Here is a 103,594-nt window from a genome sequence, read left to right as displayed (position 1 = left end):
CAGATCTAAGCCAGATCTAAGAAAAGACCACTTAAAAGTCAATCATGCATATATGAGAGAGGATGAAGCCACAAAGTCTTCACCTTGGCTTAGAAGGTTGAGAAACTGGAGGAGGAGGCAGAGGAGAAGGAGATCTAAGAGGAGATCCATCAGAATCAGATCCCATCTCAACCAGAGGCAAAGGAGGCGGCGCAGACATCTTGGCTGGACAAGGAAGCTTCAGCGGAAAGAGAGACTTGGAGGATGGTGGTGGCCGCGGCAAGGAGAGAGAGAGACACGACCAGGAGAGAGAAAAAAGAAGAAGAAAACGCAGGGAGAGAGAGGAAGAGAGCAGCTCGGCGCAGAGAAGAGAGAATGAGAGAAAAAAGTGGCTAGGGTTGTTTAGAAGCTTAATGAGGGTTTTAAGGATTTAATTAGGTATTTATATGGAGGTTTAATAGGTGGACTGGGCTTAATGGGCTCTTAAGTTTTAAGGATTTAATTAGGTATTTATATGGAGGTTTAATATGTGGACTAGGCTTAATGGGTTCTTAAGAGGAATTAGAAAAGGTCCAAATAAAAAGAAAAAGGAAATAGAGATGATTTAATTTAATAAAACCAGAATTAGGAAACTGGTAACATCCGATCTTTGGTTAACCAAGAGTCGGGATGTTACAATCTTCCCCCTTACACAGGATTTGTCCTCGAATCCTAAGAGAGAAGTTCCTGAAAGAAACTTCGAAGGCTAAAGACCAAGAGAAACAAAAGCGCAAAAGACAAGAGGAGCTTGGTCGCAGAAGAGAAGGAAATCAGAAATGAACTCAGGAAATAGAAGCAGTAAATGAAATTTTTTAAAAAAAATGGGATTAGAAGGAAAGGTAAAAATAAAATTAGAAGTGGAATCAAGCGAAAAGGCAGATTGGAATTAGAAGGACTCATAAATAAAATCAGAAAAGGAATTAGAAGTGAATCATGGCACCAGAAAAGATAATGGCGAGGAAAGAAAAAGCAGAAGGGAAGCCATAAGACACATGGCGCCAAAAAGGAATTGAAGGCTAAGGGTTTAGAACGCAGAGTGATCAACAGAATCGTGTAGGAAGGAAAGTTTAAGGTATTATGCAATTTAAAACACTTTAGAAATAAATCAAAACCTTTTTCTTATTAACTTAAAATGAGGAGTAGAACATATAGTTTTAAAAATACAAAATACTAGGAAACACCAACAAAGAACTCTAGCTAAGTCCTAATAACTAGATCTTAAAGCAATCAATCAATCAAATAGAACAGAATAAATAAAGAGTAAGTAGTTATACTCCTGAAAACAATTTTTCCTAATCACTATCAGCATCTTCAAGAAGATCATCTTCAGAGGGGTCTTCTTCGGAAGGATCTTCATCTTCATCCATTTTGCTGTCAGAAGAGATGTAGACAGGCCTTCCAGTCTGAAAGGATCTCTCTACCCACAAGGCTCTGTTGTAGACTTCCCTTACACGACTTCCTATGCCTCTGCCCATCTCCCTGATCATTGCCCTGAAGTTGGAATGCAGACCCTGGAAGAAGAAGTTAGCAAACTCTGAGCAGTGTAGGCCTCGGGTGCATGCTCCATTGCATTAACAAAATCTTGATGGTATTCTTGAAGCGTCCTGTCTGCCTGGATGGCAAACCCTCTCCAACCACCAAGTGGGTTCACCGGAGGAGCTCCTGGTGCTGTTGATGTCTTCAGGCATTAGCAGCATCGCCCATGCTCCACCATTTGCTGAGCAGCTGGCTTGCTCTCAGAAGGAGGCGCATGAACAGAACTAGGCTGCTGCAGAGTAGGAACTGAAGGGGCTCTCCTAGCCTGGTTCAGTCCACTTGTAGATGCCTCATGCACCTCATTACATCTCCAATGAGTGTACTGTAGGGTCACCCGGATAGCAGCAATTGTCCTCTTCCTGGCTGTCTCCTTGGTCCTATACCCAAATCTAGAAGAGGAAGGAAAAAAGAAAAAGGAAAAGAGAATCTATTAGATCAGCGTCTATAAGTTGTTGGTTGTTCTAGGTTTGAAAATATTTTAAAACATTTTTTAATAAAAAAGTTTTTCACAAACAGTTTTCTCTTTGAAAACAAAAACGGGCGCGACGACTTTAGAACGGAGCTAAAGTGATCTAATCCTGGGCTCTGATACCAATTGTAACATCCCTATCCCGGGCTCTTAAGAGGCAGGGAATCGAGAATATTAGATCGCCAGGAAAACGTCCAGGTAACAATCAACAACATAGACTTAGGCTGATCTATCAACTACACCCCTCTTCTTCCTTTGTCTTTCAGGTGTAGTTGATAGATCAGCTAAAGTCGATGTTATTGATTGTTACCTGGGCGTTTTCCTAGCGATGTGCTCACCAAATCGGATATCCTATCGAACTCGATTTGATAGCCGATCTAACATTCCCGGTTCCCCATTTCTTAAGAGCCCGGGATAGGGATGCTACAGAAAAACTGTTAAATCTATTATGTCACCAAATCAAACACATTATTGCTCTCCATCTTAGCTAGTTACATGTCTTCATCAACAACCAATATCATCTTCTAATTAAAAAAAATTAACTAGGAAAACATAAATAATCATATTTATTATATATTGGACTAGAAGCATATTACAGTTAGAGAAATAAATCACCGTTTCGTACTTCGTATATATATTTATATACAATACCACTTTGTAAGCCTATATTTAATGAAAATCATATGAATAAAGAAAAAATATATGTATATTTTAAGAAAATCAATGGTGAGATTCACCCCACATATCCATGAGATAACTCTTACAACTACTAGTATTAAGAGACCAAGATTCATGATCTAACCATTTTCTTCTCTTCTGTATTGTCCTCAACGATTCTTGTTTCTGTTCTTCTTCTTGTTGCTCGTATGAAGATGTCTCAATCTTCTTGAGATTGTGTCTGTATTCAACAACTACTTGTTCAAACACTTCGACCTCAAACATGTTCATCTTCACCTTAGGGTTTATGTGATCCCTCACAAACGCAAACGCCAATTGGTCTCGCGGGTTAAACGCTTCTAACTCGTTGAACATAAAGCACGAGAACAGGTTGCTTCTTACCCCGTGTCTTCTTAGTATCAATGCACTGTCTGGTACATCTAATTTAAATAGTATAAAAATAACAAATGTCATTTAAACACAAAACATCAACAAAAATTTGAATTCAAATATCAGTTTTCATTACAATTAACATGACAAATAATAAATTTTAAGAACATAAAGATCGAATGAATATAAGCTTATAAAGATATTATCATACCTATATAAAAAATAGTATCACCCCTACATAAAAAATGAAAATATACAAGTTGGTCCGTTTTCATGTCTGTGCATTTTAAATGACGTAATAATCTTCACTTAGACAGACCAAAACCATCGAACAACTTGCTTTTGGGACCCTCACTTGATTTTATAACATGTCTTTCTCTATCTCATATTCTCATTGATGTGTTATATTATGGGACCACGTCGTCAATTCTTTGATTGAAACTATGATTTTATTTTATTTTTAAAGGAATATGTCAAAAAAGAAAAAAAAAATCTATAGCTAGAAGATGTTAAGCAAAAACACTAGTTTTGTAATCCATTAGATCCTAAAATGTTTTCTGTTGTTTGTAATCGTATTTTCTTATGCTATATTCCAGAGCTTCTATAATCAACTACATAATGATATTGATAATAACAAATCAGTTACTAAAGGATCAAGTTATATCTCTACAAATTGAATAATTGAAAGCATGGTTTTCATGATTACCCGTGGCTTCAATTTTGAAAAGTCACAAGTAAAAAGAACATAACCTAACCAACTAAAGCCAATCTTCATGCAGAAGACATGACTCTTTAGTCTTTATTGCAAAGACACAAGAGTACACACCAACATTCTAGACAAAGAAAGGTATATGTTTTTCTTAAGATGTTTACGTCAATATTATTATCATATTTAACAAGGGAATTACATTTATACAGAAAATCAACCTTAGACCATATATATATATATATATATATATCAAAAGCATTACTTGAAAAGAAATCGAATAATTTCAAGTTTTTTAATAGTATATATAATAGTTGTGATAATAATTTTTTTTTTGAAAATACACGTTATGAATAAAAACCACTCACTCATCCTTAAAATTTTATAAAAGAAAATGGCTTCACAGAAAACAAAGTTAAAGTCTAAGAAAGTAATTTGAAAATAAATATCATCATAAGCTTGCACAATTGAGTCTTGATTCCACTATCTAATTAATTATGCGTATATATATGTACAGAATCAATAGTTAATACTTTCAGATTACTATATTAGATTCTATGTTGTATGAAACCTTACCTAACCGTCCTTAATACGGGCAAAGAATATTTGTATAATTTTAAAGCTTGTTCGTTATGATTTAGGGAAGATTTTATTACCCGTGGGATATGGCAACTTATGAGAGCTCCAAGGCTTTAAACCATGCTCACAATAAGTCTCCATTTGCATCCTTAGCCCTTGAACATCTCCCCATTTCTTCCACCTCGCAGTAGCCATCGCTTCCTCCATTGTATTCACAAAAAATGGATGTTTAGATATGGCCATATCGGCCTCAGGAACTACTAACATCGAATGAATTAGAAGTAGAGGATCGATCATGAGCTGGATTTTTGCGTCGATCCATATACTAAACTTGGAACTTGGAAACAATCTATGTATTAGATACTTTGGTATAACACCGTTCATAGCCGGATTAACGTATAGGCTTTCGGATTTTGAGATTTTGATGATTCTCCATGCTCCAACTCTAGAACCTCTTGGATTGTTGTTTTTTGAGATGACATTGTGGTGATAGAGTGAATTTAATGTCTTATCGTCGATGAACATGTAGAAACAAACGGTTTCTAAGGTTTTAACTCCGAGTCCCACTGGTTGTCTAATCTTGTCATGGTCGTTAAATATGGCTGATGCAACTACTAGTCCACATTTCTCCATCTCAGCTCTATCTACCAAATCAGAGAACAAATAAAGTTAAATATATAGAGGGATAAATAAAAACTAAAATTTAATGCGATGTGGTAAAAAATCTCAAAAAATGATTTAAGAATTAAATAAATTCTCAAAAATATTTCTAGTAGAATCATTGAAAACAAAGAAAATCCAATCCAACATAGACACTAAAGATGCAAACAAAAAAATATTATGATCCGGTTTATGTTTTGACTAAATAAAATTATAAGGATATATTGTTGGATAATTAAGCTATATTTCATAATCCGGTTACTGGTTCAACCGGTTGATTTTTAACCTAAATGATGAAAATCTCACCGGAATTGCTGATCGGAAAATCTCTGAAGAAGCCGCACGGGACTTCGACGTCATTTTTCGAATGATTGAAATAAGAAAATCTCTTCTGGGCACTGAAATTACCACCGAAAGTTTCACTTTTTCCATTAATGTATCTCAAATTCTCCGATGATGATGATGATGATGAATCGCTACATATACTCTGTATCTCCTTCAAAACAGTCCAGTAATCTGATTCAAATAAAACAGCAATATTTTTTTTTTGGTTTTAAACAACAAATAAAATTCTTTAATAAAAGCAAATAACAATGTTCGATTCTGATAAGCATTCCGAAAGGAACTCAGAACATTTATCAAAAAATAAAGAAAAAAAAACTAAAGAAGAATTTGATGAATTTTGTTAAGTTTAATTACCTGAGAAGAAAACAGGGGAAGAACAAGAAGATCGGTGAGTGGGAAGAGCGTATTTGTGTTCACCGTAAGAAGAAGGATAAGAGAAATTTTTGGTTTGAATCGGATCGAACGGTGAGTATCGAAAGACGCATTGGTTTCTTGAGAGAGAGACGTATAGAAACAGAGAAAGTGTGGTGAATAAGTAGAGAAGTGAAAAACAGAGGAGCTTTGATCGGACACAGAGAGGCGGAGATGCGGTGACGCTGATGAATTTTCCCATCGGAGAAGAAGATTTATGGTTTATGATTCATTTTGGTGTTTTTTTTTTAAAAAAAAAATTCTTTGGCATTTAGTGTTTGAAGGTGGAGAAGAAGGAAAGGAGGATCTTCATTTGAGTTTGTGCTGATGGATAAAACTGGAAGTTAGAAACTTCAGCAGCTTTTTATGGTAAAGCGTTACTGACAAAAATAATAATAATTTGTTATTTAGGAAAAGTAGAAAATCTTTATAAAATAATTAAAAATCTTTTTTTTTTCTATATTTTGCGTAGGATTTCTATATTATTACGATGTGAATTTTGGGAGGAAGATTAACAAAAAAAAAAAAAACTGAGATATTCCTCAATGACTCCCTCATGTGCCCACATGATGAAGCAATAGTTTTTTCAGTTCTTCAGTCTTGTAATGATTTCTCAAACGGTGCAGAAGAGATTCACAATATGTAGTTCCTTTTTATTAACCATGCCAAAATCATACTGAAGATTATGATCCAAATTATATGTTTTTTATTCGGATAGTTTCGAATTAAAAAAAAAAATTCAGTTTCAACACAAAAAAAGTTTATAGATTTTTGTTTTTCTAATGCTAAGTGAATCAAAACTCAAGCTTCATATATGAGATAAGATAAGTCGACATTGCTGAAAGTTGAAACATTTTTAATGTATTTTACTTTTTTGTCAAACAGATTAATATGCAAATAACGTGCCACACGTAGAACCGATCGTCCTAGTTCGGTATATTATGAGTAAAATTGTCCCATGATAAGCGTGTTGAAAGAAGAATCGTTTATTGTGTAGTCGTTTGTGAAACCGGTTTGCTGTGTTTTCAAGCGTTACATAAAGTTAGTTTTGGTCAGTTTTTTTAGTGATAACATCTTCATTTGTCAGAAGTAATTTGTTTAAGTATTTTTAAATGGTAATGTAACAGAAAAAAAGGATTTTAAGATCAACAAAAGATTTTTGCTTTTGTATGAGTATGAATTTATTTTTTGTTTGTTTGGGCCTTAATTTGAACAACCATTGTTAAACTGGTAAACTACGTTTCACGGTGGAGAATAAAAGGAAACAAAGAAGCGTGGTAACGATGACCATCAAACCATAATTTAACACCATTCGACTTGAAATATCCATCTGAAGGAACATTCAAATATTCAATGCATACGAAGATCGATGAAATAATTTCATGGTCAAGAAAGTATCGAACATCTCTTTTGCCTCATCGACACTCCTCTTAGTACAAAATTCAGACACCAATATATAAAAAATGTAATATTTCCATACCAAGTAGTGGATTATCCATAACATCGATCATATGGTCAAAAATAATCTCCTTAGCTTTCAAAAGCTTCCCCTTCTCTAAGACTCTAATAAGACACATTTCAATGATATCACCTATTTCATCTCCATTCACGATTCTATGTTCGTTCATGTCTTTCAACACCGTCACTCCATTAATCGAAAATTCAACAGTTCAGAACTTATAACACACTTACATTTAGAACCAGTTAGGCTTAACGAAATTTTTTTCACAGTGTCAATAACACATTTTGATCAACTATCACATGTATTGTTTTTTTTTTTAAAAAAAAAAAATAAGTGCATTGTGTAAACACAAACACTATACATTTTTGACGCAATAAAAAAATAAGTTAGATATGATTTCACAAAAATTCAATAAAAAGTAATAAAAAAAATTCTTACTTTGTTATAAGTTTATATGGTTATATCAAATTCTAAGAAATATATCAACTTATAAAATTAATTGGATCATACTTTTGAAAAATACTTTAATATGCTTTCTTATTCTTTTATCAAAATATATTATTTTGAACTGGTACAAATCGAAACCAACTTGGAAAAATAATTGAAAATGTAGATCAATCATATTATTTAATTTATCATATAATTTTTATAGTATAAGTTTAATCATTTTAGGAAATGTAAATTAAGCATATACAGTATATATCTCTGCACATGGTTAATATCAAAATTGTTCTAAAATTTTTTCGGTCTATTTTCGCGAATTTCGCGTAGGTCTGAGAGAGAGAGAGAGAGCACAGTGCTTTCTTTGAAAGGGTTAATTGGGACATGTCTTCTTCTTCTTCATCTTCTTCCTCTTGATCCTCTCACCCATTTTTTCATGTCTCTTCCAACCAAACGCTCTACTTGCTCCTCCGCTTCTCCTGCCTCCACCGACTCCTCTTACTCTTCTCCCCCTCCGATGAAAAAGGCCAAGAACGGCCTCCACACTCCTTCCTCTCAGCCTAACGCCGCCGACAAGGTTGGCTTCCCCATGGAGGATGATGCAACTCCCGCCGCCGCGAATCTCTCTCGGAAGAAAGCTACACTCCCCCAGCCTAGTAAGAAGCTCGTCATCAAGCTCAATAAAGGTATTCGCGCGATTTTTGATCGTAATCGGAATTTTATTCGAAAAATCTTAGGATTTATTTGGATATTATGTAAATGGATGCTTTTGATTAATTGGAAATGGACTCTATTTACGATTTATTAGTAGCTTAGATTTCTCGATTTTAGGGTTTTATATAGGCTTGCTGGATAATTACTTGCGATTGATGGGGATTTTGTGTGGTTTTTAGTGTTAGATTGCAGCGGAATTCACTGTAAATCGAGTCTCACTGTTGATTTTGATGTGGATGAGTGATAAGGTTTTTTTTGCTTTTTCTTAGAGCCTGAGTCTCTTTGTCTAGCTGATCTGGGAGTTTAAGATCCGGAATTTTGTTATGTACAATCTAGTTGTCTTCTTTCTCAATGAAGATTGGTTTGCCATTGAAAAAAATCTTGAGAATTATGGAGAATCGTCATTAGTAGATTGGCTATAGCAATTGTGAGGATGTGGATAAAAACCATTTTTTTGTAATTTAAAGGTTTCTGATTGTATCGTTTGTATTGAAGCCAAACCGAGTCTACCAACAAACTTTGAAGAGATTACCTGGGAAAAGCTGCAGTCAGCTATTAGAGCTATATTCCTGAAAAAGCCTGTTTCTTTTGATCTCGAGAGGCTTTACCAGGTAAGGCTACTTGTAAATTTTCTAGCTTTCTTTTGTAGGGCGCTTCTTGTCGAATGTGAGAATGTTTTACTGATGAAAAAAATGTTGACTTTTTTTTTTGTTAGGCTGTTGATAATCTTTGCTTGCATAAGCTGGAAGGAAAGCTTTACGAACGGATTGAAAAGGAGTGTGAAGAACACATTTCTGCAGCTTTACAATCTTTAGTTGGCCAAGACACTGATCTGTCTGTTTTCTTGTCGCTTGTTGAGAACTGCTGGCAAGATTTCTGTGACCAGATGCTAATGATCCGTAGCATAGCCTTGTCTCTGGATCGGAAATATGTGATACAAAACCCAAATGTACGTTCATTATGGGAGATGGGCCTACAACTTTTTCGGAAGCATCTCGCTCTGTCCCCTGAAGTTGAGCAGAGGACAGTTACTGCTCTCTTAAGAATGATTGAAAAGGAAAGGTAATTTTGTACTAATTCAGGTCTTTTAAAATTAAAAATATAAGAAGCAATGTTAATTTTGTCATATTGGGAATTTATTTTCACAAAGCCACCCTTTGCCTTAGTTGTCTTGCTTCTGAGTGAATCATTTGAAGTTTTGGACGGTCTGTGAACTATTTCTGTCTTGCAGTGATATTTAGTTATAGCCTTCTAGGTAAAATCTCAGGACAAATGAGCACTATTGTAAGTCATTTATATATTAGACAATGTTTTCACCTGAATGTACTGACCTTTCTTGCATGACATTGGTCCTGCAGATTAGCTGAAGCTGTTAATAGGACACTACTAAGCCATCTTTTAAAGATGTTTACTTCATTGGGAATATATACGGAAAGCTTTGAGAAACATTTCCTTGAATGCACTTCTGAATTTTATGCTGCTGAAGGAATGAAATACATGCAGCAGTATGACGTTGCCGAGTACCTGAAGCATGTCGAGGTGCCTTGCATGACTTCATATAATTTATCCTAATGATAAGCTGCAGTACAGGTTATAAGTTGATCTGGTCTCTCTAAGGTTTCTACTGGTGATTGGTGCAGGGAAGGTTGCATGAAGAGAATGAAAGATGCATACTGTACATAGATGCAGGAACCAGGAAACCGTTGATAGCAACTATCGAAAAGCAACTTCTCGAGCGTCATATACTTGCTGTTATTGATAAGGTTTATCTCTCGTCATCCTTTTGGTTGTGTGCAAAAATTTTGATTTGCTAAAGCTTATTTTATCTCTAAACACTTCCAGGGTTTCTCACCATTAATGGATGGACGTCGTACGGAGGACCTCCAGAGGATGTACACCCTGTTTTCTAGGGTCAATGCACTTGAGTCTCTGAGGCAGGCGCTAAGTTCCTACATTCGGAAAACTGGGCATAAGATCGTTATGGATGAAGAGAAAGACAAAGATATGGTACAATCACTATTGGACTTCAAGGCTTCTCTTGATATAGTATGGGAAGAGAGCTTTTGCAAGAATGAATCATTTGGCAACACCATCAAAGATTCATTTGAGCATCTGATAAATCTTCGCCAGGTATTGAATATTTATTTGCTTGATTATTGCCATCTTTTGCTAAAATTTGTACTTTCAAATAAAAGCAACATCCTGATTATTTTGGAAATGTCAACCTTATAATTACATTGCTGAATTTTGTGGGCTTTATAGCAATCTAGAGATTATCATTGCTCTTTATCCACTGTATTGCTACAATATTTTTTGTTGAAACATTTGTGGGCACTGGGTATAATTGTCAAATTTAATTTCGATATCGGGCTTCTGTTTGGGGCGCTGAAACTAATTGCAGTTGTGTTGTTGCTAGTGTTCATCACTTCGAATACAAAATAGTCTTGACCAATTTTATCCAGTATTTGGTCATAACTCTAGTCTTGAGCACTAGTTTTCCTTCGTAATATCAAGAATCCTTTTGACAAAAGTTCACATTACCATTCTGCTCAGTAGTGATTCACCGTATTAATTATAGAAGTTTCAAGTTTGCACATTAGCATGCGCCCCCAAGTAATTTACTTCTTATACTCGTCTGTTTTTCAGAATCGGCGAGCTGAACTTATCGCTAAGTTTTTGGATGAGAAGCTCCGTGCTGGAAATAAGGGTACTTCTGAAGAAGAATTGGAGAGTACCCTTGAAAAAGTCTTGGTTTTGTTCAGATTTATCCAGGTCATCTATGATTTTTGACATCTAGTACTGTGTTTGTTTAAATAACTGCCTTCAGGCCATTCCATGGTCTGAAAAAACCATCTACTTGACCATTTAGATTCAGTTTGGTTGAAATTTTTTTATTTTTAATGATCAAAGGGTAAAGATGTGTTCGAAGCATTCTATAAAAAGGATCTTGCTAAGAGACTCCTGTTGGGAAAGAGTGCTTCAATTGATGCTGAGAAATCCATGATCTCTAAGGTTGAAGACAATTTCTTATTATCTCATTCTTACAGAAAAGTTTTCTTTATCGGTAACTTCTTACACACTGACCCAATTTTGGTGACACCTACAGCTGAAGACTGAGTGTGGTAGCCAGTTTACAAACAAGCTCGAAGGGATGTTCAAGGTTCTCTTTCTTTCTCATTCTCTATTTTTTTGAAAATGTTGGTCTTTAAGTTTTACTAAAGAAACAAACAACAGGATCTTAATTTTTTATTATCTTACAAGTATCCTAGCATTATATTCCAAGTTCAGGGTTTTTACTAGTCGGTACTGGTCTAATCTCAGACAAGATTGTTGGATGCTCTTGCAACATACCTACTTTAAGGAACCTATGTGCATGTACAACAATTATAATGAGCTTGTACTCCCTGTTTTCTTGAAATTTTCTCAGGATATTGAATTGTCAAAGGAAATCAATGAGTCATTCAAACAATCGTCTCAGGCCAGAACAAAACTGCCATCGGGAATTGAGATGAGTGTCCACGTTTTAACAACAGGGTATGTACTATGTATCAAATTCATCCAGGATTATACCGGATAGCATGCACTATATTTATAAAACTTGTTAACGTTCCATGTATAATGCAGGTACTGGCCAACATATCCACCTATGGATGTTAAGCTTCCTCATGAATTAAATGTCTATCAGGTTTTACAAGAAGTTCTGATATATTTTTCCTTTCCCGATGGGCTTTTTCTTACAAGCATTTTTTTCTAATTTATCTGTTTGTTTCGTAGGATATCTTCAAAGAGTTCTATTTGAGCAAGTACAGTGGGAGGAGGTTAATGTGGCAAAATTCATTAGGTCACTGTGTTTTGAAGGCAGATTTCTCCAAAGGCAAAAAAGAGCTTGCTGTTTCCCTGTTTCAGGTCAGTCAAATTTTCTCTTTTTCCCTTTTCGAGCATTTCCTGTCATTCCCCGCGTGTGAATCCATTGCTTAGAAGATGTGTTGTCTTTTAATGTCTCAGGCTGTTGTGTTGATGTTATTTAACGATGCAATGAAACTTAGCTTCGAAGACATAAAAGATTCCACTGGGATAGAGGACAAGGAACTGAGAAGAACTTTGCAGTCGCTTGCTTGTGGGAAAGTTCGTGTCCTGCAGAAGGTTAGGAAAAATCTGGACTCTGTTAACTCACCTTTCTACTAATGCAGAAACTACTGAGATCGTGGCTTTGCTTTTGTTTCCCCCCCCCCCCCCATCTTGATGCACATTATGTAAATGTTCTTGCAGTATCCAAAGGGAAGAGACGTACAAGACGGGGATGAATTTGATTTTAATGATACCTTTACAGCTCCTCTGTATCGCATCAAGGTACATCAATTTTTTTTCTGGTCGCCTCACTTCAAACTTTCTAGAATCTCGTAATAGTCTCTTGTTTCCCTTATGGCATAGAGTATGAACCAAATTATGATTTTTCTGGGTGCAGGTGAATGCAATCCAGATGAAAGAGACGGTAGAAGAGAACACGAGTACAACAGAGAGAGTATTCCAGGACCGACAATACCAGGTTTATTTCCTCTTCTGTTTCGTTTACAATTTGGTTCCTTGAAAAAGAGAAGATTTGACATAAATGACTTGCCCCATCGCATTCTTCTCTTACAGATCGATGCAGCCATTGTTCGAATTATGAAGACAAGAAAAGTCTTAAGCCATACTCTTCTAATCACTGAGCTCTTCCAACAGGTAACTTTCTTATATGTCTTTCTTGATGATGCCAAAACCCCTAAAATAAGATTAATAAAAAAAAAAACGGAACTATATCTTGAGCTAATGTTTCACTTGATGGACTGGATAAGTAACATGTTGGTTAATGAAAAAGAACGTGAAGTTCGTTACTCGGTCCAACCTTGATGTTGACCCTTGTTGCTATGGTGATGAGAGAGTTTCTTATTATTGTTCTTAACGTAATATACACTGTATGAAATGTATGGATTATGTTTTTGTGATTTTGCAGCTGAAATTTCCAATAAAACCGGCTGATCTGAAGAAGAGGATAGAAAGCCTGATCGATCGAGAATACTTGGAGAGGGACAAGAACAATCCTCAGATATATAATTATCTTGCTTAGAATCTCTCTCGTAAACACCTTCATAACATTTTCTTCTCTGTATATTTTATTCACAATCAGTGGTCGAATTTTCTTCTTCAATTTGGAAAAAAAAAAAAGAAAAAAAAGAACTCAGAGATTCCGATGATCTTTCTTGCCTTTTCGACTGATTTTATGTATATGCTTGTGAACCACGGCAAGCTTTTAACATGAAATAATTAAAACGAAAAGAGAACTTAGTAGCTCCTTGATATAGAGAAGCTACTGATTAAACTCAGGGATCGATCTAGCCTATGGTTTTCTCATATTCGACATTCGTGATGGTTAAAAACTTATATTTTGGTTTCACATGGGACATCTGATATTACATGAGAATTCGGAACATTGGTGTTGAATGTTCCTTATGCAACCGTGTCGAGGCTACTTCTGCATTAGAGCAAGCTGTAGTAGAGAGTTTCCGGATAGCACCATTTTTATCAAGTTTTTGGAAAGAGGCTTCGTTATAGAGAGAGCCGATCGGGGTTATAATGAATTACAAATTATATTTGATGAATTACGTTTCAGTTTAGAAAGTCATAGTATTTTGGATAATAATGTGTTCTTTTGAATTTTTTTTTCTTAAATGATATACGTTACAAAACATTTAGTGGAGAAAATATTTAACTTTGTCTAGTTATATTGATTAGGAGGTTTGTAGTTTTAGTTATACTAGGTGAATACCCGCACGTTCAATTTTTTTAAAATTTTTTAATATTTTTATAAAAATTAATATAATTATCATTTGTTACTTACTTACTTGTTAATATTTTATTCTAAAAATTTTAAAATATTAATTTAAAATACATATTGAATATTATTAATAATTTAAAGTTATATTAAAATTAATAGATATCATTCCATATTTTTTAATTATAACATAAACTTTTGTTTAACATTTACACATATATTAATTAATAGTTAATTAATAAAAAATTAAAATTAATATAATCATCATTTCATTTATTACTTGTTAGTATTTTATTATAAATAATCTTGAAATTTTTATTTAAAATACATCTTGAATATTATTAAATAATCTACAGTTATATAAAAATTAAATACATATCTATCAATATTTTTAATTTAAGTAATTTACAGTTATATAAAAATTAAATACATATCTATTAATCATTTTAATTAGTTATAACATAAATTATTTTAACATTAATATAAATTTTAGTTAACAGTCGATTAATAAAACAAACTTTTCATCTTTTTTAAGTGCTTTAAAATTTATTAATTAAAAGTTAAGTGACAGGTGTCAACCTCTCCACTGCTGATGTGTCAAGCATATAGAGAAAGTTGAACAACTTTTATATATAAGAGTAATATAATCATCATTTCATTTATTATTTGTTAGTATTTTATTATAAATAATCTTAAAAAAATTATTTAAAATACATCTTGAATATTATTAAGTAATCTACAGTATATAAAAAATTAAATACATATCTATCAATATTTTTAATTTAAGTAATTTACAGTTATACAAAAATTAAATACATATCTATTAATAATTTTAATTAGTTATAACATAAATTTTTTTTAACAGTCAATTAATAAAACAAAATTTTCATCTTCTTTAAGTGCTTTAAAATTTAATATTAAAATTTATTAATTAAAATTTAAGAGACAGGTGTCAACCTCTCCAATGCTGATGTGTCAAGCATATAGAGAAAGTTGAGCAACTTTTATATATAAGATTTTTAAAATGAATTGCAAATTAATTTTTAATTATATACAATAATGTATCTACATATGTATTTTGGTTTATTTAAAATGGAGTATTTTGTTCAAAATTGCCAAATGGACTAATAAAAATCTTATACTATTTTTCTATATAGTAGAAGATTTTTTGTCTAGGGAAAAATACCATTGATAATTTTTTGGGATAAAAGATGTCATAAATGTAAATTTATGTTATTGTTGTTTGTATGAGTTAAAAGAATTCAATGTGTTATACTTGTGTAATTAAAAAGAAATAAAATAAGATATAAAAAAAATGCCAAGTGACTCAATAGAGAGAGAGAGAGTGAAATCTTTTCTTTTATATATACTAGGAGAGCATCCGCGCATACGCGCAGGTCTTGTTTTAATTTATATTTTAAATATTACAGTTTTAAAATTTGTATTAGATTTTATGTTTAATTTAATGTTTTTGCGTTTAAAATATTTATATTTTATTCGATTTTTTTTTGATGTAATCTATTCTACATCAATTGTGTCAAATAGTCTAATTTTCTCTCAAGATAATAAAGGACTAAAAATCTACTATTTTAATTTTATATGAAAACGTAATAGTTCATTTAAAAATATATGTTGAATATTAGAGAGAAATATTTATTTGTTCTTCGATCTTCATATTCTTTTTAGTCTTGTAAATCTTACTAATATAATATTTGTTAACTTTCTCAATTTACTATATTAATTTTTTTTTGGTTATATATATCTTGATTCCATTCTTTTTTTTTTTTAGTAAAAAAACCATGACATTTTTATGTGGACATCATTCTTTAAATATTATTTGTGTTTTATAATTTTATTAGTTGGAGTTTTATATAAGATTATTTGAAACTTCTTAACTTATTCAATCTATTTTTTTCACTTGCATTAAAATTTAATTATAATTTTAGTTTAAAAATGAAGTTTCAATCACTTGAAAAAATAGAATTGTGCATTTAAATTTTTTTTTTTATTATATAATATTTATAAGTTTTATAGACTTAAATTTCATTTTAATTTCATTCTAATATAAATATATATTATTATTTACTTTTATTCTTTAATGTGTTTATTTATTTATAATCTTTAATGTATTTGCTTTAAATTTGATTAATTAATACTTTTATGGATATTTTTAATGGACATGTGTCACTCTCTCTACTGCTGATGTGTCACTCAGCTGGAGAGAGTTGATTGTCTTTTATATATAAGATGATTATGTTTAAAAAATATACTTTCATTTATGAAACTCTTTCTTGTTACATTAGTATTTTTTCATTCAATATTTGTTTCTAGATTTTGATGAAAATTAATGTTAATTTAATATAAAGCTAAAAATTGAATAAAAATCTGAATAGGCTTAAATGTAATTTTTATGTTTTGTTTATGTAAACATCCTTAGTTGGACAGGAATCTCTCATTTATTAATTACATATCTGCTATTTTTTAACATTTTCATTTGAATTCATCTATCTCTATTCATTTTTGTATCTTGCATATTTTTCTTATACTTTTTTGCTATTAAAGAAAATTCAAAAACAATAATTATAAAGGCTTATGAGTTGACTGAGTCGTTATATTTTAGTTTGACTGGAATTTTTTCTTAATGTTTTGACCAGCTTTAAGAGGAAAGAAAACTTTCGCATAATATTTATGAATGCACAAATATCTTAGATTTTTGGTCTTTCGGATATCTTTACTAGTAATACTAAGTACGCATTAAAAACGGAAATTTCCTATTTTGTAACCAATGCAAAACCTTAAATGAACAAAATAAAGAATCACTCTTTTCAACATAGAACTAAAGAGTGATTCTTTATTTTGGTTGAAGTTATTCTTCGAAAAAAAACAAATTTAACAAACAAAAAGAAAACAATGGCTTATTGGTTGAAGTTATTCTTCTTAGGTCTAATATGCCTCTATTGTACTGCTAAACACACTCTGGTACATTATAACAAGTATTTGGTATTACCAACTTCTATATCAATTTTCTCATATTAAAAGTGTTAAAATCTATTGCAGAATCAAGAAACTGAATTCGAATGTGTCCCTATCTACGAACAATCTGCACTACAACACCCTCTAATGAAGAATCACCAAATACAGGTATCAATTGTTTGCCATTAAACACAGTAAATCAAGCTTTATAAACCTTAACCATTGTCGTTTTTTTTAATCGTAGACTAGACCAAGTCGAGAACTTTTATCAATGCTCTCTAGTTCTAATGATGACACAATCACAACGATTGGTTTGAAGAAATCCGCAGAATGTCCCAAAGGACAAGTACCGATTCACAAACCAAAAACCAACTTAACTAATATTTTTATCCATCCCCAACAATTTACTAAAGAAGGTAATTAATCAACTTTGATGGCAATATATATTGAGTATCAAATTTTTTATCATCTTATGATTGTTTCTTTTGAGGTTTCTAAGCCAAATAGATACTTGAGATTACCGATTGTGCGTCTGCATTTGATTTTACTATGCTCACTTCCAATATATATAATATTATATTTTCAGTCTATTATCAAACTTAATTTGAAAGTCGTAAATTCAACGCAAAACGCAAACACTTTCGTTTTTTGACGATTAAGTATGTGTTTTTTTTTTTGCTGTTTTCTATTATATTTATTAATTGTTTCTTTATTCTGTGGTAAATTTATAATATTAAGCTTTCTTGTAAACTATGTCAACAATTTTTCTCTGTTTTAGGTAGTGTCCTGAAACAAGATCGTTGGGTTAAACAAAGGAGAAAGTCTCACTACCCGTCAAAAATATTTAGGGAGTACAATGGACATGTAAGTACATTGAACTGCAAAAGGCCATTAAATATGTTATAATTATTAGGTAACGACTAATAGTGATACATGAGTAATCCATTTTTATTTATAGTATGCAATTATCAGGGAATTTGAAAATACGACAAAAAAATGGCATGGTGCACAAGCATTGTTCAACATTAACAAGCCTCGAGTAGCGCAAAATCAATATAGTAAAGCTTGGATTTGGCTTAATTACATACAAATGAACGAAATGAGCAGCATCCAGTTTGGTGTGGCTGTAAGTATTAGTTATATTTTTGGGTAAAAATTCATCAAAATATTCAAAGATCATTTTTTTAGTTTACATTTTAGTGGTTTGATTATAGTTTTTGGATATCTAAGAAGTAAAACTATTTTAATCAAATCTAAACCTCATTTCATTTAAAAAATATATTATTGGGTTCACTGTTTGATCGGATTACGTCAATCCATATATTCAAATTCAATACCGTACTCCTCGCTCGATTCACAGGTGCATACAAAACTATATCGAGATGACCGTCCAAGACTAACGACGTATTGGATGGTAAGAATGATTTTTTTTACTTACGTTTCATGACAATTTAAGACATTTTAAGTGAAAGTATAATCAAATATAAATGCACTAATTATATATATATATATATATATATATCAGTCAGGAAAACAACAAGATGGATGTTATAATGCGTTATGTCCAGGAGGTTATGTCCAAATTCATAAATCAATCTACCCTGGTTTGATTTTTGATAAAATCAGCATTCCAGGAGGACAACAATATACTATTCATCTTTCTGTTGCCGAGGTATATGAAATCCTAATTAAAAAAAAAAAAATCCATTATAGATTTATTGTTTCTTTCGTTTGCATTAACCTTTCAATTTTTTGTTGATATGTTCTTTCCTTCTCTTTTTTTTTGGTTTTTGACTTGAAAAGAGTAAATACAGTTTTAGTGATTCTGTCAAGCATTGTTGAATATTGTAAGGTTAAAACAAACAATGAGTACAAATATGAGTATTGCATGGTCTAATATATTTCTTTAAAATTTATATATAAATGCAGGATCCAGTGACCAAAAATTGGGTATTGACGATAGGAACCATAATGATAGGTTATTGGCCACGTCAAACTCACATGGGAGAAGGAGCTTCTGAAGTTTACTTCGGTGGATTTGCAGGAACTTCATTGCCTAATACCTTGAGCCCACCAATGGGAACTGGAGATTTTCCGACAAGAGATTTGACTCGGTCTTGCTACATGAAACAGCTTAAATATGTTCTTTCGGATTATACAATAGAGGATATTGATTCCAATGAGGTCGAGTATTACATTGATGATCCCAAGTGTTATGGTGTAATGTTTCTTAAGTATGTAGATTCTGATTCGAGAGAGACCCTTACGTTTGGAGGACCTGGTGGACATTGTCGTCTTTCATGAAATGACAAACCAAGTTGGTTTAATTGTTTATTTATAAATTTTGATTCCAGAGAGAACCTTAGGTTTGGAGTGGACTTTTGGTCTTTTGAATAATTTCTCCTTTTTTGCCCTTAGGTGATCAATGGTTAAAATTTGGTTTCGATATATTTAGTATGCATGAAAACTGGCACTTTCCTATTTTTGTAACCACTGCAAAGCTTAAGGTAAGAAAATAAGAAGACAAAGCATAACTCTTTAAAAACTCATAACTTGAAACAAAAAAACAAATAGAAAACAATGGCTTCTCTTTGGTTGAAGTTAATCTCCTTGGGCCTTATATGCGTCAATTGTATTGCTAAACCAACTATGGTAGGTTAATCATATAACAAGCATTTGGTATTCCAAACTTATCAATTTTCTCATATGGAAAGGTATATTGCAGAATCTAGAAACTGAATTCGAATGCGTCTCTATGTACGAACAATCTGCACTACAACATCCTCTAATGAAGAATCACCTAATACAGGTATCAAATTTTGCCATTAAACATGCTGAATCAAGCTTTTATAAACAATTTTGCTGGAATAAACAGTATAATCGTTGTTGTTTTTATTGTAGACTAGACCAAGTCGAGAACTTTTATCAATGCTTTCTAGTTCCAATGATGACACAATCACAAAGATTGTTTTGAAGGGATCAGAAGAATGTCCTAAAGGACAAGTACCGATTCACAAACCAAAAACCAACTTAACCAATAATATTGTCCATCCCCAACAATTTACTAAAGCAGGTAAAAGCTCTTGCCCTAAGCTTCTTAATATTACTCAACTTTGATGGCAATATATTGAATTTCAGTTTTTTACTATCTTATCTTTGTTTATTTCGAGTTTTCTTGGCTAAATAGGTACCTGCGTTTTTCAGGTGTACTTCTTAATTTTTTCGGTCTTTTTTTATTATAAATTATTTGAAAGTCAAGGCAACGCAAAACGCATAGATTTTTTTTTACGAACAATGTGTCTTTTTTCTAAGTACAAACAAACTATAGTACAAATTTTTATTGGATACTATAAAGATAAATACGAAACACAAACAAAATTTATTTTTAATGTTAACATGTTAAGTTTTGTTTAAATGCAAATTAAATACATTGACAAATAAATAAACTCAAACATAAATATGATTATTTACGCCTAAATTTAACTGACCGATTTCTATTTTATTTATTGGTTCTTAATCCTGTACTAAATAAAAATATTAAGATTTGTTCTGTTAAAACTATGCCCACAATTGTTTTATCTGTTTTAGGCCGTCTCTTGAAACAAGCTCGTGGGATTGAAAAGAGGAGATATAACAAACTACGTACCAAAAAATTAAACTATAAATATACATATTCCGCAACGTTTTCACAAAGAAACAAAAAGCCCCACAACCAGCCAAAAATATTTAGGGAGTACAATCAACATGTAAGTATTGTACATTAAGATGCAAAACCCTACTGAACTCATAGTTGTTATTACCTAAAGAATATCTTATAAACACACGAATATTTTTGTTTTTCTTTATAGTATGCAATTCTCAGGACATTTGAAAATACGACAAAAAAATGGCGTGGAGCACAGGCATTGTTCACCATTAACAAGCCGCGAGTGGCGCAAGATCAATATAGTAAGGCTTGGATTTGGCTTAATTACATACAAATGAACGTAATGACCAGCATCCAGTTTGGTGTGGCTGTAAGTATCAGTTGATTAGTATTTTTTTTTTTGTGTGTATGAAAAGTCATCAAATATTCGAATATTACACTTAATCTAAAAGTCTTCATCAATCTGAAAAGTTCAGCCATTTTTTAGAATTGATTCGAAAAGTGTTTAATCTGAATTTTGATTTAGGTTGTTTTATTTTCTAGTTTATTTTGTTAAGAAGAATAGTAATCGATTCTAATATAAGTCGGTTTTGGTTTGATTCATTTAATACGATGTGCATATCTTTATCTTTTTAAAGAATCCAAGTTTCTTTTCTGTATGACAGATAAAAAGTTGGGTTTTTACGGTTCATTTGGAACTTGCTATTAGCTCTTTCGATACATCTAAAGCGTAGTAAATTCGTATTAATCAATATTAAGATTCTTTTTTTTTCCATAAAAATATTGGTTTTTTTTTACATTTTATCGATTGGAGAGATTATACTAACTAAAAAACAATAGTATTTTAATCGAATTCAACTCCATTTTTATTTTTAAAAATATACATACCTAGCTAGGTTCACTTTTTACTCGGATCAGTTGAATTTATTTTTAAATTCAACACCTCAAACTGCTCGTTCCATTCATAGGTGCATACAAAACTATATCAAGATGACCGTCCAAGACTAACAACATATTGGATGGTGAGTAATGTCTGTAATGAATTAATATATTTATCCCCGACGTTTCATGAAAATTTAAGATGTTTTGGTTCATTATGGTGATACCAAAATCAAATATAAATGCACTAATTATATATTACAGTCGGAAAAACAACAAGATGGATGTTACAATGCGTTATGCCCAGGCGGTTATGTCCAAATTCATAAATCAATTTACCCTGGTATGATTTATGATAAAGTCAGTATTCCAGGAGGGCAACAACACACTGTTCATCTTTCTGTTGCCGAGGTATATAAAACCCTAATTTCAATAAAAAGCAATCATAGGTTTAATTGTTTCTTTCGTTTGCATTTACATTCAAATATACGGTCTACTATATTTCTTTTAAATTTATATATAAATGCAGGATCCAGTGACCAAAAATTGGGTATTGACGATAGGCACCATAATGATAGGTTATTGGCCACGTCAAACTTACATGGCAGATGGAGCTTCTGAAGTTTACTTTGGTGGATTTGCAGGAACTTCATTGCCTTATACCCTGAGCCCACCAATGGGAACTGGAGATTTTCCGACAAAAGATTTGACTCGGTCTTGCTATATGAAACAGCTTAGATATGTTCTCTCGGATTATACACTAGTGGATATTAATTCAAACGAGGTCGAGTATTACATTGATGATCCTAAGTGTTATGGTGTAATGTTTCTTAAGTATGTAGATTTTGATTCCAGAGAGACTCTTACGTTTGGAGGACCTGGTGGACATTGTCGTCCTTCATGATATTACAAACAAAACTTGCTTTTTCCCTTAAGAGATTTTTTTTATTTTTTTTTAGGTTTTGACAAAGAGTTCCCTTAGAGGATTGGTGGTGGCTTGACTTAATTAATCCTCTTGTTTTAAAAACGAGTTTTTTTTTTTGGTAAACATGTTAAAATTATATTACCAATTTTCGAATTTTTTACAGAAGTTACAGAGATTACAAAGAAATCAGAAAAATCGAAAATAAAAAACTACTAACAAATCCGACAAATGCAGCAAACAACAACGAAAGCATAAGAAAATGGATTGTGGAATTAAAAATAAAACCGAAGCAAAACCAGACGGGAAAGCAGCAGTCGCACGCCAAAACGCAGACCACCTCGTAATTACCACAGCTCCGAAGAACTAGAGTTCTCATCTTTGTTGCCACAAGCATCTTTCTGAGGCCAACCCTCAAACCTCAAAAGAGAAACGCCTACAGCTTCTCCGAGAACTAATGGAATTTCCGGATTCCGTAACGGACTAACCTGCAACCGTTGACAAGGGAGCCCGCAAGGGCCATCGGAGAGTCACCTCGGACTACCATTCCCAAAAAAAACGAATTTCCTCGAGAACCAGCTCCCACAGCTACAAACTAGCCGCAACAACAAACCGGCGCCTCAACAATCACGTCCAGTAATACTCCACCATCTACACCGGATCACATCCAGAGCCACCACAAACCAAGAACTATACACAAACGCAGAGCTATCGCATATAATCGGACACACGCACCTTCGGAAAATCTCAGGCCACACCGAAGCCGTAGACGGCGGAGGAGCCAAAAGCTGAGACAAACCAGCGGGGCAACCACCGAGCCACCCGTCTTGAGCCACCGCTGAGAGACACCAGAGCCGCACCTGCCGGAGATACGAGAGCCACCACTCCGAGGCTTGTCACAAGCCAAAAGCTGCTGCCAAAACCCTTTAAGCCAGAGATCAAATTCGTCCTCAAAATCCAATACTGGACCGCCGGAATTGACAGAAGCTCTTTACTATCTAGCCACTACTCCGACACCTCGCGAACGAAGTTTGAGAGGGACTGTAGTCGGAAGAGACAGCCACCACCTGCACACCTTCGACTAAAGCCAGAGAGCTCGTCTCAGGCAGGAGACTCTAAAAGAAACGCCGAGGAAACACGCCGGAGAGAAAAAGAAACCAGATGCGAGAAGAGAGGAAGAGACGCCGGAAAAAACGAAGGCAGACAGAGGGGGACGCCAACTACGAATGAAGACGGACCACCTCCACCGCGGATCCAGCGACGCCGCTGAAGCCCGCGCCACCGTCGTCGAGAACCCACCGACGAAACCACCATCGTTCCTGCAACACCCATCACGGCGGAAACCAGATCTAAAGAGAAAAAAAAGAGATGCAGAAGAAAAAGGGAAACATGGGGGTCCTCCTCCGGCGACGGTGAGCCACCACGCGCGCCGGAGAGGGAGATCAGGAAGTTTTAGTTTGACTGCAAGTTCAGATCTTGAAATTGCAGAGAAGGAGAAGAGGAGAGAGAAAAATTTCCAGTCTCCCCCGCACTTGTCAAAATAGTTGACTTATTTATTGGGGTGTACGAGTTTTGTTTGGTTTGACTTCATCTTCTTATTGCTCGCTTCGTTCCTTATATTGTATTGTAGTTTTGCCTCTAGTCCTCTCAAATAATTTGGCAAATTTGTGTATCCATTCTTCTTATTTCTAATTAAGCTTTTATATATTAGTTTGTTTAGTGATCTCAGCTTTGTTGTAAGATTTCCAAATCATTTGGGATTTTAACTTTTTGTTTGGCTTATTGTTTTCGGTATTTAATTATTTTGTTTGAGTTTATTGTTTCTTGTATTAATTTGTGTTTACCGTTTATTCGGAAATAATAAAAAAAAAATTAGATGATTAAAAAAAATTAAAAAAAAATAATTTTTTTTGGGAGAAATCAGTTAAATAGAGAAATAATTTTTTTTTGGTGCTAAAGAAAAAATACCAAATCGTCAAAAAAAAGAAAAAAAGAAAAATACCAAATCTAAAAACAAAGTTAAGTGATCCTACGAGGGAATATCTAATCTTAATTAACAAGTCGCCGCCATCTCTTCTGGAACAGACAAAACTCTTTCTCTCTCTCTCTCCTCGTCTTCACAAACAATTAATACAAATCAAAAGGTTTCAATCACGTTATTGGGGTTTTGTTTTCTTCTCATCTCTGAGAATCTCCGGGACGGAAAATCTTCAATCGTCTTGGTATGTTCTTGTCTTGAATTGCTTTCTCTGTCTTATTCCAATTATCCAATTTTCAAGCCTCTTTAGATTTCCAAATTGACAAAACAGTTGATACTTTCAGTTTTTCTTATCCACCCAATTTCAATTTTAGCTTTTTTTCTTGTCATCAAAGGTTTCTCTCCGATTCTTATCTCCCTAATTGTAATTCCTTATACATTCTTGGATGCAATAAAATCAATTTCCAAGTCCAATTGGTTTCAAATCGAAATAAAAATCGTTACTTTCACTTTTTTTCCTCTCTTCCACCCAATTTCAAATTTTCGTTAGATTGTAGGGTTTCTCTCCAATTTGTAGCCATTATATCTGCTTGTTCTCTCTATCTAATTGTTTCTGCAATTGATCATTGTAAAGTCTCTCTCTTTATTATAGGACCAAGCAAAGTTTGCTTCTTGTTGTGTGTTTCAGGGTTTTTGTAATCTTCAAGAGCAACAAATGGTTGAGAGAGGGAAGAGAACTCATCATAATCGTAGCACTAGGGACAACAATGAGAACGATAAGAATCAAAAGAGAAGACTTTCTTACGAAACCGAAGAGAAGCTCAACAACAAAGACGACCTCGTTGTCTACAGGATCTTATGCCCTAGTGGAGTCATAGGAAGTGTGATAGGCAAAAGTGGGAAAGTGATTAATGTGATTAGGCAAGAAACAAGAGCAAGGATCAAAGTCGTTGATCCTTTCCCTGGTTGTAGCGAGAGAGTCATAACGATTTACTGCTCGGTTAAGGAGAAGAAAGATATAGTTGATATAGAGAATCTCGAACCGAACTACACCGAGCAGATTGTGCCTTTGTGTCCTGCTCAAGATGCTCTTATTAAACTCCATTACGCCATTGTTGCTTCTTTAGCTACTGCTGCTGAGAATACTAAGATAGATAGAGATGATATTGGAGAATGTCGCCTTTTAGTCCCGTCTAGTCAATGTTCTAATGTGATTGGTAAAGCTGGTTCGACGATTAAGAAGGTTAGGAGTAGAACTGGAGCTAGCGTTAAGATTGTCTCTAAAGATGTTTCTGATCCTTCACACACTTGTGCCATGGATTTTGACAACATTGTCTTGGTTAGTATCTGAAACTTTCTTCAAGTCTGTAAGCGTATGTTTCTTTGCTAACTTTAATCTATGTTTCTTTAGATATCTGGAGAGCCTGAATCCGTGAAGAGAGCAATCTTTGCTGTTTCTGCTATCATGTACAAGTTCAGTCCTCGTGAACAGATTCCTCTGGATACAACTGTTCAAGAAGTTCCTGCTAGTATTATAATCCCTTCAGATCTCTCAATTTATCCACAAACCGGTTTGTACCCGAACCAAGATCCTATCTTCCAACATGGAGCCAGTGTTCCATCGTTTATCGGTACACTACCACAGGGATATGGAGAAACCGCTGCTGCGAATCCAATGCCGGTTTTTTCTTCTTCCTCTCTTCCCGTGGTTTCTCATAGTTTTGGCGGTTCTTCAAGATCAGAAGAGTTGGTTTTGAAAGTTCTGTGCTCTTCTTCTAACATCGGTCGTGTTATCGGGAAAGGAGGATCAACCATTAAGGGAATAAGACAAGCAAGTGGGTCATATATCGAGGTTAATGACTCAAGGGCAAACCGTGATGAAGAGTGTGTTATCACCGTCACTTCTAAAGAGTCTCCTGATGATTTGAAGTCTATGGCTGTTGAAGCTGTTCTTTTACTTCAAGACAAGATTAACGATGAAGACGAGGAGAAAGCTAAAATGCAACTCCTTGTACCTTCTAAGGTGATAGGATGCATTATAGGGAAAAGTGGCTCAATCATAAGCGAGATCAGGAAGAGGACTAATGCTGATATTCATATCTCTAAAGGGAGTAATAAGCCTAAGTTTGCTGATCCAAACGATGAGCTCGTTGAGGTAATGAGTTGAGCTTTCCTGTACTCAGTTCTTCCAACTTCTCTAATGGTGTTTGATTGTTTTTTTTGTTTTCAATTTAGATATCGGGTGAAGCAAGCAATGTGAGAGATGCTCTTATTCAGATTGTTTTGAGGCTTCGAGATGATGTTTTAAGAGATAGAGAGATTGGTTCTTCCAGGAACCAACCTCCTGCAAGATCTGAGAGTAACAGCTTCTTCTCTCCGGCTACTAATAGTAGTGCTGGTCTTGCACTTCCTCCATCTTTCATGTCTTCTGTTCCGCAAGCTGCTTCTGTAGATTTTGATAGGAGACCAGAAACCGGGAGCAGCATGGGCATGCTTTCTTCGACCAGTGGACTCTATGGTTATGGAAGTTTTCCGGTAACATATCTTTCTTCTGCTCAAACTGAAATTTCTCATTTTATATGTTTTATTATAGCTCATAAGTTTTCTACTAACAGGCAGGCAATAACAGTTATGGATCAAACTCTTCGTACTCATCCAACATATATGGACGGTAAGTTTGCAAAGAAAGAGAAGAAGTTGGTTTCGTTTTTCTTTGTTATTTCAACTTATCTTGTGCATTCACAGATTGCCTCAATCAACTACCATGGAGATTCGGATTCCTTCAAATGCAGTGGGTAAAGTAATGGGCAAAGGAGGAGGCAACTTGGATAACATAAGAAGGGTTTGTTTTCATGAATCTTTTGATATTCCTTCCTCTTTCCTCTCTGATCACCATATCCTCCTTTGACCCTTCTTCTTCTCTTTTTGATATAACATTTTCACATGATCTCTGCCCTCTCTCTCTCTCTCTTTCTCTCTCTCTCAGATATCAGGAGCTTTGATAGAAATTTCTGATTCCAAAACTTCCCATGGAGGTCGCATTGCTCTCATTTCCGGAACACCTGAACAGAAGCGTACCGCAGAGAACTTGTTCCAAGCTTTTATCATGTCCACTTGAAATAGTTGCTCTGCCCTCGAAATCCTAGTGTGCTCCATCTTTCTAGCTCTCAGTGGATTTTCATTGATCAGGTTTCTCAGGGTTTCCTCCTCCTTCCATCAAGCTTCATGTTTGAATATGGTTGCATCTGTCACCAAACTTTTGATATCTCCATCTCCATTCGGTAACTTTTGGTTTCTCTTGCTTAGCAAATTTATAGTCTTTCAGGACCATTCTTTCTCCCTTTCCTTGCGAGCTGTTCGTGCAATAAATGCTTATCTCTTTGCAATAAAACAAATCGATCTTATATCAATCAAGCTTTTTTGCTTTATTCTCCGCATATGGAATCGTGTCTGCTTTGTGCTTAGGCCAAAGCAGTCCAAAGCAGCCCTATCAGTTATATGTTAGCTTACTGACTCTGCAAATCCCATTTCTCAGCTTCTTCATATGTGATGCCAAAGTATACTTATCACATCGCATCACATCACTGTTCTTGGTGTTTCTCTAGAAATTTCTGCAGTGAACAGCCATAGCTTATATAAGCCTATAGTTGCCTAGCGATCTTCAAGAACATTAGTCTTTAGATCTATTTTTCTTGATGACTAGAATTTTTCCTGCTTCTTAGAAGCTTTGATCTTGCAATCTCATGATTTGAAATCCATTTTAGTTTTTTCTTACACTTGGTAAATTGCTCATCAACCCATTCTCTGCTACAATATTAGGCCACTGATTGATCTTCTTTATCTCTAGCTCTTCTTCTTCATTCTTTTCCTGGATGATATCCCGTGAGCTCTGATCATGTATCTGTGTCCATACTCAATTGTAGATACTGTAGGTTATCACTTATCAGTACAGGTTTTTAGGTTTAGAACCCGCAACACCAAGCTTTTCTTAATCTGTTGTGTCTACTTTTGCTTTAACTTTTGCGGTCTGATCACTTCGCGCTGGCATTTTTCAGACAAACCTCGGGTTCCAACATAACTAGATAACTAGAAACAAGCAAACACTCTTGTTTCTTCTATAGCTTTCCCGGTTTGATCATTTTTTTCCGACTAGCTTTAGCCTTAAATTTCGACACATCTTGGCATTTTTTAAAGCTTAGTGTAGGCAAGTCATAGTTTTGTTCTTGACAGTTATAGTCTTCCGCATTTTTGGATCACAGGTCATTGTCATTGAGGATAGTTATCTTAGAAAGAGATAGATGTTGATGTTAGTAGTCTTGCAAAACTTTTTATTCTGTGGTCATGTAGTAGAGTAGTTGGCGTCACGCAATTATAAATTGATTTTCCATTTTATTTCAAAGATATGTGAATCAGAATTACTGTTAACGATGTATTATTTATATCCAACCAACATATTTCGAAATTCATATGTCCTCTATATTTTTTTACGGCATCGAATTTCATTATTCAGAAAGACGAAAATTCTAAACTAAAACTCCAAAAATGAAATTAACTGGAGATTGATGCAAAATGTAGAAAATACTTTAACCAAACCGGAATCGTCAGAACGAAATTAGTTCTGCAAACTAATTGTTGTTAATAATGTTAAATTTTAGAAAGTCGAATCAATCAAATGGGAAAAAAATCCAAACTATAATTTGGTTTTAGCTTCTGTCATATTGGTAAAACTGACTAAATAAAAGAAAATAAACCGGAAACCAAACCGTAAATCAATTTTGAAATCGCCCTATTGATAATCTTACCACTTTTTATGATCCGGATAAGTTTTGCATCCCGAGAAACGATCAATTTCCGAGAAAACGAACCAAAAGTAAGAGGAAGAGTCCACCTCCGAAAGACTCTAATGGCAGCCACGAGACGGTTGCTTCACCGTGTGTCTACCAGAATTTCTACCGCCGGAGCACGACGGAGCTATGGCGGCCTGCCGCAGTCGAACTCCAAATCTCCGTCTTCTTCTCAGCAATTGATGGAATTGGAATCCGAATTCAGCGCCCACAAGTAAAGTCTCTCTCTCTTTATTTATTTTGTTTCTTCTAAGTTTTCGGTTTGGATATATCGTCGATGAATTGAAATTCCGAAATTTTCCTCTTTCTGAGTTCTGGGTTTTGATCGTTTAATTTAAATTCTTGTTCTTTGATTTTCGTTTCACGTTTTTTTTGAGTTTGGGTTTTGATTTTAATCGAAATCTATAATATTTCATAGACATGATTCAAAATGGAACTTTTTTCTTTTATTATAGCGATCATCTTTCATTTTAAGTGTGTTCCTAATCAGTTTCGAAGATATCAAGAATTCAAATCTAAGTTTTTCTTCTCCAGCGACGTGATCTTTTTTTTGTCTGGTCATTGCTGTGTTCTAAAATGGATTTTGCAGATGTGAAAGAAGCAGAAAAAGTTTAGAGTTTTGTTTGTTTTTCAGAATTTGAAAATTCTGATTATTCGTTGATGTTAGTTATGTAACTCTTTGCTAATTACCTTTAACCTGTAAAATTTCTCTTGTGTGTATGTGTGCCCAAAAATCCAGTTACCATCCTGTTCCTGTTGTGTTTTCTCGCGGAAATGGCTCAACTATATGGGACCCTGAAGGAAAAAAATACATCGATTTCCTTGCAGCTTACTCTGCAGTTAATCAGGTAACATAATTCCAAAACTGCTTCACTTGAAGATACAATCTGTGGAAAAGTTATATACTTTTTGGATTCTTTGTTTTTTTTGTTTCAATGTGAGACATTAAATGTAATTTGTGTGATGTTTTTATACCATTGCAGGGACATTGTCATCCTAAGATCGTGAAGGCATTGCAGGAACAAGTGGAGAAGCTCACTTTAAGCTCACGAGCATTCTATAACGACAAATTCCCGATATTCGCAGAGCGTCTCACGAACATGTTTGGTTATGAGATGGTTCTTCCTATGAACACCGGAGCTGAAGGTGTCGAGACCGCTTTGAAAATCGCAAGAAAATGGGGTCACGAGAAGAAAAACATTCCCAAAGATGAGGTAACACTAATCTTGTTTAAAGGAATTTTTGTTTGCATAACATATTAAAAAGTTGAGAAATGTTTTGTATTTACAGGCTATAATCGTCTCTTGTTGTGGTTGCTTTCATGGTCGTACATTAGCAGTTATTTCAATGAGTTGTGACAATGATGCTACGCGTGGATTCGGGCCATTGTTGCCTGGGAATCTTAAAGTTGATTTCGGTGACGCTGATTCACTTGAGAAAATCTTTAAAGGTATGTAAAATGTTTCCTTCTTCAGCTCTTGAGCTTTGAGTTATTTAGTGGATCATGTTAATGTTATGATAATTGCAGAGAAAGGAGATAAAATAGCAGGGTTTCTTTTCGAGCCTATTCAAGGCGAAGCTGGAGTAAGTTCCATCTTTTTAGTTCAAGATTTGATATATAATCTAAAAGTTCTGTTTCTAAGATGTTAAAAATGGCTTTTTGGTTTAGGTTGTGATTCCTCCTGATGGTTATCTGAAAGCTGTTAGAGAGCTCTGTACAAAACACAACGTTTTGATGATCGCTGATGAAGTACAAAGCGGTCTAGCGAGATCCGGGAAGATGTTAGCTTGTGACTGGGAAGAAATCCGTCCTGACATGGTGGTATATGTTCTGTTCCTTTAGATTTCATACCTCCAAGCAAAGCTATTACATAGATTATATATCAAAATCTTGAATCTGTTTTGTGAAGATACTTGGGAAAGCATTAGGAGGAGGAGTGATTCCAGTAAGTGCAGTGCTTTCTGATAAACATGTGATGCTTCATATCAAACCTGGCCAACACGGAAGGTTCGGATCAATGTTACTTCACTCTTCTTATTGGTTTGATTGTGAATCTGTGACAAAGCTTGTTCCTTTTTTTTTGTATTCTGATTGTCAAAATCAGCACATTTGGTGGGAACCCTTTAGCTAGTGCTGTAGCTATGGCTTCTTTAGACGTTATCGAAGAAGAAAAACTTGTTGAAAGGTACTGTTATTTTACTTTCTAAATCGATTCAGGTTCTTTAGATTAAGCTTTTTGAATTCTTGTATTTGGTTGAGTCTTTATAGATCAGCAAGACTTGGAGAAGAGCTAAGGATTCAATTGAATGAGATCAAGAAACAGTTTCCTAATGAGATAAAAGAAGTACGAGGAAGAGGATTGTTCAATGCGGTTGAGTTCAACAGCGAGAGCTTATCTCCGGTTTCAGCTTATGATATTTGCTTAAGCTTGAAGGAGAGAGGAGTATTGGCTAAACCGACTCACAACACCATTGTCCGGTTAACTCCACCTCTCTCCATAAGGTAAATTAAAAAAACAGCTAAACCGGTCTAGGTTTTTGAGCGGTTTATCATTATTTATCGACTGAACAGTTATGGATTTCTTTTTTCATTTTTGTTTTGCCAGCTCTGATGAACTCCGAGAAGGCTCTAAGGCTCTTCATGATGTTCTTGAGGTCGATCTTCCAAATCTGAGGAAAATTAATGCCGGTAAAACCCCGGTATCTCATTTAACCGAGTGCGATCGCTGCGGAAGAAGCCTCTATGCTTGAACCAGATCGGAATTTGATTAGGATGATCTGGTTTAATTTGATTGTTTGTTGTTAAATGGTTGTATCTTGTGATTTCACAGGACACAAAACTGGTTCGGTATAGAAAATATAGAATAGGTGTAAGGCCGAACCGGATTACACCGAGCTCGGTAGAAATAACTCTGGTTTACTGGTTTGGCATTGAATAAAACCGATTTGGCTGTTTGCATTTATCGGTTTTGGCAGTTATTTCTGGTACGAACCCAGAATGAGAATATATCAAATTATCCACAAGGCCCTTTATTTTGTTTTATTTATCGTTGGCTTCCCAAATTTACTGTGTTTAATTTACAAATGTTTACAGTCTTTTTCAGAATTACCAATAATATGAAATAAGCCTTTTATAATGTACTATGAATATATGAACTTTCTTTTAACTACAAGTACTTTTAAAAATTTACAAAAAAAATTATTTGTATTAAAAAAAATTCGTTTTCTTAAATAGTGACGAGAAATCTTGTATATTTTCATGTTACATTTTCTTTTGTTTAAACAATATTTCCACTATACTGCCTGTATTCACAAAATTTGCTTATCGATATGGAGGTGAACACGTGTTGGCATGTGTATCTAGATATTGATATGGGACATGAAATCATGAATCAACATATGCTTGTCTTCTATAATTGCTCAACCCAAACATGTCGAGGCGTGAAACCCCATAATTGGTCTACACCCAAAAAACAAAACACATAATTGGTTGGCTCTCCAATATTTAAATTGCATTATCATAATAATACACACAGAATAAAAAATTTAGGAGGTGACAATTTTTATGCAAGAATTAAGAAGGAAGAAACTTTGATGCTTCATTGGTGAATGTGCATTTAACAGTCACATGTCGTTTTGCATCTTTAAATTCAATCTCAGGAAAACGCCGAGGCGTGTGAAATGAGACAACACACATGACACAACGTGCACATTAGGAGGTGTGGCTTTCTAATTCATTATCCATCGCAATATCAACACATGACTTGTCTATAGTCACGGATGCATATGCATATTATTGGTTTCAAGTTGTTATGATTTAAGGATAATGAAGTTCGTTAAGGTATCTTTAACCAAAAGAAAAAAGTTCGTTAGGATATGCAAAGGTGGAATCAACTAAGTTTGAAGGTAACCGGTTGCATAAGGAAGATATTATAGACATTAGACAATTATATAGATTACATTCTACAAATATATATAAATATATATAGATATATATATTTATATTCTTCCTATGTGTCTTAGGAAAATCTAATTCTCCAAAAAGTAAGTAGTGTTGGTGTAACGGTTGATAAGAATAGTGAAAGATTTCTATGTGAGTCTAGGAATGGACGTATTTAGAGCAAGACTAACAGGTGCATCTGTCCCCCATGATCTATTATCTTTTTTCAATCATTTTTGACTAAATAAATATTATTAAGTAATTAATCAAGAATGCCAATAATGGATTTTTTTTTAATAAATGATTCTAATGTATCCTACAAGAAAAAAAATTTCTGCAACCTGTATGGGTGTAAAACATAGTGAAAATCCCACTAACTATGGATCTTTAGTGCTACCATTTATTTGGCCACTGCAAATGCTCTAAGTGACAAAAATACAGTTTATTTACTTTATTTAATGGCATATAATCAAAGATCGTTTGCACCTTCCTTGGATGACCAATGACTATGTATGGTTAACGGCGATCATCTACCGTGACATTTTGAACAACGAGAAAAACACTTCTATTTATCGTCGGTCTTTTTTTTATAATATTTAGTCGTTATAGTGGATTCTACAAAATTCACATTCCTGTTGCTTAATGACGAGAAGAGAGTCAAATACTCATGTCTACAATCTTCCTATATTGCACCTATTAACTTTGGAGCTTCTAGTGAAACCAAGACTTGATAGAGTTAATTATGGCTATGCATATTCTGTATTGCCCACAAAAATGATCTTTAAGTTTGGCATCATTCATGTTATCAATACATAAATATACACATCTATTATGCAATTGACGATTCCAAACCAAGTAGTGGTAGTGGGGTGGTTCCCTTCTTTGGTGAGAGTTTCTCTGTTGGTCTAGGCCAGGGATCAACTTTCCATAGAAGCAGAATTACAACATTTAATCCACTTGGCCATCGGGGTATTCACATGATCTCTTCGGGCCCCAGGATTAGTCGGTGTTGGGAGGATGATGTGCTGGTCTATAGTCAGGATTTACAATCCATAGCTCCGCCGCTGGCGGTCCCTTAAATCAGTCGGATTATCTGAGTTATAAAAAAAAAAAAGATGATTCTTTCTTGGTCACTTAGAACATCTCCAACCCACTTCTATTATAGAGGTGAAAATAGAGTTTATGCTCCAACCCACCTCTATTTTCACTTCTAAAATAAAGATTGTTATTTTTTCCTCCAAATATAGAGGGATTCTATTTTTTTCCTCTATAATAGAGGTGAACTTTTTTATTTATAAAGTACTTCTTCAACTTTTAAATCTTTCTATCTGTGCAACAAATATAGAATCCTATATTTAATTGAATAAAATTGTGATAATTTTGGTTATAGTTTAGAAAAAAAATTAAAAAACATATATTGTAATGTTTTCTTTAATTTATGAATCTTTACTTCTAGTATTATGATAATTTGTAGAAACTTTTGTAAAAATTAAAATAAATAGGGCTTCACAACTTTTATTTATCAGAAGTTAGTATTAGTATAATTTATGTGAATTTTTTTTTTAAAAAAAATAAGTAAGATCAATTCATAAATTTTATTAATGAAGGATTTTAAGAATAATTAACAGAAAGAATATATTGAAAATATTCTTTTTTAAAGGAAATAATAAAGGTAAACATTGGAAATAAATGCATCTCTATTTTAGAGGAAAAAATAGAGGCATATATTAGAGATGGTCTTACAAGTTACAAGCCAAACCTCCCAATATTTGCTTTGTTTTTTTTTTTTTTTTGACCACGAGACTCTCCAACTTAAAATTTTTGTTATCTTTTTATTTTTCAAATTGTTGATAAATTAACATTTTTGTAATATAAATAATTTCTAACCAAGTCACTATGATCTAGTTTTCAGTTGATAAGTTTTTTAAAAAAAAATTACAACAAAAAAAACTTTGTGAGAATTCACCAATTTTAATACTATTTTCGTCCAAACATGACTAACTATGTAGTTATGATGGAATCCGATACTCCATAGTTTAGTTGTTTGAAATCATTTGGTTTACTCTCTCTAAGTTTTGTTTCCACTGAAATAAAAAATCACATGTGAGTTGGTCAGTTGAAAATAATATCATGCTTTAGGTCTATTTATTATATATCTTATGAGTAAGCTAGTCCACATAGATTAATCAAATTTAGCCTAGATTATCCTTTGTTATATAAAAATAATCGTATGAAAAAATCTAAAATGATAAAAAAATTGTCTCATCTGTCTATCTTCACGTGGCACACGCGCTCATATATTTATTCACGCGCTTTAAAGCAAACAAAATACATCGTGGATCTATTTCCTCCCACCATTTTCATCTCTCTCTCCCTCTCTAGAAACCTCTCAATGCGTTGTCTTCTCTGAAGGATCAATTCTGATTCGAATCCTTATCTGAAACCCTAGAATTTTTATCCGAAGATCCAGTCAATACCCTTCTCCATGGCCGTAATCACTCGATCAGATCCACCTTCACGGATCCATCCCGAGCCACAAATCCTAGAAATCGACCACTTCGATCGTCTCCCAGACTCAATCCTCCTCCTCGTCTTCAACAAAATCGGCGACGTGAAATCACTCGGTCGATGCTGCGTCGTCTCCCGGAGGTTTCACTCTCTAGTTCCTCAGGTCGAGAACATCGTCGTTCGTGTCGATTGCGTCATATCCGACGACGATTCGTCATCTCTCTCTTCTATCAAATCCCGCTCCGCCGCATCCGCCGGATCTTTCTCCGCCATGTTTCGCCTTGTTGTTGGTGGCATTGTCAAGCCGTTACAAGCTCTAGGTCAGTTCCTCGGCACGAAGAGGCCGTGTGGCTCCGCGTCGTCTTCTTCTTCCTCTTCTCTGTCGATTAGTGGAGACGAAGGTGGAGAAGAGATCGAACAAAGCGGTGTAACGCACCACTCTCCCACTCAGGTTTTGAAAAACTTCGACGAGGTTCGTTACCTACGCATCGAGCTACCCAGCGGCGAGCTCGGAATAGACGACGGAGTTTTGTTGAAATGGAGAGCGGAATTTGGTTCGACCTTAGATAGTTGCGTGATTCTTGGAGCTTCCTCTGTGATTCAACCGAATCCAATGCGAATTTCTCAATCCTTTGATACTACTACAATCGTTGAATCCTCCGTCGTCGGCGACGATATACCGGAATCGTTTTACACAAACGGAGGTTTAAAGCTGCGTGTTGTATGGACAATCAGCTCATTGATTGCTGCATCAGCACGGCATTACTTGCTGCAACCGATTATCGCCGAGCACAAGACGCTCAACAGTTTAGTGCTCACTGATTCTGATGGGCAAGGTGTGCTTTGTATGAACAGGGATCAGCTAGAAGAGCTGAGAGTTAAACCATTGTTAGCTTCTTCGGCTTCGAAGAGGACTCTTGTGCCTGCATTGAACATGAGACTATGGTATGCTCCTACCTTGGAATTGCCTGATGGAACTGTGTTGAAAGGTGCGACTTTAGTTGCGATAAGACCGAGTGAGTCGAAGAAGGAAGTGTCTGATATCTCTTGGGTATCTTTGGCTTTCGAGGAGCCTTATGAGACAGCTGCTAAATTGCTGGTCAAGAGAAGGACTTACTGTCTAGAAATGAACTCGTTTTAAGTCGAAAACTGAGGTAAAATTGGTTCTCATGTTCTTCATATGAAGTGATTTGAGATTGTCACTACCCCTCACTGCATTTGAATTTGATGATTAATCAAGCATTTGTGTCATGGATTGACAATAAAAACTGAGACTTTATGCTATCTTCACAACTTCCTTTTCTCATTGTTATGGTTATAATTTCTTGTTTATTAGGGAACCCGATGGTGATTCAAGAGATTACATATAAAAGCTACATAATTGGGGAAGCAGAGAATGAAATAAAATCCAGTTTTGATGAATCCAGAAACCAGTTTTGCTGCCTACTGCATCTGCCAGCTATTTTTCTTTGAAGCTTATGCTTTTGCAGGATCTTACAGTCATATTTTAACAAATTACTTATATCATGTAAGAGGTTTATTTTTGGGTCTTTGTTAGTTACTTGAAAGCCTTTAGCTTTGCTCGTTCTTCTCTCTTTATGTGAATATTGTAGGTATGAGATATACATTTGCTTACTCCCCTGTCATTATACAAGTTATTTTAAATTAAATCAAGCATTTTAGTACTTTGCTAGTCTTTTAACAGTAAGCTGCTTCACTTGACAGGCCACAACAATTGTTTTTTTATTAGTTTTCAAATTGTTATGCTGATAAATTGTCTACATGGATCACCATTTATAATTGATCTTATCTCACTCGACATTAGCTTGCTTTAGAAACGCCATATTCTATTAAAAGTAAACGTAGCTTTTTTTTTTTTTTTTTTTCTTTTACAACATTAACAAACACCCTTAACTGTTTAACCGAAGTTGACTTTCTGCTAGAGAGCCAGTCGGGAGCCGATGGGTTAACAAAGTCGAAACAGAAGCCCCTCAAGCGAGCTTTGTTCGCGAGGAAGTCAGCTCGGGAATTCTCCAAGCGAGGAACATAGCGAATGCTAAACGATGAGAACCGCTTCTTGATCTCGATCATGTCATCCAACTCAGAAGCAAAGGTCGGCCAATCCGAGAGGTTTTCGATCATATGAACTAAGTCCAGACAATCCGTGGCAAAAGCAATGGCTCTCAGGGAGAGCCTTATTAAACATTCCATCGCCCAGATTAGAGAGCCGAGTTCTACATGGAGAGGAGACTGCCTACGTCTAACTCCATGAAGGCCTAAATGGAGCAACACACCTCCTTGCTCTAGAACCCAACCATAGCCACTTGTGGGGACACCAATCTTCCATGAAGCATCCGTAAAGCAAACTAGCACGCTCGGAGCCGGAACAAACGCTGTGTTCAGTGATCCCGCAACTATGGGATCAGAGTTAACATCAGAGTTTGCCAACCTCCATGCCGCTTCCTCTTCAATTGCGTGGTTCAGCGTGTCGGGTCTTCTACAATGTTTTCAAAGACCTTCCTGTTTCTAGCCTTCCAGGTAAACCATACCATCCACGGAAAGATCCGGAGGGACTCTTCCGTAGCTCCCCTTTTTTGAGCCCGCCAGAATAAGAAGTCAAAGCAGTCAAAGATAGAGGGCGACAAAAAGATATCTGGTGCCGAAGGAATCGCAGAGAGTGCCCACAGTTGACGGGCCGGAGGACAGTCAAAGAGCATGTGATGAATGGTTTCTTCCTCCGCTCCACACCGCGGACAAGTCTTTTCTCTCCCAATATGTCTAGAGAGGAGTCTTTGGCATGTTGCAACACAGCCAGATAAGCATTGCCACACGAAATGTTTAGTCTTTCGAGTAGTTTTTAGCTTCCATACTTGTGCCTTAAGTACTGAGATACTTGGACCCTGAAGAGGGGGTTCACAAGAAGGACGAGGGAGGCTCCTCGCGACATGATACCCTGACTTAACCGTGTAAACACCGGATTTCGTCAAAGGCCAACTAAACCCGTCTCTCAAGACTGAGCGGCTCGGATGAATACTCTGAATCAAAATTATTTCTTCCGGTGGAAAGAGCTCACCCAAGCGCTCTACTTTCCACTGTTTTGACTCAAAGTCAATCAGCGAGTTGACATATAAGAGGGGATCTCTAACGACGTTAAGCCCTTTCGGAGGTCGAGCTGGTTCGTCGGGGATCCAGGGATCAGACCTGACACAAGTATCGAAACCTGATCTGATAGTCTTACGAATATGCGGTCGCAGAAGTGGCTGAGCAGCCATGATACTCCTCCATCCAAAAGAGGGCCGGTTCGATACACTGATTTCCAATGGGTTGCAATACTTAAAGTACCTCCCTTTTAAAACCCTACTAAGCAAGGAATCCGGGTACCTTAGCAGCCTCCAAAGCTGTTTTCCTAAGAGAGCCAGATTAAAGGCTTCAAGGTTCCGAAATCCTAGGCCTCCCTCCACAAAGTTGCAACAAATTTTGTCCCAGGCGATCCAATGGATTCCTCCATTGTTTGTCTTAGTACTCCACCAGAATCTCGCAATAGCGCTGTTAAGCTTTGATCGGATAGCTTTCGGGAGGAGATAACACGACATGACATAAGTCGGAAGAGCTTGTGCTTGCGATTTGATTAAAACTTCTTTCCCCACCTTGGATAATAGTTTCGCAGACCATGAATTAATACGGCTCTGAAGTCTATCTCTCACAAAGGAGAATACCTGAACCTTAGAGCCACAGATCTTCTCAGGGAGACCTAGATACATCCCCATTCCTCCCTCTTGGTGAATCCCTAAGGTTGTCTTAATCTCTGATCGCATCTCTGGGGGGATATCATTTCCAAACATGATAGAAGACTTGGAGAAGTTAATTCTTTGGCCGGAAGCCTCCCCATAAGAGTGGATAATGTCGATGACTTCTTTAGTTTGGGCTTTATCTGCTCTGCAAAAGAATAAGCTATCATCCGCAAACAGCAGGTGGGAGGTCGCCGGACTTGCTCTAGCAATCCTTATACCTTCGATTTTCCCTTCTGTTTCCGCACTCTTTAATTGAGCAATTAGAGCTTCTGTGCAGAGGATGAAGAGATGAGGAGAGATAGGATCTCCTTGTCGAATGCCTCGAGAGGGTTTAATTTGCCCCCTCGGAACGCCGTTGATGAGGATCTTGTACGTAACTGAGGTAATACAGCACATGATCCATTCAATCCATCTAGAGTCGAATCCCATCTTCACCATCAATGCTCGCAGAAAATCCCACTCCACCCGATCATAAGCCTTACTCATGTCTGTCTTAATCGCAACAAAATTCTTACGACATGCTGGATTTGATCGAAGTGCGTGGAAGTTCTCTTGAGCAATGAGAATGTTATCTGTAATTAGTCGACCTGCAACAAAAGCAGACTGAGTCTCAGATATTAAATCCGGAAGGAATTTCTTCAATCGGATGCTCAAGATTTCAGAGATGACCTTATACGCCACATTGCAAAGGCTTATGGGCCGAAAGCCAGCCATCTCTCTAGGTCTCTCTCCCTTAGGGATTAGACATATGTTCGTTTCATTTAGCTTGCTATCAAACGAGCTTGAGCTAAAGAAATCTTGTACCGTCGCAACCAATTCAAGACGGATAGTATCCCAAAATCTTTGATAAAATAAAGCCGTCATCCCATCGGGCCCGGGAGATTTGTCCGGGTGAAGAGAGAAGAGAGCCCTCTTAACTTCTTCAACCGTTACTTCTTTGGTAAGTGCCTCGTTCATTGAGGCCGTGACCAACGCGGGAACGTCCCGGAGTGCACTATCTAAGTTTGCCGAAGGGGCAGAGGAAAAGAGGGTTTGGAAATAGTCGATGGCAACACTTTCGATCCCATCCTCGTTATCAACCCAAATGCCATTCGAATTGAGGAGGCCCAGGATCTTATTTCTTGCCCGTCTTTGTTTGGTTGTCGCTTGGAAAAATTTTGTATTCTTGTCTCCATCTCTTAGCCAAAGAGCTCTACTTTTCACACGCCAATACTGTTCTTCTTCCATATACGCTGCACTAAGCTTCTTCTTTAACTCGATAAGCATCTCGGTGGAAAAGTTTTCATCATTGTTAGCTTGATCTATCTGGTCCTGGATCTCTAATATCAGCTTCTCTGAATTCGTTTTTGTACCCTTTTTCCATTTAGAGATGACCTGTCTGCAATTTTGAATACAACTGACGAGAGCAGAGGTAGCCGCATGGCGGGAAGCTTTCCAGCCCTCGCTCACTGCATCTTGCAGCCCTGGCTTATCAAGCCATCGTTTGTCAAAGAGGAAGCTCCTACGGGGTTGCGCTGGTTTATTTTGAATAGATATCAGAAGAGGTCTATGGTCGGAGGCCCACATCTTCATATACTCCACCTGGGTGTGGGAAAAAGTGTTGTGCCATTCTTCATTGCCCATTGCTCGATCCAGTCTACAGCGGATTAAACCATTCCGCCGCCTACCCGCCCAAGAGAATTGGTTTCCCGTGAACGGGAATTCAATGAAGCCACAACAATTTATCATCGCTCGGAATGGGAGAAAGGAGGTCTCGGAGCGGCGCTTTCCGCCACTCTTTTCATGGTTGCCGGTTATCTCGTTAAAGTCTCCGGCAATAAACCAAGCACCTATACGATCAGTACCTATCCTACTCAATCTCTCCCACACATACTCTCTGTTTTTAACCACAGGATCACCATACACAAATGACATAAAAACACGGTTTCCATCGATAATAGTCTCAATATCAATAAGTCGATCATCAGAGAATAAAATCCTAACCGGAAAATCCTTAGAATACAAAAGAGCTAGACCTCCACTATTACCCTTAGGTTCGACAGTGTGGAGGTTTTCAAATCCAAGAGTTACTTGCATATTTTGCAGAAAAAAACGATCATTCTTTGTCTCTGATAAAAACAAAAAACCTGGAGAGAATCTCCTACACAACTCTTCCAGTCGACGGGTCGTAGGCTTATCGTGCGCGGTCTCAAGGTGGCTCCATCTTCATGCTAATGCTTGAATTTTGAACACACTATCTCAGAAACGCCGATGCCCATCGTGCGCGGTCTCAAGGTGGCTCCATCTACTTCTCAATCCCCAACGAGCAGGAGAATTCGCTCTCCTAAGCAGACTAAGGCGGCCCGAGTTGGAGGTGTAGGTGATAAAGATAAGAAGGCTGCTCAACTCTCTTCTGTCGGTTCAAGAAAGCAGGTGGAAACAAAGAAAAAGATCCCACGGAGCCCCAAAGGTGTTGGCGTGGCTGTCTCTAGGAAGCTTAAGCCGTTCCATGGCAAGCACTCACCGAAGAAGGCTGGATCGACCCAGGGTGGATCTAGGGGTAAGAAATCTAAGAGCTTAAAATTTTTCCCTCGTCATGAGGAGCTACTTTCTCATTCTGAGTGTCTCGCTATTGTTGTTCCTAAAGCCTCAAACTTCCTTCGATATGATGCAGGTTTGGTGGGGTCCCTGAACCCACCCAAGCCCGCTGAATGAGGACCATCGCGTGGAACTGCCAAGGGCGGAATATAAAGTAAACGTAGCTATATATGGATATTGTCAACAAGCTGGACCCACTTGTTTATTTTCAAGCAGGCAAACAATGTTGTGGTCATGACTCATGAGAGAATTGGACCAAGTTTCTTTATTTAATGTGGTTTCTTAGGTATAAGTCTATGATGACACTGTTCCTAATTTTGGTTTAACTCCTTAAACTTCTCACTTTACAAACACGTTTAATCATAGTTTTAGCTTCTACACAGTTTTAGTCATTTAACTAACTGTTTCATGCAACATTTATCATCAGAGAAACAGTTAGTTAAATGACTAAAAAATTTCGGAGGCAAGAACCAAACCCATAACAGTCTAGAAAATCTAATTTAATTTTCAAAAAAAAATTTCTGCTTAAAAAATGCATTAAAAAACTTCAAGCCCATTCATTTGTTTGGGCTGAAAATAGAAACATACCAGAACTTCAAATCACAAACTGTCCTTTATACCCTTGATTAATCCTTCTATCTACATTTGTTGCCACGCTTAAACCTTTCCTTATACCATCCTCCGCCTCGCTCTCGCTCTAATTCTTCTGCAACGAATCTATTATTCTCCATCAACAAATTCGTAAGTTAGCATTTTCCGAATCTGTATATCTTTCTCTGGAAGAAGAGTATTATTAATATTTATTGTTTCATTGATATCAAGATCAAAACTTCTAATAGCAGAAATGGCGGCAGCTTTAGCCTCTAGACTCTCACGTGGTAAGAGACCGGCTACTTATATATTTCTTCGATCTAATTGAATCTCGGATTGTATCTCAATTTTAATGCAACATTCGAGTCTGAGAAACTGTGGGATTTATTGAACAAAAAAAAAGAAACTTTGGGATTTTAAAGTTGTGAAAAATGAGATTCAGTTTTTAATCTGTGATGGGTATGCCTCTTAATGGAAAAAGTTCTGATATTCAACAAGTTTTACATCAAAAGTTTTTATTTTTATTTATTTTTGTAATTGATATTGAAAAACAGATTCAAGTTATTAAACATTTGGTTGCCGATGTTATCAACTCATGCTCAAAATCTGTTTATTTTTCTTTTTCTTTTTGTATCTGTTTTTGAGGTTTGTTGTCTGATGTTGATTCATACACAATTCATGAGCAGGAGGACGTTCATTGCTTGGAGGTCTTAAGAATGGATTGATGAATTCTTCAAACGGAATGATGAATGAAAGTATCCTCTCTCAGGTTAGAAACCCTTCTTCCCTTATTGCATCTATGTGTTCTTTATCGCTTTTAAACAGATATTTACATTTAAGTATTTGTGTGTTTGCTTCGTTTTGAACGGATATTGGTTTTGTAGTATTTGCTTTGGTCAGTAGATGTTTTGGATTGAAGTACAGAACTAGAACAAGCTTCTTTTTATAGATGTTTTGACGTCTTTAAAGCTTCTTTTTTTCGTGGTTAATTTTGATGGAAGCAGCAACAGCAGCGAAGGACATTCATTCAAATGGGGACAGTACTCAAAGTGGTGGACAATTCAGGTGCGAAGAAAGTGAAGTGTATTCAAGCACTAAAGAGCAAAAAAGGAGCTAGACTTGGAGACACCATAGTTGCTTCAGTGAAAGAAGCGATGCCAAACGGTAAAGTGAAGAAAGGAGCGGTTGTGTACGGTGTGGTTGTTCGAGCTGCGATGCAGAGAGGTCGTGTCGATGGAAGCGAGGTTAGGTTTGATGATAATGCGGTTGTTCTTGTTGATAATAAAGACAAGGGTATCAAAACCGATCGCCAACCGATTGGTACTCGTGTGTTTGGTCCTGTTCCTCACGAGCTTCGCAAGAAGAAACATCTCAAGATTCTTGCTTTGGCTCAACACATTGCTTGAGATAACAGCAAGAAACAGCAAAAACGCTAAACCACGTTATGTGTCTTTATGTTGTTCTTCTTCTTTAAACACTGATCCATAACTTTTTTTTATGTTCTTCTTCTTTAAACTCTCATCCAAAGTTCTTTTTACTTTCCCATTTTGGTACTTTTTTTATTTATTGTTACCATGCTCAAAAAGTTTTGGATTATTCACTAGGGACTATTATAAATGATGCCTCTTATGTTATAAATGGTTTTTTTTTACATATTTTTCCGAATATCTTTCGTTTATTACCGATATGACCTATATTTATATTTATTTGCGATTTACATGTTATATTTTGTTCTATGAATATTCAAACTCAGTCCTCTCTTTTTAGTTTTGTTTTGGTTATTACTCCTTTTTCAAGTTCAAACTTTTTTCATGTTCAAACTTTAATGCAATAACTTTACTAAAGCGGAAAAGATTTATTGACAAATACAAAACAAAAATCGAGATCAGGTGAATCTACGCTACGCATTGAGAACCAGTGACTATTCGATTCTAGATCTGTCAATCGATCCACAGTGAGAGTCGGCGGAGGTTTTTCCCCGCCGATTTGTGTGTTCGAGCCGCGAAGGGAGTAATTGATTCTTCCGATGTATAGTTGAGAAGTCGAGAGGGATAATGATGGAAGTGGAAGGATCGAGCACTTCGATGAATCGTGCTCCTGATCAATCATCTTTCTTACGATCCAGGCGATCGAAAGGTGATTTAATCCTCTTTTTCTAAGTTTATTCAAAGCCTAGCTTAAGTTCTCACGGGTTAGATTAGGGCAAAATAATCTCTGATTTGGTACCGATTGTTGCATTGTTCATATAGATTCATGGAACTATTTTAGGCTTTATTAACTTAACAATGAATCACTGTGAATGTGTATTTGGCAGCTCTGTATCAGTTTTATTTAGGCAAAAAAAATCTGTGATTTTGGCATCGATGTTGCATTGTTTATAGATTTATGTTACCAATTTCAAGAACTGAACATTGAATCATCGTGTGTTTGTGTGTCTTTATTTTGGCAGCTTTGTATCAGTTTAAGCAGCAGAAACTCCCAGCTTGTAAGCCAGTCTTAACACCAACATCGGTTAGTAACATGAATTTTTGTGATCTCAACAAGTTCTTCTTCTGATTAACTGATCGAAATCCAAAATGCTAATGCTTGAATTTTGAACTCACATGTCTTCCAGGTTATAACAGTGTTTCTACTTATGGGTTTTGTTTTCATCCCCATTGGCTTCCTTACTCTTCGTGCTTCTCGTGATGTAAGTCTCTATAGTCTAATGAAGTGGTCTTGAACCGTATCTCTTGTATTTGGGCTGTAAGTTGTGGAGAATTTTGTTTTTTTAAATCCTTCATTGGCAGGCTATTGAGATTATGGATCGGTACGATGTTGAATGCATTCCTGAAGAGTATAAAAGCAACAAACTTTCATACATAACAGATGCATCAATCCCAAAGAATTGTACTCGTTACTTGAAGGTAATGACTTTCTGCTCCCATTGATTCCCAATTAACGAAAATGTTTTCTATATATTAAGAATTAAGAGTATCTTCGTTGTTACATATTGGTGGTTTGTTTTTTTATACTTTCAATATCTTGAATATTGTATACACGATTGTAGGTACAAAAGTATATGAAAGCTCCCATTTATATCTACTACCAGCTTGACAACTACTATCAAAACCACCGACGGTAAATAACAAGATCCTTCTATTATTTTATTTTTTGAAAACTGGTGATGAGAAAGTCCATCATTTGCTTGCGGATGATTGTTTTTGTAGGTATGTAAAGAGTAGAAGTGATCAGCAACTGTTACATGGACTGGAATATAGACACACAAGTGCTTGTGAACCCGAGGAGTCATCTAATGGTCTCCCGATTGTTCCTTGTGGGTTAATAGCTTGGAGTATGTTCAATGATACATTTACTTTTGCTCGTGAAAGTACGAAACTGAAGGTGAGCCGGAAAAACATTGCGTGGAAGAGTGACCGTGAGCACAAGTTCGGAAAGAATGTGTATCCTTACAATTTCCAGAACGGAACTTTGATTGGTGGAGCAAAGTTGGATTCCAAAATTCCAGTATGCATTCTTAGCCATTTCAATTCCTATAACCATAAAATCTTAATTATGTTTTTAAGCTTAAGCGATTTTGATTACTTTGCAGCTAAGTGACCAAGAGGACTTTATTGTGTGGATGCGAGCAGCTGCTCTACTAAGCTTCCGGAAACTATACGGACGAATCGAAGAGGACTTGGAACCAAGAAACGTTGTTGTGGTAAATGTGATGAACAATTACAACACTTATAGCTTTAGTGGGCAGAAGAAGTTGATTCTCTCAACATCAAGTTGGTTAGGAGGAAGAAACGATTTCCTCGGCATCACATATCTCGTCGTTGGTTCCTCTTCCATAATCATATCCATCATCTTCATGTTGCTCCATTTGAAAAATCCGAGGTAAAAAGATACACTTAGACAACCTTTATTTTCTTTGTTATAAGTCGCTTATATGCACCATTTTCAATCTCAGGCCTTATGGGGACAATTCTTGGAACAAAAAAAGCCTTTCGGGTTGAGAAGCTGTTACATTCTTTCTTTGACACATTCTGATTCCAGGTTCATATATATTCCTACATACTCTGTATATGTGATCTTATAGATTATAGGGAGTATATAACCAATTTTATGAGGCTATTAGTTCTAGAAAACTGATAAGGTTCCTCTGTTTTTATTCAATGACCGTTTTTGTTTTTGGATTCTAAAGATATCCCGAAAAGATAATTGTTTTGACCCTTTTTTAACTCTTAAACCTCTAATGTTTATTTGGGCACACTACCTGTTTTTAGAGTTTCTAAATTTAGCAAATCTAACAAACCGCACTTTTTTTTCTTCGATATCCCGAAAAACGTTCATTTCTTCTTATCATTTTCCATATTTGTCACCTTTAGTCTCTCTATTTAACCTCTCCCATTTGTCTCCTCAACTTCATTCGTTTAGTCAAAATCACCTTTCAATCTTCCTTCTCCTCCTCAGCTGCAAAAAAAAAAAAAATTCGTTTTTTTTTTCTTCTTTCTTAAACTAAACCGGCGTTTTCCTTCTGCTGCATCGGATTGTTGTCGGAAAAAGAAATCCGTTGGTGAAAGAAAGAAAAAAAAACATGGCTAAGGAAATGAGGTATGTTCAAACATGGGGAGAGGTATCACCAAGGCTTATTGTATCTCACCAGAAACAACAACAGCAATTCTCAAACTTGCCAAAGCTTGAGACCATTGTTGAAGAAGGATGCTGCGTCGATAGTTTTTCTGTTAGGGCCCCGAAGAGGATCGTGATCTTTCTTCCTCTTGTACTCTCAATGATTTTGTACATGGTGTTGCACAAGAGTATCAAAGATTCTTGATTTAAAACTTGTCTTTTGGTTACTTTTTTTTTGGGTTTATGAGAACTTTTAAATGTGTGATGGTGAGATGAAGAGAATGTTCTCAGATAAGTAAGAGAGAGATTGGAAATTTCTATAGTGAATTTAGGTCGAGAGAGAGTTGAAATTAAATTGTCTGCTTTTTTTTTTTGTTTCTTTGGATATGTAATCTTATTTCTTTCTGATTCTGATTTTTGAATAAGCTCTGATGAGTCTTAGACACAAGTATAAAGTCTAGTCTGTTTTTTCAGGGTTAGATTCGATTATCCGTAAAGTTGTTGACAAAAAACCTAATAATTCCTCTCTACCATGGTTAACAATGTTTTGATAATCCAAAGATACATCACCTCTGGTGGATTAGCTTGGGTTTTTACGCTGGACCATTTACTTTCCTGGCATGGCCTTGTAGAATCCGTATTTACTATACATGGTCCTATGTTCTTTGCCATTTCACATAATCAAAGAAGTACACCGAGAAATATGGAAAATAAAGGGATATCTTCTTGAGCCACAAACTGTCGAATGATGAAAGGCATAATAAAGTGTAAGGAAATAATCAAAACCCGCCTTGGTCACCAAGTTGAAGCATAATGGATTTGGGAAGACAATATAATGCCTTTAAAATTATTTCTATACTTGAATTTGGTGTCCAATGAGTATTATTCTCTGTATATTTAAATATGTGTTTCGAATAACTATAATTACATATTTCCTTATAACTTATATATTCTATTGGTATGAATGTAAACTTGGTGTTCAATGCTTGTTAATCAATTAGTCTCTATAGAGATCGAAACACACAAGAAATCAGCAACGTAGTTAAAGAGGTTTTAGAGAAAAAAATGTCTCAACTTCTCACTCGAATCTTGAAGCCTCATATCTACAAAAAAGTCATGGTAAGCTTTTATTTTGCCTTTCTATAGTAATTTATTGTATCGGTACTTGTTGTATGATTTTAGTGCAAAACGTGTATACACTAAAGTTTTGGCAGAGACACAACAACAACAACAAGATGGTTCGGTTGTTCTCATCATCTATGCAAATGATCTACCCGTACGTGTTAATCGACCAAATCCTCAAGATCGGAAAAGAATCAAGATGGTTAAACGGAGATTATCTAGAAGGTCGCATCGAGAGAGGGCTAGAAACAAGTACGATTAAACAAATCGTGATCAAAGACAAAGAACTCGAGGAAGAAATCCGTGATGCAATGAATGTCGGATATTATCAAAATGATAGTAGATTTCAAGTTTCGATGTATAGCGATACATCCTACCTCAGCAATATTGATAACGTGCGTCTCCATCTATGTGTGTATTCTTCTAACCCTAACTTGAGTCCCAAGGAACTTCGATTACCTTACTTGCCCACAGGCACTCAAATCCAAAACGTAGCGATGTCGTCCTCTGGCCAAAGAGATGAAGACACAAACATTGAAGACTTGGTTGTGGCTGTCAAGTTATCAGGATCTCAGCTCAAAGTCTATAGGCTGGCTTCTCATGACCATGACTTTCGATGGATCGATATTCAAACCATACATGAGTCTATAAGCCCATTCTCGAGCCTCATGTACTCTAAGAAAGATCGAAAGTTCTACGTTCCAACTCCTGGTGGTGAATACTTGTGCTCCTTTGATCTTAATGTCAAGAAGAAAGACAAGCCTGAGCTCGTACGCTTGTGGACAAACCCTATTCCTTTAAGTTTGTTGTACAATTTGTCACAATTGATTCAGATGACCAGGACAGACCACCTGGTCGAGTCACCATACGGCCAACAATTCCTCATCAAGTGGTACGTATGTATATCAATAGTATATATTGATAGATTTGATATTTTTTTTACATATCTGTACATATTAGACAATGATCAAATCATGTTATCTTTCTTGTGTTTGAAGGTACTATGGAGACCACTTGAAGTTTTACGATAGTGGAAAACTCGAGCACAAAACAGAACGGTTCATGGTGTTTAAAGAGGAAGGACCATCAACTGATAAAAAAGGAAAAATGATGTCTTACACAGAAGACATTGGAGATCTTTGTATCTTTCTTGGACGTAATGAAGCGTCCTGTCTCCAAGCAAGCTCCACTTTAGGTCTTAAGCATCTATTTTGTGGGTTACAACTATGGAGTTTTCGATATCACGACACAAACTTGCACTCTCTTCACCACAGATGAAGGTTCATTAAGATCCACTGATTTTCCTTATTGGCCTCATCCACTTTCTATGATCAATTCTAGTTAATATACACATAGTTGTTTTGTTTTCTTACTAGTTCAATGATCATTTTCGTTTATGTTTTCTGAAATGCAATGAATACCCGGAGGGTATCGGTTAATTGTTTACAAGTGATTACACGGCAGCTCCATTACCTTCTGTGCCCACAAACTCTCAAATATAAACGCAGCAATGTGTCAAAGAATGTCACAAAAAAATGGCAAAATAGTTAGTCATACATTACCAAAGGTTTGGTAAAAAAGAATGAAAGATGATGAGTTGACTAAAAAAATTTGATGACAAATCAACGGAAACTCGGAAAGAGACTAAAGAGTTTACCTTACTATGTTATTAAAAACAAAACTAATAGGTACAATTATTCATTTCCTCTTTCTACGTCATCACCGTATATTCATTTTTTTTCCTCTTTCTATGTTTCAAATAGGTACAATTATTCATTTCCTTTAAGTATTATTCTCTTAGTATTGTTATTTAATGTTAACTTGGTGTCCAAGGTTTTTTTTATCTACAGTATTAGTCTCTACAGAGAGAAACACAAGAAATCACCAACGTAGTTTTAGAGATTTTAGAACAAAATGTCTCAACTTCTCAGTCGAGTCTTGAAGCCTCATGTCTGCAAAAACGTCATCGTAAGCCTTTTTTTTGTTCCTTTCTTTCTATAGTTAGGTTTATTTTGACTACTATTGGTTCTTGTTGTATGATATAGTTCAACGTGTACTTACTTACATTTTGGCAGAGACACAACAACAAGATGGCTCGGTTATTCTCATCTATGCCAATGTACCCTTACGTGCTAATTGACCGCATCCTTAACGGACAAGTTTCTTCGGATGGTCACATAGAAACAAGGATGGTCTCAAATACGGAAAAGAAAATCTTGATTATGAACGAGGAAATTGCAAAAGAAATCCGAGACGCAATGAATACTGGATATTGTTGTAAAAAGGATAGATTAAGAGTTTCCAAGTTTTCCCATAGCATACACATCACGCGTGATGATTACGATCTTTCTGATCTTAAAGTAAGTCGTCCATTACCTTGGCTTCCCTTAGGCTCTCGAACCATAAAAGTAGATACATTACCTTCTCTGCCTCTAGGCTCTCAAATCATAAACGCAGTGACCATGTCCTCTTGTGAAAGAGAAGATATAAACAATCATAAAGACTTTGTTGCGGTTCTCAAGTTATCAGGATCTCAGCTTAAGGTCTATAGGTCAGCTTCTCCAGTCGGTCCTCACTTGCGATGGAACGATATTGAAAACGTACATGAGTATATGAGCCCATTCTCGAGTCTCATGTTCTCTAAGAAAGATCAAAAGTTCTACATTCCAAGTCCCGGGGGCGCATATTTGTGCTCTTTTGATCTCAACTTCAAGGAGAAAGACACGCCCGAGCTCGTTAGCTTATGGATAAATCTTCTTCCTCCAATTGTGTTGCACAGTTTGGCCGACCTGATTCCAATGACCAGGACAGATCACATGGTGGAGTCACCATCCGGAGAACAATTCTTCATCAACTGGTACGTATATTCATGTATATATATCCTTCGTTTTTTGTTTTTTCGTTTCTTGTAACAAATTTAAGATAACCTAAGTTTTAGGAAAACATTTTCTTGAAGTTCTTGCTTGTCAACTAATTGGTTGAATAGTTTATCTTATAAGTTTTAATTGGTTAATTATTTTCGTTTGAAAAATCAAATAATCAAATCTTGGTCAAATTTGAGGGATGAATTTGACTCATTCCAAAAATCCCATAGATTAGCCTAAACTTCGGCTCATGGTTCTCTTTTATTAATAAGAAAAAAAAAACAAAAAGAAGTTTGATTCATTAATGGCTTTTCATGTGTGTTGAAGGTACTACGGAGACGACTTGACGGATTACAATGTTGAAAAATTCGGGCACAAAACAAAACGGTTCATGGTGTTTAAAGTTGAAGAATCATCAACGGATAAAAACAGAAAAAATATGACTTACACAGAAAACATTGGAGATCTTTGTATCTTTCTTGGTCGTGATGAAGCTTTCTCTCTCGAAGCAAGCTCGTCTCCAGGTCTTAAGCCAAACTGCATCTATTTTGTGGGTTATAACTATGGAGTTTTCGACCTCAACACACAAATTTGCACTCTCTTCTCCACAGAGGAAGGTCCATTAAGATCCACTGGTTTTCCCTATTGGCCTCCTCCACTATATATCACTCCTATTTAATATACTGTATATGTATTCTTGTTTTATTTTTGTTATCAGTTCAATAATTAAGTTCTAGTTATATGTGTTTTTTTTGAAGCTATAACTTAAAAAGTTACTTTACGAAAATAAGTCTTAATATTTGAGATTATTATGAAATACAAGTGGTTAATATGTTATGAAGAAACAAAAATAAACAGAAATCATGTTATAATGTTATATTTTAAAATTTTGACAAATCTTATAAATAAATTATAATTAACAATCATAATTATCGCAATAAAATAGTTTTTAACACATATTGGATTATCAATGTAAAATGTATGTGTTCATAAGTTTAAAATTTATAAAAAAAAAAACTATGGCTACTATCAATATTATTGATGATAAAATTGAAGATAGTACTATAATACATTTAAAAACATTACCAGGTAAGAAAATCAATTATCACATCAAAAAATCATCATAAATTTTGAATGTATATAGTAAAACAACAATAAAAGCTACTGATATAATAAATAGAGAGATAGAAACCAATGAGATTTCAACTTTAAGTAAAAACAAACACATTAGTCATATTTTAAAATATTATATTTACATATATTTATATAATATTAATTTATGTTTTTGTTGGGACCATATATTTACGTAAGGGTTTCAAACAAATTATTATCTTATTATCTTATTGAATTTGATGAATTTTTACACTGATGCAACTTAAAACCAACAAAATTTATTAATTTATAGTGATTATTAATTTATACAGTATTAATTTATAGAGATTCTATTGTACTAATTCAATGGTCAATGCATAAATATGTTTACATACGGTATATGCTAGACTTTAGCCCATTTAATTTGACTATTATTAGTTTTCCATTTCTTTTCATGTTTAGTTTAACCCATTTTCCCTTAAATACGTTGAGATTGGTGTCCAAGGGCCATCTTAAGGTAATTAACTCGTTTAACTTCCAACCTTTCATATATGTTTAATCATTTTATTTCCTTTTTAAAAAAACTTATTATTGTTCCGTCTAAATTTTTTACTTGTGTTGCAACCTAAAACATCACCACCGTATATGCATTTTTTTCTCCTTTCTATGTTTCAACTAGGTATGATTATTTATTTCCTTATAAATTATTATTCAAATTAGTATTGCTTTTTAATGTAAACTTGGAGTCCAGGGATTTTTTAATCTATTAGTCTCTCTACGAGAAAGACACGAGTAATCCAGCAACGTAGTTAAGAGAATTTCGAAAAATGTCTCAACTTCTCAGCCGAATCTTGAAGCCCATTGTCTACAAAAACGTCCTTGTAAGCTTTTTTTTTTTGGTTCTGTTTTTTTGTTCAATTCTTTCTATAATAATTGGGGTTTATTTTACTAGGATTGGTTCTTGTTGTATGATTAGTTAAACGTATTTACATTTGACAGAGACACAATAAAAACATTGTTCGATGGTGTTCTTCTAAACCACACTACCCGTTTCTATTAATTGACCACATCCCTAAGGTCGGAGTCGGAGATTCTTCCGATGGCCGCTTAGAAATAAGGAGCGATTGTGATTCTAATAAGGAAGTCTTGATTAAAGACGAGGACCTCGCTGAAGAAGTCGTTGAAGCAATGAATAACGAATTTATCACTTATGATCATCTTTTCTTCATGGAAAAATTTGAGCATCTTCCTCGTCTTCCCAATGGCTCTCAAATCCAAAACATAGCCATGTCTTGTCGTCCTGGCCTAAACAATGAAGATTGGGTTGCTGCTGTCGAGTTTTCAGGATCTCATCAGCTTAGGTTTTATAGGCATAAGGACCCACGGTGGATCGATATCGAAACCACACATGAGAGTGTAAGCCCATACTCAAGTCTCATGTATTCTAAGAAAGATCAAAGGTTCTACGTACCAACTCCTGGATGCAGTTACTTGTGCTCTTTTGATCTCAACTTCAAAGAGAAGGACAAGCCTGAGTTCATCGAGGTTCGGAAAAACTATCTTCCAAAAAATGGCGATGAATTTTATATGTACGATCTGGCGGAGATGAATTTTTCTACCAGGACACACCACTTTGTGGAGTCACCCTCCGGTGAACAATTCCTCATCTCATGGTATATAAATATTTCTAAACTTTCATTGTTTCTCTTTTTTCTACAAGGATGTTTAACAAAATTAGGGTTTTGTTTTCATTAATAATGACTCCCTCACGTGTTTTTGAAGGTACTACGAGGACGACGCCGAAGTTGACAGAGGGAAGCTAAATTTAAAGATCTTTCACAAAACAAAGAAGTTCAAAGTGTTTAGAGAGGATACAAAATTATCGGACAGAAGAAGAAAATTTATGTCTTATACAGAAGACATCGGAGATCTTTGTATCTTTCTTGGACGTGATGAACCTTTGTGTGTCCCAGCGAGCTCGTCTCCAGGTCTGAAGCCAAACTGCATCTATTTCGTGGGTTATAACTATGGAGTTTACGACATCACCGAAAACTTTTGCACTTTCTTCGAGGGAAAGGATTTAAAGTTAAGATCTCTCAGGGACCCTTACTGGCCTCATCCACTTTCTCTCACTCCTTATTAATATGGTGTTGTGTTTTGCTTTTTATTTATTATAATAGTTTATTAACAGTTTATGCTTTATTTCAAAGTATAACTAAATAAATTCTTTATTATATAAATGAAATATGTGTGAGCCTTAGTATTTGACGTTACATATTATAAAAGAATCCACGATTATTCGATGAACATTTTATCTTCGATATACAGGATATCATAATGAATGGATCTACTTGTAGAGTACTAGAAATTTCCTGTAAATGTATATTTCTATTAATCTGTATTATTTTGCATTTCTAGTAATTAAAATTATGTAGCAACTGAATTTATGTAGCAAACTGAATATATAATATCAATAAATATTTAAAACTAAAAAAAAAAAAGATGAAGATCATACTTCACTGCATGTGCATACTGTTTGGGACCGCTGCCCATAGTGGACTGACCCGCAAGACCCACTTTTTGGGCACCACTGTTCATACCTTTCCACGGTAGGGGACGGTTTATGTCGAACATACATGGATTGCATACTAAATTTGTTTCGTTTTATTTTGACTAATATGAAATTTAATGAGATATTTATGCAAAATTGTAATATCCAAGTTTGCAATGATAATGTGAACCATATTATGATTCTAATATATAGGTCTTCTGTAAACCATTTGAGCCACGATGTATATAATAGACCTTGTTTATATTTGATGGGGTACTTGCACAAATAACCCACAATTTGAAGTCAAATGCAAAAGTAACCTTTTTTTATTTCTCTTTAATAAATGCCACTTTCTCCTTACTATCTCCTTACAGCTACATATATTCACAAAAATGCCATTATGTTTTTAATTTTTGTTTTTTCTTAAAAATACTAAAAAAACACAACCATACTAAAATATATCATTTATTTACGAAAATACCATATTCTTCAATTTTGCCAACCACTATTACCAACCAGTTTTGAAGCTCTAAATGTTTGCCCAACCAATTTTGAAGCTCTAAATGCTTATTGTGTCGCTTATAACTTCATTTTACCTACAAATTTCTCTCCAATTTCATCTAAAAAACTCTTTCATGCTCATTTTTATAAATTCCAATTTCATAAATCATCTATTTTTGGAGATTCTTGCATAACAACGACTTAGCTAGTTTGTTATCGGTGCTATACAAAATTCTGGGTGTTTGTCAAAGTTAATCGAGTTTAAATTGGAAGTAGGTAAACATCTACTTCATTTTCTTTAACATTTAGCTCTGTTTCGCGAAAGCAGACTTCTTTTTCAGTCTGCTAGTCAACGCAGAAGTTAGATTTGCAATTGACTTTTTTTTTAATATTTGTGTAAGCAGACTTCTGCGAATTGTCCTTTGTAAACAAAAAAAATCATGTAGACTTCTTTTGCAGTCTGCGAGAAGAAAATGTTATTTTTGCATTTGACCAAAAAAATTGAAGAACTTTGACTTTTATAGCTGCTATTTCGTAATTTGACTCAAGATGTTATTTTTGCAATTGACCAAGATTTTGACCACTTTTGACTTTTATAGCAGACTTTGTTGAAGTCTGCTATTTATTTAATTAAGATTCGGTCAAATGCAAATCTGACCTACAAGTAGACTGTTAAAGAAGTATGCGCATAGAAGTCTGCTTCGAAAGTCAACATTTTGGTCAATTACAAAAATAACCCTTGAGTAAACTTCTTTTGTAGAGTAGACTTCATAAGTAGACTTCATAAGCAGACTTCTTTACTATAGGAGACTTCTTTTACTCGTCAGCAGACTTCTTAAGAAGTCTGCTCTAAAAGTCAAACTTTTGGTCAATAGCAAAAATAACTTTTTCTTCTCGCAGACTGCAAAAAGAAGTCTACTACGAAAAGTCAAATATTTGGTCAAATGCAAAAATAACCTTTTTTTAGAAGACTTCAACGTGAAATTTCCCCGGCGGATTTTGAACGGATGTCTGTATTTTTTTAAAATTTTTAAAATGCATTTTATAAAGTATTTGTAATGTTTTTTTTTAATTTTAAATTGTAAATGCATTTTATGTATGATTCTTGCACTTGTATGAGTTTGGTGTGTTTATGTGTTATAATTATAAAGTTATGAATTTTTTTGGTTTGAAAGGTAATTAGCACATCTAAGCAGACTTAGATGAAGTCTACTGTTTTTAAAAAGGGCATAATTGTAATTTTGTTTTCGTCTTCTATCTAGGTTTTTCGAGTTCTGCAACTCTTTTTCGCGGCTGCAAGCCAATTTTTTCACATAATCAGTCAATTTTTTGCATTATTCTTATTATTCACACCTAAATCTTATAGATCTGACATACATATATTGATTTCAAGTCTTAAACGAAGAAAAAAAAATTTCAAAGAATTTGATTTCAAGTCTTAAACGACTAATCGGTCTTGGCGGCCGCTTTTTAGAACATGGGATACAGACAATGGATCCGAGAGAAAGAAAATAAAATAGGAAAAGGATGAGAACAATACACTGGATAAAACGTCTGTGAAAAAAAAAACAAAAAACTTAAAAAAGAAAGGGACTAATCTAAGAAAGAAATCAGCTTGTGGTCATGAATGGAATTGCTCTGATGACAAGCTGTTGGTAGAGAGCCATAAGAGCTGCACCAACGAATAGTCCCACCCAGAAAATCCACTGCAATAACAAAGAAAACGACCAAAATAGCATTAGAAGAAGATGAAATCAACAAAAATTTGTAAAATAATTAAATGGGACAGATTCTTACGTGGTTGTCCCAAGCTTGGTCCTTGTTGTAGATGATTGCAGATCCGAACTCAAGTGAACGAAGAACATAGCAAAAATGGAGAGCAGCAAGAAAGAGGATTACAGCAACAAAGAAAATGCAGCGCCATTTTTGGAGAGAGGGATCAAAGTGGAGAGTTTCTGATTTAGGGTAAAATCTCATTTATATAATAGAGCAAAAATATCCGGTTATATCTGGTTAGGTTAATTATTTCCAGTTTAAATTAATATTTTATTTTAATTTTGTTTACGGTTTGAGCAGACTTATAAAGAAGTCTACAATCCTATTTTAAAATTATTCACTTTTGATGTTTATCTTAGATGGTTTAAAATGATTTATTTTTATTAAATTATAATTTATATAGATCATACTTGTTGACATTTGATTTATAGAAACAAATTTCAGTTTAAATTATTTTGTATAATTTTAAATTTTAAATATAAGATTTAATAATATAGCAGACTTCTTATAAGTCTGCTCTACAGACTTCATTAATATTTGCAGACTTCGTAGGGTTAAAATTGTAATAGAGGCCTCCGTTTTTTTGTTTACTCATGTAGGAGATAATAGTAATTTCTCTACCTCTTTGACCTATTTTTGCAATAGGTTGAATTTGGGTATACTTTTGCATTTGCATTCAAATTGTTGGTTATTTTTAGCAATTCCCCCATATTTGATGGGGTTTGTGTGTCAAAGGTTTTCGAATCAGGGTTGGAGTGAAAAAAAAAAATCATAAAAACAAAATATTATAATTAGATCAGGAAATGCTACTTTTGTTCGAAAATAATGAGTAAAATGATTATAGAAGTCATTTTTTCTTGGTTAATTGTAGGGCATCCAAATTATGTTATAAATTTTAAAAAATTTGAAAAATTGTTAAATAATCAATAATTAACAGAAATAAATGCAAAATATGTTTGATAACTATATTAGGTAATAATCAAACTCTATATACATTTTGCGAACTTTGGTAACTTATATTTTTGTTTTACTATTTCTAACGTAAAATTGATAAAATTTGAATATAATATAATGATGATTGGATGATATTTATAATGCCAAAACTTAAAATGAATTCTAATTTAAAAGCTCATTAATATGTTTTTGTATTTTTTATTGTAATATTTCTTTGGAGTGATGATATAAATTAATTTTTCAGATTTTAATATTCATTTGTAAATGGAAAAAATGAAATACAATTTTCATTATGAAATATGTATTTGATTTAAACGATACCGATATAGATTTTTATTTTGTCTTGAATGATTTTTAAATTGGTTAAACTACCAAATCAATTAAAAAAAAATTAGCTCAACTAGAATGATTTTCACAAAAGTATTAAGAGAATAGAAAATAATTGATGAAAATATTGACTGCATAGTTTTGGTTAAATATTTTGTTAATTTAAAACCTAAATATATAGTGGTAAACATGAAATTCGTAAGAATAATGTTTGCCACATTTTTTAAAAATTTATAATTCGATAAAATGGGTCAATATCATTTAAAAATAAAAAATTGAAAATAATATATTTATTTTGGAAATGAAAGAACTGAAAAACTAATATTGATTTAACAATGTATATAAAAGCATCACCATAAAAATTATATGATTATGCATATTAATCAAGTGAAACATAAGTTAAATGTGAATGTCATAAATATAATTGTTTAGTAAATGAATTTTTTTTCTTCAAAAGTATCCCAAAAGATTTTATTGTGAGGAGACGTCAGCATAAGTTTTATTTTTCCAATTCAATTTCTTAGTTTCGAAATGGTTTTTGATTATAGTACTTCCCAGTGTTCAAAAAATCGGTCTAGGCAGCCGCCTAGGCGGCTAGTCGGGGTTAGCCGATCCGATTTTCATAAAATCAGTGAAGCAGATCCGGTTTAATAAAAAATCGGAAAAAATCAGAAAAATCGAACCAAATCGGTAAAATTGGTCAAATTAGACTAACTATTTTTTATCTTTTTTCAGTCAATTTTTACGGTTTTGGATAGTAAACCAACATCGGTTTACAGAAAAGAGAAAAAAAGATTTGAAACGTGGATTAGGGTTAATAACTTAATATAATCATCCTTGTTCCTCCCTACTACTTCACCTTCATAAACTACAAGAGGGGATCATTATTCTCTATTGCTGAACTCTACGAATTTTCTCTTTATCTATTTGTATATATTAAATAACTATATTGTATTCTCTTAATTTGTCTTTTCATCTTTGTTTACTTTGTTTGTGCTCTGTTTCAAGTTTCAACTTTCAATTTTAACGATGAGCCTAGAGGAGATATCGATTCCGACGATGAAAATAATATAACTACTGATTTTGAATTTGAGTCTAAAAATGAGCATGTATGGACGTGTTTAAAGAGTAAGTTAGATAGATTTCTCTTTGCTTTACATTTTTAAAGTTTTTGGATTAAAACTTATTTTAGTTTGAAGAATTTGATGATTTTTAGTTTGATTTCTTTGTTGAACTTTATTCTATAATTTTATTTATTAATTTTTCTTACTTTTTATTCAAACATAAATTTTGATAAAATAATTTTTAAGAAAACAATTAAAACATTTTTAAAAATATGATATATAGATAGAAAATTTATAAAAATTAACGAAAATTTTGCTAATGCCTAGACTCCACCTAGTCTCCGACTAATCCGCCTAGGCGCTAGTCTCCTATCACCCACCTAGCCACTGCCTAGCGATTTTTTCAACATTGGTACTTCCTAAACAGTTGTTACCTCCTTTAACTTGATGTCCAAGACGTAATATCTTTATGCAATTAACTCTTATTTTACAACTTGGAAGAGTTGTGATTACTCTTTCTTTTTTTGTCCTTTGGTCGAAATATTGTGATTCTTTTTTTCAACTATGTGTAATTATTAATTTCCTTAAGAAACTTCTTCTCTTAATATTATTCTTTAAATGTAACCTTGGCATCCAAGGCTTTGACTCTACGTCTCTGTATAGAAGTCACATGAGGATTGAGGCACATACATACACACATGAGGATTGAGGCACATACATACACAAACACACACACATTATATAGTTAGGATTTTCGAAAATGTCTCAAATTCTCAGCCAAGTCTTGAAGCCTGTCTACAAAAATATCATCGTAAGTCTTTCTTTCTTTCTATAACTATTTGATTATTTGTATGATTAGCAACCTATATACGTAATTAATTACATCATTTTTGTTTTCTGTAGAAACACTACACCAACAAGAATATGGTTCGGTGGTGTTCATCTACGTCAATATACCCATATCTGTCAATTGACCACCTCCTTAATATCCCAGAGTCTCCGGATGGTTGCGTAGCAAGAAGGTCCGGATCAGATGGTGAAAATGAAATCATCATCAAGAACAAGAATCTCGCTAAAGAGACCCTTAACGCAATGACCTCCGGATTTAATCAAAGTGGAGTGATTATTCGCATGAAGGAAAAAACAATCCTCCGTGATACCGAAAAAGTTCGTCTAAACATCTATTATAAGCCCTCTAACCCTAAAGCAAAATTTGTGAACGTTCATCTACCTCCTCTTCCCAAAGGTTGCCAAACCCAAAACCTAGAAATGTCCTCTCTTCCTGACCTAGAAAATGAAGATTGGGTAGTCGTTATCAAGTTGGGATCTCAGCTTAAGCTCTATAGGCATAAGGACTTGCGGTGGATCGATATCGAAACCGGCACGCATGAGAGTGTAAGCCCATACTCAAGTCTCATGTATTCTAAGAAAGATCAAAGGTTCTACGTTCCATCTCCTGGAGGAGACTGGTTGTGCTCCTTTGACCAAGACTTCGAGGAGGAGGAGGAGATCGAGCTCAAGTACGATATCATGGAAAGAGAAGATTATCCCCAGTATATGTTGAACGAGTTGGAGGATATGAATTCGTTTACCAAGATAGACCATCTTGTGGAGTCACCTTCCGGTGAAAAATTTCTCATCTCATGGTACATATATCTAAACTTTTGTTTCTTTTTTTCTTTCTTAACACTATATATAGTTGAAATTCAAGAAAACTCTTGAAACTCCTTTATTAGACCGTATCATTTAATCCGTCTTGTAGTTGTCTTGTGTTATGACCTCGAATCCATAGGCTCCCAAGTCCCAACACCTAGTTTTAGGATACATTTGTAAAAATCACATTTTTTGCATAAAAGAAAAAGAACAAAAGAAGTTTTATATTCATTGATGGCTCTCTTATGTTCTGAAAGGTACTACGGAGACGAGATCGCGTTATACGAAGGAGCGAGAACAGTCATGCACAGAACAAAGCGATTCATGGTGTTTAAAGAAAAAGAAACGGAAAATAAGTATAAATCTATGGTTTACACAGAAAACATTGGAGATATTTGTATCTTTCTTGGACATGGTGAACCTTTGTGTGTCCCAGCGAGCTCATCTCCAGGTCTTAAGGCTAACTGCATCTATTTCGTGGGACATAACTATGGTGTTTACGATATCACCACCCAAATTTGCACTCTATTCTCCACAGAGGAAGGCCCATTAAGATCCAATGAATTTCCTTATTGGCCTCATCCATTTTCTCTCACTCCTCACTAATATGGTGTTGTGTGTCTTTTTTTATATATTAGTTTAATAATATTCTTTTGTTTATGTTTCAGTTGAAAGTCTTAGTATTTTAAACTACTTTGATAGAAAACCGGTTGTATGTTTTTTTTTTTTGAAGAATATTATGAAAATGGATTATCTTTTTTGCATTTACTTTAATCACGTTTGTATATATTGAACGATTTTTATCTTCGATAGCTTTACCTTGATTCTTCAATACTTGAAAACATAATTTCCTTAAGAACATTGATTCGTTATACGAATACAGTAAATACATAATACTAGTAAAAAATAATCTCAACCTTACTAATAAAAACAGTAACTTATGTCAATTTGTGGATACTGTAGCACCAATCGAATCTGATCCAAGTGATTTGGTGTCAAAACTTCAGTTTTCAAGTATACTGGGTAGGAGGCTATATACCATGCAAGATTTGATTTTTAATAAAAAAAAAAAAAAGTAGAATCGCTTGTTACTTCTTAGGCAGCTGATCTTACAAAAACTTGAGAACACATCACAGTATTAAATTCTTGCTTTTATTTGCTCAATCTATGTTGGTATCGTCTCGTATCGTGTGGACATATTTTTAATTCCCAATTATTTAGTATGGGTATTAGAAAAAACAAAACAAAATTTTATTTTTAGTTTGATTCTAAAAGCAACATGTTCCTTATCACTTATAAAAGTTAAGAAGAATTTTAGTCAAAGTTAAACAACTTTATTCTATTATATAATTAGAGAGTTTTTATCAGCAGAACAAAAAACTAAAGTTAAAGATACAATTTAATTTACATATTTTGAAATAATTATTATTTTTAATTTAAAAAAGAAAAAAAACACTAACACTAAAATTATTTAATTAATTTATATACTTTTTATAATTATTATTTTTCATCAAAAAAATAAGAGTAAAAATTGAAAAAAAAAAGAAGTTAGAAAAAATGACGATGAAAAAAAAATAAAAAAAAAATGGAAAATAATACTATCTCCGTTTCATAATAAGTGTCATTGTGACACATTTCAGACAGATTAATAAATTAATAAAATACACAAATATATCCCTAATTAGTTTACTTTTATAACATTTAATTACAAAGACTATTATCTTTAAATGAGGGATAAAACAGAAAATAAAATAAAAAGTTACATTGAAAATGTAAAATGACACTCTTTTTGAAACAAAAAATGAAATCTAAAACGACACTTATTATGAAACGGAGGGAGTAAGAAATTAGGAGAAAAAAAATCAATATATAAAGAATATGTCATTCATAATTGATTGATTGTAATTAGTCGTGGAACGGAACCAGATATCCGGATTTTTCAAGGTATCCGAATCCAGCTCCGGATTTTTCAAGGTATCTGAATCCGGATCCGGATCTGCTGGATAATCAATTCTACTATCCGGATCCGGATCTGAAAACTCCGGATATCTGGTTTGAACCGAATATTTACAGATATCCGACCGGATATCTGGTTTCTTTGATTTATTTTTTTTTTTCAATTTTTAAAAATTATAATGAGATAACATAGATAATTAAAATGTATCATCACAGAAAAAATTACAAATAGCAAAAATTAAAAAGCATTCAAATAGCACAAAGTTTAAAAGTTTACATAACAAAAGAGAAAATAGTAATAGAGAAGTTAATTTTTTTTCATGTCCATGTGCTATCCATTTTTATGTTATTCTCTCACAATCTGAAATAGAAAATTATCATGCAATATGAATTTCAATCATATGTAAAAGAGTTAAACCAAAAACAATTTTAAAGTTAATTTTTTTAAATAAATAAATATTATCAAAAATAAATAAATATTTAAGAAACGGATAACGGATAATGAATACCCGGTTTCAAACATTTTTATTATACGGATCCGTATCCGAAATAACCGAATACTTAATTTCACTATCCGGATTCGGATCCGAATTACACGGATATTCGATTTTCTGAATTGGATATGACCGGATATCGGATCGGAGATCGGATACCTGATAATAATTCCAAACCTAAATGTAATGATGTTTCTCAACTGAAACCAGTAATTTTGGTCAAATTGGGTATGTTCGTTTTTTAACGCATCGACGCAATTTGACGATCAGGAAAAAGCATTGCCGTTGTCTACTGTAGTACAGTGATGCCACCAAAGCCGGCGACTACGATTCCCATTTTTTTCCTTCTCCAAATTGAGTGTTCTCGAATAGAACACTTATATAAAAACAAAATAACTAAGAAAACCCCAATTTATAATAGAATATCTAGTCATTATTTTTAACCATGAAAATAGTACTCTTTTCAACATAGTAATTCTAATGAATTAGATAGAGATATGAGAAAGAGAGTTGAACTATTCCAATGCAGGTTTCTGATCTCATGCATCACCAGGAACTTTATAAACTGAAACATCAATTAAAAAAAAAAGATTATATGAGGAGAAGATGATGAGAGTCGAGAAGGTAGATTTAATTACACTTACTTCCACAGTAAGACCCAGGGACTAAAATGTCGCCGCAAGCATGAGAGAGTTTGGGAAGCCTATTTACGTCATAGTTTTGCAAGAAAACTTTTGTAACACTTTGGCATATACATTTCATCTTGTTTCTTTGTATATTTCTGCAACAAAGTTTTGATGGAGGACTCCATGGATAACCAAGAATCAGAGATTCGCCACAATATTGCAAATCTTCAGAAATTTGTGTTGCATCACACGCAGCATCAATTTGGGATGATATAGATGTAGTCACCAACAATGTTAACATTAACACATGGAAGGTATAGGTCCTCACCATTATCTCTATTATTTGTGTTTCTTCTATATGCTTTTGTCCTTGAAAATCCTAGCGGATGCTTGGAATACATATAAGCATTTTATAAACCCAATTTAAGGAAATATCAAATCTCACAACAATTATAGTCAATCAAGGCATATTAATAACTCATTTACCAATTTCAGAAAAGTCAAAAATAATTTCAAATTTACAGAGAAAATCAAATGAAGACAAAAACAGAAAATTAGGTAAGAAATTAAAAAAAAAGAATCACAATACTGCCAAAATAAAAGATAATATGAATTATTTAACAAAAAGTACAAAAGGATACCTCCTCTGATGTTATGTGGTCTCCGAGCGAGGGAAAAGTTGTTTGACAAAAAATTCATCGAAATCTAAGGCAATGGTTTGTACAATTCCTTGTTTATTTAAAAACCAAATCAAAATCAACTGGAAGAATGAGACACTAACACGAATCACCGTGGAAGTTAAAACAAAAAAACTAGCGTTAATCTCGTGTCTGGTTATGCCAATTAATAAGAAACAAGTAGTGAATTTTTCAACCCGATATAACTTTTTATTTGATTATTTGAAAATTTAATAGTAGTTTTATTTGTTTTTTATTTTCTATTGTTGAATATATTTGTTTGTTAAATTTTCTTGCATTTTAATGTTTGAAGAAATGATCGTAAAAACAATGTAAAAGATAATAGATAAAATATATTAGTATCTAAATAATTTAGTTTAAATAGTTTTGAGATATTTTGATCACTGTTCTATATAATTTAGACGTAGTTTTTTAAGTACCGTATGAACTTATTCGATTTTGATCACTGTTCTATGTATTTTAGACATAGTTTTTTAAATTATTATATAAACTTAATCGAAGAAAAAAAAGAGATTAAAAATTTTAAAAAGGTGTGAAAGAATTAGAAAGAAGTCGTACATATTTATACAATGAAGTCGAAAACCCTAATCTAGACATTACAAATACCGTCATTCTATTAGACTATTTATTGATTTTTATTTTTTGTTAGATTTTTATTAAATTTGGGTTTTATAAATTTTTAGAAACAATTTGATTGACAATAGAATGAAGCATTAAACCACAATAATTTAGAGTGGATTGTTTTATGTTATTTTAACACATCATCAGATAAGAACCAATAAAAAATAATATGTAATTAAAATGGGGTTAAAAAGTCTTTTTGCAGTTGACACTCATTTTGGAGATGACACATAAGCAAAACATTCTGAAACTTGTTGTGGACTCAGCACCTAAGCAAATCACTATACAAATAAGCGATATTTCATTAGTTAGAGATGATTTCCTTTTTTTTTAACGACATTGCATTAGTTAGAAATGATTTTTTTCAGATTCTTTTTTTTTTTACTTTTTTGTTATATCTATTTTTTCTAATTTTGGTTTTATAAAATTTTAAAAATTGTTTAATTTGACATGGAAATTAAGTATTAAAATATAATAATTTAGACCGGTTTTTTTTTTAAGTTTATTTTATACATCATCATATAAAAACCAATAAAAAATAACATATAATTGAAAAATATGGCTAAGTGATCTTTTTACAGCCGAAACTAATTTTGGAACTGACACGTAAACATAAAGTTTTGAAACTTGATGTGAACGCAAATCATTACACAAATAAGTATATAGACGTCGATATAGTTCTTTCGATTTTGCTAGTTTGAAGTTAAATAAATTTTTAATAATTTGCCACCACCAATTCGAATCTGGTCCACGTGGTTGGTTTCTAAACTTTAGATTCCACTTACCCTGAGGACCGGTGTTCGAATCTATGTTGGTACCACATTCTCTCTCTCTCTGGACTGTTGTTGTTGTTGCTGCTGCGTTTCACAAGTGAGGTAATCTAAATTACCTTTTTGTTTTTATTCGAGAATAAATAAATTTATTAGTAGTAGGATTATACTTGTTGTTCTATAAAAAAAATGTGTTGTTGCTAAACGCCTACAATATGTATTGCATACGAAATTTGACCAGTTAATGCAGAGGAGAATCAATAAAAAAGAATGCTAATTTTTTTTTTGCTTTCATTTTTTTCAATTTTTTCAGATATAAATAGAGAATTTTACATTTTTAAACTTGATTTTTTCACAGATTACAATCATAGTTTTTCCAGCCTTTAAACTTGAAACTCTATGTATTGCATACTTTTTCAACTTATAAATCATATATTACATACTAAATTTAACCAGTGATAATGGTCTAGTGATTCTAATGGTGATTAAAAATAATAATCAAATCATCGCAAACTAACAATTAACTAAGTGGTAGTGTTTAATTAGTGATTCTCATTTGTGTACGAGTTTCTATGTTGGTCTAGGATCGATTCTCCAAAAAGTGTGAATTATCTAACATCTCCTATGTAAACAGTTGAAATAATGTCATTTTTTATATCGATTAGAAAATCTGGCGAGTATGCTACTATACGCACTTTGGAAAAATAGTTGTCACTGTACTCTGGATCATCCTGATTAATTATCAAAGAAGAAAACAATGACACTATTACAGTCAAATAGTTAAAAAAAAAAAAAAAAAAAAAGTGTCACCAAATCGGACCTGGCCCAAGTGGCTGGGCTGAAGAAAAGTTCCGTTTCTGGATGCTTGGATTCTAGAGTTCGATTTGGTTCTCTGTCCTCTTCACTACTTTCTAATGTCAATACAAATCGTTTGGTTCGGCTTGGTTTGTGTTTGCATACAACGAGGTAATTTAAATTACCTTTTTTTAACTGTTACTTTTTTTTTTGTCAACTACTCAACCTTTATACAAGTGATTTCAGTATTTCACGATATTATAAGCAACTGAAAACATAAGCGAACATTCTTTGCTAAAGTTTTGCCATTGTGTTGTAAAAATAAGCAATATCTTTACTTATGTGATGTAGCGGAAACTTTAAAAAGATAAAATAGTGATCCGTTGATTCTGAGAATACCCGGAAAACTATGATAATCGCGAGATTATTCATTTAGTCTGAGAATATCCGAATAAATCAAGCCTTCTTAGATTCGTTGAGATCTCTTTAGATCTACCAAAAACAAGGAACAAAGAGACAAAAACTCAATTTCATTAATTCATCAAAAACTAAATACAACTTAGATCTAAACGGCTTATTTATAACAAATCTAAAATACTCGAAAACCTTAAAACAATAAAAGGAAATTATTTTAATAATAAAATAAATAATTAAAATATTTGGAATATTTCCAAATATTTATCTGCATCATTATGTGATCAGATTGATCATATCATCAACATATATTGATGTGTTTGCTGCTTTTGACTGGACATCTGAAACCCTACCTGGTGCCATCGCAAGCAATATGTGATCAGATTCAAAGCATATCAACAGTTTTCATCCACCTTAAAATTAATCAATATATCTGCAATCAATATCTCTTTGGATGTTTTCATTTCCATTCATACTATATAATAGTTATAGTTTGTAGAATAAAAATTAAAAAAAAAAATATGGAACGACAACATTACTACTATGAAAAGAAAAAAAAAAACACAATTTGCTTGCAAGATAGTTTGATGACAGAGTTTCTATACAGCATAATTAGAAGATTCGCGCTGCAAAGTCAATACTAATCTTTCATTATGTATTTAACATTTTTAAAGTGGTTAGCCATGATTAAAATCAAAGTAATTCGAACCCTATCTTCGACTCACATGATGAATGTCCAACCATTGAACAATTGTGAGTTTTTTTTTTCAATACAATAACAAAAGTCTCTAAAATAATGAGATTCGTAAAAACAGAACTTGGAATCTTTGTGTCATTTTTAGGGCTGCCAATCCAAGCAGATAACTAAAACAAACAAAAAAATCCCCAAATCATCCAAAATACGAAATAGAAATTCCAAATCATCCAAAAAACAAACAAATCTCAATATCTTTACTTAGAATCTACCATTTCGGTTTCCAAAAGCGTCGCTTCTATAGTAGAATTGATCGTTGTCCTCGTTCTCGTTTGAGTTATCTTCTTCATTGTTGGTGTGACTCGCATGACGACCATAGAGACCATAACCATGTCCTGTATCTCGGATAAAGACTGGCTCTTGCTCTTCTTCCTCATCCGTTGTGCTCCCGTGATTCTCCGGCACTGGTGACATCTCGTTTTGATCGATTAGTTCGGTTAATGTTTGGCGGTTTCTTGGCTGTGTTTGCGTTAGCAAGAAAGATATGATGAAGAAGGTGAAACAGAGAAGGTTTCGTAATTGAACCATTTTTTTGTGGTTTATGTTGGTCTATATACACATATATATAAATTACCAAACGTTTGGTCGAGTTAATTATGCAGCATAGTTAGACGTTAGTCATACTGATACATTACCAAACGTTTGGTAAAAAAAACATGATGAGTTGACAAAAAAAAAATCATAATGATGAGAAAGCAACGGAAAGAGACTAACGAGTTTAATTAGTTTGATTGCTTGATTTGCGCAAAAGCAATTCGAATGATCGACCACCGAAAGTATGTTACACGCTTTTAGAGAATTTCAATTTGAAAAAGTCATCAAATTGGATTATCTTAAATTAATGTATTTACAAAAACGGCTGTAATTAATTATCACAGTCTTCCTCATTTGTCCATTTGCAATTTGCAGTCATTTCAATTAATTTTCAAACCAAAAGATCAGTTGACTAAGAATCTAAGATAGGCTACAGACTTACAGAGTCAACAACCCGGTCTTTCTAGCTCTCACAAGCTAGGGATATTGTTGATTTTAACTTTAATGAAAGAGTATTGGTAACAAAAAAAAAAGGTGTATAAATACATTATTATACTCTTTTACGACGATGAAAAGATTGAATAAATACATTATTATGCTCTTTATCCGTCAAGATAATTGCATATCAGAAGTAATGGAAATGTTCTCCATTAAAAACAAAAGAAGCAGAATAAAAAATTATATATAGCTTTTATGAAAGTGAAAAAAAGAAAGAGGAAAAACTCGAAAACAATGGTTGATGGTACAAATACAACATACTATTGCATTTTGGTTATTTATTATATAAAACATTTATCGGAGGAAATGTTTATGCACCCGTCGACCGCCGTCTGCCTCCGGTTCTCTATGCCGTCTTTCCTTTCTGAAGTTTAAAAAATTTTAAAAAAATACATTTCTAACATTAATCATCTTTTCCTCATTTTTTTATATATTTGTACTTTTGTTAATTTTTCATTTTAAGAAAAAGAGTATGAATATGAACTGACCCGTTTCTCTTCTTCGATCTTGGCCTTAATGATAGAGTACATAGCAACTCCAGCAATGGCTATTCCAGTTCCTATACCTGTCTGTGTCGATATCTTGTTTCCTGCAGATAACATAATCATTTAAAAAAAAATACATTAGTTTTCTCATTTGTGACCACCTTCAAATAAATATATATAGTTCGAGATAGATTTAACTACGGAAACATGAAAAATAAAAAGAGAGTTGTAAATCTGTTACCGAAGATAACGATGGAGAAACCGATCACGAACACACGTTTCAGAACGTTTCCAACCGCGTGAGTCAGCGGTGCGACCCTCTCCAATGTATTAGTAGCCAACTGCAACCGCGGTTTTCTTAGGTTTTACTTTTCCTTTATAAACGCACGTCGTTTTAAGGTCAAAGATTAAAAACATTGAAAATTTGAGTTCATATTACCTGATTGTAGAGATGGTAAAACATACCAACCCAGAAGAGATCAGAGATGAATTTAGTCATACCGACTTTAGCAATCGCGTCGCTGAAACCGTGTTTCAACAGTTGAGGCCCTTCAACCTAACCATAAGATAACCAACAAAAAACCCTAATAAATAATATTGCTTCTACCACACGTAACTAGTGAGAAATGCTATGAGTGAATTTTAAAAAGACTTAACGATGATGGCAGGAGGAATGCAGACGAAGAGAGCGATGATGGAGATGTAAGCGTAAACATTTGTACTGTCCATATCAGTCTGAAAAATCAGACGAACAAAACAAAAAAAAAAAAAGCAAAATCAGGTTTACAAAATTGGTACTTGAAAAACTTAATTAGTAGCGTGAAGAAAAGGATCAAGAACCATGGCTTTCTTGGAGAAGATGCTTCGGTAAGTGAAAGAGATGTTTGAGATCATCGCACTGATGAAACCAAGCCAGTTGAACGATAGCTCGGTTAGCGAAGCCATTGCAACTCCTGCGATTTTCTTAAAGGTTAATCCAAGAAAACTTAGAAAACAAGAAACATAAGAATATGAGAAATGAGTTTGAAATGATCATTGTGGTTACCGAGAACAACAGGAGCTAGAGACAACCATAGTGTTCCGGGGATGGATTGTCCGAGAATGAATTGAGAAGCAGCCGCATTGAAGAATGGCTCAAGCGCTGCATTTATAGGCAAGGACATAAATGCTTAGGATTTTGATTCAATGAAATGAAATAAAATGTTGTATGTACAATATAGTTGTATATCAAATGTTTTTTGAAAGAAAAATTGAGTACCTTTGATGGTGTGAGTGAAGGAGACGGCAACAGCAGCGAAGGAAACGTTGCTAGTGACATGGCCTAAGGCGTGACAGACTGCAACTGGTATCAATACCTTGAGGAGTTTCGAGTCAATTGGCTGCAACCATTGAATCATTCAGAAAATTAGACATGAGCCAAGTAACAACCAATAGGTAAACTAAAATATAATAAGGATTTTCATCAGTTGGGCGTTTGGTCTAGTGGTATGATTCTCGCTTTGGGTGCGAGAGGTCCCGAGTTCGATTCTCGGAACGCCCCACATTTTGCCTTCTTTTTAATTATTTTGTTCTTTAGTTACACTGTTGCTTGTAAGGTGAAAGTAAAACACTAAGCTAAAACTCAAAAGCAACAAACTGACAAAGAGTGTAGTGAGCTATGAAGAAGAAACTTACGGCCCGTTTAGGAAGGCCCACGGACCAGCTTGCCAAGCAGTAGACAACTCCAACGAACAAGTGAATAACAGACACGAAACTGAAAATGACAAAAAGTATTTTTTATCATTTTTTCGTAAATGACAAATGGATTCTCTTGATACAATATTCGGATTCGATTCTTAATTGGACCAGCAGTATATGGTTCGAATCATGTATAAATCAATTTTTTTTAAATAAATTGAATCTCAAAACTTTAATTTACAAATAAACTGATGGAGATAAAGACACTAGATACCAGTGTAAAATGTAAATGTATTTATGTCAAAAGTAAAACTATAATTAAGTGTGTTTACTTACTAGGGATAAGGGAAGTAATTATAGATCTTCTTGTTAAGAATGTTGAAAATCACGTTCAAGAAGTACCTGTGTAAATTATAATAAGTCCAAACAAAAGGGGTTAAACCGTAAATTCATACTCACCGAAATTTGGCGGTAAAATCACACGCAAACTGCTATAGTGCGCATCATCACGTGCGCAGGTTAGTTAATAAGATCGTGAGGGGACACACTCACCACATGAAGAAGAAGAAACCGGTGATGAGCCACGGATACTTCCCGAGAAATCCAACTTTCGTTTCTCTGCGGAACAAAAAACGAGTCAGATCACCGAGTCAAACGAGTCAACACCGAGTGAGCCAGAAACGGACCTCTTACCCAGCGGAATCTCCACCTTCTGCGGCGGCGGCTCTGACCGGCTTGAGAATCTCTCTTTTCTCCGGCGAGCTATCGAGAAGGAGAATCGGACGGAGCTGACGACCGGAGATCAGATTCCCTCCCTCCCCGATTGCTCCGATCGGTTTAGCGAAAGCCGTGAACGACGACGTCGCGGTGCTGAATTGACGGTGGATCGCTCCGATTGGTCGCCTCAATTGAGGATTTCCGGCGACTGTTGCGGTGGCGCGTAGCAGCACGCGTGACTCCATCTTCAGTGGTTTTTAGATGATTTTTGTGTGACAGTGAGAGGGAAGGAAGCGAAATATGAGGTTTTCGCGTATTTCAAGAGTGGATACTTGGTGATCGGACGGCTACGATGATTTTGATTATCTCAATCAAGTGTATTGCGGTCTATGGTGATACAGTGGGATCGATCGTGTAATATGATCCAACGGTGAGGAATGATGAGATTAGATAAGAATCGGAAGATATTGGCTTAGATTGGATGACTGTAGGGTCCATCTTATCTTGAAGTGGATGGCTTAAGAGACACAGTGAGTCTTAGCCAATCGAATTTCCATATCATCATATCATCTGTTTCGTATAATTTTTTTTTTGTTCTTTTTCATTTTGAAGATAAACAGTATTGTACATTTTTGTAGATATTTTTTCTCTTATTTACTTGAGTTGAGTGGTCTTCAAATTACTGAACGTGACAGTCACAAGAAAGTAGATTTTTAGAAAAATTACTTGGTTTAAAGGTATGAATATTTCTGTTAATTTCCTTATTTTTATTGGCTATATGTCGGCATTTGATTTGCAGTTTTAGTGCTTCATAACTTTTCTAGATTTTAAAAATCTTTAACCAAATTAGTTACTCTTTTTGTGATAATTTTTTGTATTTTCTTTCCAAATCCAACAACTATAATAACTAAAAGTAATGGTTCCTGGATTATAATTTGTAGAATATTTTCAAATTGATACAGAAAAAAAAAAAATAGTACAAAATCAAATGACAACATATAATCCATTGTGGGTGTTTAGTAATCCTAAATTTGAAAATACATACAATAAATAATAGATTTTGTTTTAAATTTGATTAATTTATTATGTTGCGGAGTAGAGAAGAGACCCTCTAAGTCATCAAGAGACTCTCATAAGAAATGCCCGCCGTGTTTTTGTTTACCGTCCTCCTATAAACCTTCATCAAAGTCGCTAAACTGGTTATCGATTCTTCTCCGGCGATTGGATTCATCCTCTAGCTCGTTTAACGAGTTCATTGCTGCTTCGTTCGATTCGATCCTGGTGAGTTACGGAGAAGGTTTATATTTAAGTCAGAGAAGTGTTTTGTATTAACCCGCGTAATTTTCATAGACAGACGAGAAAAATTGTTAGTGAGATCGTCGTATTTACCTGTTGATTGCTCTCTCTATTCGTAAGATTTGATGATCGAATGATTTATCTTGCCTTTGTTTTTATGGGTTTTTCGTTTGAGGCTTGTAGAAGCGTTAATGCGCACAAACTGTTCGACTTAATGCGTAGCAGAGATTTTGCGATTGTCTCTCTATAATCGTTTTTTATTATTCACTTCTTGTAGAAAGGCGTCATTTTTTGGCATAATAAATGGGTAGCAAAGAGAAGATGTTCAAGTGGTCAAAAACTATCACGCCTTCACAGGTTATCAAACTGATGAGAGCTGAAAAAGACGTGGAGAAGTTGATTGCGGTTTTTGATTCCGCGACAGCAGAATATGCAAACGGGTTCTTACATGATCAGAGCTCTTTTGGTTACATGGTCTCGAGGTTGGTCTCTGCCAATAAATTCTTAGCAGCTGAGGATCTGGTTGCAAGAATGAAGATTGAGAATTGCGTTGTTAGTGAAGAGATATTGCTTTCGATATGCAGAGGGTATGGACGGGTTCATAGGCCGTTTGATTCTTTAAGGGTTTTTCACAAAATGAAGGATTTTGATTGTGATCCTAGCCAGAAGTCCTACGTCACTGTTCTTGCTATTCTCGTGGAAGAGAATCAGTTAAAATTGGCCTTTAAGTTTTACAAGAACATGAGAGAGATGGGTTTGCCTCCTAACGTTGCATCTCTCAATGTTTTGATCAAAGCCCTCTGCAGAAATGAAGGGACAGTGGATGCTGGTCTTAAGATATTTCATGAAATGCCTAAACGAGGGTGTGATCCGGATTCCTACACGTATGGAACCTTGATTAGTGGTTTGTGTCGATTTGGAAGGATAGATGAGGCGAAGAAGTTATTTAAGGAGATGGTTGAAAAAGACTGTGCGCCAACTGTTGTTACCTATACCTCTATGATTCACGGTTTGTGTGGATCGAAAAATGTTGACGAAGGAATAAGATATCTAGAAGAGATGAAAAGTAGAGGCATCGAGCCGAATGTTTTCACTTATAGTTCTTTGATGGACGGTCTTTGCAAAGATGGACGTCCTTTGCAAGCCATGGAATTATTTGAGATGATGATGGCTAGAGGCTGCAGGCCAAACATGGTAACCTATAGCACTTTGATCAACGGTCTATGTAAGGAGCAGAAGATTCAAGAAGCCGTTGAACTTCTCGATAGAATGAATCTTCAGGGTTTGAAACCCGATGTTGGATTATATGGGAAAGTAATCAGTGGGTTCTGTGCTGTCAGTAAGTTTCCTGAAGCTGCCAATTTCCTTGACGAGATGATTCTTGGGGGAATAACTCCAAATCGTTTAACTTGGAACATCCATGTTAAGACAAGTAATGTAGTAGTCCGAGGTCTTTGTACAAATCATCCAAGTCGCGCATATACTCTTTATCTAAGCATGAGGAGTAGAGGCATCTCGGTGGAGGTTGAAACACTAGACTCTTTGGTGAAGTGTTTGTGTAAAAAGGGTGAGTTTCAGAAAGCTGTTCAATTAGTTAACGAGATAGTGGCTGATGGGTGCGTGCCAAATAAAGGAACATGGAAGCTACTAATAGGTCACACATTGGATAAAACGATTGTAGGAGAAGCTTCAGAAACTCTTCTCAGAGATTTGGAGATCTAAATACAAGGAAGATTAGATGAAGAATATTTTATTAAAGAGATCATCTCAGAAGATTGGTAAAGACAAGATACAACAGAGAATTTCAGATTCCAAAAGCTTTATGAGAATTTGAACATCATTTAGACATTTAGCACTTAGCAGAGAGGGGAAAACCGATACCATGGCGTTTAGTAGGAAATGTAGCAAACATCAGGCTGCAAAAGACTCCTACGGCTACGGGCAAAGATGTGACAAGCTCCGAGACTTCAGCTGATGGGTTGGGGAAGAAACAGTTGACCACATTTTGATCAAACAGAACCACGGCTCCAAACACCAGAAACGACATAATGGCATGTGCGAAGTCTATGAACCGTAGTCTGTAGCTTTTGGAACTTTCTCGAGGAAGATCAGCTTTGCCATCGATTATCCAGAAACCATTGGTTGTGGCAAACCCATAGCAGACATTTCCATTCAGGTCCTTGTAGGAATCAGTGAAGCTAAGTATGAAACAAGAGAATCCGCAGATGAAAACTAGCATTTCTGTCATGAATCTGCTAGCTAGATCGCAGCGTCCACCGTTTGTGAAAATCGGTGATAAGACCTGGTAGGCTAGAACTGTCCCTGTAGGTAAAAGGTTAGCTAGATGAGCTGTGGTCTTAAATGTCTGACCTATTACCTTGTGTATCAAAGTGTTCCTTTCTATATCAGGAAACTCTTGAGCCTTCAAGAGTGGAACTTTCTCTTCCTTGATCCCAGCTTCTTCATCAACCTTGGTCGCCATAACACTCAAGATCCAACTCTCTTTCTTTTTCTAGGTGCTTTTTTATTTCTCTGTTTCCGGCAAATGGTTGAGTATATTAATATAACTGTGGCTGCTTCCTTTATTATGCATTGCAAGCAAACCTAAGTACTTGTTTAAGTGATTTAATTTTGTTGCCTATTCAAAGGATTATAGGTTGTGTGTAAAAAATACATCATCCAATAATTTTTTAAGGTTTGGGTAGATTTTATGACTGTAAGGACCATCTTATCTTGAAGTGGATGGCTTGTTAAGGAATCGTACCTTACCATTGAGTGGTCTGAAAATTCTAAACGTTATAAACGTGACAGTCACAAGAAAGTAACTTTATCTTTTTTTTTTGTTCTCTGTGTAAAAAAAACATTCCTTTTTTAAAAATATAATTCTTATGTATGGATATGCAAAAACAAATTTTTACTATATTTTCCTATGATTACTGGTTTTTCTGTCGGCATTTGATTTGCTGCTCCAGCATTTCATATATTCTTTTATAGTTTTTTTCATATTTAATCTAAGTTATTGCTTTTTCTTTTTCTTTTTTGTAATGTATTTTTCTTACATCTCAAAAAATAAACCGAATAAATATAAATACAAATGATTTTGGATTGTTATTATTGGTATAGTCTTTTAAGAAGAATTGTTGGTTCCGTAACTGAATCTTTGTTAAAACTCTGGTAATGTGATTCTGATTTGAATTTCCGTAACAGTTTGTCTCAATGTCATTTCTTTTTCATCAGAAACGTTTTGTCTTTTTGTTTTAAGGAATTTTCTATCAGAATGAATGTAATCGTAGTGTAATTCGTTTTAACTGAAAACAGCTGAAATGATTCATGAGCATGTCGGATGCAACAATCTACACAAACATTGGGATATTTTATTTAAGACATACAACAGAGAGTTTCAGAAACCTAAAAGAGTTACAAGAACTTTTACATTTTTAAGCAGAACATCATTTAGCAGAGAGTGGAAAACCGATACCATGGCGTTTTGTAGGAAATTTAGCAAACAACATACTGCAAAACACTACTATGGCTACAGGCAAAGCTGTGAGAATCTGGACTTCTTCATATGATGGTTCGGGGAAGAAACACTTAACCGCATTCTGATCAAACAGAACCACGGCTCCTGTCAAAGTAATTCGCGGAAGTGATTTATTCATCAGCCTAAAGGCACATATATATACAAGTACATTAGTCAACTTTAAGTTAGAAACTAGCAATGTGAGACAAATTACTCTAATAATTCTAATAATTAACTATACAAAGGCCCAATAAGCCTAATATCTCTTAATACCCCCCTCAAGTTGGAGCATGGAGATCTCGAATGCCCAACTTGCACAAAATTCCTTTGAACGGACGTCTTCCAAGTGCTTTAGTGAAGATATCCGCCAACTGTTGAGTAGTAAAAACATGTTGGGTCTGAACAATTCCAGCCTGTATATCGTCTCGAATGAAATGACAATCAATCTCCACATGCTTCGTTCTCTCATGAAACACAGGATTAGCTGCAATATGAAGCGCAGACTGGCTGTCATAATATAAATCCATTGGATCGAATGTGCAATACCCATCGTTAACAACACACTCTTTAACCACTTCAACTCCTTCAATGCCCAACCATAGCTCGATACTCTGCTTCAGTTGAAGAGCATGATACAACATCTTGCTTCTTTGACTTCCATGACACAGGAGAATTTCCCAATTGTATCAACCATCCACTCAAAGATCTCCTCGTGATTGGACATCCATCCCAATCTGAATCACACCAAGCTGTAAGATGAAAATTACAATCAGATTTCAACAAAATTCCCATTTCCGGGCACTCTTTCAAGTAACGAACAACTCTCAATGCAGCCATCCAATGATCTTCTCTTGGCTCATTCATAAATTGAGATAAGATGTGAACTGAGTAGGCAAGATCTGGTCTTGTCGCAGCCAAGTAAATCAACCTTCCAACCAGTCTCCGATACTTCTCTGGATCAGTCAAAATCTTTGTCGTCGACCTTCCCAACTGATGATTTTGCTCCATCGGAAACTCTACAGGCCTACCACCAAGCAAACCGACATCAGCAATAATATCCAGAGCATACTTTCTCTGTGATAAGTATATACCCTCTGCATTTCTTGCAACTTCCAATCCAAGAAAATATTTCAATTTTTCCAAATCCTTCATATGAAAGCAATTGCTTAAATATGTTTTAAAATTTTGTATCACCTCAGGAGAGCTTCCTGTCACCACAAGATCATCCACATACACTAGAACGTGCAAGTGAACTTTATCACGAACTAATGAGAAAAGAGAGTAATCAGCCTTACTCTGTGTAAAACCGTACCCCAAAAGTGCCTTCGAAAGTTTCGCGAACCAACATCGTGGAGCTTGTTTCAAACCATACAGCGACTTGCGCAAACAACATACCATACCCTTTTTAGAAGCACTAAAACCCTGAGGTACCTTCATAAAGACCTCTTCATCCAAATCTCCATGAAGAAACGCATTGTGCACATCCATCTGATGTAGCTCCCAATTTTTCCCAGCTGCAACTTGAAGAACCAATCGAACTGTGCTCATCTTTGCTACAGGAGCAAATGTATCAGAATAATCAATCCCTTCTTTTTGACGATTGCCACATGCCACGAGTCACGCCTTATACCTTTCAATGGAGCCATCTGCATTATACTTAATTGTATAAACCCATTTACACTCAATCACATGCTTACCTGGTGGTAATTGTTCAATCAACCATGTTTAATTTCATTCTTGGGCCTCAATCTCAAGTCTCATAGCTTCTCTCCATCACGGATCCTTCATGGCTTCAGTAAAACTTTTCGGCACAACTCATTCAGTTATACTACACAGAAATGTCTTGTGTGACACAGAGAACCTTTCACAATTCACATAATTCTCAATACCATAATCATTACTCAACTCCTGACTCACAATGGAGGTTCATTGTAAATGTCGTATTGCACACATAGTCGCGTAGCTTGACAGAAGATTCTTTCTTTCTCATTCCTCGTCCCAAAGTTTCTGTTGATGCAGGCTGTTGCACAGTTTCAGCCTGTGTCACCGATGCAGGTTCTGTTACTAAAGCAGGCTGCACATTCTCAAACTGTGTAACCGCTGCAGGTTCTGTCACTAAAGCAGGTTGCACAATCTCAGACTGTGTAACCGATGCAGGTTCAGTTTGTGGCGCTGTAATTCCTAAGATATCGCGTATTTCATTTCCTATAGTCTGTCTTTCTTCTTCTGCAACCTTGTCTGACACAACCTGAGTCTGTGTCATTGTATCTCTTGTGAGAGGTTGTATAATTTCCCTTGTCAAGGCAGGTTCTATATCGTCAAATCCAACATTATCATCCACATATAGCCTCATTTGATTAGAATTAGAAGGCTCATCCACCTGTGCATTTTTTAGCTCCAAATATGGGAATCGTTCCTCAATAAAAGTGACATCCCGAGAAACAAAGATTTCATGTGTCTCCAAGTAAAATAAGTTCCATCCCTTCTTTGCATAAGGGTATCCCAAAAATACACATTTTCTGCTTCTACTCGCAAATTTATCTCCATGACGTTTCTGATTGTGAGCATACGCTAAACATCCAAAAACTCGTATCTCACTATAAGCAGGAGATTTTCCAAAGATGATTTCATAAGGACTCTTACCATTGTGTAACACAGAAGGCGTACGATTGATTAGATACGCAGCACTCAAAGCACAATAACTCCAAATTTCTATTGGTAAATTTGCCTGAAACCTCAACGCTCGTGCGACATTCAATATATATTGATGTTTTCGCTCCACTCTACCATTTTGTTGAGGAGTTCCCACACACGAAGTTTGATGAATTATCCCTGATGTACGAAAATACTCCTTCATACCCATGAATTCACTACCATTATCACTTCGCACGATTTTTACATGTTTCTCAAACTGACGCTGAATGAGAGCAAATAAATCTACCATTGTTTTCTGAACTTGTGTTTTATCAGCAAGAAGAAAAACTCACACAGCTCTAGAATAATCATCCACGATAGTTAAAAAATAAGAGGATCCACACACGCTCTGTGTTCGATATGGCCCCCACAAATCACAATGAATCATCTCAAAGCATTCTTTGCTTTTCTCTGTACTCACGGGAAATACATTCCGACACTGCTTTGCTCGAAAACAGACATCGCAATCAGAAACACTAACACTCTTTTGATCCACTTATGGCAATCTCCTAATAACCGTTTCAGAAGCATGTCCCATCCTTTTATGCCAAAGTTCCAAAGACCCCAACTTACTGACCTTCGCCACATTCACGGTCTTCTGAATACCTTGAAGAAAATACAATCCATCTTTTCTTTCACCCACTGCAATCAGAATTTGCAAAGCAAGATCCTGTATCTGACACATTTGCTTGGAGAACAACACAATGCAATTCATTGCATCAATAATCTGTGACACATAAATGAGATTGCACTTGAGTTCCTTGACAATAAGCACATGTGTCAAAGTTAACTTCTCCGTCAATGCCACACTTCCTTCTCTATCAGCAACCACAACATTTCCATTAGGCAGGCCCACTAAACATGGTGAGACTTTATGCACATCAAACATACCACTTAACGTACCCGTCATATGGTGCGATGCACCACTATCAATAATCCACTCATCTGTATAGGTGTTATCACTCACAGGATTTGCTATCTCTAATCTCGAATCAAACCATCGAACAAGCTTATGCCATTGATCTTTCTTGAGCCCTGTCACAGCTTGAGGATCAACCTGTGACGCCTCCGTATGTGACGCACATTTTTCAGTGTGTGACACATGTTCCGTAGGTTTTCCATACTTTTCCATCCACCAATATGGATATCCATATACCTGATAACATGATCTCACATCATGACCATACTTCGAACAATAAGAACACTTAATTCTTCGACTCTGAAATCTCATATTTTCTATAAAAAAAAAGAGAAATTCCCCAGGTTTTCCACCGAATAAAGAAATCCCAACCCCTTATGGCTCTACAGAAATCCCGAACCTCGTCGGTCCGAGTTCACCAAAAACAAAAGAGCAAGACCTCGTCGGTTTGCTTTTTCCAATAAACCACAACTTATAAACAAGAATTTGAATCAATAGCTAGATTAAAACTTTATGTAGCCTTAGGCTCTGATTCAAGAGCTAGACCAAAACTTTATGTAGTCTTAGGCTCTGATACCATGTCAAAGTAATTTGCGGAAGTGATTTATTCATCAGCCTAAAGGCACATATATATACAAGTACATTAGTCAACTTTAAGTTAGAAACTAGCAATGTGGGACAAATTACTCTAATAATTCTAATAACTAACTATACAAGGCCCAATAAGCCTAATATCTCTTAATAGCTCCAAACACAAGAAATGACATAGTGGCGTGTACGAAGTCTATAAACCGTAAGCTATAGGTTTTGGAACGTTCTTGAGGAAGAACAGCTGAGCCATCGATTATACGGAAGCCCTGGATTGTAGCAAACCCATAGCAAACATTTCCATTCAAGTCCTTGTAAGAATCTGTGAAACTAATAAGTATGAAACAGGAGAATCCGCATATGAAAACTAGCGATGCGGTCATGAATCTGCTAGCTAAACTGCAGCGTCCAGCGTTTGTGAAAATCGGCGATAGGATCTGGTATGCAAGACTGTCCCTGTTGGTAAGAGATTAGCTAGATGAGCTGTCGTTTGAAATGTCTGACCTATTGCCTTTTGTATCCAAGTGTTCCTTTCTATTGAAGGAAAGTCTCGAGTTTGAACTCGAATCTGATCCTCCTCCAGGAGTGGAACTTTCTCTTCATTGATCATGTGACAAGAACCTTTGATCCCAGCTTCTTCATCAACGTTAATCTCCATATTAATCAAGACTTAGATCTCTTTTTTCTTTCTTCAGGTTCTCTGATTTCCTCTGTTCTGCGTTTAATATATAACATTGGCTGCTTACTTTATTATGTTTTGCAAGCAAGTCTGAAATTTGACCTAAGTATTTGTTTAAGTGAATGATAAGCTTTGACCTTGTCTATTAAAGGATTGTGATTTTTGTTTTAAAATATTTTGGTTCCATGATTGAATCTTTTTGAAAGTTTTTTAGTATATCATTCTGATTTGAATTTTCCCATGACCATTTGTTTAAATGTCTTTCTCTATCTCTCTCTAGCTAGTCATTTTTTTTTATCATAATAGTTTTAGTTTTTTTTGGTAAACTAATAGTTTAGGTCTTCTTAGAATGTTTTGACAAAAAGAATGTAACCGTTTTTGGGGCTTTTTAGACAAGAATGAATGAATGATGTTGATGTTTATGTTTATGTTAGTTTAATAAAGGTTTCTCTAAAGCCTATGGATGTGAGTAGTTATTGCGTTGAGGCCAAGCTTTGCAATAATAATTTGCCAAGAAAAAATGTTTCATGTAAATATTCTTAACGTAAAATATTATGTAATGAGTATGTCTATTGTTAAATGCTAACTGACGTCAAAATCAGATCAGGACGCAGTCCGTGAGTGTGTCATGAGATTAGACTTGCACGTTACATTGGTTATCATATTTCATATTTGTAATATTAACGTGCAGATTAACGAAGTATCGTCGACAAATAAATATATAAAAAAAAAGACGAAACATCGATATGCGAACTAATGAAGTTATTTCCCAAGCATATTTTTTGGATCATTTGGATATGCGAACTAAAAGCCCATTTAATGAATCCTTAATGAAAATCTCACAAAAGAATGAATTTTATAAATTTGTGCTTCAGGCTGTTAACTGATCAGGATTGTAGAAATTACTAGTAGTCTATAGTTGAGCAATCACTTTCAACGTTTTGTGTTTTTTATTTATTTAATTCATCGTTTTATGTTCACTCTAATAAACTGCCGTAACAGTAGATAGACACTCAGACATAATTTTGATACGAGTCTTCTTTCTTTATAAGCATATCGATATTTATAGCTAGCGCAGCGAAATCCCAACAAAATAAGTTTATAACTATTGGAGATATTATGCTTATAGTGTAATGAAAAAGGCTTTTGCTTCAAGCCCCAAAGAATCTATAAAGTTTTCAGGGTCCTCTTTTTATAATATGTGGTTAGTATGAGTGATGTGATTCAAGGTTTCTGAGTTCAATTTTTTTTGTTGATAAAAATATAAATGGGGGAATATGTTTAGGAAATTTAACTTTTGTAAATTAAATTGGGGGAATATGTTGAGAAAATTGACTAAGATTTATTTAGGTTATCGCCTTCCTCAAACTTTCTAAGACATATTTACTTCACCATTTTTTTATTCTTTTATTTCAGCTTATTATTCTACAAATTTTTTTATGAGCGTGTTTATTTGCTATATTATTTATTTTCATCATTGATATTAGAAAAGATACCTCCAAAAACGTATTCAAATGGAGCAAAAAAGAAGAAAAATGATTGAATGATCTAACTATTATAGCTATAGAATGAGAACTAGTTAGAAACTTTGATTATGAGAGTTTGGTGAAAGAGTTTATTAGAAAACAAGGAAAAAAGATTATGTTTTAGTTTTTTTTAGATTTAAATTTTTATTTTGAATATTTTATATAGTTTTAAATTTATATTATATTTTTTGTTAAAAAATTCTATTTTTTTATTTTGCCTTAAACTCCTATAAACTTTCGCACGGCACTGGATATTAGCATTTTTCAGATATGCACACTAAAAAATTGAATTCGGATTATGACTCTACATAATCATCAATACAAACCATCAAGTTTCAAGTCTAAATTATACTGAAAATGATAATCTTATTATTTGGAAGATAGTAATCTGATGTATGATAACTTAAGATACTTTTATAGCCAAAAAAAATGTAAACTCTAAGATAACTAATAACAATTTTCGGAATTTTCTTTTTTTTTTTAGAGTTTTTAGGACATTTCCAACCCACTTTTTAGTCTTCGTAGAGTAATTTCAATCTTTTTACTATATGTAGACATTTTTAGTGACCAAGAAAACCTAAATTTTTTACAGACCTCTCGGATAATTAGTGTGTGGTTCGGTTTGGAATTCTCCTATTAAAAAAATAAAAGATGAACCAAAATTCTATAATTCTAACGATAAGAAATACAATGCATCTGCCTACGTTCTGCAAACACTAGTATTTTATAGTATTACTTTTTTTTTGAGAAAAGAGAAGATCTACGAACATGTGTAATGAAATGAGATACAATTATAACACATTGGCAATGGTGATCATTGGTGAGCATGGGCTTTAGATAACAAAACAATAAAAGCTTGGTACATCTTATCATATATATATATATATATAATATTTCCGAATTTAAGGAATTTTGATGGTGTAACCAACGTACCATTATTATAACTTATAAGACGCTCATTAGTAAATGAATAAATAATTTGCAGGATTTAAGATGTTTTGTAGATATGACAAACAGAGACAAACGTAACTATAATCATGATTTGGTACTATTAATATCATATATAATTTAAAACTTGCATGTGGAAAGTTTTTGTTTAGTGGTCAAAATTTTAAATATTTTTTATACCAAATCTAAGGATTAATTCATAATGCAATTTCTATAGATTAATGAAAACAAAACTTATTAGAAGTTCCAGAGTGATGGAAGTAAAATCGTCTATCGTGGTTTCGTATGTTGTGGAAAGAATTGTATCGCAGAGGTGTTGTTCTCTAAGGTTATTATTTTTTTTTCTCTAGGGTTGTTTTATCACAATCATATTTGTTAAATGTAATTTAAGATTGGGTGACCACTATTTGTAATAGATTTATAATTGCACCAAATGCCTATAGAAATTATGAAAATTAATTCCTTAAAAACCTATACTGTTCATGTAAACTGTTCATGATAAAAAGACATACAAACCCCTATTCAAATATGCATTCATATCTCTTTTTGTTATGAGATGGGCCCAATATCTGTTGTGTGTGTCAATTCGCACGACAACAATATCCAATTCTTGGAGATTTTTAATTTTTAAAAATTAAATTTTTTTAGTTGGGGTAAGAGCATATGATTTTTATACTAAAGAATAAACTGGCATTGTATCTGTTCTCTAAAAAAAACCCCTATCGATTTTTAGTGTCGCCAGCGAGCATAAATTTGTGCATAATATTGATTTGTCAGAGGAAATTCAGAAAGTCAAGCCGCATTGAAGGTAATATGACTAGCACCACCTATATTCTGTTTATCTTTGATTAAAGGATTTTGATTTCATTTTGTTGGTTGGAGTTTTTTGCAGATGTCGGTAACTGATTTACCGAAAAGGATTGTATCCGCCGGAGATGAGCCTTGGGGCCAGAGAATCATTACATATCAAAAATTTAGCATAATCCAAGATCTTGTAGCTGCTTTGGAAAGACGAGATCGACTTGTTATACTCTTTGTTTTTGTTGTTTTCTCCACAAACAAGTTATCTGGTCAGATAAACATTAGATTTGAAAAAGTTACACATACTTTTAGGCTGGCTTTGTTCTATGTTGCCCTTCGAGTCTTTGAGCTGGGTTAACTAGCATATTTTGCGTTTACATTACACATGAGCTGACAATCAAGTTATCTGCAAACAAAATTACCAAAATGCACTTTCAGCTGTTAACTCAATAACCATAACCGATCTATGGATAACTAAGTATTTAAGATTTATACCCACCTATAAGATGAACATTTTTAAATATGATACTAGATGATAAATCAGAACCAGATTTCTCTGATAACAATGAACAACATAGATAACATAATTGATTAGATAACTTATAATGTTAACAATTAACTGTTAACAATTAACTATGTTAATCAGATAACAACACACTTTACTATTCAAAAGTAATAATCCTATTTACCTCCTCCTGAGTACGAGTTCCTCTGACCGTCTAAGGATATTGGCCTCATTAAGTTACCTGTCAATATCTTTATTTTATTATATACATTCAGTTATACAATGACAACAAAAACATAAAGCAACCATATTATCAGTGTATGTTAAGTTATCTGACAATATTTTTATAATAATTCTTTTATCTTTCTGTGTTTAACTTCTCTAAATGGTTATACAGACAACAATGTTATCACCATTAATATGGAAGGTAACTATCTGGTTTCATTTTTGTACGCTAACGGAGATAAAAAAAATTCTAAATAATTTTTAATGGACAGTCAAGATTGAGAGGCCAAATAGTATAGGATCTCTTCAAAAATTCCATTGTACTTTAATATTGTCTGTCCCCACAAAAAGAATAAGCAATAAATGCGTTTGCAAAGACTTCTTTTCATAAATGTAGGGGCATTTCTGGATACCATGAATTTGGTAAATTGTATTTACTTCGTTTATAAACTATGTTTCCTATTTCCTCAATTTAATTTCATCCATTGGTATTCAGTCATTTAACTCTAGATTTATATTGAATATCTTGATGATGTTGTAATAGTCGTCAAAACGAAAAAAGATAGTTTCAAATTTTTGGTCTTTACAAATTTCTATGACTAATCTATAAACAAATTAAACATATTTTTATATGTTATGTTATATGAGAAATTGGTACTAATAACCACAATAAAAGATATAATATAATTCATCCAATCATATATATTATAAGCGAAGTAAAAATTTCGTTTAAAGCTCTCTCATTGAATCTTAGAGTGGCTAATTACCCTTTACCTCTCTTTAAAATTATTTTTAATTTAAAAACAAAAAAAATTGTTTACAACTAAAATCACGATTATAATATAGGTTGTAATAATATTAAATCAAATCAAAATACATGATTTTATCTCAATCTGATCAAAATCTATGATTTTATCAAATAAAAAATCACGATTTTACAACAAAGATCACGATTTTTTAAAACAAAGATAAAAAACAAAATTAATTTTATTTAAATTAATTTTTATAAAAACATTAAAAATCGAAAATTATCATATATAATTATGTTAAATCTTTAAGTAAATCTTACTTAATAGATACTTAGATATTGTTTTCTTTTTAAAAAAAAAAAATATTTATATGAATTATAAAAAACATTAAAAAATGAAAAATCATCATATATATAGTTATGTTACTCCCTTAATCTTTAAGTAAGTCTTGATAAATACTTAGATATTGTTTTTAATAAAAAATATATATGAATTATCCGATTTGCATAAATTATAAAGATTTTTCAACCAATTTTTTTTCTTCACTTACACGGTTGTAATGTTTGGCGATCATGTAAGCTATATATTTCGTGTGTTTCACATTAGTGATCTTGTGACTTCTTAAAAAATAGTTTTTGTGCTTTCTAATTTTCTATTCGGTTGTTATTTTTGTTTTATATTTGTTTCTGTTAGCTCATGTAGATATACATTCTTTTGTATATATTAGGCGATACCTTGTGTCTTCCCTTTTATAGCTCTTTCAAGAATATATTGTGTTCTGATGTATATTAGAAGTTGGATTATATTTATATTTTATAAATTATTCTTATTAATAATAGTGTTTGATGTTTTTTTTTTGTTTAGGAGGTGGTGTTTTAGCCAGACTTTCTTGATCGTTGATTGTTTAGTTTACTGCTATACCGAAGGGTAACATTTTATTTTCTTTTTTGTGCTTTAGGTTTAGATTTGTGATTTTTTTATTATCTATCATATTTATGTTTTATATATTAGCCAGTTTTGGTGCACTTTTCTTTCTCTTTTATTAGTTGGGGCTGAGTCGAACCTTTTTTATTTATTGATTCTTATCTGTTTTAAGTTTTGATTGTTTTTGTTTTTTCTTTCTTAGGTGCTCGCGTTTTATTGTTTCATCTTGCGATGCAACAGATTTCATTTGCTGGTGATGAAGACATAGATTATGGTCATGATTCGAACCAGTTCTCGGAGTCAGATAAAAGCGTTTTATATGTTTTAAAAAATTATTACAAAAGGATCATGTATTCTGTTTTGTGGTGTAGGCTCTTGGTGACGATTCAGAATGGTCTATAGGACATACGGTGTCGAAATCCCTCATGGTAATGAACGTGAGTTCACCTGGTTCTTGTGAAGGTTGCCAAGCTGATTGAACTGTTAGAAGGTACATGAAACTTTAAAAGAACACATACAAAAACATAGGTTTATTCATTTGATTATGGATTATTATTTGATCTGATGAATCCTAAATTTATAATAGTTCAAAAGAAGCTGCGGTGAACAAGGTGCAGAACATGGTGCCTGGTGGTCTGTGTTTTATCCAAGACCCCACCTGTCGCTGCCGAGAACAAAAAAAAACAAGCTAACAAGGAGTTTAGATCCAGCAAAAATGTTAGTCCACTTGGCATATTCTTACTCTCAAAGTTAGTTCTATTGATAATAATGATGATACATGAACAAAATTACTATTTTTTATTCGAACATCACTTTATTTGAATGAGCTTTGTGTGTGTTTGTCTCTTATGTCCAGTGTTGGGATATTTTTTGATATTGGTTTCTGGTTTCTTTATTTTACTTATGGGCAAAGACATGAGAAAAAAAGGTAACTATTTGTATTTTGATCTTTTGCACGTTTCTCCGACTGAAATCTTTTTCGTGTGGAGTGCTTTCATCTCATGTGTTTCCAGTTGAGTTTGAACTGTTAATTATATAATGTTGTTTTTGGATCAGAGTAAAGCTTCTCTTGCTTAAGTTTCACGAAAGATGTAAAATTTATGTTTAAGTAGCTAAAACTCTAAGTTTTCTTAAGTTTGTATGTTGGAAGGATTCAATTCCATCTAATTTTGTATTTTCTTTATTTTTTAAAATTATTTAATATGGTAACAAATAAATATTCTAGCACAACAATGTGAAAGAAATCGATGATAAATTATATACAAAAATCTGCAAATCTTTGACCGTGAAAATGTCACAATCCTTTTGTGGAGACTCCATTTTACTTAAAGTATTATTTTGATATTTGTTTAATTTTTGATATTTTTGTTATTAGCATGAAAAAAAAACAAGAAAAAATATGGACAAAAGAAAAATAAGGAAAAAATGATGAAGAAGAAAGAAAAAAAAAATAATGAAGAGGAAAAAGTCGGAAACGAAAAACTAGAATTTATCTTAATTAAATTAGTTTGTGGACTATTCAGTTATAAAATATTTTTTAGGTAATTAATTTTGAATTTTGTTTACTTTTTTAGTTAAATAGGAAACGAAAAACTAGAATTTATCATAATTAAATTATATTTTAAATAATTGTTTTAATTATTTTCAATTTATAGCATAAATCTTTTTTTTTAATTTTTTGGCCCGCGCAAGTCGCGGACTAAATACCTAGTAATTATTAAATTATGTTTTGATTTCTTTGTATAATATGTAAATATGTCAGAAAATATATTATTCACCCAGTGATACAAATTAACATAAGAGAAAATTAGATATATAATGTCAATGGCATTATGTTATTATTGATTAGGTGCGAGTTTCACCTGCCAAAGTTAGATGGGTCCATCTCGAATATTTCAATCTCATAAAATTTAGTATACTTTTTATATCATATTTTTCACTAATCGGTGACTGACTGAACATATTATAAACGTTCATTCATAAACTGGGGGCAAGTAAATGTTGTCAAAGAAGAACACATGTAAACAATCAATAGTTGCTGCATTTTCACAACTAAAACAACTTTAGGACAATAATTTATCAAGAACTAACAAATAATAATCATTAACAATATTTCTTTGCAAATTGATATTATAGATAGTTATTATTTATTTTTATATTGAAAACTGATTGACAACAAATGCATTTGTTCATGTCGTTTTACATATTGGACTAATTTATAAACTTGTTTCAATATGCGAGTTTTAACACGTATACTAAAAAAAAAAAAAAGATCGTTTGATCTATACATTTTCAGTATGCGATATTTATCAGATCGTTTGATCTATACATTACGCTATATTAACTTGAATTGTATAAAATTGATTGACATTATGAATTGAGGATTAACCAACGATAACTGAAATTATCGACAATTGGTTCCAAGTTCCAACCTTTTCTTACCTAAAAGCCCAACACCCCCAACTTTCTGCTAAATTTTTTTATAAATAACTCATGTATTTTTTTATAATTGATTTATTCACAATTGCTATGAGCTTGGTTTACTTTAAAGTATCGGTAACAAACATACTAAACTTTTTTATATAATGTTAAAGATTTCTCCATCTACCTTTATAGTTTATATATATCATCTTCTGACATAGGTTCCTACTGTTAATAGAAAAAATTGCAACAGAGTATTAGGATATAATCATATCCTAATACAATTTCTTTAAGAATGATAGCCGTAAATGACCATATGTGTAAAAATATATGTGGCAAAATATAAATAAGTTTATCACACTTCTTTTTTTTAAACAACATAGATTTCACATGTACTTTTTTAATAACACTATTTACAATATATTTTTGTTTAAATCATATGAAATGAAAAATCTACTTATTTTCGCTTTTGTCATTTTCATTACCGTTTTTGTTGCATTGTTATTGACAAACCATTTCGGTAAATATATTTTCATTATAGTCTGCTTTTGTTGTCAACTCATAATTTAATATTCTCTAAAGATATATTTTAAATCTGACACAACGTTGATATTAACCAAGATTACGATGGTACATGTTCTAATTAATATGTTGATTTTGTATAACAATTATTCTATGACAAGTTTTTGTATCTTTTTAAAAATTTATAGTGCAATAAAGATTTATTATTTACAAATTTGAAAATCAACATCCAAACATATACTTCCTGTATATAGATTTATAATTTAATATTAGCCGTTAAAAAAAAAGATTTATAATTTAATTATTAGTTTTCCACTAAAATAAAGTAGTCTATGAATATTTATTGAACATCTAGACGTATATTATTCATTCCTTTGTCTTTTTGACGTTTTATTTTAGGATCAAAAATTTCTTCTCATTAGTCGTATATATACACACACAAACCCCATAATCATAACGAGTTTCTTTTTGTTTTGTTTCAATTAAAAATAAAATGGACAAATCTGCAAAAATCGCTTACGCCTCTGTTCTATCTCTTCTCTCGCTCTCACTTCTTCTTCTCATCATCTTCCTCTTCTTATTATGCAGAAAGAAACCGATCCGGTCCGACGAACCTCTGCTTCCAGAAACCAAATCGGCCGGTCTTTCTTATCCCTTAACCGAATTAGATTCAGCAACCGACGGATTTAACCAGCGACGAATCATCGGTAGTGGTCGGTTAGGAACGGTTTACGCGGCGGTTCTTCCATCGCATAAAAACCTCGTCGCGGTCAAAAGAATACATCCCAGTTTGGTTTTGAGTAAACCGGGTTCCGGTTTTTCCACGGTTCTTAAAACGCTTTCTTCTTCTCAGCATCCCAACGTCGTCTCGATTCTAGGGTTTTCAGAAGCTCCCGGAGAGAGAATCGTGGTGACTGAATTCGTCGGAGAAGCGAGGAGTTTGAGCGATCACTTATACGGAGATTCCGATGTCGAATCGGCGGTTTCCGCGGTTGATTTTGATTGGCGAAAGCGTTTCAGAGTCGCGGCGGGAGCGGCGAGAGGTTTGGAGTATTTGCACGAAGTTATAAACCCTAGAATCGTCCATGGTCGATTCACGTCTTCGAATGTATTGGTAGATGAGAAATTCATGGCGAAGGTTTCCGATTACGGATTCGGGTTTTTGATTCCGCGTGAGAAATCGGAGATTTCTGGGTACGTTGAAGAAGGGTATTGCAAAGAGAGCGATGTGTATGGATTCGGCGTCGTTTTGCTGGAGATTCTGAGTGGGAGAAGAAGCGAGAACGGATTGATCGTGAAATGGGCAACGCCATTGATCAAAGAACAGAGATTCGGCGAGCTTTTAGATCCGAGGATAGTTGTTCAGAGTGAGACCAAGTGTTTGGTTATAAGATTTGCTAAGGTTGCTTTGGCTTGCGTTGGAAACTCGCGGAGGAGCCGGCCGTCGATTTCTCAGGTGGCGGCGATTTTGAACAGTTTGGAGAGGGAAGAAGGAGGATGATTTGAACATTTTTAAAAGTTTTGGGGGCATTTAGGGAGAAAATTGGGAGTTTAAGGGGTAGAGTAGTTATTAATGGAACAGTTTCGTAAATGTTATTTTACGCCGTGTACAAATTATATAATTTTGGCGTGTAAATTCGGTTTTATTATTCAATTAATAATGTTCATTGATGCTTTTAAACGCATCAATCTACGAAAATATATTTTAAATATATATGGTTCTTATCTATAGAGATCAAAAATAATTTGGCGTGCTCTGTCCGAAACAAACATAGACTACGAGGATTGATAATTAAAATACTGTAGGTGTGTACGAAAGAAAGAAAGAATATTTAATTAACTCATCCTGATATTTTTACGAGACTTGGAAGCTAGAATTTCGTCAAAATTGGACGGTGGACCTAATCTTATACCTTGTGGAATAAGTCAGTTTTGTTTTTCTTCTTTGGTGAAAAGAGTTTGGCAGATTTTATTTAATTTTTGATGCGTTTAATTCAGTTTTGATTCATGTTAAATTGGCATCAGAGTTAATTGCTTGATTAAAAGCGAAAATTCTTATGAATTATCATACTTATTATAAAATATTGGGTTTAAATATCCTCCTTTGTCTTTTTATTGCTAGATTTTATGTTTTTCTTTTTTGGTGTAACTACCGAATATACACCTTGGTTCTAAAATCAAGGTGTTTTGTAGATTGAAATGATAAAAGGATATGGGAAAAAAAATGAAAAAATAATTAAATATATTCATAACGAAGAAAGAATATTATTATATCACCTTTAGCATAATTCTATTAATAAATCGTTTTCGGCTTTTCCTTTACCGTTAGAACTTATCTGTAAGCTGTTAAAGAAATAATAATACCTTTCCGCGAATTTATATCACGGCAAAGAACCGTTCTTTTTTTTTTCTAGTCATCAAAACATTCAACAATCCTTTATTCCTTAACTAAGAAAGTCACTAATTTTCTTCTCTCGGTATCACATCACATTACACACGTAAGTCAAATGTAGAAAAGCTTATCACTAAAAACGCTAGAATCATTCCCTTAAAGTTAAAACCCAATAGTCAATAACGTTGACAGAGAATCAAAGCGTTTAAAAATTCCAAAGCAAAAGGTCGAAATCAAGCTCAACAGTATTCTTAACAAAAATAAAGTCTGTAAAACAAAAGGTCCAACACCAAACCGACTCAATGCCCACACAAATTAATAACACCAACACAAAAGAGACACTCATAAAACCAATAATAAAACTAGCTTCAGTACCGTCAAACAATACACAAAGTCAAAGCCTTTCTAAATCCAAACGCTTAACTCATCTCTAAAGATCGAAACTTCGAGTTTGTCCTAAGAAGTAGCTTCTCTCTGCCTCTTTCTCTCTTCCTCTTTCTTAGGAAGAACATGAGCTTCATACAAAGCAACAATCTCTTTCTTGTTTTGATGCCCTCGGTTAAGTATCAAATGCCCGAAATCGTACTTTGTCAGCTCGTGCCTTAGATTCTGCACTGTGAACTTCTTGTAGTCTTCTGCTTCCTCCTCCTCCTCGCCTTGCTGGTTTTGAGTGTCCTCATCGACTCTAGAAACCGAAACACCATCCTCATAAGCACCATGATCATCTCCTCTTGCGCTTCGAGATCGTTGTTAGTCCTCAAGATTCTATCACTTGTTTCACCAATGTCCATATCAATAACGTCTTCAGTTCTGGTCCGTTTCCCACGTGACGAACTCGCAGCTCTGATTTTGTTGTCTAATGCAGTTTCTTTTAGCCTAGCTTGAGCTAATTCCTGCTGGAGATTATCAACGCTTGCCTGTGCAGCTTGCAGCTCAAGCGAAAGAGCTTCAGCTCTTCGGTTCGCAGCTATATGAGCCTTACGCTCCTCATCCAATAGCTTCTCCAAAGACTTCACGTTATGCGCCCTCTGCTCATTGGTTATCTTTAGCAATGACTCGATCTCTTTCTCTCGTTCTTCGACTCTTCCTTCCAAGACTGTAACTTTGGAGACAGCCTCCATCTCAGACACACGAAGTCTGTGCAATTCTTCTTCCAAATCAGTTTTCTGCCTCTCTAAGTTTTCGACTTGTCTCTCCGCTCGCTCAATCTGAGCAAGTCTTTCCATTGCCAACCTCTGACTCTCACTTTTCTCCTTTTGGGAAGTGACGGCATCAGCTCGAGCTCTGTCCGCCAGTTCAGTAGCGCGTTTAGCTTCTATTTCAGCTGCCTTGCATCTCTCTTGGACTTCATCGAATCTTTCAAAGTCAGATCGGTACTTTTGCTCCAAAAGGATTTTCTCCTGCTCCAACCTGTTTGCCTCCTTTTCATATGCTAGAGCTTTTGTGCTGGCACTGTCTAACCTATCAATCATTTCCCTTAACTCTAATTTCAGTGATGCTGTTTCCATTTCAAAGCTTTTAATTTTCGACTCTGCCGCCTGCAAAAGATACCACACAAGCTAAGATTCACATCCCACAATTGTTCAACCGAAACAACCAACTTATCAGGATGCAAGGAGCGATAAGTAACGGAAAGATATCACACATAAGGAAAGAGTTACTGAGACTACGTTAACATAGATATACTATCATTTCGAAAAGCTCACCTTCAAATCTGACCTCAGAACGGTTAGAGACTGCTCGGCCTTCTCAATTTTTGTAGCCTTCTCCTTAATTTCTTCATCCTGAAATTGATTAACACCGCATATTGATGATATATTGATGATTACAAAACTTAAAGTCGTCTCTTTACAAATAGGACAAAGAAAGATACCTTTTCAGCTAAAGTGAAAGTAAATTCCTCCCTAAGAGCGTCTTCCCTCAATTGGGTTTCCTTGCCTGAACGTTCTTGCACTGAAGCAGCCTTTTGAAGAGCAGATCTTGCCTCTCCAACAGCAAAATCATACTTCCTTTTCCATTCCTCTGACTCTTCTTGAGAGGATTTGGCCTGTTCTCTAGCTGCAGCAAGCCTAGCTTCAGAAGTAGTACTTCGTGTCCTAAGGACTTCCATTTCAGAATTACGCTGATCTTGAACAGCTTTCTGTTTCAAAACAAGCTGGTCATACTTTCTTTTCCATTCTTTGATTTCTTCTTGTCTAGATTCCACAGTTTTAACCAAAGTGGAGCATCTCTCATTCAGCGAACTGTTCTCTCCCTGTAATTTAGTTATGCGTTCTCTATATATATCTTCCAGTTTCTTCTTGTCCATGTTGGATTCATCATAACGTTTCTGGTATTCCAACTTGTATTTCTCACTATCATCCAACTGCTGCTTTAAATGCTTCATTGCATCTTCAACAGAACGGAATTTCACTGCAAGTGAGTTCTTCTCTATAGCGATATTATCTATAAGTCTTTTGGTGAGATCATATATCGGTCCTTCCAAGCTGCATGGTTAAAAACAAGATCACAAAATGCACAGGAAAACTAAACGGACCTCTAAACAAACTAGACGTAAATTAAAATCAGCGGGGAGAGGAAATATTAAAATACCTTTGTTGCAAGAACACCGAAAGTTTCTGCCATTTCCCTGGGCCATGGCATGATGCTTCATAGTCTGACAAACGAGCTTCTAGAACCTGAGACAATCAATCATTAGATATAAGTAAAGAGTAACAATCAGCAACCAATTAAAACCACGTGGGAACTTCCATCCGTAGTACATCTAGCCATCAGTAACCAACCTTGACAACATTATCCATATTCGCATTAGAGGCATGGCAAGCTGCTCTCAGCTGCTTCTCCATACTTTGGATAGTACTCGTGCATCGCAAATCTGCCTCCATGAATGCATTTTTTTTGTAATCCTGAATCAACAAAAGATAATCTATATCAGGCATAACGCAGTAAGAGAAAATTCACGTGAAAACTTGAGTAAGCAAATCGTATTAACCAGCCAAAACTCAAAAACATAATGCTTGTTGCTGAATAACATTATTACCGTAAATCTTTTCTTCAAGTCTTTGTGGAGAAGATCCTCGTATTTTTTTCTTGCTAAACCAGTCCCTACAGCATTAGCGTTAAACATAGCCAAGGCTTTTCGAACTGCTTCTTCATGTTCTTCCCTCAGTGCACCCTACATATAGCAGAATTGGAATGAAGCATTAATCATCGATTACAAATAACGAGAGGCTAACGCCAAAGTACTTACTTCTTCAGGAGTTTTTGATTGGTCAAAGGCAGCCATGTAGGTTTCTACACCGGAGTCATATGCTCTTCGACACTCAGTTTCTTCCACACTCTACAAGGACATAATCAAAAACTCACTTTATGAAGTGTATCTGAGGGAAAAATAGGCTAGAGAATGCATTAATAACATCCCAACGGATCCCCACGATAGTTTGAAGTACACAAATGTCTGAACGCAATAATCAACCATATGTTTACCAATTAATGATCCACACTTTGTAAAATAAACCTGGTCATATCCTTCAAGTCTCAGAGTTTTTACGAAAAATAATGGGTTTTGACGTCAAATGTATTGAAAATCCACAGAGGTAAGAGATATCAAACCTGCCAAGATGAGGTTATTGTTGGCACGGCACCATTATTCAATGCATCCAGATAAGACTGTGTAATACCGACAAGAATAGGACCAGTCATCACAGTACCCCCTAATTGCTTGGGCCTCGTCTTCTCAAAAACAAACTTGGTCAATGCATCCAGGCCAGCGGCGAACTCAGGTCTCAATTTATCCAACTGCATAGCACAGGATATAATGCAACCAAGTATTAAAAAAAACATCCAAGCCGTTACAGCATAGTATTATAGGTGAAACAGCATGCATAGAACGATGCTAACCGAAATTTGATCAAGTCTCTGGAGGTCCTTTTCATTGTTCAGAGGCCTTACAAGGGGAAAACACTCTCGGTCGGGAAAGAGAGCACGAATGGAATCTCGGATCTGCAGAGACATTGTTTTCATTAACATTGACTCACAATTGTGCTACCAAAAAATTACACTTGATAGCCACACCCAGCTTTCCCAAGAGTGGATGACTATATGAATGAATACAACTATTACCTCATTTTTAGCACCAATATCTCCTCCACTACCTTGAACCGGCCTTAACGCAATTTCTAAGTAGTCACGCGGAGAAATCTTACGGTTATCTTCCACTAGATCCAGATAAAAGTCCTGCAGGTAAAGATAGCAAAGTTAATACATAAATATCTATAAGCTATAATATCTACATAACAAAAAATTACATCAAAATAGCAGAGAATTACCCTCAAGAGCCAGACAAAGATGGGAGAAAACTGTCCAATTTCAGAACGTGAACTCGTTCCTCCAGACGCTTTTACACGGATATGCTTCGTCATTTGAGTGACAAGAGAAAGTCGATCGAGTGAAGCTTCGTCAATACCTCCCATCTGACACATACAAGCAAATACAACAACTAAGCCAAAAAGATAACAGCTAAGGCAGACATATGCACAAGTTCGAACTGGAACTTTAACAAACCTGATTGTATATGAACATGCTTGACAAAAGAACAGCTAATGAGAATATCTGAGTGCTATAGGTACCCTGTAGCATTGGAAGTAAGAAAATCAAGAACATGTTGATAAACCCAAAATCTTGGAAAGAAACCAAATTTTTGTAAGCGGCAAGTCACAAAGCAATTTAGCTGGTAAATTACAGTTTTACTTACCGTTTGGTCGTAAGCATCAATCCCTTCACTATCTAACAACAAAAGATTATAGTCGGTTCCATCAAGAGCTTTTTGTTTAATAGGAGAGCTCCACAGCCAAAGCCCCTTGGTACACGGCTTGTGTGTTGATGCTACTTGAAACCCATTACTTCGTCCAAGAAGCTACAAAACGCAAAAAAAAAACAATTCAGAAAATCAAAAACAGAAACCCTAATTTGCCAAAAAAATCTGGAGCTCGAAACAATGTACACAAAATCAATCGATCAAACAAACAACATTACCCACGAAATACTTGGAAACAAACTTCAAGGGAAAGAAAAGCAGCAAAACCCTACCTGGTTCAAAATAAAGCTCTTTCCTTGACGAGCCCTACCACAAACCGAGACAACACCGATCGGTTCCTTGACGAGTTGCAAAGTAGCTACAGCTTCAGGGTCCATACGAAACTTGCCTTTCTCATCACAATACACTAGACGAATCGGTCTCGGTGGGCCTGTCACTGCAGACGACGAAGCTGGAGATATCGAAGGGTATGATATCGGTGACGGAGAGGCGGAAGACGGAGAGTCTTTCGCTCCTCGACTGAAAAAACCTCTCATCTCTGTAAACTTCTCAGAATTCGAACTTCCGAAAAATTCGCTTGCTTTAGCTTCGCTTAAAAATGGGAGTTTCCTGAATTTACTGGTTTTGAAAAAGAGGGGAAAAAGTAGGTAGCGTTAAAGAGACGAAGAGAGACCTAAGATCCGTTCGAGTCGAGGGAGAGAAAGGACAGCGATTAAGGAAACTATATGGGCCTTTATGGGTCCAAATGTATGTGTAGTTTCTTTTTTTGTATAGCCCAGTTTCTCATTAAAGCAAAATCTGGCCAATCTAAATTTTAATGATTTCATCTTCAATGCTAACGATCGAACAAAACTGTTTTTCCTTAATGAAAATTTTCTTAACCCAAAGCAACTGAATAAAAACTAATTCTATTTATTTAACCCTGGAAATAAAGGATTCATTATGATATAGAAATGTATCCAAGACTGATTCATGTTCAAAAAAAATTATTAAATTAAATTTAATATCTATACTATATAAAAACAGCTGTTTGAGGCTCCTCATCCTATCCACATCAGCAATTCTAAACACTATATCCTCTTGCCACATCATCAAACCAAAAAACAAACTCTAGGAAAGCTTTTTGTTTCTAGGAGTTATCCACAAAAAAAAGACTATCAATGATAGCCACGTGGTTAGGACAAAATTCAACGTCTAAGCTCAGTTATGGTAGATTGGTAGTCGGTGGTCTTCTCATCTCCCTCCCCCCACTTCTCTACCTCTTAATTCTTTCTTCCCTACGTTTCTCGCACATTAAATTAGCCACTACTTTTGCATATTTAGCTTCATCTTCTTCACTTTTTTTCGTATCTTCCTCCCAAAGCACCTTCAAACCACCAACCTCTAAAACATAAAAAGGAAAGTCTATTGTTGTTCTACATGGATTCATCATGCAAGAGTAATCAGTGAGATAGCCAAATCAACAACATTTCTTGCAGTGGATTGTTCTACACGGATTCATTATATATCAAAGAGTAGGCGGCGACAAAACCTAGAAAAATATAAGGCTCTATTACGCACAATAGGAAATCACTTAGGTTACCTATAGTCACTCAAACATGTACACTTACATCTTCATTCATCTTGCTAGCCTTTTAGTCTTCCCTCTTTCCCGCCTATCTCTGACTTCCTCAAGATTTTTTTACCCAGCTTATTTGTCTATATTGTCTACCTGGGATACATTTGCGTACCAATACATCTTTTAAATTAATGTGAACTCTGTTCTGCCCTATGTTCTTTATTCTGTCATGTATACTGCAAAAAGTGCAAAAGATTTGATATAAACGCACATGGGAATGCCCTTAAGATATTTAGGAACTATGAATGTTGTGCGAAAACAGTTTCCTTTGATGTCTTAAGGACTTCGAAGGTAGGCTCCTAATTCTGCTTTATTGACATATATAAATTCTCATATGAAACTCAAGAGATATGTTCACTAAGAGTCAACAAATATATGTTTTCAAGTTTTGGTTTATTACCAAACAAATTTAATGAGTTTTCTATGAGTTCGCAGATAAGATCATACTGGCAATTATGGTGGTGAGGTAATATTACTAATATGATAGGAGTGGAGGGTATAGATTGTAAAAGGAATAAAGGGTATAGATTTGCTCAAAAATAGAAAAAGTGATGGTGATCCGAAAATTTGAAAAGGTGCTGCATAGAAGAAGAACCATTCACATTTGCTTATGATTTATTTGTCGGTTTATATTGAAGATTTCGATTTCTGGAAATTAATGTTAGTAAACGTATAGAATCTATCAATATAAAATTTTCTAATATTGGTAGAATAAATTCTAATGATTAAATTGTCGGATCCAAACCTTTCTGATGATTTCATTATATCTGATTCCAGTTTATCCAATATACTACTCTTCAATTATTTTTTGTTTTGGTCAAATTCGTTTGTTAGAATTTTATGTAATTAGATATTCTGAGTCATCTTTATGATTATTTATTTATATAGCTCTTTAATTCAGCATATATGACATAGGTGTAAACTGGAAAGTGTGGTGGTGATGATGTAAAAGCAGTGGAGATTCTTTCCAATTCCTAATGCTTAATCTTCGAAACGTAAAAGCAAACGTGGTTTCATCGCTGAAAATAATTTTTTGCAGTTGGAAAATATAATAATTTTGGACACTAAATGTAGTAACAACCAATCAAATGCAGTCTTGACAATACACAAATAATATTGCAACGAAAACTTTCAGTTATCTCACAAAAACAACGCTATGATGTAATAACATCTCAGTTAAAAAAACGCACTGCAAACAAAAAAAAACACAAATATAATCAGTTAACTCAATTTATGTTGTGAAAACTTCTTAGAAACTTTATTAATCACTGGAATGTATATATAGAGTACATAGGGAATCTAGGTTAAGTACAATGCCCTGATGGGCCTAATGGGCCGGTATAAGAGTCCATATATGATATGTGTTATAACACTCCCCCTTGGACGAGTGAACCGGGTCAGCTACTCAATCGGGATCTCGATAATGCGCTGGGGAATGTTGCCTCATTAAAACCTTACCAGGAAAAACCCAGTGGGACAAAACCATGGTGAAGGAAAAAGAGTACAACACGCATTACTCCCTCTGATTGTAGCATCACTGCAGATCTCTAAGTCTATACATTCCTATCTGTTTGACGAGCTTCCGGTGTGTTGAAGTAGGCAATGATTCGGTGAAGAGGTCAGCTGAATTCTCACTGGATCGGACCTGCTGAACGCTGAGAGTGCCGTCCTTCTGCCAGTCTGAGGTTGAGAAGAACTTCGGTAGAATGTGCTTCGTCCGATCTTCTTTGATATATCCTTCCTTGAGCTGAGCTATGCATGCCGCGTTGTCTTCATACATCACCGTGGGCTGTGTGTCTTCGTCCATACCACAATCTCTGCGGATGTGCTGAGTCATGGAGCGCAGCCAGACGCATTCCCTACTAGCCTCATGAATGGCTAGGATTTCAGCATGGTTTGATGAAGTGGCAGTGAGTGTCTGCTTCATTGATCTCCAAGAGATGGCTGTTCCTCCATGCGTAAAAACGTAGCCAGTTTGAGACTTGGCAGTGTGCGGATCTGATAGATATCCTGCATCGGCGAAGCAGACTAACCCATCTTTATTTTGGTTAGTATAGAAGAGTCCTAAGTCTTGAGTACCTCGAAGGTATCTTAGGAGATGTTTTATACCGTTCCAGTGCCTCTGAGTTGGAGATGAACTATATCGAGCGAGGAGGTTCACGGCGAAACATATGTCTGGTCTAGTGTGACTAGCCAGGTACATTAACGCTCCTACAGCACTGAGGTATGGCTTTTCAGGACCAAGGATTTCTTCATCATCCTTTTTGGGACCAAGAGGGTCATCACTTAAGCTTCTAACTACCATTGGGCTGGTCAATGGGTGAGCTTGGTCCATATTAAATCGCTTGAGTACCTTTTCGATATAAGCCGATTGATGCACAAGGATTCCTCCTTTGATGTACTCAAGTTGTAATCCCAAACAGTACTTTGTTTTGCCTAGGTCTTTCATTTCGAATTCTGCTTTTAAGCAGTCGACTGTTTGGGAGATCTCACCAGATGTTCCGAGGATGTTTAGATCATCCACGTATACTGCTATGATTACAAATCCTTTGTTTGAGTACTTCTTGATGAAGATGCATGGACTGATGGGGTCATTTTTGTAGCCTTCTTTGATGAGGTAATCGCTGAGGCGGTTGTACCACATACGCCCACTTTGTTTCAGTCCATACAAGGATTTGTTCAGCCTGATGCAGTATTGATCTCGAGATGCATTTTTGTCTTTTAGTTCAATGCCATCTGGGAGTCTCATATATATTTCGTTGTCCAGGGGCCCATAGAGATATGCGGTTACAACATCCATTAACCGCAGATCAAGATTTTCTCTTATGGCCAGACTTATGAGGAATCGGAATGTTGTTGCATCCACCACTGGAGAATAAGTCTCCTCATAATCGATTCCGGGTCTCTGTGAGAATCCTTGTGCTACAAGCCGTGCTTTGTATCGAACGACTTCACCGAGTTCGTTCCTTTTGCGCACAAAGACCCATTTGTGGCCCACTGGCTTGATGTGTGATGGGGTCCGGATGATCGGACCGAACACGTTTCTGAGTTTGAGACTCTTTAACTCCACGTTTATGGCTTCTTTCCATTTTAGCCAATCTGTTCGATGTGTACACTGTGTTATTGACGTGGGTTCTAGATCCTCTTGCGTGAGCGCAACATCAAGTGCTACTTTGTATGCAAAGAGTGCATTTAAGTCGACTTCTTTTCGATTCCATTGTATTCCGGACATATTGTAATTGATGGAGATCTCATTGTTATCTTCTGAACCTGGAGATTCGGCGTCCCGAACTTCTATTGAGGGTTCATTAGATTGAGTCTCAGCCGCGGCTATGTCTGATATTGCAGGAATCCCGGTTTCGGTTATTGCACCTTTCTTTGATTTCCGGGGATTCTTATCTTTGGAACCGAGAGGTCTGCCCCGTTTGAGACGTGGTGCAGAATCTGTAGCAACTTGGGTCTGTCCCGTTGGGACAGCTATTCGTACTGGTGCATTACAAGCTGGGATGTACGATTTGGTTACTTTGGTCGGGTCAGCAAAGGAATCTGGCAATTGATTAGCTAGCTTTTGATAATGAATAATCTTTTGGATCTCTGAATCACATTCTAGAGTCCGAGGATCTTGCCAATTTAATGATGTTTGATTCCATGAAAGATCTTTGACCAGCTTGTTTGTCTCACCACCTAAAGAGGGATATACGGATTCATCGAATTGGCAATCCGCATATCTGGCCTTGAAGAGATCTTCAGTGGTTGGCTCGAGATATCTTATGATGGTGGGAGAGTCAATACCAACATATATTCCCATCCTTCTTTGAGGTCCCATTTTGGTTCGATGTGGTGGAGCAATGGGTACATATACTGAACACCCAAATGTTTTGAGATGGGAGATGTCTGGCTCATGACCCGAGAGTAGTTGGGATGGGGAATATTTGTGTTCACTAGATGGCCGGATGCGTATGAGTTCAGCAGCATGTAATACTGCATGTCCCCATGCTGAGGCCGGGAGCTTTGATCTCATGAGTAATGGTCGGGCTATCCA

The 103,594-nt window shown here is 34.7% G+C and overlaps 20 protein-coding genes, 1 non-coding gene and 2 pseudogenes across 27 annotated transcripts; 15 read left to right on the top strand and 8 right to left on the bottom strand.

Moving 5' to 3' along the window:
• Positions 1–1,315: 1,315 nt before the first annotated feature.
• On the bottom strand, positions 1,316–6,077 carry LOC18016273. 3 transcript variants are annotated; one of them, XM_024155177.1, is made up of 5 exons: positions 5,715–6,077; positions 5,322–5,531; positions 4,433–4,999; positions 2,826–3,120; positions 1,316–1,943 (listed from the first exon to the last, which is right to left on the bottom strand). In XM_024155177.1, coding segments are annotated over exons 1-5 (1,332 nt in total). In that variant the 5' UTR covers positions 5,974–6,077; the 3' UTR covers positions 1,316–1,942. The 3 variants fall into 3 exon arrangements, with proteins under 3 accessions (XP_024010945.1, XP_006398311.1, XP_024010944.1); XM_006398248.2 differs by lacking the exon at positions 1,316–1,943 and having other exon boundaries at positions 2,567–3,120; XM_024155176.1 differs by lacking the exon at positions 1,316–1,943 and having other exon boundaries at positions 2,567–3,111.
• A 1,912-nt stretch (positions 6,078–7,989) lies between these two features.
• Positions 7,990–13,709, top strand: LOC18016272 (cullin-4). Its single transcript, XM_006398245.2, has 17 exons — positions 7,990–8,360; positions 8,884–8,999; positions 9,104–9,450; positions 9,747–9,927; positions 10,029–10,151; positions 10,231–10,518; positions 11,035–11,160; positions 11,299–11,400; positions 11,495–11,548; positions 11,816–11,922; positions 12,013–12,073; positions 12,163–12,294; positions 12,394–12,531; positions 12,658–12,738; positions 12,854–12,934; positions 13,030–13,110; positions 13,382–13,709. The coding sequence occupies exons 1-17, from the start codon at positions 8,111–8,113 to the stop codon at positions 13,493–13,495; spliced, it is 2,382 nt and encodes a 793-aa protein (XP_006398308.1). The 5' UTR covers positions 7,990–8,110; the 3' UTR covers positions 13,496–13,709.
• A 3,401-nt stretch (positions 13,710–17,110) lies between these two features.
• On the top strand, positions 17,111–19,477 carry LOC18016271. Its single transcript, XM_024155358.1, has 8 exons — positions 17,111–17,179; positions 17,258–17,341; positions 17,418–17,589; positions 17,952–18,037; positions 18,132–18,299; positions 18,534–18,587; positions 18,699–18,845; positions 19,103–19,477. Exons 1-8 carry the CDS (start codon positions 17,111–17,113, stop codon positions 19,475–19,477), a joined length of 1,155 nt encoding a protein of 384 aa, XP_024011126.1.
• Positions 19,478–19,753: 276 nt separating this feature from the next.
• Positions 19,754–22,602, top strand: LOC112086437. The gene is made up of 8 exons (XM_024155356.1): positions 19,754–19,825; positions 19,899–19,982; positions 20,075–20,246; positions 20,762–20,919; positions 21,022–21,189; positions 21,788–21,841; positions 21,963–22,109; positions 22,228–22,602. The coding sequence occupies exons 1-8, from the start codon at positions 19,754–19,756 to the stop codon at positions 22,600–22,602; spliced, it is 1,230 nt and encodes a 409-aa protein (XP_024011124.1).
• A 2,086-nt stretch (positions 22,603–24,688) lies between these two features.
• On the top strand, positions 24,689–29,062 carry LOC18016270 (KH domain-containing protein At4g18375). Its single transcript, XM_024155178.1, has 7 exons — positions 24,689–24,842; positions 25,287–25,937; positions 26,010–26,753; positions 26,834–27,133; positions 27,214–27,269; positions 27,344–27,440; positions 27,585–29,062. The coding sequence occupies exons 2-7, from the start codon at positions 25,314–25,316 to the stop codon at positions 27,714–27,716; spliced, it is 1,953 nt and encodes a 650-aa protein (XP_024010946.1). The 5' UTR covers positions 24,689–24,842; positions 25,287–25,313; the 3' UTR covers positions 27,717–29,062.
• Positions 29,063–29,180: 118 nt separating this feature from the next.
• On the top strand, positions 29,181–32,405 carry LOC18016269 (ornithine aminotransferase, mitochondrial). Its single transcript, XM_006398240.2, has 10 exons — positions 29,181–29,656; positions 30,182–30,290; positions 30,426–30,656; positions 30,733–30,892; positions 30,971–31,026; positions 31,112–31,264; positions 31,353–31,450; positions 31,548–31,628; positions 31,712–31,945; positions 32,049–32,405. The coding sequence occupies exons 1-10, from the start codon at positions 29,409–29,411 to the stop codon at positions 32,191–32,193; spliced, it is 1,515 nt and encodes a 504-aa protein (XP_006398303.1). The 5' UTR covers positions 29,181–29,408; the 3' UTR covers positions 32,194–32,405.
• A 3,355-nt stretch (positions 32,406–35,760) lies between these two features.
• On the top strand, positions 35,761–37,592 carry LOC18016268 (F-box protein At5g46170). The gene is made up of 2 exons (XM_006398239.2): positions 35,761–37,044; positions 37,227–37,592. The coding sequence occupies exon 1, from the start codon at positions 35,868–35,870 to the stop codon at positions 37,029–37,031; it is 1,164 nt and encodes a 387-aa protein (XP_006398302.1). The 5' UTR covers positions 35,761–35,867; the 3' UTR covers positions 37,032–37,044; positions 37,227–37,592.
• On the bottom strand, positions 37,449–42,171 carry LOC112086436. The gene is given in 6 exon segments (XM_024155355.1): positions 37,449–37,530; positions 37,806–38,379; positions 38,382–39,458; positions 39,642–40,679; positions 40,878–41,884; positions 42,119–42,171. Coding segments are annotated over 6 exon segments (3,831 nt in total).
• Positions 42,172–42,888: 717 nt separating this feature from the next.
• Positions 42,889–44,482, top strand: LOC18016267 (50S ribosomal protein HLP, mitochondrial). Of its 3 annotated transcripts, none has more exons than XM_024155245.1 (4): positions 42,889–42,999; positions 43,101–43,136; positions 43,536–43,618; positions 43,854–44,326. In XM_024155245.1, the coding sequence occupies exons 2-4, from the start codon at positions 43,103–43,105 to the stop codon at positions 44,253–44,255; spliced, it is 519 nt and encodes a 172-aa protein (XP_024011013.1). In that variant the 5' UTR covers positions 42,889–42,999; positions 43,101–43,102; the 3' UTR covers positions 44,256–44,326. The 3 variants fall into 3 exon arrangements, with proteins under 3 accessions (XP_024011013.1, XP_024011014.1, XP_024011012.1); XM_024155246.1 differs by having other exon boundaries at positions 42,896–42,999; positions 43,098–43,136; XM_024155244.1 differs by having other exon boundaries at positions 42,903–42,999; positions 43,081–43,136; positions 43,854–44,482.
• A 233-nt stretch (positions 44,483–44,715) lies between these two features.
• Positions 44,716–47,889, top strand: LOC18016266 (putative ALA-interacting subunit 2). Of its 2 annotated transcripts, XM_024155312.1 has the most exons (9): positions 44,716–44,985; positions 45,299–45,360; positions 45,464–45,538; positions 45,639–45,755; positions 45,899–45,969; positions 46,059–46,356; positions 46,442–46,731; positions 46,805–46,890; positions 47,401–47,889. In XM_024155312.1, exons 1-8 carry the CDS (start codon positions 44,904–44,906, stop codon positions 46,848–46,850), a joined length of 1,041 nt encoding a protein of 346 aa, XP_024011080.1. In that variant the 5' UTR covers positions 44,716–44,903; the 3' UTR covers positions 46,851–46,890; positions 47,401–47,889. The 2 variants fall into 2 exon arrangements, with proteins under 2 accessions (XP_024011080.1, XP_006398300.1); XM_006398237.2 differs by lacking the exon at positions 47,401–47,889 and having other exon boundaries at positions 46,805–47,069.
• Positions 47,890–48,701: 812 nt separating this feature from the next.
• On the top strand, positions 48,702–49,933 carry LOC18016264 (annotated as a pseudogene).
• Positions 49,934–50,502: 569 nt separating this feature from the next.
• Positions 50,503–52,131, top strand: LOC18016263. The gene is made up of 3 exons (XM_006398234.2): positions 50,503–50,556; positions 50,664–51,445; positions 51,780–52,131. The coding sequence occupies exons 1-3, from the start codon at positions 50,503–50,505 to the stop codon at positions 52,129–52,131; spliced, it is 1,188 nt and encodes a 395-aa protein (XP_006398297.2).
• A 1,240-nt stretch (positions 52,132–53,371) lies between these two features.
• On the top strand, positions 53,372–54,687 carry LOC18016262. Its single transcript, XM_006398233.1, has 3 exons — positions 53,372–53,425; positions 53,544–54,217; positions 54,327–54,687. The coding sequence occupies exons 1-3, from the start codon at positions 53,372–53,374 to the stop codon at positions 54,685–54,687; spliced, it is 1,089 nt and encodes a 362-aa protein (XP_006398296.1).
• Positions 54,688–60,477: 5,790 nt separating this feature from the next.
• LOC18015959 lies at positions 60,478–61,976 on the top strand. The gene is made up of 3 exons (XM_024155189.1): positions 60,478–60,528; positions 60,621–61,363; positions 61,628–61,976. Exons 1-3 carry the CDS (start codon positions 60,478–60,480, stop codon positions 61,974–61,976), a joined length of 1,143 nt encoding a protein of 380 aa, XP_024010957.1.
• Positions 61,977–64,107: 2,131 nt separating this feature from the next.
• Positions 64,108–64,823, bottom strand: LOC18015958. Its single transcript, XM_006398231.2, has 2 exons — positions 64,465–64,823; positions 64,108–64,385 (listed from the first exon to the last, which is right to left on the bottom strand). The coding sequence occupies exons 1-2, from the start codon at positions 64,775–64,777 to the stop codon at positions 64,360–64,362; spliced, it is 339 nt and encodes a 112-aa protein (XP_006398294.1). The 5' UTR covers positions 64,778–64,823; the 3' UTR covers positions 64,108–64,359.
• A 3,759-nt stretch (positions 64,824–68,582) lies between these two features.
• Positions 68,583–69,010, bottom strand: LOC112086435 (annotated as a pseudogene).
• A 555-nt stretch (positions 69,011–69,565) lies between these two features.
• On the bottom strand, positions 69,566–72,770 carry LOC18015956 (triose phosphate/phosphate translocator TPT, chloroplastic). Of its 2 annotated transcripts, none has more exons than XM_006398230.2 (12): positions 72,386–72,770; positions 72,245–72,310; positions 72,029–72,094; positions 71,690–71,768; positions 71,274–71,394; positions 71,061–71,156; positions 70,856–70,968; positions 70,673–70,750; positions 70,455–70,571; positions 70,257–70,356; positions 70,019–70,119; positions 69,566–69,894 (listed from the first exon to the last, which is right to left on the bottom strand). In XM_006398230.2, exons 1-12 carry the CDS (start codon positions 72,652–72,654, stop codon positions 69,877–69,879), a joined length of 1,224 nt encoding a protein of 407 aa, XP_006398293.1. In that variant the 5' UTR covers positions 72,655–72,770; the 3' UTR covers positions 69,566–69,876. The 2 variants fall into 2 exon arrangements, with proteins under 2 accessions (XP_006398293.1, XP_006398292.1); XM_006398229.2 differs by having other exon boundaries at positions 72,379–72,689.
• On the top strand, positions 71,484–71,555 carry TRNAP-UGG. The gene has a single exon. It is a non-coding gene; the product is annotated as a tRNA-Pro (tRNA).
• Positions 72,771–73,495: 725 nt separating the features above from the next.
• Positions 73,496–75,535, top strand: LOC18015957 (pentatricopeptide repeat-containing protein At5g46100). The gene is made up of 2 exons (XM_006398227.2): positions 73,496–73,690; positions 73,983–75,535. The coding sequence occupies exon 2, from the start codon at positions 74,009–74,011 to the stop codon at positions 75,425–75,427; it is 1,419 nt and encodes a 472-aa protein (XP_006398290.1). The 5' UTR covers positions 73,496–73,690; positions 73,983–74,008; the 3' UTR covers positions 75,428–75,535.
• On the bottom strand, positions 75,168–76,339 carry LOC18015955 (protein DMP6). The gene has a single exon (XM_006398228.2). The coding sequence runs from the start codon at positions 76,185–76,187 to the stop codon at positions 75,555–75,557; it is 633 nt and encodes a 210-aa protein (XP_006398291.1). The 5' UTR covers positions 76,188–76,339; the 3' UTR covers positions 75,168–75,554.
• Positions 76,340–77,154: 815 nt separating this feature from the next.
• Positions 77,155–82,084, bottom strand: LOC112086449 (protein DMP6-like). Its single transcript, XM_024155385.1, is given in 4 exon segments — positions 77,155–77,330; positions 81,385–81,389; positions 81,592–81,877; positions 81,880–82,084. Coding segments are annotated over 4 exon segments (672 nt in total).
• Positions 82,085–91,187: 9,103 nt separating this feature from the next.
• On the top strand, positions 91,188–92,412 carry LOC18015954 (serine/threonine-protein kinase-like protein ACR4). Its single transcript, XM_006398226.2, has one exon. The coding sequence runs from the start codon at positions 91,220–91,222 to the stop codon at positions 92,225–92,227; it is 1,008 nt and encodes a 335-aa protein (XP_006398289.1). The 5' UTR covers positions 91,188–91,219; the 3' UTR covers positions 92,228–92,412.
• Positions 92,413–93,274: 862 nt separating this feature from the next.
• LOC18015953 (guanylate-binding protein 3) lies at positions 93,275–98,594 on the bottom strand. Its single transcript, XM_006398225.2, is given in 15 exon segments — positions 93,275–93,867; positions 93,870–94,656; positions 94,825–94,902; positions 94,992–95,604; positions 95,711–95,796; positions 95,902–96,024; positions 96,159–96,293; positions 96,369–96,458; positions 96,731–96,916; positions 97,019–97,120; positions 97,241–97,354; positions 97,447–97,590; positions 97,682–97,747; positions 97,872–98,033; positions 98,207–98,594. Coding segments are annotated over 15 exon segments (3,243 nt in total). The 5' UTR covers positions 98,471–98,594; the 3' UTR covers positions 93,275–93,574.
• Between the last annotated feature and the right edge of the window lie 5,000 nt (positions 98,595–103,594).

Source organism: Eutrema salsugineum, unplaced genomic scaffold (assembly GCF_000478725.1).
Source record: "Eutrema salsugineum unplaced genomic scaffold, Eutsalg1_0 scaffold_20, whole genome shotgun sequence".
NCBI lineage: Eukaryota > Viridiplantae > Streptophyta > Magnoliopsida > Brassicales > Brassicaceae > Eutrema > Eutrema salsugineum.
The sequence above is the reverse complement of the archived record's forward strand: the minus strand, read 5'-3'. Positions and strand labels throughout refer to the sequence as shown.

Coding starts and splice junctions, on each gene's coding strand:
- LOC18016273 (XM_006398248.2), bottom strand. CDS start 5,973: ATGGGAAAATTCATCAGCGTCACCGCATCTCCGCCTCTCTGTGTCCGA. Junction 5,000..5,321: donor TTTTCCGATCAGCAATTCCG/GTGAGATTTTCA, acceptor CTGATTTGGTAG/ATAGAGCTGAGATGGAGAAA. Junction 3,121..4,432: donor TAAGTTGCCATATCCCACGG/GTAATAAAATCT, acceptor TATTTAAATTAG/ATGTACCAGACAGTGCATTG.
- LOC18016272 (XM_006398245.2), top strand. CDS start 8,111: ATGTCTCTTCCAACCAAACGCTCTACTTGCTCCTCCGCTTCTCCTGCC. Junction 11,161..11,298: donor TTTTGTTCAGATTTATCCAG/GTCATCTATGAT, acceptor TAATGATCAAAG/GGTAAAGATGTGTTCGAAGC. Junction 11,923..12,012: donor GTCCACGTTTTAACAACAGG/GTATGTACTATG, acceptor TGTATAATGCAG/GTACTGGCCAACATATCCAC.
- LOC18016271 (XM_024155358.1), top strand. CDS start 17,111: ATGGCTTATTGGTTGAAGTTATTCTTCTTAGGTCTAATATGCCTCTAT. Junction 17,342..17,417: donor TGAAGAATCACCAAATACAG/GTATCAATTGTT, acceptor TTTTAATCGTAG/ACTAGACCAAGTCGAGAACT. Junction 18,846..19,102: donor TTCATCTTTCTGTTGCCGAG/GTATATGAAATC, acceptor ATATAAATGCAG/GATCCAGTGACCAAAAATTG.
- LOC112086437 (XM_024155356.1), top strand. CDS start 19,754: ATGGCTTCTCTTTGGTTGAAGTTAATCTCCTTGGGCCTTATATGCGTC. Junction 19,826..19,898: donor GTATTGCTAAACCAACTATG/GTAGGTTAATCA, acceptor GGTATATTGCAG/AATCTAGAAACTGAATTCGA. Junction 21,190..21,787: donor GCATCCAGTTTGGTGTGGCT/GTAAGTATCAGT, acceptor TTCCATTCATAG/GTGCATACAAAACTATATCA.
- LOC18016270 (XM_024155178.1), top strand. CDS start 25,314: ATGGTTGAGAGAGGGAAGAGAACTCATCATAATCGTAGCACTAGGGAC. Junction 27,134..27,213: donor ATGGTTATGGAAGTTTTCCG/GTAACATATCTT, acceptor TTCTACTAACAG/GCAGGCAATAACAGTTATGG. Junction 27,270..27,343: donor TCATCCAACATATATGGACG/GTAAGTTTGCAA, acceptor GTGCATTCACAG/ATTGCCTCAATCAACTACCA.
- LOC18016269 (XM_006398240.2), top strand. CDS start 29,409: ATGATCCGGATAAGTTTTGCATCCCGAGAAACGATCAATTTCCGAGAA. Junction 30,291..30,425: donor CTTACTCTGCAGTTAATCAG/GTAACATAATTC, acceptor ATACCATTGCAG/GGACATTGTCATCCTAAGAT. Junction 30,893..30,970: donor ACTTGAGAAAATCTTTAAAG/GTATGTAAAATG, acceptor TGATAATTGCAG/AGAAAGGAGATAAAATAGCA.
- LOC18016268 (XM_006398239.2), top strand. CDS start 35,868: ATGGCCGTAATCACTCGATCAGATCCACCTTCACGGATCCATCCCGAG.
- LOC18016267 (XM_024155244.1), top strand. CDS start 43,103: ATGGCGGCAGCTTTAGCCTCTAGACTCTCACGTG. Junction 43,137..43,535: donor AGCCTCTAGACTCTCACGTG/GTAAGAGACCGG, acceptor ATTCATGAGCAG/GAGGACGTTCATTGCTTGGA. Junction 43,619..43,853: donor ATGAAAGTATCCTCTCTCAG/GTTAGAAACCCT, acceptor TGATGGAAGCAG/CAACAGCAGCGAAGGACATT.
- LOC18016266 (XM_024155312.1), top strand. CDS start 44,904: ATGATGGAAGTGGAAGGATCGAGCACTTCGATGAATCGTGCTCCTGAT. Junction 45,539..45,638: donor CTCTTCGTGCTTCTCGTGAT/GTAAGTCTCTAT, acceptor CTTCATTGGCAG/GCTATTGAGATTATGGATCG. Junction 45,970..46,058: donor TACTATCAAAACCACCGACG/GTAAATAACAAG, acceptor TTGTTTTTGTAG/GTATGTAAAGAGTAGAAGTG.
- LOC18016263 (XM_006398234.2), top strand. CDS start 50,503: ATGTCTCAACTTCTCAGTCGAGTCTTGAAGCCTCATGTCTGCAAAAAC. Junction 50,557..50,663: donor ATGTCTGCAAAAACGTCATC/GTAAGCCTTTTT, acceptor ACATTTTGGCAG/AGACACAACAACAAGATGGC. Junction 51,446..51,779: donor GAACAATTCTTCATCAACTG/GTACGTATATTC, acceptor TGTGTGTTGAAG/GTACTACGGAGACGACTTGA.
- LOC18016262 (XM_006398233.1), top strand. CDS start 53,372: ATGTCTCAACTTCTCAGCCGAATCTTGAAGCCCATTGTCTACAAAAAC. Junction 53,426..53,543: donor TTGTCTACAAAAACGTCCTT/GTAAGCTTTTTT, acceptor TACATTTGACAG/AGACACAATAAAAACATTGT. Junction 54,218..54,326: donor GAACAATTCCTCATCTCATG/GTATATAAATAT, acceptor GTGTTTTTGAAG/GTACTACGAGGACGACGCCG.
- LOC18015959 (XM_024155189.1), top strand. CDS start 60,478: ATGTCTCAAATTCTCAGCCAAGTCTTGAAGCCTGTCTACAAAAATATC. Junction 60,529..60,620: donor CTGTCTACAAAAATATCATC/GTAAGTCTTTCT, acceptor TGTTTTCTGTAG/AAACACTACACCAACAAGAA. Junction 61,364..61,627: donor GAAAAATTTCTCATCTCATG/GTACATATATCT, acceptor ATGTTCTGAAAG/GTACTACGGAGACGAGATCG.
- LOC18015958 (XM_006398231.2), bottom strand. CDS start 64,777: ATGGTGAGGACCTATACCTTCCATGTGTTAATGTTAACATTGTTGGTG. Junction 64,386..64,464: donor CCCTGGGTCTTACTGTGGAA/GTAAGTGTAATT, acceptor TTGATGTTTCAG/TTTATAAAGTTCCTGGTGAT.
- LOC18015956 (XM_006398230.2), bottom strand. CDS start 72,654: ATGGAGTCACGCGTGCTGCTACGCGCCACCGCAACAGTCGCCGGAAAT. Junction 70,969..71,060: donor TCTAGCTCCTGTTGTTCTCG/GTAACCACAATG, acceptor AGAAAATCGCAG/GAGTTGCAATGGCTTCGCTA. Junction 70,120..70,256: donor TTTCTCCATCGTTATCTTCG/GTAACAGATTTA, acceptor TGTTATCTGCAG/GAAACAAGATATCGACACAG.
- LOC18015957 (XM_006398227.2), top strand. CDS start 74,009: ATGGGTAGCAAAGAGAAGATGTTCAAGTGGTCAAAAACTATCACGCCT.
- LOC18015955 (XM_006398228.2), bottom strand. CDS start 76,187: ATGGCGACCAAGGTTGATGAAGAAGCTGGGATCAAGGAAGAGAAAGTT.
- LOC18015954 (XM_006398226.2), top strand. CDS start 91,220: ATGGACAAATCTGCAAAAATCGCTTACGCCTCTGTTCTATCTCTTCTC.